Source organism: Notamacropus eugenii, chromosome 1 (genome assembly GCF_028372415.1).
Source record: "Notamacropus eugenii isolate mMacEug1 chromosome 1, mMacEug1.pri_v2, whole genome shotgun sequence".
NCBI lineage: Eukaryota > Metazoa > Chordata > Mammalia > Diprotodontia > Macropodidae > Notamacropus > Notamacropus eugenii.
In genome coordinates this window covers 291,992,436-292,124,733 of record NC_092872.1, presented here as the reverse complement: position 1 = coordinate 292,124,733, position 132,298 = coordinate 291,992,436, and the positions used below count along the sequence as shown (strand labels likewise).

General features: G+C 50.3%; 4 protein-coding genes and 1 long non-coding RNA gene across 9 annotated transcripts; 3 read left to right on the top strand and 2 right to left on the bottom strand.

Moving 5' to 3' along the window:
* Nucleotides 1–30,951: 30,951 nt before the first annotated feature.
* Nucleotides 30,952–35,722, bottom strand: ZNF511 (zinc finger protein 511). Of its 2 annotated transcripts, none has more exons than XM_072629149.1 (4): nt 35,494–35,722; nt 34,518–34,871; nt 33,332–33,697; nt 30,952–31,481 (listed from the first exon to the last, which is right to left on the bottom strand). In XM_072629149.1, the coding sequence occupies exons 1-4, from the start codon at nt 35,553–35,555 to the stop codon at nt 31,403–31,405; spliced, it is 861 nt and encodes a 286-aa protein (XP_072485250.1). In that variant the 5' UTR covers nt 35,556–35,722; the 3' UTR covers nt 30,952–31,402. The 2 variants fall into 2 exon arrangements, with proteins under 2 accessions (XP_072485250.1, XP_072485251.1); XM_072629150.1 differs by having other exon boundaries at nt 35,079–35,720.
* On the top strand, nt 35,698–57,114 carry TUBGCP2 (tubulin gamma complex component 2). Of its 2 annotated transcripts, none has more exons than XM_072629147.1 (18): nt 35,698–35,814; nt 37,928–38,116; nt 39,002–39,130; nt 40,123–40,299; nt 41,842–42,001; nt 43,088–43,295; nt 47,109–47,308; nt 48,360–48,549; nt 49,734–49,879; nt 51,159–51,339; nt 51,518–51,698; nt 52,177–52,349; nt 53,310–53,438; nt 54,255–54,375; nt 54,538–54,681; nt 54,777–54,905; nt 55,603–55,766; nt 56,896–57,114. In XM_072629147.1, exons 2-18 carry the CDS (start codon nt 37,967–37,969, stop codon nt 57,005–57,007), a joined length of 2,694 nt encoding a protein of 897 aa, XP_072485248.1. In that variant the 5' UTR covers nt 35,698–35,814; nt 37,928–37,966; the 3' UTR covers nt 57,008–57,114. The 2 variants fall into 2 exon arrangements, with proteins under 2 accessions (XP_072485248.1, XP_072485249.1); XM_072629148.1 differs by having other exon boundaries at nt 35,799–35,909.
* Nucleotides 57,115–76,625: 19,511 nt separating this feature from the next.
* On the top strand, nt 76,626–103,043 carry ADAM8 (ADAM metallopeptidase domain 8). The gene is made up of 24 exons (XM_072629143.1): nt 76,626–76,969; nt 83,642–83,757; nt 85,959–86,035; nt 86,311–86,392; nt 86,488–86,564; nt 87,289–87,478; nt 87,908–87,973; nt 88,087–88,155; nt 88,525–88,694; nt 89,612–89,693; nt 90,106–90,254; nt 90,852–91,035; nt 91,237–91,326; nt 93,068–93,257; nt 93,686–93,758; nt 94,176–94,338; nt 94,642–94,719; nt 97,794–97,878; nt 98,694–98,805; nt 99,806–99,953; nt 100,255–100,323; nt 100,774–100,824; nt 101,520–101,591; nt 101,925–103,043. Exons 1-24 carry the CDS (start codon nt 76,885–76,887, stop codon nt 101,970–101,972), a joined length of 2,526 nt encoding a protein of 841 aa, XP_072485244.1. The 5' UTR covers nt 76,626–76,884; the 3' UTR covers nt 101,973–103,043.
* Nucleotides 93,706–101,929, bottom strand: LOC140517687 (uncharacterized). Its single transcript, XR_011971729.1, has 3 exons — nt 101,144–101,929; nt 94,091–100,483; nt 93,706–93,788 (listed from the first exon to the last, which is right to left on the bottom strand). It is a non-coding gene; the product is annotated as an uncharacterized lncRNA (long non-coding RNA).
* Nucleotides 103,044–104,913: 1,870 nt separating the features above from the next.
* Nucleotides 104,914–124,773, top strand: LOC140517686 (sperm flagellar protein 1-like). 3 transcript variants are annotated; one of them, XM_072629146.1, is made up of 7 exons: nt 104,914–105,482; nt 106,212–106,323; nt 107,670–107,832; nt 116,258–116,327; nt 117,541–117,625; nt 117,902–118,004; nt 122,626–124,773. In XM_072629146.1, exons 1-7 carry the CDS (start codon nt 105,338–105,340, stop codon nt 122,719–122,721), a joined length of 774 nt encoding a protein of 257 aa, XP_072485247.1. In that variant the 5' UTR covers nt 104,914–105,337; the 3' UTR covers nt 122,722–124,773. The 3 variants fall into 3 exon arrangements, with proteins under 3 accessions (XP_072485247.1, XP_072485245.1, XP_072485246.1); XM_072629144.1 differs by having other exon boundaries at nt 117,541–117,643; XM_072629145.1 differs by lacking the exon at nt 104,914–105,482 and adding an exon at nt 105,769–105,937.
* Nucleotides 124,774–132,298: the final 7,525 nt, after the last annotated feature.

The window sequence follows — 132,298 nt, the reverse complement described above, 5'->3', positions numbered from 1 at the left end:
AGCCATCACTGAGGGAAGCAATCAGTGTGGAAAAGAGGTTAACCTTCCTCATTACCACCAACTGCCCATGTCCAACAGGCAAACCCAAGTGGCAGCACTCTCCCCTCCCCACCAACATCAGCCCTGCTTCCAGCCTAGTGCCCTCAGCCATCTTCCTGGGAAGTGACTTGCCCAGAGTCACGCAGCTAGGAAGTATCTGAAGCCAGACTTGAACTCAGGAAAATGAGTCTTTCTGACTGCAAGCCCAGCACTTTACTCACTGTGCCACCTAGCTGCCAATTACAGTACAACCATTCTGAAAATCTGTTTGACACTAGAGCTTAGCACACTGCCTGGCCCATAGTAGACACTTAAAAATGGTTATTGACTCACTGGCTGAACTATTATCCCAAAGTTACTGAACCAAACATACTCCAAGGCCATGCTCCAAAGTGACCAAAGAAAGAGGAAATGGACCCATCTGTATACATGTATTTATAGACACTTTTTCTGTACTGGCAAAGAACTGGAAACCCAAGAGTGTGCCTATGAATCAATTGTGGCATACACATGTAATGAAACTCTCCTGGGCAACAAGAAATGATGAAATGGACAATTTCAAAGGAAATAGAAATAGTCTCTATGAATGGATACCGAGCAGAGGGAGAAGAATTTATACAGTGACCATGTGATAGAGGAAAAAAAGCTTGACCAAGACAATGATCCAAGACTGTTCCAAAGGACCATCAACTGGACCAGCACTGGCCTCTATCCTGTGAATGGCTGGAGTCAAAGAAAGCAAGTCAGAGGGGCAGGTGTCTCAGGAATCAAACAGAAGTTTAATTAATTTCAGAGTAAGGAAAATGATTGCAAGTGGAAGCCCCACCCACCCACCCTGAGTTTACATACATGAAAGGTGTTGGATCACAAGACAATCATTCTTAGGTCTTGAGTTCCTGTGCTTGACATTTTTTGGGATTGAGTCCCATGGGAACAGTCTCTCAAGTCTTAAGGGTCATTACGTCTTGTGAGATCAGTGGAGTACAGAACCAGAGTTAGTATGGAGGGAACAGGAATGCGGTACCTGGTTCAGTTCACTTGGCAGTTACATAAGAACAGGGATTGAGAGGGTGTCAAGAGATGTAATGGATGGCTTTAGGCTGCTTCTGGTTCTCAGGTCCCTGGGAAACAGGGGGAACTTCAACAAATTTAGACAGTTAATCATAAAACCCTCAGCGAACACTGCTGGTCAGAGTAATAATACACTTTGCAACAGGGTGAGATCATCCAGAGAACAAAGAATTGTTGTTATGCCAAGCTCAGGGCACTGCCTGCTTGTTGGGCCTTAGCTCTGGGAAACAGGGTGTCTCCAAATACCTTGACAAGACCCATGAGGAAAACTGCTGTCCATCTCCGGAGAGAGAACTGAGGAACTCTGAGTGCAAATTAAAAGCAGATTTTTTTTTTACTTCCTTTATTTTTGTGGTTTTATCTTGTTTGTGTTTTTTGCAACATGGCAAATATGGAAATATGTTTGACATGACATCAAAAGTATAATCAAAATCAAATTCCTTGCCTTCTCAAGGGGAGGAGAAGGGTAGGAAGGCCAGTGAGAATTTGGAACTCAAAATCTTTTTAAAGATTATTTTTCTAAAAGTTTACATGTAATTGGGAAATATTTAATGAAATAAATAAAAATAATTTTTAACAAAGGAATGATGAGAACTCTAGTCAACGTACTGACTAAGCCTGGGAAGGAGGAGAGTTTGTTGGTCAAGGAAGTATCAAGAGCTGCCTGGTCCCTGGGGGGACCTTTGCTGGCCCCAAATAGCTGGTTCAAGGATAGGCAGAGGGCCAACTGGCACAGTTCTGGAGACCAGGGGAAGCACATGAGGCATATCCAGGTCTTAGCTGACCAAATTCTTTGGGCTTCTCAAGCAGACTTTTATTGCTGCCCCTCACACACACACCCCCCCAAAAACATTTACTCCAAAATTTTTTTCACAGAGGAGACTTCAGCCAGGATGTCATTTCCACAGTTTATTCAAATGGTCTTTGACTTCTTGGGTACAAACAACAGTGCCTATGAGGGAACTGTGGAATAGTGGGGAAAGGATGAGAGTTCTGAGGCTCAGCAGATTGCATGGTGGACTTGGAGCCAGAAAGATTTGCGTTCAAATCTCACTTCAAGCATGTGCTAGCCATGTGACAGTGGGCAAGTCACTTCAGTTCTGAGCCTCAGAAATGGGGATCATGCTAGCCTTTGCCTCCCAGAGTTGTTGCCTTTCTAATGAGGCTTGCCTCAGCATGGTCAGATCAGCTAACATGGAGGCACCCTGCTTCCCTGAGTTCCATGACCCCATGGGTTCATCTTTAGAAATGAGCAGACTGGACAGTCTCTCTTTTTCCTGCTGCTTCCCAAGGGTGAAAATCCCAATTCACCCCAAGCATGGGCACAATAAACTGAACCAGAGTGGGGATCCTTAGGATCAGGCTTTAAGAAATGCTCCTGGGGGTGTTTATTTCTGATCTATCCCACCTGACCTCAGCTTCAGGTACCAGCTGGGATCCTCATAGACTAAACCTGGAAACCTTGAAAAGGAATAAGTGAAACAGGATAGTTTACATTCCTGCATTCCTGGTATAAATCCCACTTAATCATAATGCATAATCTTTGTAATATATTACAACCTTTTAGCTAATATTTTATTTAGGATTTTTGCATCCATATTCATAAGAAAATTGGCCTATAATTTTCTTTCGGTTTTTACTCTTCCTGGTTTAAGCATCAGTATCATATTTGTTTCATGAAAGGAGTTTGGTAAGATCCATTTTTTTGCATATTATTCAAAATAATTTATTTAAAATAACTCTAGACAGTATAAATTGCCTGAGAGTATACCTGCCAAAACAAACCCTGGAGCTATACAAACAAAACTAGAAAAAAATACTTTTTAGACAAATAAAATCCGATTTAAATAATTGGAGAAATATTAATTATTCATGGGTTGACAAGGCCAATCTAATAAAAGTGACAATTTAAACTAATCGAAATATTCCAATTTATCTCAATTAAATTACCCAAATGAAATTATTTTTCTGAATTAGAAAAAAATTGAAAATTCATTTGGAAGAACAGAAGTCAAGTATGTCAAAGGAATTAATGAAAAAAAGGAAAAAGGTTTAGCAGTACCAGATCATAAAGTAGATTATAAGGCTGTGATTATTAAAACCACCCGATATTGGCTGAGAAATAGAAAAGTGGATCAACGTAACAGAGTAGATAGACAATTTAGAGCAGCAAATAAAAATAATAATCTTGTGTTTGACCCATGTAAAGACTTAAGATTTTGTGATAAGAATCCATTATTTGGTAAAAAAAAAATGTTGGGAAAACTGAAAAGCAGTACAGCAGAAACTGGGCATAGACCAATATCTTACAACATTTTGAGAGAATTGATTTGGGGACATTCAAAGTTCCCCCTTAGCTTTTCTATTTTCAAGACCTCGGTCTCTGAAGGTGGAGTTGAACTTTTTCTCAATCTGATCCAACCCAAAGAATTTACAAATTACAAAGAATTACAAAGAATTTCTAGTCTCTTGTGAATTCCACTCAATCAAGCTTGGGTGGAGACAGATCCTTTTGTCTAGATTGCAGAAGGCTGGGGGTGGTCTGAGTAGAGAGACAGTTTCTTTGTCCAAGGATGACATAATTTCCCTCTCAGCCGCTCATTTTAAAGTAGCTCACCTCCTACTGTGTTAACTGATCAGAGTTGATTGCCACCCCTTCCAAAACAACATATCAGCCCAGAGCCACCACCAAGCTTGTCTTTGGTATAAGAGAGATGGCAAAATGAGCATCCTTTCATTAATAACATGCTGGCCTTATTAATAAAAGGATTAAATTATCCAGAAACTGTCTCTCGAATTTTTTAATCACAACAGTTTACCAAGATAATGTCAAAATGGATACGTGACCTAAATATAAAGAGAGTTTACAAGAAAATTAGAAGAACATGGAACCTATAACATATCAGACTTAGGGGAAGGTTAAAGATTTATGAATAAACAAGAGAGTGCAAAGTTAGGTGTAAAATGGATAATATCGATTACGTTGAATTTATAAAGCTTTTGTTCAAATAAAACAAATGTAGCCATGATCAGAAGGAAAGCAGAAAATTTGAGGAAAAATTTTATAGACAGTTTCTCAGATTGGAATATTTGTTTTAATTCATACATTAAAAATAAAATAAAAATAAGGTACCATTAAGCATAAAAAAACAAAGATGAGCACAGTCAGCCAACTTGGCAAGGAAGCCTGTGGGAGCCAGGGTGCTGAAGACTTGAATGTCAGGGAGGGTGGGAAGAGAGGTTGGACTTGGAACTGAGATTGTATATTCTACGAGAACCCAGCTAAATTATCCATAAATAATTCCTTTCCCTTCCCCAAAGACTGAGGTAGTATCAGAGGGGGTGGGAATATGCCTCCCATAGATTGGGGGAGTAAGGTTTTCTAATCGTGATTATACCTTTGAAGTTAATATCCCTTTTAAAAAGCTTATCCATTAGTAGCTAAATGGAACTGGGGTGCAGAGACCACTCCCTACACTTGAGGGAACACCATCTGTGAGGGGCTGGAGCCATTAGCAGATCTAGAGAACCTGGGGGTGGGGTTAGGGTTAATCCCTGCCTTCAGGCATTGAGGGCCAGGGTAACAAGAGTTACATCATCTCTCTCAGACTCCTTAACAGGCAAATTAGGCTTAGAGTTATCACTTGTGGCCCAGATTTCTTGTTGGGTCCTGGGAAAATCTTGCCAAAAAGTCATCAGCCTTTAAATTCTAGAAGAAACAAACAAGGATTTAAACTGATCAAAGTAACTGGGGAGGGAGAGGGAGAAGCACCAGCTAGAGGGAATTAGGAAGGAGTTCAGGAAAAACCGAAGGGAAGCACGTCAGAAAGGGTGGTATGGGCATGTGGGGGCAAAGACCTGGAGATCAGAGAGGAAATGAAGGTCTATTAGGTTGGACCACGGAGAGGCTAAAGGGAAGTAAATGAAAAAGGACCAGTGAGGAGGAAAGTACCAGTTGTGTTGGTGTGTTATCCCAGAAGCATAAGGGAATCAGTGGAGGCCACTGAGCAGGGGCTTCAGACCACTTTGGCAGATCTGGGCAAGATGAATTGAGGAGGAGAGAGGCTAGAGGCAAGGAGACCAGTGTTTGGAGATGGTTAAGGAGTTGGAAAGGAATTAACAGAAGTCAATCTCAAACAAATCTGCCGAGTTAGGCAATCTAGTTACCCCAGGTACCTCAGCATGAATTGTAAAACAGCTAGGATAGTGACAGAAGTTGGCAGGGCCACCGAGGAAAGCCAGCTTCGTCACATGGACCAAGGTCAAAGGGTTTACTTTGGGCTGGATGGCCAGTTTCTGCACCAGGAATTCTAAGGAGAACTCTGAGCAGCTGGGTGACTCCAATGGGCTTTAGAATGTTTAGGGGCAATAAGACCCAGGAATATCATAAGTTCCAGACCTGGGGACAGGGCCTGAGCTGGGACTGCTATTGTAGTTGCACAGCCCCAGGAGGTCATCTCTGACCACCATCCGCAAACTTCCATAAGCAATTCAGTGGCTTGCTCTGTCTAGACTGGAGGTGGAGGCCAGCCCATCTGCATTTGGGACTGAGTGGGGCTGCTTGGTCTTTGGCTCCAGCTCAACCTAGAGAGGCATCGAAGAAGCCTGGGAGCCTAGATTGTGTCTGCTGAGGTGCTCAAATCCAATTCATAACCTCCAAGTACTATGCAAGGACCTAGAGCACTCTACTGGGCCCACCTTGGCCTCCAAGTCTGAATCCTCCAACTCCTCTGAAGATGGGCAGCTACTATGGTTGGGGAAGCAGCTGAAGAGGTTTTGAGGGGAGAAGAGTCAGATTGGGAGAGGGGAGTATTGGGCAAAAGAAAGGAGGAAATCGGGCTGGGAGGGCTGCTTCCGGGGTCCATGAGCCATTTGAGCATCTCAGGGGACCCCACTGTGGCAGCCAGCTCCTCAGTCAGCCGCCCCACCCCCACCTCCCACCTCAGCTGCTTTGCCTGAGGCCCTGGGGTGGGGTGTAGTTGTGCCACCTGCTGGAAGCCTCAGCCCTTTGCTGCAGAAAGTAGAAGGTTCCTTCGAGGCCTCATTGGGTTCCCCAGGGTCAGGTCACTGTAAAGGTTTTGAGCAAGGGCCTGCCAAAGCATTTGACTTTGACGACTTCCTTGGGCCTAGATCCACTTTCCACTTCATCCCAGCCACCTCCTTCCTATTTACAAATGAGAAAACTGAGGCCTAGGCCTGGGAGTCTGACTGATCTGCTAGAGCTCACATGCAGCAAATAGCAGCAAATTCTCACGTAGGTTTCCTGCCTCCAGATTCATGACTGGTGCTGGATTTTTTGGCACCAACAAGTTGGTTCCCTAGGGATAAACTCTTTGGATAGGATCCCATGAAACATGGCCAGGAAACCAAGAGAACTGACTCCAAAGTGGCCATTGCTAAGAAATCAGTTACCATCACATGCTGATCTCAGACCAAGCTCACAGTTTGCAGGCCCAATACCCTCAGGTTCCTGTCCAAGGTCTTGGAGCCTAGAGAGTCCTGCCTCTCCAGCCAGGGCCAACAGGAAGTTGCAGCTAGAGATGGGTGGCTCACAGGTGCTTGACCAGAGGATTAAAGGGGGTCAATTCAGCTTGTATTTAATTAGTGCCTACTGCATACCAGTCCTGGGGCTCAGTGCTTATGATAATAATGGCATGCATTTACATTACATTTTGTGGAAGGTTAGCAAAGCATTTTATCAATATCCCTCTTAATCCTCACCACAGTCTTGGGAGCCAGGTTTATTATTCTAATCCCTGTTTTACAAATGGTGAAACTAAGGCAGAAGAAGGTGAAGTGACATGCTGTGGTGACTAGTAAGTGTCTAAGGCCAAATGTCCTGGGACAGAGCTCCAACTACCTGTCTCACAATAAACATAGAGACAAAGGAAGCACCCCATCCTCTAGCAGCTTCCCTTCAACAGTGAAGGGAGGAATCCAAAGATCCCATGAAGTGGAATGTCCTTTCAGAGGGCCCCCTGGTCATTCTACCTTGCAGGGGTCATGACAAATCTGAGCAGCAAGACTGCCACAAAGGCATGTCCACTCAAGTGACAACTATCACCACAGAGGATGAAGAAGCAAAGGCTCCTTTTAGATTAAGAGACAAAAGACATCCAGGGATTGTTGACCATCCAGAAAACTCAGGACTGTGGATCATGAAACTGTCTTAACTGAGGAAGTCAGTATGTGATTGCACATGGAGCACCATCACAGAAAAGGATATGGACCACAGAGAATTGCTTCTTCTCAGCTCTTATCATCCATGACCTACTTGCACCTGACCATCCTCTCTACTTGGACACCTGGGCTTTCTCCTGGTTCTCTTCCCACTTCTTTGGCCACTCCTCAGTCTCCTTAACTGCATCACTACCCATCATCTAGTAATTGTGGGAACAGGCCCAAGATGCTGGTCCATTTCTCTTTATTATCTATACTTTCTCACTTGATAAAATTCATCAGCTTCCATGGATTCAATTATCATCTTTATACAGATGACTCCTAGAACCATACATCTAGCCCTAATCTCTCTCCTGAGCTCTGGTCCTGATGTAAACAAGTGGTGAAGTATATAGAGTGCTGGATCCGGGGTCAGGCAGACCTGAGTTCAAATCCTTCCTCAGATTCTTATGCCTTACTGTGTGACCCTGGGCAGGTCACTTAACCTTAGTCTGCTTCAGTTTCCTCAACTGTAAAATGAGGATAATAATAGCACCAACTTGGATATTTGTAAAGTGCTTATCACAGTGCCCAACACATTTCTATATAAAGGCTAGCTATCATCATCACCATCATCATCATCATCATCGGACTTTATCACCAGCCTAGGAGACATTTCCATCTGACTGTCCTATCAGCACCTCAAACTCAAAACAGAACCCATTCTCTCCTTCCCCTCCAAACATACCATCCTCTGTAGCTCTCTATTTTTGTGGAGGATACCACTGTGCTTCCAGGCCCCCACATAAGCAATCTTGGTGTTGCTGCCAACTGCTCATTATCCTTCATTCTGATGTTGTTTGTCCTTTATTTTCAAAGAAGACCAATGACATTGGGGGTGGTGTCTTGACTTCCCTGTGCATTTGATTGGAGTGAGGCCAAGCTGCACAAAGTCATCAGCCTCATTCTCTTTTCCACAGTCATTGAAGTCCAGTGGCAGGACCAAAGTCAGGATGACTGGCAAAGGCTCAGGATGCAGTGGATGACCATGGTATCTTTGACATCTGACCAAAGTCAAGAGTTCTAGCCTCCTTCATGACAGTTGGAACAAATTGTTCTCATCTGCCTATTCTACCAGGTGCTTGGGGTATGCCTCCCCTTAATTCACCAATGGCTTTGAGGCTCCAACCTGGTTTAGCCCATCTGCTAAGACAGTTTACCAGGATATGGCGACAGCTGCTTGGAGCCACGGATGAGAAAGTGGGCACCAAAGATGGATGACCAGCCCTCACTCCAAAGCTAATGCTCCTGAGCTCCCCAACTACCCCTTTCCTCTATAGCCAGTCACTTGCCAAATCACTTCTCCTATCTGTTCCTTTCCACCTACCCTGCCTCTGTCTCCTTAGTATACTCCCTCATCACCTCCTATCTGGACCATCACAATGGCCTCCCAATTTGGTCTCCTGACTTCCAGCACATCCTCCATACAACTGCTAAAATGTCTATGTGGCCACATGAGTTCTATGGTCACATACTCCAGTTGCCTCTTATTGCCACTATGGTCAAATATCCATTCATTTTTCTTGCAAAGTTCTTCCTAACCTGGTCCTTTTCTCAGTCCCCTTTCTTCTCACATTTTATTCCCCTCCATTTATTTCATATTCTAGCAGTACTAACCCACCTACTTTTTCCTTCTTATGCAACATCCCATTTCCCATCTCCATACCTTTGATGTCTGGCCTCTGTCCCTTCTTCCTTCCATCTCTTGGAATGCTTCAGTGCCAGCATCACCTTCCGCATGAGGCCTTTCCTGATCATCCCTCCTGAAGGCACCATTAGTCAGTCAGTCAACAAATATTCAGCACATTCTGTGTACTAGATACTGTGCTAAGTATGTGTTATTCTGTGCATGTGTACATAAACATATATTTGTATGCTTGTGAGTGTGTATATATACATATACATAAATACATACACATTATATAAGGAGGGAAGGAATTTGTAAGCTTCTTGAGGACAGGAACTGTTCACTTCATCTTTTTAACTGCCAGTACCTTCAATAAATGGTTGTGGATAGATGAATAGGCCGGAAATGAGGGATGATTATCCTGTGTGTCTTTTCTGAATCTGGTGTTTGTGCACAAACTACTGACTGGGTAGAAAGAATAATGATGAGACACCTTGAAACAATGACAACTCCAACCTGACCTATTTCTATGAGTGATGATCCCAAGAATGGGGAATGGACAAAGGTGCAGATGTTGCCTTTGACCATTGATATTTCTTAGAGTTTCTCTAACACAAAAGAGGGAAAGGGGAAGAAGGAGAGGGTCCCATGGATCATGGCCAACACCAAATGGGAAATAGGAGATGGAAGAGTATGTAAAGAAAAGAGCAAGGTCAGTGGTGCCTTCAGAAGGCAGACTGACTGTGTGCAAGAAGCCTGGAAAAGGGCACTGGAGCCCCACTGGGCAGGGCTGTCATGGCTAGATATTGGACTTGGAGCTTTCAGAGTGAGGAAGGGATGGGATCAGACCCATCTATTCATATGAACAGAAGAAGACAGAGTGGTTTTTGTTTATTCATTTGTAAATGTTGGGCTATGAGAAAATTAAATTAATGTTAATTAGTTTTAATGATAATAATCTCATATTTGTAAGTAATGCGTTGAGATCTGGAAAGCATCACACTGGATCTCATTTGATTCCCACAAAAGCTCTGAGAGAGATACATTATTATTACTCTTTTACAAATGAGGAAACTGAGGTTCAAAGAAGGAAGATGACTGGTCCATGGTCACACAACTGGTAACTCTCTGAAAGAGGAACCAAGACCCTTTTGATACCAAGTCTCATACTGTATCCATTACAGATTTCATGCCACCATAGTCAAAAATAGAAATATTCCAGGCTTACTCTCCCAGAGCAAAGCTGACTACATCTCCCCAACTAGGTTCTAGGGATACCCCTGAGGGACTGGGGGTATCTCCAGTGCTCAAGCACAAATTCTAGTGTGACACTACCTTCTCTGCTGCCAGCAATTAATCCTCTAGTTCCATTTAACCTACATGTATTATTAATATAAATCAACTCTTTCAAAAGGAATTTTTACTTCACAACTAGAGTAGGTACAGCAGCACATACATTCTACCCCAATACTGGAGGGACACACTTTGGTCTCTGGGAAGAGGGGACTCAAATTTAATACAATTTCTGCATTGACTCATCCCACCAAGTTTGCTTCCAAATGCATCAGCCAAAGGATAAATGAGTCCATGTCTCTGCTCCTGCTGGACTGAGGCAGACTTGGGACTTGGCTCCTCATGGTCTGACTTTTGCAAAAGCCTAGCATGGATGCCAATTCCTAGACTCTCATAAAGTCATCTCCAATCCCCTTCCCTTAAAATGTGACCCAACAACATATGGAGGCAAAAAATGGATGCCATGTTCACAGGCCACAGTGCCACATCAGATGGGAGCTCCAGAGGTCTCCAAGAACTGGCTTCCCAGTGTCTTTGGAACGCACATTTTGTGCCCATCCTATAGTGAGTAGAGAGTCATAGAAGCTCTGTGTGCTATCTCCCCCTTCACTGGGGATCAGGTCACTGGGCCTTTCCAGAAGCAGCCTCTCATAGAGATAGAGACGATAAGGTCCAACCTGGGGCTCTTTTGGGCCTGGAGGACATCAGCAGTTTGTCACCCTTACTGCAAGGCACCATGATTGTACTGGGACAGGAAGAGAAGACTTCAGAGTAAACATGAGAGGGAGAGGTGGAAGCTTTGCCTAAGCAATGAATCACCAACTGAAAAGATTTCTAGAATTTCAGGGCTGCCTTTCAGTTGATGTGTGTGATGCCATCAGAATGGTCCAGAGGATGGGGGATGTCCTTGGTCTGCAGGTCCACCTGCCATCCCTTGGACTCCATTTCGGGCCCCATATTAAGGAGAACTGCATCAAGATGAAGTGGAATCAAATCTTGAGTTGAACTGCAATAACTTCAGCCTATTCCATCCCTGAGGCCCATCAAGGTAACTCCTGAGGCTGAAACTAAAAGCAAGGCTCTTTGACTCCACATGCTGCTCTCCCCATACTGCCACACTGCCTGGATAGGAGGTAGAGGATGGGAGTTTATGGAACAGTTCCTGGCTGAGTGGGGCGGGAATGGAGAGATATGATGGAGAATGACTGGAAAGGCCATCTGGGGCCAAACCATGGAGAACTTCTCCAGCTTAATATCCTGGAAGATAGAGGGAGCCCCAGAAGCCTTCTGAATAGGGAAGGACCAATGCCTTAGGAAACACAGCTATGTGGAAGATGGATTTGAAAAGGAAGACCAATCAAGAGGCTGGTACAACAGTCTGGGTCAAAGAGGCTAAGAGCATAAACCAAGGGGGTGATTGTGTGACTAGAAAGACTAGAGTCAAGGTTAGAGTCATGAAACTGAGGGTAAGAGTCCAGGATAACTTGACTCCTTCATGATGAACTTGGATGTCAAAAGAGGGGAAAACTATTGCCTTCAATAGCAATTTGGTCAGAGGTAAGGGTCAGGAATGATCTTGGGACCCATTTGGGACATGCTGATGTGGAGATGCCTCTGGAACATACAATGGGAGCTGTCCAGTAAGTATGGATGGTGGAGGACTGTAGCTTAACAGAGAAAAAAAGACCTGATGGGTCTTTGGAAGGGAGAGGAAGCTTAGGGAAAATTCTCTTATGTAATCAAAGTGCCTACCTACAAGTCTATACAAACAAGGAGGATTGGGTGGACTAACATCACTCTTCATCTGAACTGGCCAAAGCAATTAAGAATTCACATACACACACATTTCATTTAACAGGAAAATAGGAGAGGAAAAGGAGAATGGAAAGGGGGGCATAAGAAAGAAGGTATATTAAGGGAAGGATCATTCCTAAGTAAAATCTCTAGCTAAGGGTATACCCCAAAAATATGTATAAGGTTTATTAACATTTTGCCGTGGCAAAGAATTGGAAACTTTGCAGGCTCCTGTCAGCTGGGGAATGGCTGAACAAATTATGGCAGATAAATGTTTTGAGAAATGATGAAGGGGATGGTTTCAGAGAAACCTGGGAAGACTTACATGAACTGATGCAGAGTGAAGTTAGCAGAACCAGGAAAACAATTTTTATAACAATACAATATTGTGAATACAGTTTTAAAAGACTTATAAACTCTGATCCATGTAATGACCAGAACCAATTCCAGAGGGCTTATGTTGAAACCAGAGAGGTGAAGGACTCAGAGGGTGGAAGAAGCCATCTGGAGAGGTTGACATGGCAGGGACATGGCCAATACAGAGGTTTAGTTTTTCTTTCTTTTTTTCTCAATTGAAGGTGGGATGGAGGGAGCAAGGGAGGGAGGGAAGGCAGGTTTTCGTAGATTGAAAAAAATGAAACAATAATAAGCTGAAATATTGAGAAGCAGAATTCCTAGGATCCTATATATCAAACTAGAAGAGACCTTAGGGGCCAATTGGGTCCAACTCTCTCATTTTACAGATAATAAAATGGAATCTAAGCTCATAGCAGAAGCTAGTAAATGTCAGGTGAAATTTAAATTCAAGTCTTCCTGATTCCAGTGGGTAGGTTCTCTACCCACTGGAGTTAATTTGAACTGACGGTGACTCCCAAGTGGCAAAGGAATCTTCCAAAAGATTAGAGCATTTGTCCATGAAGTAGAGACAAACTTGCCCCCTAGATCACTGACTGGGGGCATGTTTGCTTCATGCACCAAGCCCTGGCACACTACTCAAGTACTCAAGACCCTTCCATGGCAGGGATGTAAGGAATGACTCAGTCTACAAGCATGAACAAGCATTCCCTGGGTTGAGGTGATCTCTTTCACCTTTTTTGCTCCTTCTTACCCATAAATGCAATTTGTTCTTAACCACCTCTGGCTCACCTTCCCCGGACCTCCCCTTTCGGTGTCTGCCCACCCTCTCTGCTGGGGCTGCTCACAAGTGCCCACACCAATGCCCCAACCTGTTTTCTTGGGGTCCAGATTTCGTTAGAGCATAAATTGATTTAAAGGCCTATACCTGCCCTATGCATTGGGGTGAAAGTGACTTTCTTGAAAAATGGCTCCTGAAGCCTCATTGTCCTTTATTCCTTGCCTATTCCTTGCCTATGGAGGTGCCTCCACAAGCACCTCCCTCCTCAGGGGTTGAGGAATATCTCTTCCAAAGCCTCTTGGAAAACTGGAGAGAAAAGGGGGTCTCTCTTGGCTTCCAGGACCCCTGGCTGGCCTAGTCTATTCATCGTGGCAGCAGGGCACAGTTCACATAACAGTCTTTTCTTCCAAATCATTGATCATTTGGGGACCAAAGACTTCAAATTAACATTTTTATTTTCAAAAATGAAACAGATTTCAATGAAATTCATGTCTGGGTTTACACTCAGCCCTTTGGTAGAGAAAGGTAAAAACAGCTCATCGGAGCTCCATCCACCCTGGCAGGATGATAATGACCAGCCCCGCCCCCAAGTCTCCATAGCAACAATAGAGCGCTGGAGGCAGAAAGCCCAAAGCCCCTCCGTGCTGGTGCTCCCTCTCCCTTTCCCGCTCCCACTCCCCCTTCTCTCTCCCCACCTTTCCCCTTGGCTGCTGGCTGCTATCTAGCTTGGTCATTTCTATCTGCATTTGGAAAATCACAGACTTGGGGGCCAAGCCCCTCAAAAGTAGCCCACATAAAGCAGCTGCCCACATGGCAAAGATCCTCAGGAAGTAGAAGAAAGCCAATGGCTCTCTCAGCTCACTGAGAAGAAAGGGTTAGGGTTAGGGTTAGGGGGAAGCCAGCACTGGACCCATCAGGGGGTAGGACTGATCCTGGGGGGCACCCCTGATATCAGGGGATGGTGCAGAGGCAGTACTGGCCTCTGAACCATTGGAGGAGCTCTGTTCCAATTGCATCCAGCTCCCCTGAATGCTGGTGTCGAGGGGTGGCAGGGGACCCTGCATAGTGGGTAAGGCACAAGAAGCCAAGCTGGTCTGTGATCCTATGGGATAGCTCCAGCCAGTGTGCCCCACAGGGGCCTGCACAGGGCTGTTGGGGTAGGGGAGTTGGAGGTTCATCTGGTAAGGAGAGGGTGCCTCTCCATAATTCTGGAGCCAGTCCTCTGAAACCTGGTTGCTCTGTCTTGAATAGTATTCAGGATGATTGTTCACAGGGTCCATGTGAAATGAAGTGGGGATGCGGAGGCCTTGTGGTCCAATTGCTGGTTCCAACTAAAAGAAAGGGGAGATGGGTTACCTGAAGGACACTGGATCCCCAAGTGGAGCGGAGGATCTCTGAGCTGCCCATGGCCAGTCCCATGAACAAGCAGCAGAAGAGCCCTGCTTCCCAAGGGTCTGAAGGAAACTCCAAATGTGTGTGTGGTGGGAGGCGGGGCAGTCAGGGGCCAGTAACTGCTCCTCTTTACCTGAGGCAGCGTGGGGTCTTGGTCATGTGTGGTGCACACAGGCAGAGTCTGCGATTTCTTTGCCTTCAGTCTCTGGTTCTGGAACCAACTCTTGACCTGCGGGAGACAAGCAACTCCCATCACACAGTGGTAATCCTCTTCCCCATCTAGAGGACAGACTCCAAGGAGAAGAGGCCCCCTGCCTTCCACCTCACTCACACTGTAGTTGGCCCCACTCAGAAGGAGAAAGGTTACTTCTCTGGCCTCCCTGTACCCCTCAGGTCCATAGATGTGCTGGGAGCAGTGCAGCCCCTCATTCCAATAGGCATTTACCTGCTTGTAGTTTAGTCCTAACATCTCAGCCAGCTGGTACCCCCTCTCCCGGGTAATGTATTTGGACCTGGCAAAGTCACTCCTGAGCCATCTCAGCTGCTCCTGAGAGAATGTCGTCCTCCTCTTGGGCTTCTTGAACCGGCTCTGGTCTACTTTATTCTCCTGGACTATAGGGGTGTCTGGAACAAGCAGATCTGCAGATGAGGGAGCATGGGGGAATGCTGGAGGAGGAGAAAGCAAGAATGGAGACTTCTGCCAGCTTCATCCAAATGCCCAGCCAAGAGCCAAGCTTCCTCTCCCCAAAAAGAGGAATCTGGAGAAAGCAGAGAAGGACTGGATGCAGAGGGACAGTAGGGTCCATCTCTATCAAGGCAGTCATCAATTGGTAATTAGGCTAAGAACAGCCAGGGGGCACCATAGTGCACAGCCTGGGAGATTTCTCTTCCTGAGTTCAAATTTGATCTCAGACCTGTGTGACCCTGTACAAGTCACTTCACCCTGTTTGCCTCAGTTTTCTCATCGGTAAAAAGAGCGGGAGAAGGAAATGGCCAACCACTCCAGTATCTCTGCCAAGAAAACCCCAAATGGGATCACGAAGAGTCTTCAGACAGACTGGACTAAACAACAAAAATCAGGCCAAGCACAGGACAACCCAGGGAGGCAAAAGGGGCATCATTATGAGGATGAAGGGAATTGTCAGGGCACACAGAGGTTAACTGGGTCCAGTCCGACCACTAAATCCCTCTTCATGGCAGAGGTATGCTCCCAGATAGGGTCTGAGGAGAGATTCTAACTCATCTCACATCCTCTAACCCCCGAAGCTCCAATAAGGTCAAAGATGAAGGGGTCATGCTAAGACCTTGAATGAGCTTCACCAGGCCCAAGATTTCCCAGGTTCCCCCAGAAGCTCCTCCCAAAGGACTAATAAGGAGGACTAATCCTGGATGGCACAGACCTCACCTTAACCCACTCCTCCCATTCCTTTCTTCCTTCCTTCCTTTCTTCCTGAAGTCAAATGGTTCCAAAGGGCTGGGCTCAAGATGGTTGGGAAGCCAGACCTCAGCATGGAAGCCTGCCCTCCTTCCTCTCAGACTTCACAGTTTGGAGAGCTGAGGATCTGGATTCATGATTGTTTGCACAGGATGAGCTCCTTTGGATGCAAGGCTTTTTACTCTTCTCTTGGTATGAACCTTAGTGTCTTAAACATCACAGCACATACTACATGCTTGTTGGATTCATTTTCTGTTCATTAGGGTCTGAAACCAAGTTTGGGAGACCACTGCCCTAAGGGAAAACTGGACTGTATGGCAAAGTGCATGGAGTTTGGAATCCCATGGGGCCTCAGGCACTAGCAAGCTGTATGACCTCATCTTTTAGCCTCAGTATCCTCAGCTCCAAGGCTCTAATTAGCGCCAACCTCTGCTATCAAGCCCCCTCTGCTCCCTTCCTTGGGGGGGGGGGGGGGGGTGGAGAGGGCCTCTGTCAACCATCCTAGAAATGGGGGATCCCTTTCCAGGCCACAACTGCCCCAACAGACACCCTCCATTCTAGAGCCTTCAGGGCCCCATCTCAGCCCAGGTCAGTCCAGATTCAGCTCACCTGGGCTTTCTGGAACAGCAGCAGAAGACGATGCACAAGGCTCCATGGGCAGGGTTGTAGTCCAGGCATTGGCAAAGGCACCCTCCACGGCTCCTGGGGGTCTGCAATCCGTGCCCTGGGGCCAGGCTGAGTCAGAGTGGTGGAAAAGTTCCATGGTAAGACCCCAGTCAGTAGCGCCCTGCTGCGCCCCACTCGCCCTGTGCCCAGCTTCGAGCTGAATTTGCAGTGGGAGCAGCCAGCCGCCCCTTCGGTCCCCACCCCCACTAGCCAATCCTAATCCAGTCAGCCTCAACCCTCCCCACCCAAGGCCATCTGACCTTGATTGACAAAGGTGAGTGGGAGCCTAAGGAGGGATGGGTGTGGCTTGGACCTCTGGAGACCAGGTTTCGAATCCCAAATCCTTGAGGATGAATTAGGGTTCAGTCGAAGTCAATAAACATTTATTAAGCGCCGTAAATCTTATCCTCTCTCACCTCTTCTTTCTAACTTTTATTTGGGTCCAGACCGCACCCCTAACCAGGTGTAGTACTGGCTGCGCCTTCACTCATTCTCCTCAGCTCACAGATGAACTCGAGGATGCTTCTGGAAGATGAGTTCAAATCTGATCTCAGACCCTCATTAGCTGTGTGACCTCAGACAAGTCATTTAACCCTGTTTGCCTCAGTTTCCTCATCTGTAAAATGACCAGGAGGAAATGGCAAACCACCCCAGTATCTTTTCCAAAAAATGGGGTCACAAAGAGTTGGACATGACTGAACAACAAAGTCCTCTGATGGCCACTTCCTCTATCACTCCAGAACCTCCATATCCACCCAATCAAAATCCTAGTAGCTGTTGTCTGCACCCCTCCTCCCCTTCCTTCCTCAATGAGTTCAGTCCCTGGCTCAGCATTGTTCTCTCCTCCCCAACTCTGGACTTCAATAAACAAGTTAACTCCCTCAAACACCCTAACCACTGAGCTCCTCAGCCCTCTTCTCTTCCCATTCTCTACTACTTCATTTGGTGAAATCATTCATCTTCCCTGGATTCAATGACCATGTCTGTGCTATCGATTCTCCAATCTCCCTCTCCTGCCTCAGCCTCTCTGCTGACCTTCTGTCTCTCTCATCTCTAAGTGCCTTCCAGTTATCTCAAACTGAATGTCCAGTAGACTTCTTAAACTCAACACATCCCCAGACAAGCGGTTATCTTTCCCCCTGAACCCTCCACCCTACCCCTCCCACCTTCTCTATGACTTTGGAGGACAATACCATCCTCCCAGGCCCTCACGCTGGAAACGTACGAGTTATCCTGGACTCATCGTTCTTTCACCACCCCCCAAATCCAAGATGGTGCCAAGACCTCTTGATTTCACCTTTGCAACATCTCTGCCCTTCTTTCCTCTGATAGCCTCACCCTCATATCTGGTCTGCATAACTGCTGGGCGTGGGGGTGGGGGTCGGCCTACCTCAAGTCTCTCCCCACTCTAGTCATCTTCCATTCAGAGTGATCTCCCTAAAGAGGAGGTCCCATCATTCTCTCTCACCTCTTCAGTAAACGGTAGTTGCCTCTTGCCTCCAGGATCAAATCTAAAATCCTCATTTTGGCATTCAAAGCTTCTTACCTTTATACTGCACAGGCTTCTTTGCTGTTCCTTGCACAAGACACTCTATTTCCAGACCCTACCTCATCTGCGCTGTGATAGTCTCCCATGCCTAGAATGTACTAACTTGGCATGTCCACTCTCTTGTTTTGCTGGCTTCCTTCAGATCCCTGCTAAAAACCTCACCTACTACCCAAAATCTTTCCCAATCCCCCTTAATTCTTGTTAATTCCAGATTCCCCCTCTAGGCGTATACTCCACCAAGGTCCAAAGGTGAGGACCATCTTTTAATTTTCTTTGTGCCTGTTGTGATTAGCACAATGCCTCTTACAATAAGTGTTGATTGATTGATTATAAGATAGATTTGAGTCAGTATCAGACCCAGCTCTTAAAGAGTCATTTCACTGATGAGAGAAAAGTGGCCTGCCCCAGCAGACTTCCCTCCCCTTCCCCTAATCCTACCCTCTGGTTATGAGGCCAGGAATCCATTCCCTGAAAACCAGCACCTTCACCAGCATAATCAGTCCTGGTCAAGAGACCAGGCACTCCCAAAGTCCTGCAAGACTTGCCTAGAAAGTGACTAGATAAGGGAATAGGTCCAAAAGAGGCCTTGAAAGCAAATGAAAGTTGTGTATTCAGGGAGGCTTTGTCTATCTGTGCTCTGAGACTGAGTCAGAAATCTCAGAAAAAAAGTCAATAATAAACACATAGTTAATAAACACTGTTAGGTTGCACCAAAGTTCATAGAGCGCTGGTCCTCAAGCAGGGAGATTCATCATCTTCCCGAGTTCAAATCCAGCCTCAGACACTTCCTAGCTCTGTGACCCTGGGCAAGTCACTTTACCTTGATTGCCTCAGTTTCCTCATCTGTAAAATGGGCTGGAGAAAGAAATGTCTAACCACTCTAGTATCTCTGCCAAGAAAATCCCAAATCAATTGGGTCGAGAAGAGTCGGACACAATTGAAACAACTGAACTACAACAAAAGAGTTCATGGCCCCACCCTCCAATCACGGAGGCTGAGGGTGTGGATGAGGAGGAGTCCCTGGGCTGATGGGTCCTCACATTATCCCATTAATGAACTTCCTAAGGCAATAGAGGAGTCAGGTGAGAAAAGGTAGGGATGCTGTTGGAGCTTTCAGCTGAGAAATGTCTTCCCCTCTCTGATTCCCTTCTATCTCCTCTGTCTCTGTCTTGCATGGACCCAGGTACTGACCTATTGCCTCTCCCAGTTGGAATTTCTGGGACATTTCTTTGCATTCCCCAGCACCCCAGTGGGGAGAGCGGTGCCTAGTACAGAGTGAGCTCTCAATCAACGTTTTCAGTGTTTTGTATATGCGGCCTCTCTTTTCTTGTCTCTGACCTCAACAGGGTCTTTAGATGCCTAGCACTGGGATCTGTGGGTTAAAGCATGTAGACTTTAAGTCACTTTTTTGAAAAGGAATAGGCAGGTACTATGTTAAGAAGTCAGTGCGGAGACAAAGAAATAAGTGTCCAAGAACATGAGAAGACCCTCAAGAGGCTTCTGCTCCTCTGAAGCCCTCTGGGGAAAGGCTGCCAGGAGCTGTGCTGGTGATCTTCCATTGATTGGGGAGTAGGAGTAAAGGCAGCCAGAAGGTAAATGGCAGGACAGAATTGTCGATGGGAAGAGGGGGAAGGATCTCCAGAGAGGAGCAAAGACAGATACAGAATCAGATCAAGAGCCTGGAACCCAATGTCCAATGCTAGTGATACAGCAAACAAAATGTATGAGGTGAATTCAAGAAATTAGAAAGGAGTTGCCACTATGCAGCAAATAAAGCAAAAATAAAAATTCACAATACCAGTAGAGAGAAACAAGGAAATGAGATGCTACATAAAGTATCTCTAAACAATGAACCAATTTCAGTGTTCTACATGTGTGCAGGAAGTGGCCTCGCATCTACAAAGAAACAAGTAATTAAATAGCAACAGAACACACTAATACAGTCCCAGCAGAAGACCTAAATATTTCTCTATCAGAAGTGAGCAAATCTAACCAAAAGATAAGCAAAAATGTGTTAAAAATAATAAAATACGGAACTTAGCATGTCGTAAGAGAATGTAGAGCTAAATGATGGGTGGTATCTTCTGAATGACAGCATCATAGACTATGCATATTTCTTAGTACCACGTGACACCTTTGTGAGACATGATTCACCAATTCCTTCCTAGTCTGTTCCAATCAGTATTAGTCAGTTTGATATTTTACATAAATCACATAGGGATAATTAGACCAGACAGGTTCTCAAACTTTAATGTAGCATTCACTACTTCTTTACCAGACATGAAGTTCACTTGTACAACCACAAGAATGTTGACAAAGATATCTTCATCCCATTTGCTCAAATTCCATCTCCAAGCTTAACATGGGTGGGATATTTTGATTCTTTGGAAAGTCATCCAACTTGTTTTTCTACTTCTGGACCACTCTCTCTTGTCCAACATGAGCAGGTGATCATTTTATGACCACTTAGTTGGTGGAGATGTCCCATGCTTCACCCAACCTGTGACCCTCCCTCTCCCTGTTGGTATATCATTTTTGGCCCCCAAAAGCAAGATTTATCAACCAATGAGATTCTGTATTTTATCATGCTTCTTTTGCGTATTTGATTATCAAACCCTATAAAAGCAGGATCCTGAGGACCAGGATCATCTCAGATCTAGAGGAAGATCTGAAGTCTATTTCATTAGAGGACCCTTTAATAAAGTGGTACTAATGATTTGGAACTCTGTCTCCATGTTTTTTCTTACAGATTGGACAATTTCAAACCCCATACCTTTACACAAATGGAGCATGCACTAGGACACAGGTAAATTATAAATAAATATTTTAAAAAGTAGAAATACCAAAGAGTCAGATCCAATGAAGAATTCACATCAAATCTCCCAGAATGAATGGGTAAAAACCAAATCATACAACAACAAATAACCGTGTTAAGTAAAGCGTTCACCTCTCCCCCTCAGAGAATTAAATCACAGCATGCCCAGAATATAATCCCAGAGCAGAAAAGAGGAATTTTCAAAGGAATTTAAGTAATTTTCCTACTAAGTCAGAATGAGTATGTGGAAAAAGTCCTCAATGAACTTGAAAGGGTTTAGGCCCTTAGGCACTGGACTAAGGCAACTGTCACCTCGAAGGAAGAATTCTGTGGTTGGCTGAATCATTCACTCCCCTCAGCCTCCAGATTGCATGTAGAGTTCTGGGCCTGGAGTCAAGACAGTCAGTCAATGCTAGGCACTGGGAATATGAGCAAAAAGAGGGATAATTCCTCAAGGAGTTTACCTTCTAAGAGGAGAGGACAGCTCATAAGAGGGAGCTGAAAAGCAGAGGGGGAAGGGGATGCACAAAAGTGAGTTTCCAAAGAAAGTCTTGGGAGATGAGGAAGATGTGGCATCCTGGATGGGGGATCTTCCTTCAATTGGAGGTTCTGGGAGGAACCAGCCAATCAGAAGCTGAGGCCATGGGGGTTGGGATAACTTCTAGTCTAGGGGTAGAGTAAGCTTCCAAGGTGTAGAGATTTCTATGCATGAAGATGAGCCAACAGCACAGCCTGGGGAGGGATGAAGACCAGAGTTCAAATCCAGCTCCAGAGTTTTACTAACTATGTGAACCTGGGATATTCACCTCTATCTGCCTCAGTTTCCTCAACTGTCAAATGCAGATAAGAAGAGCACCTACCTGCCAGGATTGTTTTGAGGCTCAGATGAGATAAGATTTGTAAAGCAATGAGCAAAGTGTCTAGTCTAATACACAGCAGGCATTTAATACATGCTTATTCCCTTCTTTCCCTTTGCCTGGACCAGAAGGCAGGAGGGGAAGAAGGGGAAATTTCCTCCCCTTTCTCCCTACATGTCATCCTCAGGGAAGCTAGATGGTGCATAGAATACAGAGCCTGACGTCAGGAAGTCCTGAGTTCAAACTCAGCTTCAGATACTTTCTAGCTATGAGATCATTTGGTAAGTGTGTTACAAACCTTAAAACACCATGCAAATGGTAACAGTAGTAGCAGCAGTAGCCATTGCCACCCACAGGGTTACCCCTGGACCCTGAGAGGGAAGCCATACTTTGCTGGGGATGATTTGCATCTGGGTTCCTAGAAGTCCCCTCTTCCCCAAGCATCCTTGGCTCCCAGTCAGTCCAAAGAGATTCCCTCTCTTGTGCTTGGTGACCTCAGGGAGACTGGCCCCTCTGAACTAGCCCTTCCTCTCTGTCTTTGTCTCTTTCTCTGCCCCCCTTCATAATCATTCTCCTGCTGCTTCTACTTGCTCATATTCTCCTCCTTTTCATTCTTTTTTTTCATTTTTTTATCCTTCCCTCCTTCTCAGTCTTTCTGGTATCTCTTCTCTCCCTTTTCCTCCCCCAGAGATCAAGGGCTAGGAAAGGCAAGTGAATGCAAGCCCTTCAGTCGGGTTCTGTAACTCTGACAAATGTCTCTAGTTCCTCCTCATCCTTCTCTTCCTTGGGCCTACTCATGTCTCCTTACTCCCCTTCCACAATCCTATGACCCTGTTCGCTTCTCTACGCATCACATGCTTGACTACTTCTGTGTTTTAGGGTCAGTGTCCCCTCCCTCTGAATAGTCTTACTCCCATGGGACTTGACAGTGCCTCACGGAAAAGTTCCCAGTCAATGTCCATGGTGCTGAGAAGTTTGGACTCAGTTTCTAAATTCTTTTTATGTAATTCTTTTTCTATTAATAAAAAGACATTTCTGCTTCTCCCCCTACTCCACTGAAAAAGAAAAAGCCTCCCTCTCTCCTTCCTCCTGCCCCCAAGCCAAAAACCTTTGTAATAAATAGACAAATATAGCTGGCCTTTGGCCGTGCCCAAGAAGGGAAGAGCGTGGAGTGGTTTTTCAACTTCTGCCCTAGATACTTCCTATTTCTGTGACCCTGGCCAAGTCAGTTAACCTAGGTCTGCCTCAGTTTCCTCATCTCCAAAATGGACATGCTAATAGCGTCTTCATCACAGGATTGTTGTGAGGATCAAATGAGATACATGTAAAAAAAAATTCAAAGAGTATATAAATGCTGTTGTTCAGTTGTTCAGTCATGTCTGACTTTTCATGACCCCATGGACAATAGCACACTGGCACTTCTATCCTCCATTATCTCCCAAAGTCTCTCCAAACTCACGTTTACTGTTTCCATGACACTCTCTATCCTCTGCCCTCCCCTTTTCCTTTTGCCTTCAATCTTTCCCAACAGTCCTTTCCAATGAGTCCATTCTTCTCATTATGTGGCCAAGGTATTTATAGTTCAACTTCATCTTTGGCCTTCCAATAAATAGCTTTAGATAAATAGAATTAATTTCTTTAAGTTTTAACTGATTTAACCTCCTTGCTCTCCAAGGGATTCTCAAAAATCTTCTCCAGCATCACAATTCAAAAGCAATGATTCTGCAGTGCTCAGCTTTCTTTATAGTCCAACTTTTATATTCATACATTAAGACTGGAAAAAACATAGCTTTGACTGTCTGAGCCTTTGTCAGCAAGATGATATCTCTGCTTTTTAGTTTACTGTACAGGTTTGTCATAGATTTCCTTCCAAGGAGCAAGCCTCTTTTAATTTCTTTGCTGCAGTCACTGTCAGCACTGATCTTTGAGCCCAAGAACATAAAATCTGACACTGCTTCCATTTCTTCTCCCTCTATTTGTCTGGAAGTTATGGGGCCAGTTGCCAATGTCTGAGGGGTTTTTTTTGTTTGTTTTTGTTTTTATGTTAAGCTTTGTAGGGTTAATGGAATATAAAGTCTTCTCTGTCCATTAATAGGTCTATGTGACCACATGTGTTCCTTTTTCCCTTGGAATATGGGCTGTGTTTCCAGGTCTAAAGGTACATAGGTGTTTCAGTCACAGATGTCTTGCTGCTTTGAGGTCTGGCACAGTTCACAGCTGTGCTGAGAGTCACATAGAGCCCTGGCAGGTGCTGAGCCAATTAAGTGCTAAGGCACATAGATTTTCAAACTTTTTGGTGCTAGTCCAATTAGGGGCCAGGTCTTTGTTATACATACTGTGAGACTGTTATTTTGTTTTGTGACCCACTTGTGGGAAAAATGTTCCCCTTGAGGTCTTTGTGATTTCTAGAAGAGATTCTGAGTAGCCCTTGTTAAGCCTCCCCACCCCCACCCCACCCTTGCTATAAATGTAAATGTAGACCCAGATGCCCATGATCCCTGGTCTGGTGATGTATGTACCTTTACTTTGTTTAGACTGTTGTAGTCCTGTTGAATTACTTACACCTTTGTCTTTCTGCATTGTTTAATTAAGTTAAGATTATTAGCCCCTTTGAAGCTGTCTTTTCTGTAGAATATCAGATCGAGAACCTGTCTTAGCACCCTCCTGTGTGCTGGTGTTATTGGTCTTATATCTCCACAGTAGCTGTTAGTAGCATTAATGCTACAAGCTTCCAGCCAGCTTCTACACTCTCTCCCCTTTCACCCTTATCAAGAGACTTCTTAATTTTCTGAGTCAGAGAGGTATCTTATGCCTATCTGAGACTGTTGCTATCTTTCCCAGCAACCTCACTTCCAACTTTTGATTCATTCAGCCTGACATTTCACATGATGTATTCTGCATCTAAGTTAAATAAATGAGGTGACAACATACAGCCTTATCATACCGCTTTTCCAATTTGAAACCAATCAGTTGTTCCATGTTCAGTTCTAACAGTTGCTTCTTAACCTGCATACAGACTCCTCCAGAGACAAGTAAGATGATCTGATGCTCCCATCTCTTTGAGGACTTGCCACATTTTGTTGTGATCCACACATTCAAAGGCTTTAGTGTAGTCAATGAAATAGAAGTAGATGTTTCTTCTGGAACTCCCCTGCTTCCTCCACAATCCAGCAAATGTTGGCAATTTGGTCTCTAGTTTATCTGCCTCTTTGAAAACCAGCCCGCTCTTCTGAAAATTCTCAGTTCACACGTTGCTGAAGCCTCAGTTGCAGAATCTTAAGCATAACCTTGCTGGTGTGTGAAATGGGCCCAAGTGTTCAGTAATTTGAACATTTTTTTGGCATTGTCCCACCTTAGGATTGGCATGTAAATTGCCCTTTTCCAATCTAATGGCCACTGTTGAGTTTTCTCAATTTGCTGACATTGAGTGCAACACTTTAACAGCATCATCTTTTAGGGTTTTAAATATATTGCTCAGCTGGAATTCTGTCACCTCCACCAACCTTATTGTTAGCAATGCTTTCTAAGGCCTGCTTGACTTCATTCTCCAGGATGTCTTGCTCTAGATCAGTAACCACATCATGATTATCAGTGATTGATCAGTTGTTCTTTCTTGTATATTTCTTCTTTTCTCTTCTTCTAAATCTCTTCCATTAAACTCTATTATTTTTATCTCATCATGCTCATTTCAGCACAAAATGTTCCCTTGATATCTCTAATTTTCTTGAGGAGATCTGTCTTTCTCATTCTATTGTTTTCTTCTATTTCTTTGTATTGCTCATTTAAGAAAGTCTCATCTCTGGGTGCTATTCTCTGGAAACCTGCATTCGGTAGGGTATATCTTTCCCTTCCTCCTTTTCTTTTCCCTTTCTTTCTTTTCTCAGCTGTCTGTAGAGCTTCATCAGAAGCCATTTTGGTTTTTTCTCTTTTTTTGTGTGTGATATTTTTTGTTGTTTCCTCCTATGTAGTGTTGTGAACCTCTGTTCAGGTCACCTGTGTTGGAATAAGGTTAGGAGAAGATTCACTTTCAGACTGACTCAGCCTAACTTCTGGTCAGTCCAATGGAGAGGCAGTTCATCCCAGGGTTCACAAAATCAAAGAACACAAATGACCAGGGTCCCTATTTGATAAGAATTGCTGGGAAAACTTGAATTTGGCAGAAACTAGGGTTAGGCCAGGATTTGATGTCACACACCCTATAGAGTTCAAATAGATATGGGACCTTGTTATAAAAGAGATAATGAAGAATGATAATAACGGCAGGAGGCAAATTTCAGAGCTATTGCCAGGGAGACAATTCCCAACTGAACAAGATAAGCAGGAAATTGTAAATGAGATACAATTTCTAACTGTAGTAAAACGTTGTAAAAGTTTTTGCTTAATCAAAATAGATGGTGCTTAGATGGTAAGGGAAGTTGTCAATTGCAAGAAAATATTTGCAACAAATGTTTCTGCTAAAAGCCAAGATCTCTAGGGAATATGCACATGCATCTGAGATTGAGAGCAGCCATTTCCCAAGAGCTTAACTCTCAAAGAAGATACAATTTTTGAAAAACTTAAAATCTATGGACAGCCATGTCTCACCAGACAGCCTCAAACCACAACTCAAAGGTCTGTAGAACAACATTAAGGTTTCAAGATAGCAAAGATGACAATGATGGAGATTGTCTGTATAGGAGGGGTTGCCAAAGGCCAGGCACACCAGTACACTGTTGAGGGAGAACAGAAACTGTTCCCTCATTCCAGAAGATAATTTAGAATTATTCAAAAAAAGACCTTAAGTATCCCCAAGAGATCATAATAATGGGAAAGGGTCCCATATGTACAAAAATATTTATAGCAGTTCTCTTTGTAGTTGCCAAAAACTGCAAGTCAAGGGGATGCCCATCAATTGGGGAATGGCTGAATAAATTATGGTATATTAATGTAATGGAGCACTATTGTGCCATAAGAAATGATGAACAAGAAGACTTCAGAGAGGCCTGGAAGGACTTATATGACCTGATGCTGAGCGAAAGGAGCAGAACCAGGAGAAATTTGTGCACAGCAACGACCACAGTGTGCGAGAGTTTTTCCCAGTAGACTTGGAATTTCATAATGACGCAAGAACTTATTAAAAAAAAAATCCCAATGGTGGTTTTCTAAGGCAAAATGCCTTCCATACTCAGAGAAAGAAATATGGAAGTCATTCACAGAATATAGCAGATCATGTTTGTGTGTGTGTGTGTTTTTGTGTATCATGTTTTGATTTGTTATATGATTTCTTCCATTTATTTTAGTTCGACTACATAGCATGACTATAGTGAAAATATACTCAATAGGAAAGTATATGTAGAACCTATACAGAATTGTATGCTGTCGTGGGGAGGGAGGGGGGTAGTAGGGAGTAGGTGTGGGGGGATAAAATCTTAATTTTATGGCAATGATTGTAAAACATTAAAAAATAGTAATAATAAAATTAAATTAAATTTAAAAAAAGACCTTAAGACATTAAGGGCCCAGAGAGCTCACTGCTAAGTCTTCGAGGCCTTCAGACACAAAAATGGAAACAAGGTGAGTGCCCACAGCTGGAAAATGACTAGACCATAATATTGTTTTGTCAGAGGAAACAACAAATAAGATGATTTTGAAAGAGAAACGATATTTGGGAACTGCTTAGCACAGTGTTTGGCACACGGTACTTAATCAATGCTTCTTTCTTTCCCTAGTCAAATAGGGGATAAAGTGATAAGTCTATGGAGCAGGGGTGACCTAGTCAGACTTTAGGATGGATTGAAGTGCAGAGGGTCTAGTAAGAGGGACACAGCAGGTGAAAGGTGATGGGGGTCAAACAAACTCAGTGACATTGTCAGAGGAGGGGAAAGAAGGTTGGACCTGGAGTCACAGAGATCTGAGCCAAAACACAACTCAGCCAATGACCAACTGGCAAGTCAATCTACCTCAGTGTAAAAAAACTGTAAAACAGGGCTACCTCCCAGGGTGGTTGGGAAGATCTGATGATATCAGGCAGACAGGAGACATTTATTAAGTACCTACTGCATGCCAGAAACTGTGCTAAACACTAGGGATACAAAAAGAGGCAAAAGACAGTACCTGTAAAGTGCTTAGCACAGTACATGGTATACAGTAGAGGCTATAAAAATGCTTGTTATGGTTATTGATAAGAAATGACGGTAAAAACTGATAGGCCTCAGCTGAAGGCTGGACATCTGGCAGAGAGAAAAGTGAAGCTATCAAGATGACCCCCAGGGTATAACACCCTGGGAGGGGAAGAGGGCTTGGTGGAAAAGAGCGACTCTGGACCATTATGAGAGGCTGATGGGGGTCAGGGCTGGATGAGCAGATCTGAGCATCCTCGGCACTGAGGCAGTCATTCAATCCAGAGGAGCTCAGGAGATCCCCAAGAAGGCCCAGGATGGATCCTTGTGGGTCACCCACAGTTATCAGGTGTGACCTGGATAAAGCTCCAGCAAAGGAGTGGGGAGGAGGGGAAGAGTATGGTCCTTGTGGATGTTGAGTCATGTCTGACATGTCTGACTCTCCCTGACCCCATGGCAGGTTTTCTTGGCAAAGATATTGGAGAGCTTTGTCATTTCCTTCTCCAACTCATGGTACAGATAGAGTAGCAGGTCTGGAGTCAGAAAGACTCACTTTCGAGTTCAATTCTAGCCTCAGACACTTACTATCTGGGTGACCTTGTGCAGGTAACTTCACCCTGTTTGCCTTAGTTTTCTCACCTGTAAAATGATCTGGAGAAGGAAGCTAAGAAAATTAGCTTAATTAAAAGAGCCTAAATAACTAAGCTACAGCAAAAATTAGAAGACAGATTTTTTCCGAATCTAATACTTTCCTGGCATATCCTCTCTAGAAGGTGTGTTAGGTCAAGAATAAAAGGATTAAGGGTAGGAGCCAAACTTTGAACAAAGATCATCCATCCCTCTGGGGAAGGGCCTGGCTTCCACATAAAACCTGGGATCCACCTAAAACTCCCCAGCCTCTTTCCATTCAGAGGGAAATGCCCCATTCTCTTTCTTTTTTTTCCCCATTTAGAAAGATCAGATACCTTTGGAGTCCTTGAAGGGAGGAGTTAGTATGTATGTATTAAGCATCTACAACATAACCAACTCTCTGCTAATGCTGCAGCTATAAACATGACGTCTTCCTGGAGTTCAGTCTGGCAAACACACTGGCATAAATGGCTGGTTGGTTGGCAGTTGCTCTTGGTGCTTGAGGAGTACCAAAATGATGTCATTATGTCGGGCTCAAGGTTCAGTGTGTCAGATTCATAGGAGCACAGAAGGCCCTGCCACAGGTTGGGCACATATAGTAGTCCACATGAATGTTTGGAGTGGAGATGGCTCTGAATTTGAACATCTCTGTTCTTTTGAGCTACTGTAGCACCTTCTTTGACAGATAAATAGAAAAGAATGAACAGAAGAAGGCACTCGAATTAAGTGGGGTTGGAAAAAGCTGGGATTTTAGCTGGAACTTAACAAGGCAGGAGTAGAGATGAAGAGATGGAGCATCTTGGGAGAAGCCTGGAAAGGTGGGAAGGGGCTAGGATTTTGTATTTGATCCTGGGGGTGAAAGGGAGCCACTAGAGTTTACTGAGTCAGGGGAGGAGGGGTGACTACTTTAGTGGTTGAATGGGGGATGGGTTGAGGCAGGCAGATCCCCCATTCTCCCCACCCCTGCTGGAGGCAAGAGCCACAGTCCAATGTGAGTTGATGAGGGTGCCACTAGGGTGATGGCAGGTCAGGTGAAATTGATCAGAAGTGTTATACTGTAATGGGAAAGATAATGGGTTTGGTGTGGACCTGGGGATGGCCAGCACAGAAATGGTAACTCAATAGTTGGGAGCTGATGAGATCATCAAGTGTGTTGAAAAGGCCCTGGAACAAACCATGAGGGACACCATGAAAGGAGACCTGGGGGTGGGGGTGGGGGGAGGAGCAGCAGAGAGAGGGGCTTCCCCAGAAACCCAGAGAAAGGCATATCCAGGAGAGTGACCAACTGTGACCAAGGCCACAGAGAGGGGAATGAGGGTTGAGAAGAGGCCATAAGGCCACTGTAGTTTGGCAGAATGGGGAGGTGGGGGAGAAGCCCCCATTGTAGATGGCCTTGTCCATGAGGTTAGCCACCAAAGGCAGAGATGACCACTGAGAATTCTTTGTAGGATGGGGAGACATGGGGATGTTTGAAGGCAGAAGGGAAGCAGCCAGTAAACAGGTGAGAGTGGGGGTGGGAAGTCAGCAGCTCCCTCGTAGAGGTTGAGACAGCAGGTAGGGGGAGTGATAATAAAGGGATCACGATGGGGGAAGCCTCGATGGACTGAGAGAGAACTATCACCAGAGCAAGGATGATCTTGGAATCTTAGCCAGGGCCTTCCAGAATCTCTTTAAGCAGAGTGCCCCAACCAACCCTATCCTCATTGCCAATTCCAAATTTCTGAACAGTGGCCCCATGCTAGACACCTCCATTTCTCCCTCCCTTCAGCTCCCTTTTGTGGGTTTTCTCCCTTAGAATGTGAGCTCCTTTCTGTATTCCCAGTTTAGCGCAGGATTGGCCCAGACTAAATGCTTAACAAATACTCCTTGACTTTTTTCTTTCTCAAGGTTTCTACAGTTTCTTTAAGTTGTCTTGGGGTTAAAGAGACCCATGGAAGGGATATGGGAGGGCTAAGTCAATGTGGACATTTCTCTATCTGGATTTAGAATCATGTAAAATGAAGGAAAATGGCATCTGACAGGCTTGGGTCTAGGACAGGGGGGCCCAGAACCAAACCCTGGATTCAATCATGGGCAATAAGCCGAGAGTTGGGTGGGGCCAGTTGGGGAAGGTGCCACAGGCATTATTGAGAGCTTCAGGAAGGATGGTTTGGAGAAGGGATGAGAAGACACAGGATGAGGGCTGAGTTCACCAGGCACTGGGACTGGGGCAGTTTGCTGTAACAGGGAGTGAGTAGGTTTTCAGGGACAAGGAAGCAGGATGGAAAGTGTGAAGCAGGGAAAGAGCCTCCCCGTAAGACATGGTCTTGTACAAATGGAGCCCAGCCATGGTGGGGTTGCTTACAGACTTTATTTAGGTTCACAGGGTAGGGGGCAGACCCTAGAAGATACCTCAAGATGGTCCAGAGCAGTCATGGCTGCATGGGCCAACAGTCTTGAGTGTCCTTCTGGGATTCCTGGCGAGCACACCAGGGGCCTGTGCTTCACAGACAACAAGACAAACACAAAGACAGACGAGGGGTCCTCCAGCAGGAGGAGTGAGCAAGGAGGGAGAGGGGAAAAGGCCTGGGTTGGACTCAGCCTGGTCCAAGAGGTGCTTGGCTGGCCCCTGATTTGAGCAGGGGCTCACCAAGGAAGCAGCGCCCCCAGGCCGATCGCTGTGTGGTGGTGCACCTCAGGGGCTGCTCTAAAGCCCAGAAAACATGCTTCTGGGGGGGTGGGGGTGGGGGAGGGAAGGGGTCCTGCTTCATGACCCCAGGGAGCAGCCCGACTCTGTAGGTGCTCAGTGATCTTCATTACTCTCCTCTGCGCTATCATCGAATCCTCCAGCTGCCCCGGGGCCAAAAGCAATTGTAGGGCCTCTGGAATGGAAAGCATACTCCAGGTGAGCCCCTCTACTCTGGCTTTACTGGGGGCTTGCTGAGGTCCTGGGCCCCACCACCACAAATGGTGGAGAGGCCAAGGGCTGGGCTGTAGAGGGACCTGATGCCCAGAAGCAGGCTTGGGGAGGGGCTTCGAGCACTTTTTCACCATCTGCTCTTGGGGGATGCGTCTGCTGCCTCCGTAGCTCCCCAAACCCTCTCAGCTTCCAACTCCCCTTCCTCTGAGACATTGTCCCGCTCCTCCCTTTCAACCCCTAGATACTCTCTTCAGGAGGGATCCAAGCTTTTCTTCATCCCCTAAGATGACAGTCTCTTCCAGCAGGTCCCCTAGCTGAGCCACCACCCCCATTTCCCCAGAACTAGTCATCTCCCTTTTTCCCTTCCTCCTCCTCTTGACCCTTATAAGCAGGGAGCTCCTGGTTTCCAGCCTCCCCTGGGTCACCCTTTCCCCAAATCGGGTCATCTTCACCATCCTATGCTTGAAAATCCTATCAGCATCTCCCATCCTTCCCTTTGCTTCCCCAAATTCTGCCCTTACTTCGCCCAGTGAGAAGTCCTTGAACTCTGTCCCTAATGGACATCAGCTATCCCTGTGGCATGTCAAGGTCACTGGGGATCATCCTACCACCATTCAAATCAGTAGCAGAGTTGTCAAATGGCATCAGGCCAGGAACAGATACCTGGGCCACCCCACTAGAGACCTCCCGACAGGTACAGGAGCTTCCTCTTGGGCTCACACAGAACTTAACTGGACAGTGAGTTTCTGTCTCCCAGACTCCAGGCTCATCACTCTCTTCAGTGCCCTGCTGTTAATGAGCCAGCCCCCAAGCAGGGGAAACAACAGGAACCCAGAGGTTGAGGGAGTTAGGAAGAGTCTCAGGTAGGACCCATTCCACAAGGATGCATGAGGAAGACTGGAAAATGCTTTGCTGAAATTCAAGTGTAGCCCTGGCTCAGATCCTGGGGTTCCCAGTTCACCCAGAAAGTGTTAGCCTTGAGAGGTTCAGCATGGGTCGGGAATCATGTCTCAGATTCTTACTAGCTGTGTGAGCTCAGGCAAGTCACTTCTCTGTCTGCCTCAGTTTGCCTTTATTTTCAGTAAAATGAGGATAATAACTGCACCTCCCTCTTAGTGTTGTTTAAGGATCTATTGAGAATGTATGTAAGGAGCTTGGCCAGCCTTCAAGGGCTCTGTAGATGCTTCGGTGATTGTTGATTAATTATTCACCCTGAAGTCCACAGGACTGAAGCCCCCAACCCTCCAGTTTCTCCTGGCTCCCATGCAAACACACACCTGACTGAGCTGTTCCCTACTCCCACCTTCTGAGTCTCTAGAAGAGTGAGCTCCTCCGAGTAGTTCTGGAGGACAAATGGGCTGCAGAGTTTGTGGAAGGGTCAGAAGAAGCTGCCTCCCAAGTTCTATCCCTTGGAGCCCCCAGTGGCCCTTCCTCATTCCTGGGGTGTGTGTGCTATAATGTTTAACCTTTTTTGCTGAGTGTATTTCAATAGGATGTATGTTTTGTGTGTGTTTAACGGTGATTTGAGAAGGCTTCTTGCCAGGTCCCAAACACCACAGTGAATCGTGAAGCGTTGGCTGGCCTGATAAGTCAGTCAGGTATTGCTCCCTCTCTTTCCCCAGCTAGGCATTGCACTGCCTCCCAATGGGAGGGGAAGGCAGGCTCTGCTCACTGGGGTCGGGGTCCGCAGCCTACGTGCTGAATGTGCTCGTTGGGTGGAGATAGTGTGAGTGAGACTGACGGAAAGAGAGAGACACACACACGGAGGGGCAGGAGGGGGCAGAGAAAGGGCCAACGTCCTCGTCTCCTGACCTGAGGCTGGAGATGTCATCCTCAGAAGGCTCGGGGTCACTGCCTGCCTCGGACTCAGGAGGATCTTCGTCCTCCTCGTCCTCCCCCATATCCTCCCCCATGGGCTCCTCATCGTCGGCGTCGTCTTCAACGTCGTCCACGGGCTCCTCTTCCTCCTCAGGATCCTCCACAGTCTCCTCCATGGCCTCCTCCGGGTCCTGGGCGTCATCCCCTCCGAGAACTCCTCCATGCCCAGAGCCCTGGGCAGCCGAGGCTACAGAAGCCGATGCACAGGCCAGGGACGCAGAGGCCGATTCCTTAGCACAAGCCTCGGAGGCGGACCCCACAGAGGCCGATGCAGAGGATGCAGAGCCCTGCTGGCCGGAACTGCAGAGGAGAATGACTGGGGCGTGAGAGCCCTGCAGCCCCCCCTTCACCGATGACGCCCCTCTGGCGTCCTCTGGTAGATGCTCAGGCCCGGATGTCCACCGCCCCTCCCCGCCCCCACCCCATCCCTCTCCAGCGATGCTTGGCCCCGCCCCCACCTCCATCCTTCTCCCTCCCCCTCCCCTCTGCTCCACTCTCCCCCGCCCCCCCTCGCTCTCCCCGGCCTCCGCCCCTTCCCCCTCCCCTCCTCGCTTCCCCCCCCCCACTACCATTTATCCCCCATAATGATCTGCCTCCCTCCTCCTCTTCTCGCTCTCTCCATCCCCCATGATGATCGACCACCTCCCTTCTCTCCCATCTCTGCCCCCACCCCTATCCTCATCCATCCCCAATAATGATCGACCATCTCCCTCCTCTCCCCGCTCTGCCTCCACCCCCATCCCCATCCATTCCCCATAGTGATCAACCATCTCCCTCCTCTCTCCGCTCTCCGCTCTCCCACCATCCCCAGCTCCATTCATCGCCCATAATGATGGACCACCTCCCTCCTCTAGCCGTTCTCCACCCACCCCCGTCCGCATCCATTGCCCGTAATGATCGACCACCTCCCGCCTCTCCCCGCTCTCCACTCACCCCCATTCCCACATTCCCATTCCTCGCCCATAATGATAGACCGTCTCCCTCCCCTCCCGTGCTCTGCAAAGCCCGCACCCCCGCCCGCCCCTCCCTTCCCACTTTCTCCGGCCCCCTGCCTACCCATCCCTCTTGTCTTTCGCTCTCCCCCCAATAATGATAGCTCGCCCCCGCCCTTCCCCTCTACCTCTGGTTGTCCTGAGGAGAATCAAACCAGAGATGGGCCGGGTAGTGGTGGACGCGGATCAGATGGTCCGTCTGCTCCTCGGGACTCATGAACTTGTCGGTGCAGCCCCACACCGGGCACTGGTAGTAGAAGGGGATGGGGCGGCGCTCGCGCGCGGCCGCAGCCCGAGTGGGCGAAGACGGCACGGTGCCATGGCGCTCCAGGAGGTGGATGTCCAGCAGCTGGTCCGAGGGGAACGAGCGGCGGCAGAAGGAGCACGCATTCTGGTGCAGCGTCTGGTAGTGACGCACGTAGCCCGGCAGGGAGTCGAACACCCGATCGCAGCCCCCGATGTGGCAGCAGTAGGCGGGCACCCTGCGGGGAAAAAGCGGCTCGCTAGGACCCTTCGAGGGGTCGCCCGCTTGCCGGCCCATCGGCTCATCGGCCGCCCATCCACCGCCCATCGGCTCCAGAGGACCCTCGGCGGACCCGCTCCGCAGCCGACGCCAGAGCCCGGTTCCGCTGGCCGGGCTCTTCCGTCGGTTGCGGCTTCCCTATCCCGGGGAAGGGCGGCTACAGCACCTTCGGGTGCTGAGGGTGTCTCGTAGGGTCCCCATCCTGGAGAGCAGAGGGCCGAGGAGGGCACGACCAGAGATATGGACCGAGCCCCGATCACCGCGACGATGACGAACCTTTTTCTACGACGAACCTTTTTCTTACCTCCCACACCCTCCCCACCCCCTGCAGACCCCGCCTCTCTGCCTCGCTTTGGCCGCAGACCCCGCCTCCCCACCGCAGTCTGGCCGCAAGCCCCGCCTCTCAGCCTGTCTTTCACCGCAGACCCCACCTCTCCGCCTCGGTCTCCCCCCAAGACCTACCCCTCCCTCGGTCTCCTCCAAGGCTCCACCCCTCTGCCTACGTATCGCCCCAGGCCCCGCCCCATAGCCCGCCCCTCAGCCTAGCTCTCATTCTAGGTCCCGCCCAGAACCCACGTGACCTCGAGCAGCAGGTGTCCTGGCACAGGCTGGGGTCACCCCCGTGGCAGGTGGCAAAGCACATGCAGCTGCGGGGGGCGGGCAGCAGAATGGGTCCCCCTGGCTGAGCCTAGACCCAGGCAAGCCAGCAGCCATGGAGAGGGGAGGGATGCCAGGGGGGCCAGCTCCATTTCCCTCTCCTCAGCACCCCCCCACCGCCCAGCCAGAGCCTGGAAGCTGGAGGGAAAAGACTCGTGGCGTCACTTCCTGCTCAGGAACTACTTCCGGGTCATGTCTGAGCCGAGGCGGGAGTCGGCAGGGACCGGACAGTAACGGGATCCAGGGTGAGTAAGGAAGGAGAGGAGTCTGCCAAGGGGCGATCAGGGTCGGAGCTCCTTCTCCCCGTTCCTGCTGCAGCGCCCCCAGGGCCCCCCAGCGCGTACGTACGAGCCAAACAACTTCCGGTTCTCATCCGTGCCTGGGACTGAACGGGCTGGCGGGACCAGGAGGGCCCCCTTCCCCTCCCGCGCTGCGAGCTCTCTTTCCCCTCCCGCCCCCAGATAGAGCTCCCCTCCCCCTCCTGCCCCCCCACCGGACCCATCCTCCTCCCCGCAGACTGCAGCCCGAACAGCGCCTCCTGCGCCCCTCCCCCTCCTCTCTGCCTCCCTTCCTCTTCCTCTAGGACCCCGGACAGCTCCTGCTCCTCTTTCCTCCCCTCCTTCCTCTTCCCAGGACCCTGGACAGCTCCCGCCCCTCTTTCTCCTTCTCCTTCCACCTCCTCCCAGTACCCTCAACAGCCTCCCCCACCCCCCATCATTCTCCTCCTCTTCCTCCTCCTTCCTTCCCCAGCATGAGTTAGTCCTAACCCCTGTGGATTCCTGGGGGCTTGGGGTCCACTCAGATCCCTCAGAGTCCCAAAGTTGTTGGCAAGAACAGCCACCAGGAAACAGGGAGAAGCTGGGGTTAGAGGCCCCCAGAGTAAACTTTTCCGCAAGGAAAAGCCCTGACTCCTTTGCAGGAATTGGGGCCTCAGATGGGAGCAGCCTGATAGGCACTGACCATCTCAATGTGTCTTTGTCAATAGGGAGGGCCCACTGTGAATGTGCCAGTAAAAGTCTCACTTAAAAGGGAGTGCTGCTCTCTGGCTGTGGGTCTGGCCTCTCCTCGAGGAGTCCGCATGAACCTCTCAGACCTAGGGATGGGGAGCTCCTGAGAGCTCACCCCAGGCCTCTTCCAGCCTCCAGGCAAACCCACAGGGAGGTCCTGAGTTTCTTCTCCCAACCATTTCACAACTCCCTGAATGTTTTCTGTTTGCTCTCTTTATGCATCCAGTTCCGAATTGCTCTGTGTCCTCATCTCTCTGTCTTCACCTTCCCCACAGTGGGGGGCCAGGGTATTTGAGGAATATCCTCAGATATCCTCATGCAGTTAGCTGATGAGAGGGCCTCTTTTGACAGAGGCACATCTGAAGGCTTTGGCTTATTTGTGGGGTTTGCCCCACAGGCTGTCACTCAGACTTATCCTCTTTCCCTCTTCCTAGGCCTGAAGCCTTGTGGCTCTGCCTTTGTGACCCCTTTTGTCTGATCCTGCCACACCCCACTCCCACCTCCTCATCACCTTGCTCCTGAACCATTTCAGAAGTCCAAAGTGACTCTTTCTCCCCCACACCTCCAACTCAGACATCTTCAGGCACAAATACAGCAGGCTGTGTTTGGCCCCTCCTGCCTCTCTGACCTTTTTCTGGCTGCCCCCCAGTCTAGAATGCTCACAGCTGTGGGAAGCCCTCCTCCCTGCTTCCACAAAGTTCTTGGTGTGTTGTCTCTTCAGATTGGGAGCTCCATGTTGTTTCCTTTTCTTTGAATCTCTGGCACTCAGCACATAGTAGGTACTTCACAGATGTTAGCAAATTGATGGTTTACTCTTCAAACCCGCCACAGTGCTCAAAGTGAGAACCCTGGAGTAAGAAAGGTTTGAATTCAAATCCTACCTCAGACCCCTCCTAGCTAGGTGACCCTGAGCAAGTCACTTCACTGCTGCTTGCCTCCATTTCCTCAGCTGTAAAGTGGGAGTGGTAACAGCACCTAGATCCAATGAGATAATAGCCCAGTGGAGCACTCAATAAATGCTTATTCCTTGCCTTCCTTCCAAGACCCATTCGGTTTTTTTTTTTTTTTTACCATTCTTTTAATCTGGCTGTTGCTGTTCAAAAAGGTAGTTGAATAGAGCAGACATCAAAGGAGACAAAGGAGCATCATCCCAATTCTTGGTCCACTCCTGCGTGCTCTTGATGCAGGTTTTCCATTAGGTTTGTTTCTCCTTGAGAGACTCTTATTTCATCCCCTGGAGACAAGAGAAGGGCTTGGATAGCATCCCTGTCTCCCTCTCTCCCCCCCCCCCCCCCCTCCAACTACTTAGCTGGTCCTCCATTTTTAGAGAAATGCTTTGCTTTGCCCTCAGGTGAACACTTTGTGATGTTTGTGACCCAGCCCCAGAAACATGAGTGAATTCCGGATTCACCACGATGTGAATGAGCTGCTGAGTTTGTTGCGTGTCCATGGAGGGGATGGCGCCGAGGTCTACATCGACTTGCTGCAGAAGAATCGGACACCCTACGTCACCACAACTGTTTCTGCACACAGCGCCAAAGTGAGCCCCCAGAACTCCCAGTCAGGACCTGGACACCTTTCTGGCCTTCAGCTCCCTCAGAGCAGAAGAAGCCCCTCCAGGGCAAGGCCTGCCTTCTGTCTTGTTTGACCTAGCACTGCACATAAAGCCCAGTATGAGTGGGCGCTTTGTAAATGTTTATGGACTGACTGCTGAGAACTGAATACATTCAGGCCTTCTGAAGAGAGGCCTTTTGGGGCAGGACCAGGAAGCCCTAGGTTCAAGGTCCTCCTCTGATCACACACTGGCTTTGTGTCCCGGGATGGGTTCCAGGCAGGAAGTTACAGAGAAAGTGGTAGTGCTAGCCTGCTGCAGTGAAGGGAATTTGCTCCCCTGGGATTTCCCAAGACCAGAGAAATGAAAGGGGCCGTTTCAGCCCTAAAATCTTTTTAAAGCCAATGTTAGCATTCTAGGATGTGTCATCACAAGCATCAACTCTTCTCCAGCAGATCCCCTGATGTCATCTTCGGTACTGACCTCAAGTAGCCCCAAATTAATTTTTCCTGAATTCCCAAAACACAGGTTTTTATTCATACTCTGTCCTGACAATCCTGCAGCACCATTTACTACTTCTGGCTCTTCCTTACCTCCAACCCTAACCTTGTTCTTCCCTCCAGCTCCATGTTTTGTAAGCTTGTGTTTTAGTGAATATTAGACAATTGTCTACCTCTGCTAGTTTGGAATGGGTGCAGGGGTGAAGGGTGCCTCACCCAAAGGTGGATGGAGGAGCAGCCCTGCAGGTGGGGGTGGGAGGCCATTCCTTCATTTGACTTTTGCTCGAGACCCTTAGGTGTTCAATTGACCTCTACAGTTGGTTCTCTTTGCCTCGTCTTGAGGCAATATGCTAATGTTTGCTGTGCTCCTTAGGTTAAAATAGCGGAATTTTCCCGAACTCCTGAAGATTTTCTGAAAAAGTATGATGAGCTGAAATCCAAGAATGCGCGAAATCTTGACCCTCTGGTATACCTCTTGGCAAAGCTCACGGAAGATAGAGAGGTAATGCATGGTACAAAGCCCCTTGTTGAGGAGAGTTGAGCTGTACCTTTGTGGCAGAGGTAGAGGAAGTTATGGGCATCTAGGTGATGCAGTGGATAGAGCACCAGTGCAGAAGTCAGGAGGACCCAAGTTCAAATCTCACCTCAGACACTTGACTCTCACTAGCTGTGTGACCTTAGGCAAGTCACTTAACCCCAGTTGCCTCATCTGGGTCATCTCCAGTCATCCTGATGAATATCTGGTCACTGGATTCAGATGGCTCTGGAGGAGAAGTGAGGCTGGTGACCAACACAGCCCTCCCTCACTCTAAACAAAGTCAAGTGCAAGTCATATCATTATTTCTCTGATGGCAAGGTCTTCTTCGGCATTGAAGGATGAACACACGGAGGATGTTATGCAGAGCAGAAAGACATGGGTGGGGAGGGGTGGGGGGCGGGGTGCAGTAGAAGGCCTGGATTCAAATCCCATCAGTGAGATGTGGGGATTTTCTAATCCTGGGCAAGTTCTAGCCCTCCATGAGCCTCAGAGGTCACCCTGGGATTTCTCTACCAGGGCTGCCCATATGAACTTTACTGTGGAGCTGAGTTCCCTGTCCAAGCTGACACACTGAGGTGCCTGCTGTTCCCAAGGCTTCTTGGTGGGGCAGGCATGGGAGGAGCTTTCCCGCTGTGCTGGGTAGGGGGGCCACAAAGACTTCAGGTCCTTCCTCATAGTAACTACTGTTGTGTTTCACCCCTTGGATATTAATAGATACTAGGTGGAAGGGATAAGTCCAACTCTAACCCAAAATTTCTGGTAAGATCAATGCAGGAGATTGTCTTACTCATGGGATAGTGCAGACTTGTCTCACCAGATGGTCAGGGACAAAGTGGCTCAGAACCCTGGCCTTCCTGGCCAACTCCTTTTCCTATAGGCGGTAGCCCAGTCAGACATTAGGGTTAATCTGCTTTTATCTTTTGGTCTAATGAAATGGTTGTGGTCCCATGTTTCAGACTCTTCAGTATCTGCAGCAGAATGCCAAAGACAGGGCCGAGCTGGCTGCTAGTGCAGCCATGAGCAGCAGCACCAACTTTAGCATCCCTTCGACTACATCCAAGATCTCCATGCAGGAGCTGGAGGAGCTCCGGAAGCAGCTGGGCAGTGTGGCCACTGGCCCCAATTTGCAACAGGTCTGTAGCTCTATCTGTCTTCCTCTGGAGCCCAGGCTGTCCTCTGCAGGTCCCCAGTCCCTGAATCAGGGTTTGAGTTAGGACTTATATGGGGTTGTACACCCGACAGGGGCAGATAGGGCTCAGGGCTGGTGGCTGGACTCCCAGACGTGTACCAGCTGTGTGTCTGTCAGTAAAGCAGGCTGAAGGGCAGCCCTTCCCCAGGGAGTTGGAAGAACCAGATGAAATCCCTTTTGGAAAATGCTGTTGAAACGTGCTTTTGCTACATTTTAACCATTGAAAGCATTTCTCCAAGCACATGTGGGCACTGAAAAAGGGAACCATCCCTGCTTTGTAGAAATGCTGTTCTGACAGGACAGCACAGGCCACTTCCATGTCAGAGTTAGTACCTTCAGGGTCATTTGGGGAGCGCTGCATCTTAAAGGAAGAGAGGGACTCTGAGGCAGAAATGAGGAGAGACAGCGTGCCAGGCATGAGGGACAGCCAATGCAAAGGCTTGGGGACAGGAGATGGATGGTGCTGGGTTAAGAACACAAAAGACCAGTGCAGCTGGCCAGTGGGGTTGGAAAGACAGGTTTCCTTCAACCTGGGTAAGGCCTTGAAAGCTAAATTGAGGGGCCTATTTCATTCTGGAGGTAATGAGGGGCCCTGGGACTTGACAGAGTGGAGGAGTCAGGGCCAGGCCTGCCCTTGAGAATACTGGACCCTAAAGAGGAGAGGCTGGAGGTAGGTCGAGCAATGAGGAGGCTCTCACTGGGGTGAGAGGCATGAGGCCCTGATGAGAGAGGCTGGGTAGGGTCAGCTGAATCAGGGGAGAGAGGCCTGAGCCGATAAAGTCCCTGGGAGAGGAACTATGCAGAACCACCACTCCCCAGCTGGGGAGCCTGCTGTTGAGGGGTACTGGGACCAGAGAGAGAAAAGGCTGGGGTGGGCAGGAAGGACCAGGTCTGAGACTGCTTGGATGCTCTGATGGGGGCCAGGCTCCAGGGGACTGGACCAGGGTTGCCTCTGGGGCATTCCTAAACATCATGGTGATTGTGCAGAGCGTGCAGTGGCAGCGCACATACTTCAGGGGCCAGCCATCTCTTATCAAACCTTTTCTGGGACCTCCATAGTCCTGGGACCTGCTTGAGGCCTGGAATCAATCCTCATCTCCAAAACAATTTTAGTTTGGTGAACCTCCCCCTGTCCTGTTAATGTGGACAGGGATGGTCAGGGAGGGGTGCTGGGGGGAAAGAGTGGCTGCAGCCTGGAGCCCACAGGATCAGTGGATGAGAAGGTGGTCTGGTGCCTGGGGAGGTGGGGGAGAGGGAGGCCCTCTCCAGCTCCTCCCCTGCCGTGGCTTCCTTGGGTGGGCACCAGGCAGGGCCCCTGCCTTTGCCAGAACCTCACTTTTCCTGGGGTCCTGGTCTTGTCCACTTGGCCCCTGCCGTGCAGTTCCACCTTAGGCCTAGAGTGGTTGTTGCTAACCCATAGATTTGGTGTCTCACAAATGAAAAGCATGTCTTGACTCTTTTCTTATTTAAAAAAAAAACCTATCAGTCACAGGAACTCACAAGAAAGATGCTCCGGGACAAACAAAGCAAGAGAAATTCAGGCCACCATCTGCCAGTGTTTCCCACGTGGGTGTATGAGAGACCCACCCTGATTGGGGATTTCTTGGTTGGCTCGGGCCTCAGCTCAGACTCTGCTGTGCCTGTTGGTATGTGCTCCTGAGGAATCAGGAACAATGGAGGAGGGAGAGAACCTGGGGTGGCAGGGGGGCCGGCTTCCCTGGGCATTGACTGGGAAGGTCCTGAAGGAAGCACTGATTGATGGGGGAGGACTCAAGCCAGGACTTGGAGAGTTAGGGTGCTCCCAGAGAAGCCGCACTGCCCTGTCAGGCAGACAGAGGCTTGGGCTTAGATCAGAGTGCCTGGCACCTAGTGGGTGCTGTGTCAGTGTTAATGACAATAGTGATGGAAGGGAGGGAGAGAAAGGATTGGTTTTCTTCCTCAACGGGGTGGGGGAGAACTCCTAGGAACATTCCCTCCAAGGAAGGGGGTCCTGGGTGACCCTTGACCCCTCCTGGAACCCCTTTTAGACGGGAAGGCCGGTGTTCCTTGAATTCGGGAATTCACCACCTAAACTCTGACAGTGGCCCCAGGCTCTCAACTGTGCAATTTTACAGGCTCTGTTTTCTTTCCCCACTGTGGGGGGAAGCTCTTCTCCACTCAGATTTGGCCCAGCTGCTCTCCCCAGGGACTGAGCAGCCTGGCCCAAGTCCTAACTAGCCATGGGCAGGCATGAGCAAGTCCCTTCTTCACCGAGTCCGTGATGCCCATCCTCCCTCCTGTGCAGCCCTTTGCAGAGTCCAAAGAGGTGCATAAACTTCCATCCTGACTGTGAAGGGGGTCATCCTGATGCAGTGTTATACACCTACAGTGACCTGTGTTTTAGAAAGGCCTTGAGAAGAGGCTTCTTGAGTCCATCTTTGGACACTCTGTCCCCTGGAAGAAAGGGGAAGCAGCCTCTTCGCTCCCCTTGAGGCAAAGTGCCTGTTAGGGTTCTGACCATGGCCAGATCAGGCCTTATTGAAGGTGGGGCTCCCAAGGACGGTCCCTGGGTGATTGTCCTTTGGAGTCAAGACCATAGAGCAGCACCCGCTCACTCCAGGCTCCTCAGCTTCCTTGTGGGCTCAGCCACCTCTGAGAAAGTTGCTGAGATGACACATGATGAACAGCATCACTCGATTTTTAGGGTTGGGAGTTGGAAACTGACTGATCTTTTGTTCCCCTTTTTTCTGAAGGAAGCTTGCCCTTAGCCTCTCAAGAATCCGCAGTGGTGGAAGACCTACTGTACGTTCTGGTTGGAGTGGATGGGCGCTACATCACAGCTCAGGGCCTCATCAGCAGGCAAAGCCGCACATTCCTTGTGGACCCTAATCTGGACATGTCCGTCAAGGAGCTGGTGACCAGGATTCTCCCAGTGGCTGCAAGCTACTCAGCTGTGACCAGGTAAGGTCTATGTGACAACCTCACACCCCTACATTGGGACCCTTCCTTACAGACCCTCCCTTTCTCTCCATCTTCCTTTGTGCTTCCTGCCCCCATCCTGGGCCCTTCCATCTGCAGGGGGCAGCCCCTGGTTCACAGCTTTCCTCCCTCCATCCCTCACAAGGATGTCCTTTCAGATGCTCTCACCTTCTCGTTCCTCAGCCATCTTCACTTCAAGAATGTTTTCATCCACCTTATCTCAGCCTCCCACAAAAGGTGGCTTAGAAGCCTTATACCAGACTCCTGTCCAAGAGGCAGAAGGGACCTCAGAGGTTTCTCTCAGCTCATCTGCCTGTGCTCTAGGGAGGCCTCCTTGGAGGGAGAGGCTTCCTGGGTGGACACTTGGTTTCTGTGTCATTGACCTGACTGAGAGTCAGTGGACAGTGATTAATTGGAGCAGGGGGCTCTTACCAAAGTATTCAGTTTTCTTCCCCAGTTATCCTCTATGGCTAATGCCGGGTGTATGTCAGTGTGTATGTCTGGCTGTGTCTGGTTGTCTCTGTAGGTGAGTCCTTCTCGGGGCAGACTTTTTGCATGTCCACATCATGAGTCCTCTAGCATCAAGTTACCTGGCAACCCTTTGTATCATATTCCTTGTTTCTGTTCCAAGGACAATAAAGTTCATTCTCCTCCTCCTTCCTTCATCACACCTAGGAATGCCCCCAAGGCCACCAGCTGTTGAGCTGCCCCCGTTCTTTATGTTTGGTTTGTCCTGAGAATGGCCCCCTTTAGCAGAGCCAGCTGGGCTTTCCAATGATCTTGGGGGTCATTGTGCCATTTCCTCTCTCTGTCCATCCTTTCTTTTTTTTTACTTACAAAACAAATACACAATAAGAAAAAGACACATAAAACTAAATATTGAAACTTAACTGAAAAAATGACGAAAGCAAATGTCAGGTGTGTCATGTGCACAGCAGAATGTAAAAGAGGATTCTGTATAGTGAATCCTCCGCATTGTGTTGAGAGCTGTCCCTCTTCTTTGTTTCCTTGTAAGTTTTCCTTTGTTTTTTGCTGGGCATAAAACTGGGCCTAAAACATACTTTGGGCTTTTTTCCCCACTTTTCCCCCTCCTCCCCAGAAGGTTATAAGTGCAGATATATTTATATAGAGACACACATACACATATACACACATACATACACACACATGCACACACATATATACACACATACATACATACATACTGTACTTTCCCTAACAAATCCTACTTGTGATCTTTGCTTTTGTATTTGTATCTCTTATTTCCTCTCCCTCCTTATTCCTCTATTTTACTTCTACCCTCTACCTTGCCCTCCTATTACTTAACCTAGCCCCTCCCCAGGATCCCTCTCCTATCTTCCCATTCCCATAAATTTAAATGCTCTTTTGTACTCTCCTTTGACCTATTCCCTCCCCTTCCCATCTAGAGATCCCTTCTGTGTCCTTTCTCCCCTTCCTATCCCCTCAGCGTTTTATTTCTTTCTGAATTTAGAAGACTTGTCTACTCTTCTAGATATACATGTGTTGTTCCCCCTTGAACCCATTCCTGCTGAAAGGAGGCTTCTAGAACTTCCAGCCCCCTCCCCCCTCTAATTCCTCTGTCATTGTATAAAATCATGACTCTTTTAGCTGAATGGTTTTCCTTTTTAAAACCATATCACACTCAGGTCTACTCCAATCTTTCTTACCTGATTACTAATAAGAATCTTAGACATTTACATTTTCCATACATAAAAGGTAAACCATCTGTCCTTATTGAGTCCCTTGTAATTGGGCTTTGGCATGTGCCTTGTGTTTTCTTGGCTCTTGTCTGTCAAATCTTCTATTAAGTTCAGGTGTTTTTTTTGGTTTTTTTTTTTTAACAAAGTCCTGAAAGTCTGATAGTTCATTAAATGTCTATTTTTTTTTTCATTCAGTATTATGCTTAGCTTTACTGGCTATGACATTTTCAGCCAAAGTTCCTGCTCTTTTGCTCTTCAATATACAGTGTTCCAAGACTTGTGATCTTTTACTGTCAGCACTGTTAGGTCTTCTGTGACTTTAATTGTGGCACTGCCAGATTTAAATTGTTTTTCTTTTGTTGCTTGTAATATTTTATATTTGAGCTGGGGGTTTTGGAATTTGATTATGAAAGTCCTGTGGGTTTTTCTCTAGGATCTCTTTCGAGTGCTGATCAGTGGGGTTTTTTTCTCTTTCTACTTCTCTCTCTTGTTCTAATGCTTCAGGACAATTATTTCGTGTATTAACGTATCAAGATTCTTTTTTACTTGTGGTTTTCAGGTAGCCGAATTATTATTGTTTTCTCTTCTTAATCTATTTTCCAGGTCCCTTGTTTTTCTTAAGAGATCTTTCACACTCTTCTATTTTTTTCTATTTTGTTTCATTATTTCTTGATCTCGTATGACTTCGCTGGCTTCCCCTGTCTCCATCCTGATTCTCAAGGAGTTGTTTTCTTCCTTAAAATTCTGGATCTCCTTTTCTGACTGGTTGACTTTCTTTTCATAATCATCTTGTTTCTCTTGGATTGTTATTTTTTTCCCCTCGATCTCTATTATTTGATTTTTAAAATCTTTTTAAAGTTCTTCAATGAATTCTTTTTGGGCAGGTGACCATCTGACATTACTCTTGGAGGTAGAAGAGGATTTCTTTGCTTCGAAACTCTCTGAAGACGAATGCTTCTTTATTCTCTATATAGTCTTCTCTATTCCCATAGTAACTCTCCATGGCTGGATTCTTTCTTTGCCTGTTCATTTTTTTTTATTTGTAGTAGCTTATTTTTTGTGATCACCTCTAGCCCTGGGTTATGGAGGATGGAGCCTCTGGCCTAGATTCTCTTTCAGTTCTCCCCTTTGGCCTGGGACCAAAGCCAAACCTTCACTCTCCTGTAAGTGCCCACAGCCGAGGTGTCCCTGCCCCACTGCCTCTGTGGGCTCACTGGGCTGTGCTGGTTCCTTCTTGTCTCCCTCAGCATCTCCTTAGCACAGCAGTGGTTCCCTTGATCTTTCCACTCAGACATCCAACACCCCTCAGCATCCCGGGGGTAAAAATTTGAAGCAGCTTCCCAACCCCACTAGCCCCAGAGCTTGCTGCTAGTAGTTTAGGCGACCTCTAGCCTGGAGGGGTTTCCTTTTCACAGGGACTAAACCTCATCTGGGATTTTTCTTCAAATCGTCTCTGATTGTCCTGGGAGGACCCTGTTCTGTCCCTTCTCTTATTTATTTTTACCTCTCTAGGTTAACCTGAAATGCTATTTTATCTCTTCTGTGGAAGAAATCTTGAGAGTTTAGAATTTTATGACTTCCTCCACCATCTTCTCAGAATCCTCTCCCTGACCTCCATTCTGCCCAAAAATGCCCATTATGTGTGTGAAGGGATTTCTCATCTCTTGCCCTCTGCCAGCATCTGCTCTGGGCTTCCTGAATCTCATAGTCACCCCAATCCTGAAGCTGAGTTAGGCCAGGCCTCCCTGGATCTTCCTGCTCCTCTCCAAATCATCCTTCCTGTCCCTGCCCCAGAGCCTTCCCAGACTCCCTTTAGCATGAGGACCTAGCAGGCTGAAGCCACTTAAAAAGTTCTTGTTGGCATGGCTCATTATTCTTTGATGTTTATTAATCATAAGCAATCATACTGATTTCTACTCCTTGGCTCTTTTCCCTGCTCACATGGTTTCACCTGAGGCCCAGGGGATGGTCTCATTTCCCACATGAGTCAACCAGGGAGGGTCAGAGAGGGGACTCAAGCCCCAGACCTACTTGTCCTCCCCAAGAAGCATCAGCCATGCTGGTCTCCTTGCAGGTTCATAGAGGAGAAGTCTTCCTTTGAGTACGGCCAGGTCAATCACGCCTTGGCAGCTGCCATGAGAACCCTGGTCAAGGAGTACATGATCCTGGTCACTCAGCTGGAACACCTGCAAAGACAAGGCCTCCTCTCCTTGCAGAAATTGTGGTTCTACATTCAGCCCACTATGCGCACCATGGAGATCCTGGCCTCTCTTGGTGAGTCTCCCATGGTCCCTTGGGCCCACCATGCTCTTTGGGAGGCAAGTGAACACAATGTGACAGTGCCAGGCACCATGGACCTGGTTCCCAGGAGACTGAGTGCCAGGGTAATCTGGTAAATAGAGGGTGGATTGGGAGAGCTCCATAGAATGTCACCTCAGATGGTGATTGGTGTGAAATGGCGGACAGTGGGCACCTCCTGAGCCCCCTCCAGGCTTTAGGGTCCTCCTGTGAAAGTTGGGGTACGATGAGCCTGAGCCTTCCCTCAAGGCTCTTCTGTTTGACTTTGGTCCAGGCTCATGATCTCATCATGAGAAGGAATCTCTCTGCTAGGTCTATGTCCTGTGTGAGGGCTAGCCAGAGGCTGGAGAGTAGGGACAGGACAGACATCCTCTCACCCTTTCCCCCAGGGCTGGAGGTCTTGCTGGCTTCAGACTGACCCTCCAGCACTCCACTTCTGACCCAGGGCTTCCATGACCATAGTCAGGTTGGAGGTGGGGTCTGCAATCACTTTCCATCCCTCCCCAGCAGTCACCAGTTGTTTCTTGTCTCTTTTCCTTTCCAATCACTGGCCTTGTGTTTCATGATGCTTTCAGGGCTTGTGTTGGGTCTTATTGGACACTTCACAGGAAAGAGCTGTGCTTAGCTCCCTATGGCCTTTGAGTCCTCAGTAAGGTGACAGCCCTGGCTCAGGGAGGTGGACCACACCTGCTGCCCAAAAGGGTGGATGCACCATCCTAGGTCCAGGGAGAGCTGCCCCAGCATCTCAAGGCTTAGGAACCTGGCAAGTGTCTGGGGCAGGGAACAGCCTTCCCTTCCTCAGAGACTTGTCTCCAACCCTGTCCCAGGCCCTCTTGTGGCATTGCAGCTGCCCAGTTCTCCCTCTACTTGTCAAGGGGGCCGGGTCATACTGTCCCCTCCTTGTGTCTGGGGAGAGGTGTCCACAGGACAGAGGCATGCTCTGGCACCTGGCAGAGCACGTGCAAAGGGAAAGGGAAAGGGCAGGTGGGTGCTCCCCCTTTGGTCACGGTTCCTTCCTTTCCTGCAGCTACATCTGTGGATAAAGGTGAGTGTTTGGGGGGCGCAACCCTGAGCCTTCTCCATGACAGAAGTTTCAGCTACACCGGTGACAGCCAGGCCCAGGAGCTCTGTCTGTATCTGACCAAGGCAGCCAGTGTCCCCTACTTTGAGATCTTGGAGAAGTGGATCTACCGTGGAATCATCAATGACCCCTACAGGTCAGCCTTGCTCCCCCTCCCCCGACTCTGTGAACCCCAAGAGCCCATGTTGCCACTGGGGTCCTTTAGTCATATTCTCCTGTCTACCCAAACTGGTGGCCTTCTCCTAGATGATGCTCAATCTCCAGTCACTATGCCTTTGCATAGACTTTCCCCAGTGCCAGGAACACACTTCAACTTGTCACCTCTACCTGTAGGAAGCCCAGGTTCCCTTCCAGACTCCACACAGGCACCACCTTCCCCAGAAAGGCCTCCCTCCCACCCTAAACAGCTGTGTCTCCATTGTAGAGGCCATAGTATACAGTCAGTGCTTAATCAATGCTTGTTGATAGACTGATTGCCCCAAGACCTCGATGGCTTAGTCCTAGCTGGGTGACAGTGTCAGCTGGGAGAGGAGCTCCCTTGTGTGGTCACACAGTTTGTGACTTGGGCCTTTGCTCTGGGTGTGCTGACAGGGACAGTGGGTGTGATGAAAAGACAGCTGCTCACTTTCTCAGTGTCCTTATCTATCAGGGCTGGGTTGGCTCTAACCTTCATTCTGAGCCTGGGAAAATGCGGCCAGTGATTGTTTCCTTGACCAAGGAGCAGGAAGATGGTTTTGCAGACATGATGGAGAACAGTTGTAGATGCTCTTTGGAGTTTCCTTTGGTGCCTTTTGGTTTTTGGAAACAGACTTTGTGGCCTAAGCATCTCAGTTGGTCAGTGGTAGTCCTGGCTGGCAAAGGTCAGGTCTCACTGTGAAGAAAGTTCATTTGACAGACCTGGAAACTGAGACAGGGCCAAGTCCAGTGACTCCCCTGAGGAACTCGGCTCATTAGTGGCTAAGGCAGGGCCCCAGTTAGCTGCTTCTGAACCAATATTTATTAAGCACCTAGGGATACAGAGTACAATGAGCCAGTCCCTGGCCTTGAGGAGCTGACATCTTGTTGGGGGAGGTAGGATAGCAGCAATAAAATGTGCACTTGAGGGAAGTGCATCGACTGGGGAGAACAGCCACAGGACTGGGGACAGCTGTGGAATTAGAATTGGAACTAGCCTGGACAGGGCAGTGGCTGACCTGGTGGGGCCAAGGTCCAAGGGGGTGGGGCCGAGGTCCAGAGGTGAGGCCAAGGCCCTGGCTGGGTAGCTGCTGGCTCCATCATTCACGGTTCTTCCATATTCCTTTTCCTAAACAAATGAGCCAGTGAGTTTATGGTGGAAGAGCATGAACTTCAGAAAGAGAAAATCCAGGAGGATTACAATGACAAATACTGGGACCAGCGGTACACTGTGGTCCAGCCACAGATCCCTTCTTTCCTCCAGAAAATGGCAGACAAGATCCTGAGCACAGGTGAGTGAAGCAGTTTGACCCTGGGGATGGAGGTGCGGTTCGGGGTGGGTGGCCTGCGTCTGCTGCCATCCTCTCTGCTCCCAGCTCTGTGTACCTGATGCCCTCAGTCTAGCCTTTCGTCAGCCTGGTCCCACCCGGGTGGTGGCCAGCAGGGCTCTAGTCCGGGCATTTTGGGTCACCCTGGACCCTCTGCCTGGGGCAGCACCTGGTTCTGCCACAGATTCCCCAAGGACCTTGGGCAAGCGCTTCCATTCACTCCTTTATCAAAAGACAGAGGTGGCTGTGGGGGAAACTTCCTGCTTGGCACAGAGAGTTCTGTGACCCTGTCGTCCATCCCTGTCCCCTCTCGGCTTCAGATCACCTGCTGTTCTCTGGCATCCCCTGGTCATGGATGCCAAGGACAGATGGCCCTGGGGATAGGCATCTCTTCAGAAGTAGAGAAGGCCTGGACTAGCCATGAATTGGCAGTGGGTGGGTCAGCATGGTCCAAGCTGGCCCGGCAGCAGGGAAGTCATTGTGGGATGGTCCTCCAGGCCCAGGCACTGGGGAGGCACACTGGGAGGAGGCTCTTGCGGGAGGGCAGGTGTGAGGGAGCTGGTTGTTGTCCTCCCAGTAATGTCAGCAGGGGATGTCTTGGTTCATGAGTAAATTGGGTTTATAGGAGGCCCTGCAGGGCAGAATCTTGGGCCTCCCTCTCTCCTCCAGTAATCTGAGCTTAGTGGCAGGCACAAGTCAAGCCTCAGACAAACTTCAATCTGAGGAGGATTGATATGAAGGATCGATAGCCCAGGTGGACTGGAAAGGAGCTGAGCTTGCCAAGTCCCTACATAAGGGAGCAAATGGCCTTTCAGGGGCCATGAGTGCAGGAGAATGCTAGGCTCGGGACAGGGAGGAGGCAGACTGGGCTAGAGAACCCTGTGTTTCCAGGATCGTAGTGGGGAAAGGACTCCTGGGCCACTTTCACTCCCTCCCACTGCTGCTCCTTTTAGTGAAGGAGAAAGCAGATGCCACAGAATGACCCACACTCTCCTCCCCTCCCTTTGTGACAGCGGTAGGGTCATCCCATCCCTGTCCCTTTGACCAGCATGGAAACGGGCAGCAGGGAGTGACCAGGTGGGAGGCTGTTGGCAGAGTCTGGGTGGCGAACCCTGAGGACAGTGGATGGACAGTCCCGGGGGGGAGAGGCAGGGTCTGGCGGGAAGGACCTTCAGCACTGTCAGGGTTGAGGCTCAGAGACCAACGCGCATGGCTCTGTGACAGCCCTCCTTCCTCTTTCCAGGCAAGTACCTGAACGTGGTCCGAGAGTGTGGCCATGATGTGACCTGCCCCGTGGCCAAGGAGATTGTGTACACTCTGAAGGAGCGCGCCTATGTGGAGCAAATTGAAAAGGCTTTCAACTATGCGAGCAAAGTGCTGCTGGACTTCCTGATGGAAGAGAAGGAGCTTGTGGCGCATTTGAGGTGAAGTCCTCCGATTCTCCCCAAGTTGCTTTCTCTGAGAATAACAGTTCCAGGTTTGCACCGATGGCATCACATGGTGCCTAGCAGTGCAGGAAGCTGGGGAGGGAGGTGCCAGGGGAGGCCCCAGTGTTTGTTCAGCCTTCTGACCTGATGTTGGCACCTGGGGGGGGGTCCACAGGTCCATCAAGCACTATTTCCTCATGGACCAGGGAGACTTCTTTGTGCATTTCATGGACCTCACGGAAGATGAGCTGAAGAAGCCAGTAGATGACATCATCCCCACCCGGCTTGAAGCTCTGCTCGAACTGGCCCTCAGGATGAGCACGGCCAACACCGACCCCTTCAAGGATGACCTGAAGGTCAGTGGACCCCCCTCAGGAGGCACGCATGCCGGGGGGTGGGGAGGAGGAGTTGGGAGGGAGAGTGGCAGGGCATATCATGGCGCTCCCACAGGTTCCAGCCCATTGGCTCTCCCAGTCTTCCCATGTGCTCCCCACTTCTAGTCCTGCCTTGTGTCAGTGTGGCAGGGATCCGAGATGGCCAGGAAGTGGGCGTGGGGTTAGCCATAAGAAAAGCGTCTCTGGATAGGGTTGTGCAGCGAGGACAGCCCCCTCCTCTCACCACCCTCCTGTAGGGACTCAGTTGTCCTCTGTGTGACTTCCCCATGCCCTGTGGAACCCCATAGGACAAGGCCAGCCTTGTGTTCGATCCTCATGGGCTCCCCAGTGCTGGCTGCCCCACCCCAGCCCTTCCTGGCTGAGCCACATCCCTTCTGAATGAGGGGCTTCTGCTAGGAGTGGCAGTAGGGGTAACCCACATTGTTTTGACCTCTCACAGATCGACCTGATGCCCCATGACCTCATCACACAGCTTTTGCGAGTTCTCGCCATAGAAACCAAACAGGAAAAATCCCTCATTAATGCTGACCCAACAGAGCTCACTCTGAGCGGCCTTGAAGCCTTTTCTTTTGACTACATCGTCAAGTGGCCGCTCTCACTGATCATCAACAGGTAGAACGTCCCTCCCCAGGCCAGCAGCATTGCCCTCAGTTTCCCCAAGTGTCTAGCACAGGTACTCAGGGAGGGGCCTGATGCAGAGCCAGCTTTTCCCCACTGTGTTGTGAGCAGTGAGGACCAGGCACCCCAAGGGCTGCCATCTGTATAGGTGGAGGGGCTGGGCACCAGTGGGACATTAAAGTCTGGGTTAGAGAGCATGGAGGTCAAGAATGGGTCCTAGAAGCTGGCCCCAGTCGGCCTCCAGGGGCTCATCTGTCCTGAGGCAAGACCTCCGAGGGGCTGATTGGTACCCAGTCCTGAGGGCTAGACTCAGAGTGGCTGCTGTCCCACTGGAATCTGCAGTGGGGTCAGACCGGCTGAGAGACTGGCAGGAGCACACATGTGCACTGTGTGTGTATACATATGTGTGTGCAACACAGATGTATTATGTGCATGGAGGTATGTCACAGGCAATACACATTTATTTGTGTGGTGACTATGGGTGTGTGAGGCATGCCTATCTTGTGGCACATGTTGACATGCGTGCACTTGTATACGAGTGGGTATGAGGCCTTGGTGTGCGTGCCCATGTGTGTGTGGCCTGTGCACATGCATGTATGTGTGGCTCAGATGTGCGTGCATGTAAATATTGTGGGACTGGTGTGCAGCAGACATGTGCAGGTGTGCATTCACAGGGTACAGAGGTGCTGCAGCAGGTCTACACACAAGCACACGTGTGTAGGGCAACACAGGTGGACTGTGACAAATGTGTGTGTGCAAGTATCATGTGGTGCGTGTGCATGTACAATGTGTATGCATGTATCATGTAGTGATTGCATGCATCATGTAGTGAGTGCACACATGTGATGCATGTGTGTGCATGCAGGTATCGTGTAGTTAATGTGATCACCCATGCTGGCACCACAGGAGGCCCTGTCCTCAGGAGTCACAATGTCCTTCCCACCTCCATCCTAGGAAGGCACTCACCCGCTACCAGATGCTCTTCCGGCACATGTTCTATTGCAAGCATGTGGAGAGGCAGCTGTGCAATGTCTGGATCAGCAACAAGACGGCAAAGCAGCTTTCCTTGCCCTGTGCCAAATGGTGGGTGACAGGCGGGTGAGGGTGGGGCTGCAAGGTGGGACCAAGGACTCTGTTTTTAGGGCTTCCTCTGTCCTGGTCCTGGGACCCCCTACCCCTCTGCCCACGAGAGCCCAGGGAGATTCGGTGAACATGCTGCTGGTCCTGGCCGGGCTGCAGTCTCTGGTTGGCCGAGGGAGGTGGTCGTTTGGGTGGCTCTTCAGTGAGGGCCATGGCCTGAGCCCCCAGCCAAAGCAGAACTTAGTGCCTTCTTTGAGGTTCAGGTGTTCTCCCCCAGGGAATTCTCCTGGGTATTCACCCCGGTGGGCACGGTTCTGGATTGGGAGTCAGGAAGAGTGGTGCTCTTCCTCTTGCCCTCGCTAGCCATGTGGCACTAAAGTAGGCATTTAATCTCTGCCTGCCTCAGTTTCTTCATTTGTGAAATGGGCATCATCCTAGCCCTCAAAAGTAGGTGCCATGTTGTAAAGCGCTTCCAAACCCAGGGATGGCAACAGTGTTTATTCTGTGGAGATTGATGCAGTGGAGAAAGAAAAGCTGACTTTTTTGTCGCAAATGCCTGTGTACCACATACACTTATGTGCACGCTCATGTGTGTACATTCACAAACTTGTACTGGCACGCTTACATGTGCACACATTTGTTTCCTCACTCTTATGTGCATGCACACTTCTGTGCTCACACATGCACACACTCATGTGCATATATACACCCATGTGCATGCACTCCCGTGTGCTCCCACCTTGTGTGCACATACCTGTGTCCACATACACTCACATTAGTCTGCACACGGTGAGATCCCTGTCCACTTTCTCTGTTCAGGTTTGCAGGCGCTTTCACACTGAGACAGCGCATGTTGAACTTTGTCCAAAACATCCAATATTACATGATGTTTGAGGTAATGGAGCCTACCTGGCACATCCTCGAGAGGAATCTCAAATCTGTAAGTGACAGTGAAGGACAAAGAGGGGAGCGGCAGGCAGGCCCCTTCTGTGGGCGGGGCCATCATGGCTTGTGCTAGTGGATGACATCAGGGTAGGGGGCATGGTGGGTGGTGGGGAGGCCCTGGGCCCTATGGCAGACAGGACTGCATGCTCCCCCACAGGCGTCCAACATTGATGATGTCCTCAGCCACCACACGAGCTTCTTGGACAACTGTCTCAAGGACTGCATGCTGACCAACCCAGAGCTACTGAAGATCTTCTCCAAGCTGATGTCTGTGTGTGTCATGTTCACAAACTGCATGCAGGTCAGCAGGGGAGGGGTGTGTGCAGAGGGAGGTGGACCCATGGAGGGGGAGGGGCTTTGGCAAGCCTTCACTGCTGTCTCTTCTTGCTCCTGAAGAGGTTCACCCAGAGCATGAAACTGGATAGCGAGCTGGGTCGTCCCCCCGCTGAGCCGGGCACCATGCTGGGTCCCCCCACAGAGGCCGAGCGTGCCGAGGAGGCACTCAAGAGGAAGCTGGCCACGAAGGTGAGCGGGCCAAGGGACCCGGAGAGGGTTGAGGGACCCAGAGTGGGTCCAAAGGCTTGTACTCAGAGTGCTGGATGAGACCAGAGGGAAGGAATAAGCTTGTGTTCAGCACCAGCTGTGCACACACTGGCCCTGCGCTAAGTGCTTTAGTGTCTCATTTGCCTTTACTACCCTGGAAGGAAGGTGGGTGCTGTTATCAGCCCCATTTTACATTTGGGGAAACTGAGGCATGCAGCAGTGAAGTGACTTGCCCAGGGTTACAGTGAGGAAGTATTTGAGGCTGGATTTGAACTTGGATCCTCCTGACTCCTGGTCCAGTGCTGGGTCAGCTGAGCCACCCTGCTACTTCTAGACAAGGCCTAGGTTCTAGTCTTATACCTGTGCACCCTCAAGGGGGCCCCTTGTTCACCTCCTCCTCTCTGTGGCTGCCAAGTCCTTCTGTAAAATGGGGTGAGGGGACTGGTATACCTACCCCCCTGGGTCCCCTCACCATACCTGGCTTTGCCTGCAGGGAGGACCTCGGGAGGTGGGGGCAGGTTCCTGGCTCACCCCTGCCTAGGGTTGGCCCATGGGGGAGCCTGGGACTGGCCAGGGTGACCCTTATCACTACAGGCCTTCCAAGAGCAGCCTCAGCTTGCTCACCTGTGAAATGGGTGCACCCAGCTGCAGGGCACTCACCTGTCCTGCCCTTTTCCAGTATCTGGTAGAGCACGTGGATGCCCTTCAGCTGACTTCGGGTTTTGAAGGCACCATCAACAAATTTGATAAGAATTTCTCCACCCATCTGCTTGACCTCTTGGATAAACTGAGTGTGTTCAGCACCAATGATTGTGAGCACAGCATGGTCAGCGTCATCTCCAGGTGAGGGGCCCCACAGGAGTGCATTTATGAAGCATTAACTGTGTGCCTGGCACTGTGCCAGAGACCTTGAGGCAGCTCCTGTTCCCCAGAATTGGAGAGGTCTTCACGCTGTGGGCATGGCTGGTACCACACTCCCACTCCCATGCCCTCTGCCCCATCCCTTCCTTTGAGCCCCTGCTCCTGGGGGCAGGGCCTGGCCACTTTGGTCTTGTGCTCCCACGTCCAGGCTGGGGCCTTTTCTTGGAAACATCTAAATGTCCCCCTAATCCCTCCTTCCCCTCCCTCTCAGGGGGTCATCCTGTACTCAGAACAAAAACAAAAATGGGAAACCGATCAACACATTGAGAAAATTCTACCCCAAGTGTGATAATCTGCCCCCCCTAGAGGTGAACCTCCCCACTCCTACAAAGCTAGACACTCCCCCAGAGGTGGACCCTCTGCCCCCCCAGAGACAGACCCCTCACCCCTACAAAGAAGCTAGGGAGCCCTCTTCTCCTGTCTCCCCCCTGGAGCTAGGCTCGCTCTTGGTGATTGCATTTTGATCTGTCTTGTGGTCCTCATACTTTCTGGGTTTTCTGACTCTGCTGACCCTTCTCTGTGGCTGACTGAACCATCCTGCCCTCCTCCTGGGATGTGCCCTCTCCCCTCACCCAGCCTTCCCTCCCTGGTCACTTTCAGCCACGAGGGGCTCTGTCCAAAGGCTTGGCCTCTTTCTCAGCTTCTGGCCAGATCTCTGACCCCAAAATAAAGTTGGTAAACTGAGGCGGGGGTGGGGGAATTGCCCCCTGGAGCCCATGTCCCAGGACCTGCCTTGGTTTCCTCAGTGTCTTCAACTCTGATTTACCTTTTCTTCATGTGAGACAGGTGTTTGAAATGTCCATCTCTGAATAAGTAAGCATAAGCAAATGAAGCATTTCTTCTACTCTCACTATATACCATGGCCCTGCCTCCAAGATGGGGGGGAGACCCTAAGAGCAGCACCAGAGGGGAGGATGGGGGAGGGGTGTCTCCCCTATTTCCAGGTGCCAGACACAGGGACCCGTGGGTCACACCCATGGGGCCCCAGGGAAGAGACAGGAACCGACATCTCCTTGGGGAGCATCATATCCTGCTCCTTCCTTCCCCACAGGCTGGACTTCAATGGTTTCTACACGGAAAGGCTGGAGCGCTTGTCGGCCGAGAGAAGCCAGAAGGCAGTGGCCCCAGTACCTGTGGCCAGGGCAGCCCTGCCAGTGCAGTGAAGAGCCTGGCGCAGCCTTGGGAGGGCTCCTGTGGGGTGTCAGGCAGTGGGGATCCGGGTGGGGTGTGTATTTATGTTAGAAATATTAAAAAAGTGAGCATCAGTGTCTCCTCTGTGTCTGCCTAGTATGTGGATGCTCAGACCCCTCCAGGAGTCTGCTGGGACCCTGCTATCCATCCCCTTGCTGGCTCAGGGTGCTCAGTTCTTCTCTGACATTCAGCAAGTCCTTGGCACAGAATGAACTGGCTAGAGGTGGGCCTGCAGTCTGGAAGACCCAAGTTCAAATCCTGCTCAAGCATGGACCATCTGGACAAGTCCCTTTGCCTCTGTCTCCCTCAGTTTCCTGTTCTGTAAAATGGGAACTATAATAGTACCGACTTCACAGGCTTATAGGAAGATCCAATATGTGAGTTTTTTGCTCTGGTCCCATTTTCCACTCCACCATTCTGGGTCCCAATTTCCTCCACTGTAAAATGGGGCTGTTATTTAGGGTTGGTTGTGGGGACCAAATGCAGTCCCCTTTAAAGCACTCTAGAGATGGGAGCTGTTATCTTGGTGGCTTCAGCCCTTGGCACTGGGGAGTGAGCTGCCAGTTCTGCTGACCACCTGGCCAGGGTTCTCCTAGAAGCTGCTCTGAGTGAACCCCACCAGTCCCCAGGGTTCCTGAGATACAGTCCCACTCTCATATAGTAACTCACATGTAAATGGTAACACATACATGCACAATACAGCACATGCTCCTCAGGGTGGGCACTGGGAACCCACAGACAGGTGAAGGATGGCCCACGAGCAGCTCAGCCTGCAAACACAGACCATTCTACTGTGGACACACAGGGTGAGTCCTCTGGGAAAGACTTGTGGGAGAGGGCAACCGGAGAAAGTCATAGAGAGGCTAGGGAACAGAGGGCTAGGAGATGGGGAGGACGTCAAGTACCACAGCTGTGCATCCTAGGGACCCATGGGAGCCTCTGAGGTGCTTCATCAGCGTTTGGGATCTGAATAGAACAGGAGGGAAACTGTCAAAGGAGGATAGACACAGTCAGGCCTTAGAAGCTGACCCCTCCTCTTTTACCAGGCTGGGGACCTGCTCATGGTCACTGAGACAGCTAGAAGCAGCTAGCTTCAAAGCCAGGTTCCTTTGGACAGGTGGCTGCTTCTGGGGGGCTGGGCTAGGTGGTTGAGCCACCCATCTGTGCCTTGGCTTCTTGTAGGAAGGAAAGAAGGATCAGTTTTGGGCCCCTGGAGGGCCCAGGATGAGGATGTTGGGAAAGGAAAAATGGGTCATCCCCCTGCCTCCCCTCCCAGTCTCTCTGGTGACGGCATCTGTGTGTCTGTCTGTGGGAGGAAGAGCGAGCCACAGTGCTTCCTGTGACAAGCCCCCAAGGGGCCATTTGGCAACAGTTGCAGAGGGGGATGATGCTCCCTTTCCCCACCCTGGAAGCCACTTTTCTGTGGCAACACTTCCTCAGCTACATCACTCCTGACCGCATTTGTGGAAGGGACACTGCAGACAGAGGGCCAGCCCCCAACCATCCCCCTCCAGAAGCTCAAGTTCTCCTGACCATCTTTTCTCAGTCCTCCTACCCTTGCCTGTGATTGCTTCCAGTCTCTTCTTACATCTTCATCTTGTGGGTTTTCCCCAAGCTTCTGTCATGCCTGGGTCCCCTTCAGGTTCCCTCATCATCTCCATGCTGGCCATCCCAGGGCTCTGCGTCCAGCTCCCATCTCCTGCACTCCACTCAGTAAGACTTCCGACAGCTTAAACTCTGCCTACCCAAAACAGAATTCCTTTGTCCCCAGACTCACCTCTCACATCATTCCATATGCTCACTCAGCTGCCAAACAATGTCATCTCCCTCACACCCTGTCTCATCTCCATCCCCTTCTCTCCAATCACCCCCAGGTTCAGGGCCCCATCTCCTCTTGTCCGGATGGTTGTAGTAGGCCTCTCATGGGTCTCTGCCCTCCACATTCTACCCTCCATACAGCTGCCAATGTGATTTTCCCAAAATGTAGATCTAACTATGCCTCCTGGACATGAGAAAGCTCCAGCAGCTCCCTTTCACATCTCAGGTAGATATTTTTTTCCTGTCCATCCACAGTGTGGAGTCCAGTGCCTGGCACATCATGAATAGCAAATATTTGCTGTTTGTGCTGTGAAGGAGAGGAGGGAGGGAGGGGCTGTCTTCTGAACCCACCTTGGGGGGGGGGGGCAGCTCAGTGGGCAAAGGGCAGTCACATAAAGTAGGGCTTTACATGTCCATTTGGCCATTTTCAGGGACCTACTGTGTGCCTGGCTCTGGGGTTCCAAGACAGCTCCCAATCTAATGAGTGACAACATGCAAAGCAAGCTCTGTACAGGATAAAGAGGAGATTCGTAATGAAGAGAGGCTGGAGAGGCTTCCTGTAGGCCCTGGGATTTTAGCTTGGGAGGAAGCTGGGGAGGTCAGAGCCTTCCAGGTGTCAGGAAGGCCAGAAAGACTGTAAAGGGGGGGAGGGAAAACCTTCAGGACAAAGGCTCTCTGTGGCTGGTGTCTGAGCTGGAGGAGACCTTCGACATCATCCTCTGGCCCACTTGTCCCGTGCGGGGTTGGGCCTGTTCAACAGATCTCTCCCAGAGCTTGCTGTCCAGGCATGTTGTCTGCACTCTAGAGTGTGCTGGACCATCTTTGGGGGAGGCCTGTAGCCAGCACTGGGTGATGGAAGAGAGACAATGGCACTGGATAGGGGAGTCTCCCCAAAGAACCCCCAGAAAGGTAGAGGTGGGAGGGTCCTTGGGTATGGTCAAGCCCAACTACCACTTTACAAGAAACTGAGGTCTAGAGGGGATGTCACAGAGGTCAGTGGTGGCCTAGGGGGGCTCATCTGCCATCTCATGGGCTGCCACAGAAGGGGACAGTGGCTCTACATATGAATAAACAAGCCCTGTTTGGGGAGAGGTAGGATAGGACCAGACTGTAGAGGGATCAAGGTGGGTGACGGTGAGAATCTGGTCCTATACCACATCCTGGGATGGAGGGAGAGACCAGAGCCAAGTGTGAGAATTGTCAGGAACGGTTCCATGCCAGGAAGGCCTGGCAAGGAGAAATGCACTTGCAGAGGGCACCAGAGGGGAACCCAGAGCAGAATCAATCCTGGCAGGAAGGATTCCATGCAGAGGGGAGGTGATCTCGACAATGCCCCCAACCTGGTGATCCCAAGTCTGGATTCTCTCCCCTTTTACCCTCCTGTAGCTGCCATCCCCTAGACTCTTCCAACTTCCTCCCCCCTGGTCTTCCTGTGTCAGATCACATCACTGCATCACATGGCATGGCCATGGTGAGGTGGGAGGCAGGGACCTGGAGTAGTTACCTCTGTGCCTCACCTGTCTCCATAAAATGCAGTGGTTGGATTGACTTGGAAGGACCCTTCAACTTCATTCTCCACAACAATGTCAAGGATTTCTCACTGGTACTGAATAAAGTTCAAACCATCTACCCTGGAGTTCAGGGCCAGCTACAACTGCCTTGGGCAACCTTCTTCCTCCTCATCTTCAGCTTTCACTCCTCCCCCCACCTTCCATTTGCTGTAGGGCACCAGTCAGAGTGGACTTCAGAGTCCCCAGTTCCCATTCGTGGGAGGTTCTTGATAACACCCAGTGAGTGAGTGTTAGTTCACCAATAGGCATCTCCTCAGAGTTCACATTGTCCTGAATTCTGAAGATTCCAAGGAGGGCAAAAGCTCTGGTTCCAGTGGGGCAGGCAACAGTGGATGTAGGACCACACATGCAGAAGATGGAAGACAACCTGCAGGAGAGATAGCCCACTCACTTCCCCAGGATGCCCATTTCTCTGTGGGAACTGTTAGAAAATGGCTCCTACAGCCTTCAGGGCTTCTAGTGAACCCCCAAGGCCAAGCATAACCACCCTTACCCGGAACCCTCCCAACGTTGGCAGGGAGTGCAACCCCCTCCCCCCAGCTCCTCCATTGGCCAAATCACTGATAAAATGTTAAGCAGCTGAACACAGTCCACAGGTGAAGTGTGTCCTCCAAATCATCACTTGGCCGAGCAACAAAGGTGGAGTGAGACCTCCATCACTGTCTTCTCTCCACCTGGCCACCCTTGTCCTCCCCCAGTAACAGCCTGTCTCTTTCTGGAGCCACCTTCTTTTCTTCATCTGGCTTTTAAAATAGTCATAGATGCACATGCACACCCACATGCACACTTGCATGCACAGTCACATGCATGCACACACATGCACTCACATACACATGCATTCACACTCACAGTCACACACATGCACACTCATGCACACACATGCACCCTCATGTGCACACACATACACACACACTCACACATTCTTTCCATCATCACAGCCCCCACCTTGACTCATGTGCATAGAACAATCAAACCCGAATGTCAAAAGTGATAAAGAACAGGGGCAGCTGAGAAGGGGGAGAAGAGAGGATCCTGTCATCCACCCCTTTGCATAGGTGGGGGTCCCAAGGGTTTCACCATTGGTCAGTGATGCTGATTTTCTCCTCTTTCATTTTTGTCTTTTGAAATGGGCAGGGGAGAAGAGGGATGAGGTGGAGGAGGGACTAATTTTTCAAAAATCACTTGGGAAGGAGAAGTAAACTGGTCTCATGCCAAGAGGAGAGGATTTCTCCCCATTTCTGCCTTCCTCTGTTCCTCCCTCCAACCTAGGTAGCTATGCAATAGCTTTTCCTCTTCGACTGAACAAATAATCATGTTTCTGTTGGACTCCTTTAGCGGGCATCTCCCCACCACCCCTCTGGAGCAGCCCCTCAGGCTGTGGGCTCAGCTCCCTGGCAGAGACTGGAAGGAGACTGTCCTAGCAAGCCCAGGTCTTGGACCTGGCTGGATCTGAAGTGGAGTGATGTTCCCAGCTGCATTTCACCTCCTCTGCCACTGTAAATGAATCGGGGGTTGGGGGAACCCAGGGGCTCCAGAGAACATCCAGCTCCATAGCTACCCACAGGTTTTGGTTTGTGGAATTTAGATGGGGTGCCCAGCTATGCAGAATGAGAAAACTGTACCCAAGAAAGGCCCTAGTTCAGAATGCAGGCATGACCCACATCCATGACCTTGGCTGCCTCATACTATGAGAACAGAGGCTGAAGATGGCTTATATTTCTCTAAAGCAGGGAGGCTAACCAGGCACTATCCTCCACTGTGAGGAAAGGAATGCAAGGTCTGGAAAAGGGAATGACCCCTGTTACATAGCCAGCCTTCAGATTCCAAGACCAGCCCTCTTCTTCCTCAGCTTGGAAAAAGAACTGGCAAATATCATGACAATTATTATTACTAATGATAGTAATCCCTTGTGTTTGCATGAGCCAAGGGAGGGGGAGGTGTTATTCAGGACACCTCAGACCAATGGGTTTCCTCTCAGCCCAGTTGGTGAAATGAGAGGTCAAGGGCAGGTAATAGAGTCAACCAAGAAGCATGGGGGCTCAGGACCTTAGCAGAGCCTATACCCTGTCATTCCTTCAGGAGACTGGAAGAGCCTCTTCATTTAAGCTTGATAGAACTGAAAGGTGGTTAGTGGTGTGGTTAGATAAAGAATCAGCCACACTAATATGACAAAAAAGGAAAATGCTGGATGTTGGAAAGGATGTGGGAAAACTGAGATGCTAATGCACTGTTGGTAGAGTTGAGAACTGATCCAACCATTCTGGAGAGCAGTGTGGAATTATGCCCAAAAGGCTAAAAAACTATATATACCCTTTAATCTAGCAATACTACTGCTAAGTCTATATTCCAATGACATCAAAAAAAAAAGAAAGAAAAAAAGAGAAAGGACCTATTTGTAAAAAAAAGTGTTTACAGCAGCTCTTTTCATGGTGGCTCAGAACTGGAAACTGATTCCCTATCAGTTGGGGAATGGCCAAACAAGTTGTGGTATATAATTGTAATGGAATGTTATGGTGCTATAAGAAATGACAAGCAGGATGATTTCAGAAAAACCTGGAAAGACTTACATGAACTGATACAAAGTGAAGTGAGAAGAACCATGTTCACAATAACAGCAATATTGTTTGATAAAGAGCTGTGAATGACTTAGCTTTTATCAGCAATATAATGATCTAAGACAATCTCAAAAAATTAATGATGAAGCAGACTATCCACCTCCAAAGAAAGAACGGATATAGACTGAATAGAATCGAAATCTAATCGAATGAAAAAGAATTGAATACAGTCTGAAGCATGCTATTTTTTGCTTTTTTCTTTATTTTTTTTCTTTATTCAAGTTGTCTTATACAAAATGACTAGTATGGAAATGTTACACATAATTGCGCATGTATGTACAGCCTCTATCTGATTGCTTGCCATCTCAGGGAGGGTAGAGGGGAAGGAGGGAGGGAGAGAGAGAATTTGAAACTCAAAACTTTAAATACTAATGTGTGTGTGAGAGAGAGAGAGACAGAGAGACAAAGAAAGAAAGAGATGGAGAGAGATAAAGAGAGACAGAGAGACGCATTACAGATTCTGACAATACACTCCTGTGCAGAAATCCAGGAAGCTGAAGAAAAAAGATGCACTGAACCTTTGGCTGAAGGTGAGAGCTGTTTTGTCCCTGGACTGTACCACACACCACCTGGCCAGAGAGAGGAAACAGAGCAAAATTAAGGAAACAAATTCCAAACCTGCCTGCAGAGATGGTGTTATAGCCATGTGGATATCTAGAGCTCATCGCCCTCCCAAAACTGAGCAGCCAAAACATCCTTGATGCACCTTGTCTACAGACAATTTCATCCACCAAGAGATTCTGTGGTAGACTAGATTCTTGCCAATGGGAGAACCTTTTGCTGGTGTGGAAATGATGGCTTTGGGGGAGAGGGGGGAGAGGGCTAGAGAAGCCCCAATGTCTCCTAGAGCTTGTGATGAACCCCAGGATTCTTACATGTTTCCCAAGTATTAGCAGAGTAGAATTCAGCAAGGAGGTAGTTAGGTGGTGTAGGGGATAAAGCACTGGGTCTGCAGTCTTGGAGTCAGGAAGATCTAAGTTCAAATCCAGCCTCCAACACTTACTTAGCTGTGTGACCCTGGGCAAGTCACTTCACCCCTATTTTCCTCAGTTCTTCATCTGTAAAATGGGGATGAACTGGATAAGGAAGTGGCAAGCCACTACCATCTTGGCCAAGAAAACCGTTGCTTGCCTTTGGGTCAAGAAGAGTCAGACACAACCAAATGACTCAACAATCAGCAACCAACCACAACATTTCAGACATTGCAGAGGAAGAACAAACAGATTAGTAGGAAAAGTCAGTGAAGGAGAGAGAGGAAATGCACAAGGGGTGGTCCAGTGCCTAGCACATAGTAGGAGCTTAAAAAATGTTTGTTGATTGAGTGAATAAATAAGATTGTGAAGACATAAGGAGAAATAATGGTGGGGGGGAGAGGGTGACTGTGGGTGGGGAGAGCATCCCTGCCCTGTGTGTTCATCCTTTGTTGACAAAGAAGACCATGACATCAGAGAAATGATGACGTGACTTGCACTCGACTTTGTTTTGAGTGAGGGAGGGCTGTGCAGGTCACCAGCCTCACTTCTCCTCCAGAGCCATCTGAATCCAGTGACCAGACATTCATCAGGATGACTGGAGATGACCCAGGATGAGGCAGTTGGGGTTAAGGGACTTGCCCAAGGTCACACAGCTAGTGAGTGTCAAGTGTTGGAGGTGAGATTTGAACTCAGGTCCTCCTGACTCCTGCACTGGTGCTCTATGCACTGCACCACCTAGCTGCCCCATCCCTGCCCTGAGGATGCACAGGGAACTCATGGACCCATTTCAATATTTGGAAAGTCCCTGTACAGAAGGGCACCAAAGATGTAGCATAACCATCAAGGCTAGAGTGAGTAGAGGCTGAAAAGACATTTATGAATTGTGTACTGAGTGCTGGGTGCCAGGTCCTTCTGCCCAGTGCTCTTTCTCATCAGCTTGCAGAGGGCCAGTGCTCCTCGCTGGGTAGGCGCCTCCCAGATCTCCATGCCCAGGCTCTGTCCCAAATCATTAAATCCCTTTTGGACATTTCAAACAGGATGGCCCAGAGACAGGGCTCTGACTCTTCATGTCCAAAAGAGGATTCCTTCCCTTCACCCCAAGGCCCACCCCCACCAAAATCCTCCATGTCTGGAGGAGACATGGCTTTCCAGGCCCCAGCTTTGGAATGTCAGCCTCACTCCTCAGCCATCCCAACCCACAAATCTTTGCATTTCTGTGTCTGTGCATTTGCCCCATTTGTCCCTTCACACACACACACACACACACACACACACACACACACACACACATATACACACACACACATAGTACACAGCCCTTAATTGACCACCCTGCCTCACCTACCTTCCCAGAGGTAGGTCAGACCAAGGCAACACTCTTCTCAGATAAATCCCAGAGGCTTCCTGAGGAGAAGGTACAAGTGTCTCCACTGGGCATCCAAGTCCTTACCCTCTCGCCCATACCTAGGCTTCCAGTCTCTCTGCCTCTCTCACATGCCTCTCCCATGCCCCCCTGCCCGGAATGCCTTTCGTCTTCCCTTCCACCATACCGAGCTCTTCTTTCTTACGAAGAAGTACAGTTTTTCCCAATTCCCCCAAATGATAGCCTTTTGTCTCCATAAAAGGCATTGCTATCAGAACTCTAGGAGTTCTGCTGGGGATTTGGGGTTTCTCTCTAATGCCGCTGACCTGAGTCCTAATTTGGATCTATTTCCCTCCCTGGAGAATGACTAGTGACTAGTGAGCACCCACTTAGGTTGATTATATTTTAAAAAGGGATATTTACTTTGAAACAAGAACAAATGTAAAGACATTTTCTCCAGACACCTTGATAGTGGTGCTCCATCCTATACCACCTTGGCCCCAGGGGAGAATGGTGTCAGGCTTCACACAGTTTCTACATGGCATCGGTCCCACCAAGTTTGGGTCCCAAAGATCCCTCCGTGGAGCCTTGATGCTGGGTTGACAACAAAGCCCAGATGGACTCACTCCTGGATTGCCCAGATGCTAGGATGGTGAACCCTCTTGGCCTTTGGAAACACATAAGGTCAGAGCCTCCACATGACTCCCCTCTGCCCTGAGGACTGTTCTTCTGGGTCACAGATCAGCCTCAGGGCTAGGGTCTCTTCTCTTAGAGGCTGGTGTCTCCCTCGACACTGTCAGTGAAGGGCAGAGGACTCCACATCCAATCAGACAGCCTTTCCTAACCTCATGGTTAAGAGAAGGACCTGCTTACAGAACATCTACACCTGTTCGGTAGCCTCTCCAGGTACTTCCTTGACATGCACGTGTATGTCCCCAACACACTTCTATGTGCATGAGGCATCTTTCCCCAATAGAATAAGAACCCCTTGAGGGCAAGGATGGTTCCACTTGTGACACCACAGCCCCTCCCCAGGGCCTGGCACTTACTAAATGCTAATTGGTTGGTTGATTGGTTCCTTGTGGCTTGGATGCAGATTCAGGGACCTGCTTATCAAACTGAAGAGGGCCAGTTGGGTGGAGACCCAATGCACTGGAGAACAGGGTCCGATATGAGCTCCTGTAGGACTGAACGCGGAGCTCGCTCAAATATGAGGGACTTTTGAAAAGATGAATCTTGGTGGGAGACTAATCATTCGTGTGAGGAGGAGAGGAGGGAGAGGCAGGTCTGAAAAGGACAGTGAGAGACTCTGGTCTTCTCAGCAACATGATGATCCAAGAAAATCCCAAAGCACTGAGGATGAAAAATGCTGTCCGTCTCCAGAGAAAAAATGGATTCTGAACATAAACCAAAGCAGAAGACTTTTCTCTTTCTTTTCTTTCTTTCTTTCATTTTTGTTCAAGTCCTCTTGAACAAAATGACTAATATGGAAATATTTTACATGATTGCACATGTATAACTTATATTGCTTACGGTCTCAGGGAGAGAGGAGGCAAGGGAAGAATAGAATTGGAAACTCGAAACTTAAAAAAAGAATGTAAAAATTATTTTTACATGTCATTAGGGGAAAATGAAATATTTTTTTAAATTTTAAAACCTGATTTTCACTCATAGAGAGACAGAGAGAGGAGACAGACAGAGACAGAGACAGACAGACAGAGAGAGGAGAGACAGAGAGAGATGGGAGGAGTGAGAAAGGAAAGACAAACAGAAGAGAGAGAGGAAAGAGAAAGAGACAGAGGAGAGAGGCAGAGAGAGATAGAGAGGGGAGAGAAACAGAGACAGACAGAGAGAGAGAGACAGAGAGGAGAGAGAAAGACGGGAGAAAAATAGAAAGGAGAGAGAGAGGGAGAAAGAAGGAGAAGGAGAGAGAGAGGAGAGAGAGAGAGATCATTGGTGCCTTTGGAGAAAGCAGTTTGGGATGCGAAAGGGCGATAGTCGAACTGTTGGGAGAAGCTTCCTCAGTTAAAGCTGCCCTGGGGGAAGGAAATGAATAGTCCCTAGGCTGAAGCCAGAGAGCCCGGTGCTGGGGTGCATCGGGACAGGGATCCTTCAGAGGCTGCTCCCAATTTGGATAATTGTGATTACAAGACACTTTCCCCATCATGCATTTGGACAAGCTTTCAGAGCCTCTCTATGGGAATTCCTGGTGGTTTCTGCCCATTGAACTGAACTGAACCAAACTTTCTATTAGAGGGAATCATGGGTTAGGGGAGGGGCCCTGAGTGCTACATCCCTCCCCATCTTGAAGAGCAGGTGCCAGCAGTGACATTGTTTTCAAGACCCCCACAGGGTTTCCTGGCTTCAACATATTCTCTTCTTGGACTCAAGATCTCCTGAAGCCCTCTTGCCATCCCCCAGCCCCTATCTATGCCAGCTTCAGTTCACTCCCCTTTTGTCAATATTAGGGACGTCTAGGGGAAAGGCTGGGTTCAGGGAGGAAGGAGAAAGGGATCCTCTCCTCTTCCTCCTTTTGGGATTGAATTGAAACCTGAGAGAGGTCAGTTTGCCAAGGCAGCTCTCAGGTGAGTGCAACATCTCCCAGGGGGCTGTCCTCTCCCTCCTTCTCTCTCTCTCTGTCTCTCTGTCTCTTTCTCTCTTCTTTGCACCAAGAGGAAACTCAGGAAGGTAATTAATTGCTGTTGGCTTTTAAAAAATGGCTTTTCGAGAAGAACCCTGACCCTTGGCCAAGGAGAGAGGCAAGGGCTTTGGGTTCAAAGCTGCCTGGCTGGGCTCCCAGAGCCCCCTCCCTCCCCCCATGCACACACACTTACGCACATACACATGCTTACACACACTTACACAGACACACACACATTCACACAGGTCTGTAAGTGAGTTGAGATGAGCATTAAGAAGCTATGAGCTCAGAGCCCTGAGGGCCTGTGGTGAGTACCCAGGAGCAGTGGTTTGTGGAAGGGGAAGCAGAGTCATTTGGGGCTTCTCTAAAACAAAGAACTGGGACCAGGGTTTGGCCTTAAAAGGAGAGATTCAGCCTCCACGTAAGACTGAGCTTCCTGCTGCCCTCTAGGCAATGAGCTCTCCTACTGCCTGCAAGTGTTCAAGGTGGGCTGGCTGAGCATGGGGGAAGCGCCCTCTCTGACCCAGCTGGCCTGGCCTGGCTCAGGGTCCCTCTCTCACATTCCTTACTTAGCTCATTCAGCCTAACAGCCTCCTGGAAAATGTGCATAAGGCTCAGGTTGGGACCCCAAAGTGGTCCACTGTGACTCTGGGGTGGGATGGGTAACATGAGGCCCAGGACACTCACCCAAACAGGGTTGTCTGTTGGGGAGGACGCGTAGCCTTAGGACCTTGATAAGGCCACACTCCCAACCAACGCCTGGAGGAGCCAGTGTGGCTGCTGCCTCTAATGGCATCCCTCCAGGGACCCTGTTGCCCCAAATCGTCCAGTAGAGGTGTGAGCTTGGTCCTTGCTCAGGTACACCAAAAGACGGCCCAACCCCAGGCTCCAGCTGGAGATGTGAGCTTCCATGAACAGCTCCCAGCCATTTGGACATCTTTCGGGGAGAAGTCCACTGCCCCTCAGAAACAGTCTGGGGGGATCTGCAGCCAAAAGGAAGGGGCCATCACTGAGTATTACCACAGCAGCCAATTAGAGAGCTCTTCAACATCACTGGGCATGAACCCCTTGGTTAGGAATCCCACCTGGCCAGATTCTGGGCCCAAACTGGCCCTGGGAAGGTCATCTTGGAGGAGGACCCCAGGATGACTTGGGAATGGAGGGATGCATTTGAATGGAGAGCCAGGGACATGAGTTCTCCTATCTCTGGGCTAATGCCTAGTAACCAGGGGTTCTCTAGCTTGGTCTGCCTCCTCCCTGTCCCAAGCCTAGCATTCTTCTTCTGTGCTCCTGGCCTCTGAAAGGCCATTTGCTCCCTTTTGTAGGGACTTGGCAAGCTCAGCTCCTTCCTAGTCCACCCAGGCTATCGATCCTTGGTATTGATCCTACCCAGGTTAAAGTTTGTCTGAGGCCTGCCACTGGAGGAGGGAGGCCCAAGGCTGTGCACTGCTCCGCCTGATCTAAACCCATTTTACCCACAAGTCAAGACATCCCCTGCTGCTGTCACTGGGAGGACAACAACCAGCTCCTTCACACCTGCCCTCCCCTAAGAGCCTCCACCCAGTGTGCCTCCCCAGTGCCTGGGCCTGGAGGACCATCCCACAATGGCCTCCCTGCTCTCAGGCTGGCCTGGACCATGCTGACCCATCCACTGCCAATCTATGGCTAGGCCAGGCCTTCTCCATTCTCTTCAAGCTCCCAAGGTCCCTCCTCACCTCCTCCAGTGAAATGATATCCATCTGGTCTGAGCTCCTTCCTCACTTTCCCTTTTTATTCACATGCTGCTTCCAGCTTCTCTCACCTGACTTGTGACCTTGAGGAAGTCATTCTACCCTTGGAGCCTCAGTTTGCTCATTTGTAAAATGAGGGGAGTGGTGTAGATGACCTTCAAAGTCCCTCTATCCCAGAAGTGTGAGACATGTAGTCAGCCAGGAAGCTGTCCTCCTAAGCCAACCTGAACCAAATTAACACAGACTTGGAAAATATTTGACTAAATTAAGATGCAATAGAATATAAATACATGGTTTTCTAATATGAGGCCCTCAGGGATCCTCTCTGTAGTTTAGTTTCTATTTGAGTGTAACATCACTATTCTAGCCCATTGACTATGTAGGGGGCCAGCAACATAATGAGCTGGAGATGGGAAATCTCCTGATCTGGACGTGAATTTTAAAAGCCTTTATTTTCTCTCCTTCTCCTTTTTGGGAAGGAGAAAGAGAGAGACAGAGAGAGAGAGAGACAGAAACAGAGACAGAGAGAGACAGAGAGAGACCGAGAGAGAGACAGAGGGACAGAGAGAGAGAGACAGAGACAGAGAGAGAGACAGAAAGGAGAGAGACAGAGAGAGAGACAGAAAGGAGAGAGACAGAGACAGAGACAGAGAGAGAGAGACAGAGGGACAGAGAGAGAGAGAGAAAGAGAGAGAGAGAGAGAGAGAGAGAGAGAGAGAGAGAGAGAGAGAGAGAGAGAGAGAGAGAGAGAACCCTCCTTATAGCACACAGTCGGGTGAAGCACATCCCATCATCCACCATGGCTAGAACTGCATGTCCCACTCTGCATCTTGAGCCCACCTACTCCCTGGCAGGAGAGGTGCTCATTTTGCCTTCTCTGGGTCAGAGTTCCAAAGTCTCTCTGAGCAGTTTTTCTTTACCATCTTGTCGTTATTGTATAAATTATTCTGCTACTGCTCATTTCATTAGTCATGAGTTCATACGCATCTTCTGTGGGTCATATTCCATTATGGTCATACATTCTGATTTGTTTTGCCATTCCCCAATAAGTGGGCAGCCCTTTCATTTCTAGGTTTTTCCTACTACAAAAAGAGCTAGGAGAAGATTTGTCCACATGGACCCCTTTCCTCTTTCTTGAATCTTTTGGGGTTCCTGCTGGCTCAGAACTTTGCCAATGATCCCTTAGTGCGCCTGGATCCCCGAGCTCATCCACCACTGATTAGTTTTCTGTCTTCCTAGTTGTCAGCCTGTTGGATGGGTGGATGGAGGGGGAGGCCCAGAATTGCTTTAATTTGCTTTTCTCTAATTGTTAGTGGCTCAGACAGCTTGGATTTCTTCCTTCAAAAACTGCCTGCTCATATCCTTTGGCCATTTATGTGATCTGTTCATTTAACCCTGGATGACTCACTGTCCTGTCAGTCTCCACCAGCAAGACTCATTCTTTTTTTTTTCTCCGCAGTTTAGATTAATCTGCAGAATCTTGTGGTCAGTCTTCTTGGTAATCATCAGCTCACTTCTTCCTTTCTGGAGTCCTGGCTTGGAATGCTCCTATCATTATCCCATTTTTGGAAGGCTTGGGGTGAGAGATGGATCTGCTGGCTCAATAGGGCCCAACCTCGAAGCCCAGTGTGGTGATGGGAGGGTCTAGGGTGCAGGCTTGGGTGCCTAGAAGGTGGGGGGAGCCAGGGTAGAGATTCCCCACTGTCCCTGAAGCTCACTCTGGGGTCCTCATATGTAGGAGGTTTGGAGGGGTCCCCCATCCACACTGGGATAGCCAAGATGGGTCTGGACCCCAGGAAATCCCTGGAGCTGGACCCTCTCCAGACTACTCAGATTTGCCCCCTCCCATTTCTTGGTAGATGCAGACATACATTCCTTTCCCAAGAAGGAGCATTGGAATGGTTGATAAAGTGGGAATTGTTTTGAGGTGTCCCTGTGTGTGCCTAATAACTTTCTGTCTGGCGCATCTCTGAGGCTCCAGGCACCTGAGACTTCAGCCTGGAGACTGCCCCATTGCTTTGTGCTCTCTTCAAACGCTACTTCTCTTCCCAGCTTCACTGTGACATACCACCCCCCATACCCACCCAATACTTCCTGTTTGAAAAGCTGAGTAATGAGATTCTTAGAAGATGATGCCTGAGAAGCCTGGCCTAGGTTCAGCTGCTTCCTCCCTCCTCACCTAAGTCACCCAGGAGCCCTGAGTATGATGAAGTGCAGAGGCATCTGGCTCTTCTCCCCTAGTGCAGCTGGAGTGGATCAGGCCTGAGAGGGAGGGGATCTCTAATCCACATCCAACCATGGAGCCCTGTGCCCAGAGTGCCAGCTGCACCATCCCCCATCCTGGCCTTGGATGATTTCCAGTAGTGTGACCCTGGGCAAGTCACCTAACTACTGCCTGCCTCAGTTTCCTCATCTGTAAAATAGGCATGAGAATAGCATCTCCTCTTCCCCCCTCAGTTTTAAGGATCACATGAGATAGTATCTGTTAAACATGTAGCACAATGCCTGGCATGTAATGGACCCTCTACAAATGAGCCGTTAGGATTATCTTGCTTTGACCAAAGAGTGGAGGCCCCTCCCCTGTGCAAGGCAAGTGCCCTTTTCCTTAACCCTCCTGGGTCCCCAGAAGGGATGAATTTGTGGGGGATATACCAGAGGATGTGGCTTTGTTGGGGGTAGAGGCCAAAGGCCAGAGGTCTCTGAGGCCCAACCATGAGGCAGGAAAGGGGCCAGGACCAGGGGTTGCCTCTCCAACAGGGACCCAGCCCTTGTGGGAGGCCTTCGGGAAGGAGAGGACTGGGAAGCTGCAGGACCCTGTTCTGGCTCCCTTCCCATGCCCAGACTTGGCCAGACTGGATGCCAGGTCTAGTTTCTTCCTTCCTCAGATGGCTGGGGAAGGCGAGGGTGGGAGAGCATTTACCCTGCCCAGGATGGCCCTGAGTCTTTGACGCCAGCAGCAGGTCCTCATCTCTGGTCTGCATTTCAGCTGGCATGGGACCAGGCAAATCTTGGGACTCAGGGGACACTGCTGAGCCTCCTCTCCTCCTGAATACTTTCTCCTTCCTGACTTTCAGGGATTCTCCTTGCCCTCGGTCATCCTCCATATCCCACTCGATATCTTTGGGTGCACCCCAATGCACACTGACAGTCCCTCCCACTTCTACTTCTCTCTCTCTTCTCCCTCCCAAGCTCCTGTAGGACATCTCTGCCTGGAGATCCCCAAGGTACTTTCACTCACTGTGGTTTGGGTCTTCTCCCCAAACCCCACTGAGGGTAGCACCGACCTCCCCAAAACAGGTTCACATCCTTGGCATCATTTTCTGTTCTCTCTCCTCCCAGGTTCAATCTTCTCCAATGCCTGTGCCCTTGTCTCCAGTCACACTGGAGGTCTGCTCATTGCTGCTCACCTCCTAACTGGATTTCATTTGGGTCCCAGCTCAAATCCCCCTTCTCCAGGACACCTATGGCTGCTGCTGCTGGTGCTGATCTCTGGTATGTTCCCGTCTGGGTGGCACAGAGTGGAGAGCAGGTGCTCTCACTCTCCCATTAAATTGGGAGCTGACTGGGAGCAGGACCCTTCTTGTGGTTGGGTGATGGGGTTGGGTTTGGGGGTGTTTGGAGTCTTTCTTTGTATCCCTAGTGACCAACACATAGTGAGCCCTTAATACCTGATTGTTAAGCAACTGACTCCCTCCCTCCAGTGTCTCCCCTCTCCAGCCTTTGTGAAGTCCAGGAAACTCCAGGGCCCCCACCCCAATCATAGCCTTCAGGATGAAGGGGCTCCTTGGTCTGACTGAGGTTCCAGCTTATCTTTGTCTTTTCTTTTTGGTTTTATGCTCTTAAGATAAAATTTCCATGTACATTGTAAAGCAGGAGGAGGAATGGGAACAGCCAGGGCAAATGTCCTTTTTCAGGAAGTGGGGTGTGTTGTGTGTTGACTGATGTCACTGGAGGATGAGCCATAAGGTGTGAGAAGACTGGAAAGATGGGGGCAGGGGAATAAATGATAAAGGACTTTCTATTGATCTGGAGGTGATCCAGGACCTCTGGAGTTCATTGACCAGGGTCCCAGCTGCAATTTGGGAAGGTCATGTTGGAGGCTGGAGAATGGACAGGACTGGGGAGAGCCTTGAGGCCAGCAGACACCACCCCCCCAGCAACTATGCTCATTGTCCAGGGGTGAGGGGACGAGACCTGTGGGAAGGGGGTGTGTGGAAAAGATGTTCTGAAGGTGAAATCGACAGGCCTTGAGAACAGATTGGATATGAGAGGTGAGAGTGAGGGATGCAAGGGGACACTCAGGTGGGGAACCTGGATGACTGAGAGGAGGGTGGTGCCCTGCTCAGTAATAAGGCAGGTGGGGTGGGGAGATGGGGAAAGGATCAGTTCTGTATTGGATGTGTTTGGTTTAAGATGTCTGTGGGGACGGCTCGTTCATTCAACATGTCCAAAAGGTGGTTGGAGATGACAGATTGGAGGTCAGCAAAAAGGTGAATAAATGTGGTTAAATAAATATTGGATAAGTAAATTTAAGAATCATCTGCATGGAGATGATAAGGGGCTCCACAGGTGTGAAATAGCCTAAAGGGAGAAGAGAGAAAGGTCCAGGACAGAGCCCTGACCTCCCCGTTTTTATTTATGAGAGGAATGATTATTTCTCCCTTATAGTAACATCAGCAATTGGACTTTTTTCATTCAGAAATCAGGCCCTTGTAGGTTGTTCAGCCAGCCACATTACTGATGATGAGATTGGGTGAACTTTCTCCCCAATCTTGTTAGAACACACCCAAGTGGGGAATCGTATTATGTTCTGCCTGGGCTTGGGTTGGGGGTAGATCTTTTTTTTGATTTCCCCAAGCTGGGGGTGGCTTGGGAGTAAAAGTGACATGATGAAAATCCCCAGCCCCACATTAGAATAGGCCCACCTCTCATCATAACATCCATTCTTCTCATTGTAAACCAGAGATGAACATGGCTAGTTGGGAACACCCACTCTCCCAAGGGCATATTCATGAGGGGCAGTCGAATGACAAATCCTTGTATTAATTATCTGCTAGCAATGATTAATAAAATGATTAATCACCCAGAAATTATGTCTACTGACCCTTTAATACATCACATTTGTGACATGGATTTTTGTAGGGGCCCAATGAAAGATTTTACATTTATGCCTGTTGAATGAAATTTTCTGGCTGCAGGAGCAGGCTGGGTACAACTGGGGCACAGCCAGCAGAGAATGACTGGTCACCATTCTGGTCCTAATTCTGAGCTCTCCTCATTCGCCAAGAAGTAAAAGGGAAGCTCAGACTTGTAGATACATTAGACAGGGAGGCTCTCAAGGCCATTTTACAGAGGAGGAAACTGAGACCCAGAAAGGGAAAAAAGGTAGATCAGGACTAGGAAGTCTTTGCATTTTTCTGAAAAAAAAAAAGAGTGGAGACCTGGGGCTCCTTCTTTTCCAACCACTCCCTCTTGTTTCTTCATGGATGGGGGGAAAAATGGGGTGCCCCATCTTGGTGCTGTGTGGCTGATGAAGGCAGAGGTGGGGGGAGATGGAGGGGCCTCCAAGGAGTCCTGGACCCAGTGGGGTGGGGTAGAAAGGGTCTGAAGGCCAGGGTCCTAATTTCCATGTCTATCACTGGCCCACTGAGTGACTTTGGAGCAGGCGCTAACACCCTAGACACCCTTCTTCCCTTATGAAGATAAGTCTGTTCTTATGAACTTCTTAACAAGACTGTGAAAGAGGGAAACAGGACACATCAGGGATGCTCGAGGTGGATCACAAGGGGACAGCTTGGAGCTAACAAGAAGAATCATGCCCTACTAGGTGCCACATTACCTTTACCCAGGAGCCACCTGGGCGCTGGAGCAGGTGGGTGCTTCATTTTAGTGAGGCACCTAATGGATTCTCTCAGGATACTGCCTCCCTAAAAAGTTCAGTCCAAGAAATAGTTCTTAACTTGTATTAATTAATTCATATTACCCTGCTAGGCTCAAGTGATACTAAGACCAAAACCACACTGCCCCATCCCCTTAGAGAGCTTAGCCTCCACTTCAGAGTTGAGGGTATGCAGCAGAGTGGCTCAGGCCTCTGTCTTGGCCCAAGCAAGGTGGCATGCCCAAGGGGGGAGGGGCAGGGAAGCTGCAAAGAGGCAGATCTAGCTAGCTAGACATCTAAACAAGCCTACCAAAGAGCGCTGTCCTATCTTGGAACGTGCTCCCTGCCAAGCAGAGAGAGGCCCCTAGACAACAGGGTCCAAGGACGATTCTTGGTTGAGATTCGGGTTGGAGCCTTTTCCAGCTTGGACCAATCCCTATTGAGGAGGCTCGCCAACCAGAGGGAGCCTCATCCCAGGCTTGGACCCTAGGGTTGGTGCGGGAATTGAATGGGGGAGGGGAATGCCGGGCCTCAAAGGAGCCAGTCGCTGGGAGTCAAAGGGCAAAGGCCACGGACTTCTGTCTCCTTTCTGTGTCCCCGTGTTTCTGTTCTGTGTGTGACTTTTCGCTGTCCGTCTCCTATTCCTGAAACGCTCTCTTCATACCGGCCTTCATACCCTGGCTTCCTTCGAATCTCAGCTAAAATCCCACCTTCCACAGGAAATCTTTCCCAGTCCCTCTTTATGCTCTTAGCCCCCTCTGTTGATTATGTCCAATTTACCCAGTAGAGAGCCTGTTGGGACGTATTGGCTGGTAGTTTTCCCCATTAGACAGTGAGATCCCTGAGGGCAGAGACTATCTAGCGTCGAAAGTCATCCCCTCGGGACAGGGTGAGCGTGCCATTGGGCCACATCTTTCCGCCCCGCCCGGGAGGGGCGGGGCCGTACCTAGACCAGCCCTTATCTGTCCTCCGGGGCTGGGCTAGGCGGGGACTCGGAGGCCCCAGGGCCAAGTAGTGCCCTACCTAGTCCGCCTGGAGAGAAGTATCTGGAGGTGGTCCCTACCAGGGCTGAGAAGGAGGAGACTGAAGAGGAAGAGGAAGGAGGGGGACCGCCGCCCCCTCCCTTCCTCTGCTTGTGCCCCACAACGCAGGGTGGAGCCCCCACAGACCTGGCACTGCCAGCTGCCGCCCGGGGTGCACCTCAGGAGAGCAAGCTCTCTGTGCGCGGGAGCCAGGGCCCGTCCGGCGGAGTCGGGACCATGTGCGACTCCCTCCTATGCTGCTGCCTTTTTGGCCTAGTCCTGGTCCTCGCCATGAGCCCGCCCAGCGCCCTGGGGCTCTCTGGTGAGTGGTGAGGGGACGCTTGGGGGATATGGGGCTAGGGAACCCAAGCGGCGCAGCCCAGGGAGGAATGCACCTCACCTCTCTTCCCTGGGCTGTTTACTTCGCCCCCCTTCCCCGGGATTGGGTCCCTGGATCATTCCCCGGTTCCTGAGCTGGATCCAGGGGTCTCCAGGCGGGGTCCCTGAACCTTCAAGTCTCAGACCTGCGTCCTAGGTCAGATGGGTCCGAGATTCGGGAGCTCCTGGTGGATTTGGCCCCTAAGCTTTGGGAGAAGGGAAGTGAGTCAGGCAGGCGGCGCTGAGTGCGCCCTATCTGAAGTCCAGTCACTCCTCCGGGGAGTCAGAGCCCTGGCTAATAGGGACCAGAGAGGGGTAGGCAGGCAGACGGACCCCCACAGCAGCTTGGATGAGTGATCTGGGAAGGGTCAGTGGAGCTACGAACTCCCCCAAGAGCCCTCTCTTTCGCCTCCTGCTTAGCCCCTGAGCCCAAATGGCTGGGGAAGGAGAGGGACCATTGCTGATTCTCCGAGCGGCCAGGTCCAGGGAAGCCACTTTGACCCCTGGCTCTTCTGCAAGTATTCGCCTAGTTGACTCACTTACTCCAGGCCAATTCTTGGACTTCCCCGAAGATCGGACCTGGGCAGGACCTCGGGACCACCTAGTTGGTCCAAGCCCCCATTTTACAGTGGGGAGGAGGTATCAGGGCCCAGAGAGGGGAAGGCACCTGCTCCGGGTCACGCAGCCGCCTTCGGAACTGGAATTCGGAGGCCAGGGCTCGACGCTTCTGTCCAGTTCGTAGGGCCTTAGGGGACTGAGGTGGGGTGGGGGGCTGCGGATTCCGAAGGCGATTGGCCGGACCTGTTGAGTAGCCCGTGACCGTGGGGTAAGGAGGAGGGAGTGTGATTTCCCCTATTAGCCGTGACTAATCGAGGTGAATCATCCGGTCTCTGGTGATGTGGGGGACTGGGAGGTTGCCGGAGGCACTCTCAGCAAATCTGGGACTAACCTAAGGGACTCACGCCGAGTAGGGATTTGGGGAAGGAGGCCCAAGGCGTGGATTCTTTCCGAGTGTGGAAGCCCCTCCCTCCCCTCAAGTCTCCCCCGGCTGTCGGAAGCGCGCGGATGCAAAGGACTGTGATTCCGAGCCCTAGGAGATTCTGTAGTGGGACTCCTGACTCCCGACTGACCTCCCATACCTGGCCCTGGGATTGTGCCCTTCCCTGGGGCCCAGGGCTTCCTTTCTTCTTAGTTCTGGACATGTGCGCCCACCAGGGGCTGTGTGACTTTGGACAAGTCACAATCCTTCCCTGAGGCAAGTGAGCCCCCTGATCCAGGCACTGGGTTTATCTGAGGGTTGTGAGAATGGAAGATGATGGATGTTTAGGGCATTCTGGGTGCAATTTCTTTATTATTGAGGGAAGGGGGAGAGGTTCAGTCTGCCCTGGTTGCTCAGAAAACCCTAGGAAATGGGGGTCCTGCCCCTCCCTGGAAAATTCCTATGTTTCTATAACTGCTGAGTGACTGGGGTTGGGGGGGCAGGGTGGGAGGTGAGGGGCAAGGAGGCCTAAGCCCACTGAGCCTGGGGAAAGCCACAAATAGTGTGTATGATGGGGTCAGTGCACCTGGAGAAACCTGGGTTTGAATATCATCCCTTCCAGGGACAGGTTCCTCATTTGGCTCCAGGATGGCCCATGTGTGGGGAAGAGCTGGGTTTGTGTTTTGCGTTGGAGCAGCTGGTACCGCCCACTTGCCTTGCCCTACCCCGGATTGGATTTCTTTCCTTTCAGTGGAACCACAGGAATAGGGTTAGGGTTAGGGTTAGAGTTGTCTCAGCTGAACTCCCTCCCTCACACAATGGGACTGGCTGTGGTCAGCTGGCTACCTGTTCCCTTTCCCAGCTGCCCCTGTATACTTACACCACCGTCATCTGGGGTGGCTGCGATAACAAGGTACAGAGCAGCTAAGTGATTCTTGCAGGGTCTCACAGCCAGCAAATGTTAGCCCCCTAGCTCACCTCAGGACTCCCTCTGCCCTTCCCTTCCTCCTGAGCCTCCCCCATACCCCCATGCAGATACAGCCTGTTTGTGCTTTGTAAGCAGTTCCTCTCCCCATGAGCATGCAAGCTCAAATCCCTTTCTCTTTCTCTGTGTCTCCAACCCTTACCTCTGGAGCTTGGAACATAGGACATAGTGAACATAAATTTCTTGTGGCCTGAGAGTAAGGTAAAGCAGGCCCTTAATATCCCTATGCTACAGGTGAGCCAACTAAGGTGTGGAGTAACTGCTCAGTACGTTAGAAAGACTCCTCTGCTAAAAGCCAGGAACCTGGACCCAGAGCCAGCTGAGTGTCCCTTGTCCTCTACCACTCCCACCTCCTACTCTCCTGTAAAATGAAAAAATGGAAAGTGGTGTGATGGGGTGACCAAGGTCATTCGAGTCCTGAGTTCAAATGCTGGACAAAGGGGAAGGAGGAAGTGGGGGGACAAGGGATAGAGAGAGGGAGAGACTATGACAGAGGCACAGTGACACAGAGAGTCTATGACAGGCAGAAAATGTCAGAGAAAAGTCTAGGTCTCGGTTCCTTCTTTCACTTGGGTTCTAGGATTTTAGGCCTCGAAGGGCCATTACAGGTTATCCAGGCCAGCCACCCCATTTTACATGTAGGGACTGAGGCTAGAGGTGCCCAGGGTCATAATGGAGCTAAGAGGTGGAGAATCTAGCCCCAGGGTTGGGTGGGGTCCTATGCCTCAAATCTTGAGGCCTCTTGTGGCTCATCTTGGGAGCTCAGAGCAGTCAACTAGGTTTATTAAGTGCCTACTGAATGCCAGGCACTGTGCTAAGAATGGGTATGAAGGCTGTCCCCTCAAACCCCTGGGGGTACATAGCCCATTTTACGGATGAAGCTTGAGGCCCATCCAGGATGTCACACTGGCACAGGATTTTGGAGGCCATTTATCTAGTCTAGCCTGTACGTGCGCACAAGTGCCAGTTGCCTCATCCCCCAACAAACTCTTATTCAGCCTCTTCTTGCAGACCTCTGGGATGAAGAACTCATCACCTCCCCTCTCCAGGTTGCTCCCAAGTCTGCCCTTTGGGGTCCTTTACCACAGGACAGACATAAAGCCAGAATCTCTCCCATTCTGAGCTGTTTTTTCTTCAGAGTATCTATGCCCATTGCCTTTAACTGGTACCCTTAGGTGACATGGGCCAGAGGAAGCCCTTTCCCATCCTGAGTGTCCTGCTCTGGATGCTTAAGCTTATCTGGCAGCCTGCCCAACCAGCCATAGCCAGCTCTTTTAACCCACAGTCCACCAGCGTTGGTCCTGCCCTGGACTTGGAGAGAGAAGGCCTGACCCAGAATGCCCCGGGGGTGTAGTAGTCCAGAGGTGATGAGGGCCTGCACCAGAGTGGGGGCAGTGTTAGAGGCAAGGAGGAGGGGTATTAGATGACAGGAAGGTGAAATCTACAAGAGATATGGCAGAGTTAAAATTGAAAAGAGAAGTTGCAGAGGTGAAATTGATACAAAGGTATAATTGACAACAGGCAGAGGTAAAATTGACAAAAGATGTAACAGAAGTTGAATTGATAAAAGGTGTAACAGGTGGAATGGACAAAAGGTAAAGTTGAAATTGCCAAAAGATGTTGCAGAGGTGAGATCCACAGGTTGCTTAGACATCTTGGATATGAAAGAGTGAGAGATAGTGAGTAGTCCAGGAGGTTGGGAGCCTGACGATTCAGTTGGAAGAACATGGTGCCCTGGACAGAAATAGGGAAGCTAACAAGAAGGGAGAGTTTAGGAGAGACCTTGCTTTCTCTGAATGTGAGTTGTATGTTGATGTTCCCTGGTCCCACATCTCATTGACCCTGCTGTGACCAGTTCTGGCAGATGGGAGATGCCTTGGCCACAGCTGTGCAGTAGTGATAGGGGGCAGTCAGAGGACCTGGGTTTGAATTCTGTGCAAATTTGGGGCAGGTCACTTCCCCTGCCTAGGCTTCTGTTTCTTCATCTGCAACATGAGGAATCTCTAGCAACCATTTAAAAAAATTTTTTGAGTTCCACATTCTATCACTCCCCTCCCTGGGATGCTTAGCAATCAGATATAGATTATACATGTGCAATTACGTAAAACATTTCCATATTAGTCTAACCCTAACCCACATTAGTCATTTTGTACAAGAAGACTCAAAAAAGAAAACAAAAAGTGAAAACTAGCCTGATTCAGTCTGTATTCAATCAATAATCTTTGTCTGGAGGTGGATAGTCTGCTTTGTCATAAGTCCTCTGGGATGGTCTTGAATTATTGTATTTCTGAGAATGGTCTAGCATCCCTTTCTGCTTCTCTGAGTCCCACAGTCTCCATTGGCCACCTCAATGTCTGTGGCCCCATGTGTACTTCTCCTGCATCTCTGATGGGCAGGCTGATCAGGAGAGGCTGGACAACTCATATTGCTGTGGTCTTAAGATGCTGGTGCTTGCTGGGGTCTGGAGAGGATGACCAGCAAATGGTCTGGGTCCTCTATGCTGGGGAGGAGGGCAGAGGAGAGGCCTGGAAGCCTCCCTGCCCTGGAAAAGAATGTGGCCCTGCAGGATGGGTGGAGGTAGGGAGGTATCTAGGTGTCCCTGACACTCCCTGTATCTGGGCCAGGGCCAAGGTAGTGGTTGAGCATTAGGGCAAGAGGCCCATGGGGGCTTCCAGCAGTGGGCTTGTCTGTTTCTCCATTTTACCAACTGTTTCTGAAATAATGGGCAGCTAAGGTGGCTCAGTGGATAGAGTATAGGGCCAGGAGTCAGGAAGACCTGAGATAAAGTTTGACCTCAGATACTTACTAGATGTGTGACCCTGGGCCAGTCACTTCACCCTGTTTGTCTCAGTTTCCTCATCTCTAAAATGAGTTAGAGAAGGAAATAGCAAACCAGTCCAGTATCTTTGCCAGGAAAACCCCAAATCGATATGAATAGCCAGTTTTGAGATGAAGAAACCAAAGCTATCTGTAGTCATATAAAAAGAAGATCTAAATCACTACTGATTAGAGAAATGTAAATTAAAACGACTGAGGTAATACCTCATACTTATTAGGTTGGCTAATATGACAAAACAGGAAAATGATAAATGTTGGAGAAGATGTGGGAAAATTGTATTGGTGGAGTTGTGAACTGATCCAATCATTCTGGAGAGTAATTAGAAACTATGCCAAAGTGCGAACTGTGGATACCCTTTGATCCAGTAATACCCTTGCTAGGTCTGTATTCTGAAGAGATCATTAAAAAGGGAAAAGGACCCACATCTACAAAAATATTTATAGCAGCTCTTTCTGTGTTGGCAAAGAATTGCAAATGGAGGAGATGCCCATCAATTGGGGAATGGCTGAACAAGTTGTGGTATATGAATGTGATGGAATACTATTATGCTATAAGAAATGATGAGCCGGCACACTTCAGAAAAACCTAGAAAGACCTATATGAACTGATACTGAGTGAAATAAACAGAACCAGAGAACACTGTATAGTTAGAGCTATGATGATCAGCCTTGATAGACTTAGCTCTTCTCAGCAATGCAAGGATCTAAGACAATTATCTAAGACAATTCTACAATATTCATGATGGAAAATACTATCCACATCCAGAAAAAGAACTATAGAATTTGAATGCAGATTGAAGCATTTTCACTTTTTTATTTTTTTCTTTCTCGTGGTTTTTCCCTTTTCTGATTCTTCTTTCACAATATGACTAATGTAGAAATATGTTTAACGTGATTGCACACGTATAGCCTGTATCAGATTGCTTTCTGTCTTGGGAAAGGGGGAGGGGAGAAAGGGAGAAAAGTTTGGACTCAAAATCTTACAAAAATGAATGTTGAAAATGATCTTTATGTGTAATTAGAAAAAAAAATACTATTAAGTGGGGAGAAAAATAAGAAAACTCCAAATGGGATCACAGCAACTCAGACAAGACTGAAAATACCTGAATAATAACAACAAATCTGAAATGATGGTCGAGATTGTTCGAGTGTCTTTGGGTATGTGTGTAAATCTGTCTGCCTAGGCAGGCAGTGCCCGAGGGGTGGGAAGAGCTCAGCTGCAGGTCAGTGATGCCCTTTTCCCCCCAGGACAGATTCATTTCTCTATGACAGACTTGTTCTCACTGCCTCAGGATTTAGGGCGAGGCATTGGCTGGCCAAGGCTGTGGGGCAAACTGAGCTCTGGACTCTCCACCTCCTGCCTTTTCGTCCTCTTGGAGCTGAGGCTGGTACCTGTGGGAGGGATAGAATCTGAGCTGCCGCTTCCATTCATCGATGCCTCTTCCACCTCCATGACCACCACCACCACCACCTCCTCCACCTCCACCTCCACCACCACCACCACTACCTCCTCCTCCTCCTCCTTCTCCTTCTCCCCCTTCCCCCTCCTCCTCCCCCACTTCTCTGGCTGCTTGGTCAGAGATGATAGGGGTGCTGATGATCTGGGCAAGACTGCCCCTTGGACTCTGGAAGATGGAAGAAGATGCTGGAACTGGAGGGGAAGAGTGGGAGAGGAAACTCTTGCCCCAATCTTTGGTCACCACAAAGCAGACTGAGACCATGCGAGCCACAAGCAGTGCTCCTGGCCTCTGCCTCTTCTCTCCACCCCCCCACCCTTTTCTCCAGCATCTTCATCCACTGCCTCCCCTCTCCAGGACACTCTGCTCGCCTGCCTCTTCCTGGCCCCTTGACCCATGTGGAGCAGTATGAGGTTGTGTATCCGCTGAAGGTACCCGTGCCCAGGGCCCGGAGAGACCTCTCCTCAGTCCTGGTAAGCCTATCTGACTCTCACCCAGCATGCGCCCTCCTTGGCCTCTCTGCTCTTCATTGTAGACTGCCCCCCTTGAGTCCACATCTGGGAACAACAGGTACTGGGGGTCTTGGCTGCCCAGTTCAGGGGAGACCTCTTTGGTTCTTCCACCTGTAGCTCTAATTCTGATCTCTGCCCTGGCAGTTCATTCAAGGAACCCAGGTCCCTGGCTGGGAGGCAGCAACAGAAATCTGGAGCAGGCATTTCTCAATCTTATCTTCTAAAATCAGCAAACTTTTCTGCAGTTGGCTGGGTGGCTGGGCGAGCAGGCAGGCCAGTGCCAGGGCTGGCTGGGCTTCTTTCCTGGGAGTCAGACCCTCTCTAGCCCCGTCCTTCCTTTGTTGTGCTCTGGCTCAGTAAGTGTGAGGGCAAGCCCGGCAGGGGGCTTTCTCCTGTAAGAGCTGTGATGGGAGGCAGGAACCTGCCCCTATTCACACCAGCAAACATGGTGTAGCCAGCAATTATTAAACTCTTGCTGTGTGCAGTGCCCTGTGCTGGGTCCTGGGGGGACACCCTGACCCAGGGTCATGGGACTGTGAGCACAGGGACTGCCTTTGTGCTCCTCTGTGTATGATCCTGATAGGATGAGACACTGGCAGAAAGAGCTGAGGACGACTCTGTCCACCTACCTCCCAACCTCCTTCCCTACTGCCCAGACCCGACCATGGCCTCTCTGCTCCCTCCCAGCTGCTGCCTTGATCCCACTGACCTTCTTGGGACTGGGACAGTGTTTCTGAGGGTGGATCTGCCCACCTGGGAGCCCTTCTTTTCTCACATGTGGGTGTCCTCCACCCCCTTCCCGTTCTCCTACTGAGGCTTTACCTTTCTTCCCTGGGGAAACCTTGACACCACCCCACCTCATCCCCAGCCTTGGCTCCACCTGTGGTTCCACTACTGTGCTAAGTGGGCCTGGGGCCAGGTGACAACTGGGCCATCAGTCTTCCAGAGAAGAGTCCTGCCTTCTGATTCTCTGTGCCTAAGTGCACACAAGTGGTGCTTACTAAACACGGGTTGGGAAGGGTATCTCTTCGGGTGGTTTTTGGTTTGTTTTCATAATTTCACAACCTTTCCCAACTTCCTCCTTTTAGTATTTTCAAAAGGGCAGGTCTCAGTGGAAACAGCAAAGTCTTAAGTCAGACTCCAGGCTTTCCTTTAGTCAGAAAAATTCCATCTCCATCTTCGACAGCCACCTCTGGCTGCCTTGTTGCAGGCAGAGGCTCTTAGCCCCTCTGGCTGAGATGAGGTCATCTCACTGAAGCCTCCAAGCCAAAAGCCAGTGGGTCCCAGGTGATCCGGCCAGAGTCAGAATGAGCCCACCATAGCAGTGGGCCAGCAGGCCACAGCTCCTAGCCCTCTCTGGATGCTGGAAGCCCAGACACTTTTAGCCTTGGCCACTTCCTGCCCCTCTGTTGCTGGAGCAACTGCTGGCCCACCATGACCAGGACTCTGAGTTGGGTGGCCAGAGGATCTTCCGTGCCTGTCCACCTCCTCTTTCAGTTCCAGCTCCCACTGTCAGCAGGGCTCCTCCTCTCTCTTTGCGGGCACCTGCCTTGTCCCAAAGCCAGGAGTGGATTCCAACTCCAGAAGAGAGTGAACGTCAAGGATCAGCTGAGACCTGTAGCCAGGGGCCCTCCACCTATATAAAGGATTCAAGTAGCTAGCTGAGTCATTCTGTGGGTCTGGTGACATTCTGTGGAGAGTCACGAACTTTGGTGAAGGGAGCCAAAGCCCCAGCTGGGAGGGGAAATGGAGAGCAGTAGATGGACCTCCATCCTGCTGCTTCTGAGGGGGAAATCCATTCTACAAAATAGTTTTGGGTACTTGCAAGGAAAGGTGGTAGGGACTGAGGCAGAAAAGGAAGGGGCCCAAAGCCCATAATGGTTACAAAGGAGAAATGGCGGTCCTGAGGCTGTCTGGGCAGAGCTGGGCTCAGACCCAAGTGTCACCAGCACTGTGGCCATGGACTTGCATGTGCCAGATGACTAGAGTGCCCTGCAGGGACCACTCGAGGTGTTAGGCATGAGAAAGGAGCTGAGGGTGGATCCACTTCCAGCCTGGGTCCCTTGCCAGCCACCATAGACCCTCCCCATGTGTGCCCATGCCCCAGACGAGGGTTGGATGGCACACTCGACCTTAACAAATGTCCATTTTGTTGAGTTCAGACTCTGTATCCAGAAAACCTCCGTTATGTCCTGGGTCTGAGAGGGAGTAACTTCACCCTGCACCTGCGCAGGAACAGGTGAGTGTAGAAGTACCTTGAGGAGACATTACATGGTCCCTCACGGACCTGGGGTTCTGTCCAACTCCATTGGGCTCCATTCTGGAGGGAAGTAGGGGGCCCCAGCACCCCTCCTGCTGTCCCCTGATAGAATCATGGCCTCCCAGTCTCCAAGTGAACTCACCTGTCTGTGAGATGTGAAAGACCACAGGGAGAAGGGAATAGTGAGAAACCTTGAGGGAGACGCAATGAGGCTCTGGAGATGGGAGAGGAGGTCAGCAGCCACTGTCTTACAGGGACCTGATGGGGGCCAGCTACACGGAGACCTATACCTTGGCCAATGGCACCGAGGTGACCGAACAGCCTAGAGACCTGCAGGTAGGGAAGTGGCTATGGGCACAGCGCTGGGGACAGGGAGGGTTCCCCACTCAGGTGGTGGGCCCCTCCTGTGACCCCATGTCCTGTTGGTCCAGGACCATTGCTTCTACCAGGGCCATGTTGAGGGGCACCAGGACTCTGCAGCCAGTGTCAGTGCCTGCCACGGGATCAGGTAGGCCGCTGTCACCCACCATCCACTCCCAGAGGCAGTAATTAAGGCTCTGCATGGCTTCCAGGTTACTGAACCCTCTTCCTCTCAGTGCCCCTGGGAGTTAAAGAATGGAAAGGTTATTGGGCCCATTTTGCAGATGAAGATACTAAGGTTCAGGACAGAGCAGTACAGCAGCTGGGCCCTCAAGGCTGGACATGGCCCAGTCTTGGCTGCTTTCACAGAGGGTCCATATTCCCCCGCCCAAGAGAACATTCTGAACACACCGAAGCCGCCTCCCTCTCTCCCTGCTGTCCATCGTCTCATCTCCCACCCCGGATGTCCCTAGAGGGTAGGATGTTGCAGCAGAAGCCACACTTGGCAGGCTGTTCTGCCTTTCTCCTGGCCAGAGATTAAGATCAGATATCTACAAGTTGGGCTGGAGCCCAGCAAGGCTGTCGGCCCCTCACCCAGCTCATCCTCCCAGGGGCAGTTCTGCCTTTCCAGATCCCTGGGAGCATTCCCAGTGGGTGTGACAGTCGTCCCTGTTCATGTGGTGCCCCAGCTCTGCCAGCTCCTTAGCCCAGGGAAAGGTCCTAGCAAAGGATGTGTTGGCTGGCTCACGGACCAACGGGGCTACAGGCAGGACACCAGGGCCTGGCCACAGGTGTGCTGGGGCTGAGGGGCTGTGGAAGGGGTCCCCTTGGGGCTCTGGATTAGCGAGGGGACATCCTGGCTGTGTTTGCAGGGGATTCTTCAAGATGGGCTCCACTGTCCATGTCATTGAGCCCCTGGAGGGTGCTGGCCACGGGGGTGGACATGCAGTTTACAGAGCAGAGCATCTCGTTCAGAAGCTAGTGACATGTGGGGTCAGCAATGCCACCCTGGAAGAGGATCTGGAACCCAGGATGGCTGCAGCTCAAAAGCCATGGAACTGGGTGAGGCCCTGGGTGTGGCTGCCTGGACCAGGGCATGACTGTTAGAGAGCCTGCACCAGCCCCTGTACCCTCTTCACTCAGCAGTCAGAGATCCAAGGCTCCTGGGCTCTGGGGAGAGGGTCCTCCCTCTGGGGCTTGGTTCAGGGGTCTGGGTCTTCCCCTGGTTTTGGCTGAGAGCCCCTCTCTCAGTCACAAAATGGCCTTAGAATTGCTAAGGACCATCAGGTATCAGGGCTCAGAGGGTGGAAGGGCTGGTCCCCAGACCTCTGGGATTGGGGGTCTCCCTGCCAGGATTTCAGTCCCAGCCCTACTGGAGTCAGCCCAGGGCACTCCTCCTGGGAAGGGGAGAAGGGCAGTCTGGACCCAGGGCTGGAGCAAGGTCAAGGTCTTGCTTCCCTGACACATTTGGGTTCTTGGTTTCTCCCTCAGAAATCCGGGACCAGACCAAAGGAAACCCGCTACGTGGAACTCTTTGTGGTTGTGGATTACACAGAGGTGAGAGGCAGGATGAGGCCCATGACCCTCCCATTCCAACCCTAACTTTGTTTATTCCCCTTGGGCTGAGGCCTGGAGAGGAGCTCAGAGGTAACCACTCTTTCCTTCCCTAGTATGTGAGTTTTCGGAGCCGAGAGGATATCCGGAGTCGGGTGAAAGAGATTGTAAATCATGTGGACAAGGTGAGCTCTTTATGGGGAGGACCTCCAACCCCTACACTTCAACGACCCTCCCCCCTCCTCCTCGCATAACCCCTACACCCTTGACCCTCCCCCTGGCATGGCCCCCAGGGTCCTCCCACCTCCCCCTGTTGTGGCACCCACCCCCATGACCCTCCCCATCTTGGTTTCTGTGGGAGGTATCTGCCCCAGGAAAGCTCCTACCCTTCCCCTTCCAGGCCAGAATGACTTGGGGGGTTGGGGGTGGGCAGGGCCCCTGTGTTGGGACAGGCCTGGACCCATCTGGCCATGGTGAAGAGGGCTTCTTGAGACAGGCTGGCCATTCTGGGCCAGAGCTGGCCTGGCTTCACTGGCCACATGCTGTCCTCACAGCTTTACCAGGAGCTCAACTTCCGTGTGGTCCTCATTGGCCTTGAAATATGGGACCGTGGGGACAAGGCCCAGATCAGCAGCAACCCCGACTCCACACTGGACAACTTCCTCAGGTGGCGGAGCCAGGAGCTTGTCCCTCGAAAAAAGCATGACAACGCACAGCTGATCACGTAAGTGCTCATGCTGAGAGGTGCAGCAGGGCCAGGAATGGTGTCCCTGGTGGCTTTCCCTTAGAGACTGCCTGAGTGGCAGAAGGAAGTGAAGGCCTGAAGCCAGAGGAGACAAGCACCAGGCATAGGCTGTGCACTCAGGGGACAGCAGTCAGTATTTTCACTTTGGGCCCAGTTCAGGAGGATCAGGGAGCCATTGGGGTTTCTAGGGCAGGTTGGGGTGGTCAGAACACCGCTGGAAGCCAGAGGTGGGGGCAAGGGAGTGGGAGTCAGTCTCTGATGGAGTTTGAGGGATGAAGGCCTATGTCTGGGTGACAATGGTGCCCTTGGCAGTGCAAGGGAAGAAGGGAGGAGGGCAGAGAGCTCAAGGAGTGGGCACTGCCACCAGAAGGAGAGCTTTCTGTGGGTCAGGCAGAGCTGGTAATCGATGCCTTGCCCCCTGGCACAGTTATCTCCACAGTCCCTCCATAGTGAGTGACTATACTTGTTATGGAAGTTGGTGAGATAGCACCATCTTATTCCTTGGACCTGGGGGGGATGGGCATCCTCCAGGCTTGGGAGAGGACTTCCCAGGTAGAAGGCTGTGATCCCTCCTGTCCCCAAGGAGAATGGTCCACAAGCTCCCCTGGAAAGCCAAAGACGAGGAGTTCTGGGACAGAGAGTGTCGGGATGGCTCAGCTTCAAGGGAAAGAGCATTTAGATGTGGACAGAGAGTTGAGTGGAGGGCACTCTATGAGGGAGGAAGAGCATGGGTAAAGGCAAGAAGGGTGTCACCTATAAGAGTGGAGAGGACCCCCAAGAGTGATTAGGGGTGGCTGCAAGGCTTGGCCTCCCCCACCCAGCAGAGGAGTTTGAGCTTGGGCATGGCTGGTTTCCTGGGGACTGGGTTCAAGGGGTATCAATAACTTCTCTCTTAGGGGTGTGGATTTCGAGAAAACGACAGTGGGGCTGGCCAGAGTAGCCTCCATGTGTACTACGGGCTCTGGGGCTGTGAACCAGGTGAGCATGTGTGAAGGCCACTGATCCCAGAGCCAGGCTCCTGAGCTGGAGGGCTGTGGACCACATTCTGGGAGCCCCCAGCCTGGTGCTGCTGTTAAGCAGATGCTTTGGGGTCCCCACCCTGTAGCCTCCCAGTAGGACCAATAGACCCCTTATCTGTGATCACTTTTTTTGTCTTCTCAAGTCTTTTGGGTGGTGGGGCATGCATTAGGTTAGGTTCAAATTGAAGTCACTGGGGCTCTGAGACTGTTTTCCATTGATCCTTATGGCTTGTGTCCCTGGTTTCTCTGCCCTCTTTCTCCCCACTGCCCCTTGGCTGGATGGAGCTAGGAGGGCGGGGTCACTGGTTCGTCACCCAGCCCACCACTAGGCTGGCTGATGTGACCATCCATCCATCCTCCTCCCTTCCCAGGACCACCATGTCAATCCTATTGGAGTGGCATCAACCATAGCTCATGAAATGGGACACAACCTGGGCATGGACCATGATGAAAACATCGCTGGCTGCTACTGTCATGAGCAGAAGCAGAATGGTGGGTGCATCATGGCAGCCAGCATCAGGTAGGGGTAGCCACCAAGGTGAACTCCAGGGAATGGCATGGGCCAAGCCTCCAGGCCCTGGTGGCCTGGTGGGATCTGAGCCCTGGAGCTTGGAGGGGTGGCCAGCTTGCCCTCCCTTCCTTGTAGTTGGGCACCATGCTCGGTGGCTCTCATGACTTTTCTGAGAAAGGGCATAGTGAGGGTTGGGATAGAGGGTAAGCTTGGCCCCTCTCCCTCTGCCAGCCCCACACTCTGCTGGCTCCGTAACCCGCTTGTGAGACCTGAGCTCCCCGAAGGGTCCTTCTCCCTCCTCCTTCACTCACGGTGCCCAGAAGCTCCCAGCACACCTTTGTCCTGTTCCCTGTGCTCATTTGGTAATAGAAATGGGTTTTCCTAAGAGTTTAGTAGATTTTTGGAAAATGACAACTATTTCCTGAAGTGCAGAGGTCTGGGATCCTGTTCTGGGACCCAGGTCAGATGTGGCCGGCGTAGGCTGTACTCTCTGCTTCCAGGCTAGGGCTGCCTGGCCCTGGCTCCTTCCTCTCCCTCCCACAGGTGGGTGAGCTTGCTTTGTGACCCCTCTGAGTGCCATCTCCAATGCTTTCTTCTCTCTGGCAGTACTGTCTTCCCCAAAACATTCAGCAGCTGCAGCAGGAACAACCTGGAGAATTTTGTTGGAAATAACATCTTCCAGACAAGTTGCCTGACAAACTTTCCAAAGCTGGATGAGATCTATGGGGGACCCGTGTGTGGAAACAGATTTGTGGAGCATGGGGAGGAATGTGACTGTGGCAGCCCAGAGGTATGTGGGCTCATGGATGTGGCCAGGCCAGGCCAGGCAGGGCAGGGTCTGAAGTCACTCCCGCTATGGATCCTATCCCTCTTCAGAGTGGAAGCTGTAGGGTCCCCAGATGCCCTATAGAAGGAAGCCTGCCATGTAGCTGTTGGGATATGACACACCACAGACCAGGTCCCTCATAGTTCTGTCTCCTCCCCTGAGCAGGAGTGCACAAACCACTGCTGTAATGCCACCACGTGCAGACTGGTCATGGGAGCCACATGTGCGCATGGAGAATGTTGCCACAAGTGTCAGGTAAGGCAGCCATTAACCAAGGTCCTCTGAGGGATAGCATGGGTGGCCCCTACCTTGTGTTCCTCTTAGTGTCCAGCCCACCCCAAGCTCTTCGCTGTCAGGGACACACTAGAGGGATGAAGAAAGCAGTACGTCATTTGTTCAATACCTGCTATGCGCCAGGCTCGTCATGGGGTGACAAGATCCTGCTGCGTCAGTGCACCTTGGCCCCCCTGACCCCTGCCTAGCCCCAGCCAGCCTCCTCTTTGGTCTGTCTCTGTCTTCTGGAATGAGATCTGGCCCAGGGGCCAGGAGCTGGGTTTGGTTTTGACCATGTCAAAGAGTTTCCCTTCCTTCCTTCCTGCTGCCAGCTACTCTCTGACTTATATCATCAGGGCATGTGTTCAAGCCACCCAGCCAGCTTTTGTGAGGGCCTGAGAAGGGAGTACAGTAGGCAGTTTATTTTGGCAGTGGTACCTAATGGAGAAACTCTTTTAGGGGCTTTATCCAACAGTACTGGGGAAAGTAATAGGAAAGTGAATGGGAAGGGTGGGAGAGGAGAAAAGGGGATGGAAGAGGGAGGCTTTGGGGAGCTGGCATTGCAAATACTGAGCAGCCAATACCCAGGCACTGGAGCTCAGGAGGGAAGTGAGGGCCAGCTGTCCAGATGGGGGAGAAATCTGCTAAGACATGATTGTGGGGCTTCTAGGAGCACTGAGAGAGTGTGTAGAGGGAAACAGAAAGGACCCGGGACAGAGCCATGGGAGAAGGGGGCAGAGGGGAGGAAGGGGTCCACAGGGACTCTCATCCTGAGTAGGTGGAAGGTGGATGAAGATCTGTAATGGAGACAGATGGTGCAGTCATAGCAGGAGGAAAACTGAGAGAGAGGGGATGGGAAAGGGGCATAGGAGGGAGGGAGGGAGAGGAGGAGGGGGGAGGGGGGAAGAGCACAGGAGCACAGTGTCACAGAAGCTAAGGGAGGGGAGCTTGGGGGTGGGGTGGGAGAGACAGTAGGCAAAAGGAAACTCCACAGGCCAAGAAGTCTGAGAATGAAAAGGCCTTGGACCTGAATGAGAGCTTAGAGGCAGGAAAAAGGAGTGAAAATGAAAGATGTCAATAAAAACTCATTTAAAAAAAGAGTCAGTGAATGAACAAGCATTTATTCAGCACCTCCTGTATACCAGGCTTTACAAATAGCTCATTTTATAGTGAAAGCATGCCATTAACTAGAGATGAGGTGAGGGTACTTGGTCAGAGGTAGACTCTTAATAAGTTAAGAAGGCAGAGGCAGCAGGGCACAGCTTCTGCTAGGAAGGCCTCTACTTGGGGAGTTCTCAGGACTAGGACATGGTTAGGGTCTGTGGGAGAGTGGGAATAGAGCCAGTGGACAGGAGACAGAGCTGTGCCAGGCTTTCCACCTGGAAAGTTTTGGGGAAGCCATGAGAGAGAGTGAGCGCCTTGTTGCAGGGCTGCCAGGGGACCCATACCTAGCTGAGGGGACTTGCTAGAGCAGGATGTGGGCTGTCTGGGTCCTCCAATTTTGATACCTAGGGCAGAACTCTGCCCTTCTATTTCCATCCCTTTGGGGGATTAAAAATGAGGCAAGGAGAGTCAGTGATTGATAGGAAAACAGTAGAAGGGAGGACCCAAGGGGCCAGCCCAGATCCAGGACATGGCATGGAGGGGCAGGGTGCTTAGACCACCCTGGGAAGGAACATCCAGCCCTCAGGTGGGTGACATATCTCTGTTGGCACTGAGGCAGGTGGTACCAGCTGGGCAGATCTGCCGCGAGGCTCAAGACAACTGTGACCTGCCTGAGTACTGTGATGGTCAACAGGGAGAGTGTCCAGAGAACGTCTTCCAAGAAAATGGCACGCCTTGCCAGGATGGTTATTGTTACAACGGGGCCTGTCCCACCCACCAACAGCAGTGCCAGGCACTCTGGGGCAAGGGTGAGGTCCTACGAGGGGCCTCTAAGCTCCTACTGTGCCCCCCGGGATATCTGCTTCATCTGGGTATAAGGGTGGCTCCTAGGGAGAGGAGGGCAGCTGGGACCCAGGAAAGTGTCTAAGCATGAAATTTTGAAGATCGGAAGGCATAAAGGAGCCTGGCCTGCAGGGCTCCAGTTCAGGTGACTCCAGGGGCAGACCACCCTCACTGTGTTTGTCCCTGGGGGGCAGAAGAGCCGGGAGTGATGAGGGGATGTGGATGCCAGGCAGTGAGAGCTGTCCCAGGGCATGGTGGAGCACAGCTGATGCTCAGTGGCCTGGGGTGGGCACCAACCTCGCTCTGAGACACAATAGTGCAAAGCCCCTTATCCAGGGAAGAGCCCACCCTGAGCTGGGTCCGCCTGGGGCTCAGTCCTCTTCTTCCCTGGCAGATGCGTCTGTGGCCTCTGACAGGTGCTTCAGGTTGGATGTACAGGCAGACTGCGAGTCTTGGTCCGAGAGGAGGTGAGCCTGGAACATTTGCTCCCTGGTTACCTAGTGGTTTGGGTGGGGATACAACATGAGGCTAGGGTGTGAACCCACTCCTCTTCCCGCTGGCACCAGCCACACTCCCCACAAGGTTGGCCAGGATTGGCTGCCTGAATTCTGTTCCCTCTGTCTAGACATTGCAGAGTCACAGGCACCTGTTCAATGGCTTACTTGTTAGTAACAATCAAGGCAGGGAAGGGGCCTTGGCCCTCCTTGAATGGTAGGGTTGGGGGGAACGAGGCAGCTGAACCCAAGCCCAGCCCAAACCCCATCCCTGAAGCCCAGCACTGCACTGTCTGGGGGATGACCTGTCAGCTGGTTTGATTCCCTGGGCTGAGCTGGTGGACAGGCCTGAGGAGTCACCCACTGAGTAAAAGCCTTCTCTCCTGGTAGTTTCAACAAGTGTGGGATCCTGCACTGCTCCAGGAGGACAGTCACCCCCAAGGCCTTCTGCACAATCATCATGGGCTGGGCATCGTGTACTATGGCGGGAAAGGGAAAAGATGATGAGCCTTTTGAGATGGTGGTCACTGGGACCAAGTGTGGAGAACGGATGGTGAGTGTGGGCTGCTGGGGCCATGGCCCTCAAGGTGTCAGACCCAGGGAAAAGTCATCCCTCATCCCAAGACATGAGCTTTGTGTATGTGTGTATGTGTGTGTGCATGTGTTGGGGGGGAGGGGGTGGGCAGGCTGGGATGGAGAGGAAAGCCATATGAGTGTTAGGCAAAAACACATGAGCTTTAGCCTCTGCTCAGTCTGTCCAGCAGTGAGCCTTTTCCTGGGCCCTGCAGGGCAGCGGCTTGTGGAGGCCTTAGGGACAGGGCTCCCCCAGACGCCTGCCCCCCTCATCTTGTCCTAGGTTTGCTACAACGGGCACTGTCAGGACCTCCGCGTCTATGGAGCCGAGAACTGCTCTAGTAAATGCAATGGTCGGGGGGTAAGTTCAGACCGCCCCCCTTCCCTTCCATAGGAAACACTTCTCTTCAGGGTTTCCCACATCGCCTTAACCCTCTGCTTTGTTCCCTTACTTGGATGTGGCCTTGGGCCGACTTGGGGAGGCTCATCTTCCCCATGGTGGTGTCTTTATGGGGTATCCTCTTGTGCACCAAGCTTTATTGATCCAGCTTGTGCAAGTATGCCCAGACTACCAGTCTTCTTCCTCCTTCATCTACCCTCTTGATTAGATTTCCAAGACACCAGCAAAACGCATTCTTACTGGCTCTCTCTGGTGCACATTCCAGTCAGTCCCAGGATCTCAAACGGCAGCTGAGAAGAGCTAGGCTAACCCTGTTAGCCACCCACTCCCAGACCAGTCATTCTCTTTTGTGTTCCTTGTCTTCAATGAGCAGCAATGAGTTTGTTTTTTTTAAATTTGCGTATACATTTGAAAAGTTTCATTAATGTTTTCTTTTTACTTACAAACCCTTTCCAGTAGAGCCAATGTGTGAGACATCTCTTGTAGCAATAGTAGAACTAACCAGAGTGACCTCATCGTGAAGGGTGGGCAATGTCCCACACCTCTATTTGTTTTTAATTAACAGAAATCTATTCTTTCCTCCACCCCACCCCCCCAAAAAAATGAAAGAAACAAATCTCCTGTAACAAATATGCTGAGTCAAGCAGAACAGTCCCCTCAGTGTCTGTCATGTCGATGTGTGTGTCTTCTGGGGGATGGGAGGGATGGGGGGGGGGGCATAGTTTGGCAGGTCACCAACTAGCTGTCACTGTCTTCTTCTTGAAGGATGATCAATCAGCTTCTTCCTCCTCAGCCCCCAGCCTTGAAAACACCACCTGTGGTCGCTCTATTCACTTGTTTAGTGGAGGCTTCTGAGACTTGAGCAATGCATTTCTTTAGTCTCTGCCATGACCTAGACACATCTGTTTTTCTGTCTTCCATTTTTGCTTGATCACCAACATACCTCATGTTCCATGGTATCTCAAGGCTCCCAGACTCTCCCTTCCTTCCCTTCACAGATGCCCCTGATGCTAGCTTCTCCTTGTTTTCCCGGAGTCCACTCCCTCCCCACCCCAGCATCTTCTCATGAAGCTAAGAAAACCAGGAGGTAAATAGTAGATGGAATGCTGGGCCTGAGTTCAAATCTAGCCTCAGATGCATGTAACTGTAGGCAAGTCACTTAACCTCTTCTAGTTTTCTTGACTGTGAAATGGGGATGAGACAGCAGCTATCTCTCAAGGTTTGTTATGAGGATCACATGAGATATCTGTTAAGTGCCTACCAAATACTAGGTGCTTAATCCATCCTTCCTTCCTTATATGTGTACCCAGTGCCACAGAGTCAAGTGAGAAATGGACTCCTTTGTTCCCAGGGGGCCAGCATAGACCTGTCCATTCATGGTGGACGTTCTCCTGTGGTGTAACCAAGGCAGGTCTAGTGGTCTCAGAGGCCTGAGGACTTCTTGGCCCAGACTCTAAACACCTGAATCTATGAGCCTTGCCTGAGGCTCCAGGCTGGGCTCTTCCAGGGGAAACAGTTTGTGGCTTGCCAGCCTGGCAGAAGCCTGCAGAATGACAAGGGCTAACTTCTTTAGGCTAGTGTAGGTCAATCCCCATTTTTTATAGATGAGAAGACTGGGGTCCAGAGAGGCTAAGAGGTTTTCCCTAGATGGAGGTTTTGGGAATACCTCTCTCCTGGTTCTCTCTTCTCCAACCCCTCATCCTCTGTCTTCTTTACTGGTTCCTCCTCCAGGTCACACCCTTTAGCTAGAGGTATCTTTTAAGGCTCTGACCTGGGTCTCTCTATACCACTTTCCTTGGTGATTTCATAAGCTCCTATGGATCAGTGCTGGTGGAGCAGCTTCATGGTCCAGGAGATGGAATGTTGGGCCTGGAGTCAGGAAGACCTGAATTCATATCTGGCCTCAGACTGACTAACTGTGTGACCCTGGGCAAGTCACTTTACTGTCTTAGCCTAAGTTTGTTCATCAGTGAAGTGAGCTGGAGAAGGAAATGGCAAATCACTCCTGTGTCTTTGTCAATAAAATCCCAAATGGGGTCACAAAGAGTCAGAGAGGACTGAAAACAACAATGCCAAGGACTCTCAAATCTAACTTTCTTGTCCCAGTCTGTCTCCTGACCTCCAATCTTACATCTCCAACTACCTCTTAGACATCTCCAACTGGATGTCCAATACATCTTAAACATCTCTCCCTAAATGTTCCCCATCTCCTCGGTTCCAAACCTATCCCTGTAGAGGGCAACATCATCATTCCGCTCCTTTGGGCTCCCAACCTCGGGACCATCCTGGACTCTTCACTATCTCTCATCCTCAAATCCAATATGGCAGCAAGACCTGTCAATCTCACCTACAGCGTCTCTCAAATATACCCCTCCTCTCCTCTGGCCCTTCCCCCACCCTGACGTACCCCCTCATCTCCTTGTACCTGGACCATGGTGAGAGTTGCTGGGGGTCTGCCGGCCTCCAGACTCTCCTCACTCCAGGCAGCCCTCCACTCAGCCACTAAAGAGATTTTCCTAAAGCTTAGGTCCATCCACTCATTACACTCCAGAGGCTCCTATCCCATCTCCAAGGCCTTTATAACCTGGCCCATCTTCCCTTTCCCTGACACGTACTTTCGGGTTCAGGGACACTGGTCTTCTGGCAGCCTGACGTGCCTCAAATGATTGTCCTTCTGTCATCAGACCACTGACCTCCAGCTTCGTCTGAGTCCAAACCCAAATCCCACCTGCTTGAGAGCCTTTCCCAGACTGTCCTAATGCTTCCCTATGTTCCTTCTTTCCTGTTTATAGTTTGTTTGTGCAGAGGTGTTTGTTTCTTGACTCTCCCATTGGATTGTGAGCCCCTATGAGGGTATCCCCAGTGCTTAGCATGCACTCAACATCTAATACATGCCTATTGGCTGACAGATCACAGTTGGTAAGGAGCCATTGAGTTCTGAGGATGTGCTATCTTGGCGATGCCAGCTGCTCCCAGTGTGTGGGTAGGTCTTGGTCCTCCTTTTACCCTCTGATACTCTGTTCATGCCCTTACAGGTTTGCAACCACAAAAGAGAATGCCACTGTCAGCCGGGCTGGGCTCCACCCTACTGTCAAGAGAAAGTGGCGTTGGTGACCTCAGGTAGACACCTCTCTCCCCACTGGCTTTGTCACCGTGATGCACGATGCCTTACACTGAGTAGGCATGGGTGTTGTATATAGTGAACAGCCCAGAAGCAGCACTGACATGGTCCAGGTGCCACATCCTAATGGTGGGCCCAGGAGGATGTGGACCCCAAACAGCCACAGATAGTGGTCCCATTGTCCACCCTCCTTTGCCTTTCTCCCTCATCTCCAAGCTTAGATGAACTGTTGTCTATAGCCTGAGTGACCCAATTACCTTGCTGGGCCACAGCTATTTCAAGATCTAGCCCCCACCCCCCTGACCTGTCACTCAAGAGACCATCAGCTGCCTGTTGGTATAATGTGGACCATCTTGCTGTCTCAGCGTCTGTCAGATGGGAGACCATGAGGGGATACCCCCATTCTGGGCCCAGTGGGGAGGGGGAGAGCATAATCAGCTAACCAAAGAGTCTGGGGGGCACTGAGTCAGCCTCGCCATGGGCTGGGTCACTGCTATTGTACAAGTGGGAAAGTACCAGAAGCAGAGAAGGACCTAGCTCAGTCAAACCACAGACCCCTGAGGCAAGCCCTGGTCTTAGGGCTGAGAGGGAGTCAAGAGGGCAGCCTGCCCTTTGTCTTCAGGCTACCAGGGCAGTCTTGGCTGCCAGCCAGCTGGAGTCCGCTCCATAACGTTCCTCTAGTATATCAATCCTTGGTTCTGCTGGTCCGAAGGCTCAGGAAGGAAGGGGGTGCAGAGATGGCCCATGGCAAGACTGCTCCAGTGTGCAAAGAGCCTGGCAAACGTAGTGCTTAACTGCTCCCTTCTCCCCCAAGGGGCCCAGGGAGTGTTGATAGTGGTGCTGGTGACCCTGGCCGTGCTCATCCTGCTGATTGGCGTGATCTTCATTCTCTACAAGCGTCAAATGCTGCCCTCTTGGCCAAAGAGGTGAGAACCATCCAGGGTGCCAGGGCAGCGATTCTCGCGAGCCACCCTGGCCCAGTGGGTCTGGCTCTGGGGAGGAGGAATGTTCTCTGGGTCAGTCTGCTAGGAAGGGCCCCGAATACTGGCAGGGTGGGGGAGGGAGGCAGTAAATCTGGTTTCAAATGTGACAGTAGGTGCATTGGTGGACTCGTTAAGGTTCTGCCCAGTTTACCATCCATGCTTTCGGATGAGCCAAGCAACAACCCTGAGCGCTAGTAGTATTTCCATTTTTCTGAGGAGGAAAGTCATGCTCAGATTGGGCAAGTGACTTGCTCACAGTCACCCAGCTTGCAGGCCCAGAAAGAGGGTTTAGTCTCCTGTCTCTCCTGACACCCACACAAGAGCCCACCCTCCTAGCAGCCAGTAGGGATTGCTTATTCTCAGTAACAGGAGTTCAGACTGAGCCCAACACACCAGGTTTTTCACCCAAAAGCCCTGTACCTGCTGGCATGGGGAATGAGGGGCAGTCCCAGGACCTTTGGTTCCAGTTTGGTTCCCTCCCCTCCCCCCACCTTCTGAATTGGAAAAAGCGACCTGTGCTTTGTGGGAGTTGTGGCTTTGTGGTATGGATACACACCAAGAGCGAACAGGCTCTGCTCTTTTCTGCCAGCGATGCTGCTGAATGCCTGGCAATTCCCAGTAATATGGCAGGGAACCTTGGACAAACCACTGAGCCCCCCCTTCTTCATCTATAGAATGGGAATGATTTCCCAGCTCACTCCCTGCAGTAGTTCTGAGGGGCCTAGGGGAGGGGGGAGTGTGTCAGGGTGATCTAGCCTGTGGGTGTATGTGTATATATGTGTCTGTGTGTATGTGTGAAGTGGGGGGGGGGGGGCATAGGGAGGATGCCTGTGTGCTCAGAGTCCCCGGCCTGCCACACCCCCTGCTTACCCCAAACACTTTGGCATACAAATGCAATTGAGCCCTCCACTCACCTCCAGTTTTCACCTTTTGCTTTCTTCAGGAAAATTGCAACAGAAACCCCTTCTGGCCTCTCCAACCCCTTGTTTCAAAAAGGTGGCAGCACAGCACCAGGACCAGTTTCTACTGCCCCAACCATGCAGACCCCTAAACCCCAGTTTGCTCCTGTGGTCCCTAGGCAGCCACCGGTGGTGAGTACAGCAGTAGTGAAGCAAGTGGCCCTGGGCTGTCCTCACAGGGTTGCCAGCAGAGCCCCAGGTGTGGGAGTGCCTGGTAGAGGAGCCATGAGGAGGATCCAGACTGGGGAAGACCCCCCCCCCCCCATCATCTTTCTGCTACAAGAATAGGTCATTGCTGCCAGGGCCCCTGATCTCCCTCCTAAGAGAGAGATCAGCTGAATCCAGGCATAATCATTGTTCCTAAGTGGTGGTATTGGTGGTCACTTGGATCTTTTGAGGAAGCACGTTTTAACCCTGCCCTGTTTCTTCACAGCCTCCTGCAGCAGCCAGATCTCAGGCCCCCTTCACAGTGCCTGTGTACACCAGGCAAGCCCCTCAGCAGGTAAGTCATCTGCACATTCTGATGGGGATCTGAGGGAACCTGTTTGATGGCAGAGGGAGCCAGCCTTCCTCTGCGAGGGGATGTTGAGCTCCACTTTTGGGGAGGTGAAGGAGGACCATGTATGTGGAAGGGGGCAGGTGGTAGAGCCATGTTGAATTCCCTGGGAAAGAGAAACAATCTAGTGATACCTGGGTCCTCTCCGGGAGGGTTCTCAAAGCAGTAAAAGGGTTCAATTTGACCCTGAGCCTTTGCCTTTATACCCGTGCTCTCCCAAAGACTTCTCTGGGCTTCCCTTCTCTGGACCTCTGGACATTCTCCATGAGCCACAAGCCCGCCTTGTGGTGCTTAATGGCTCTAGACATGGTTAGCCCTGCAGTCCAGGTTGGGGACAAAGCCAGCACAGAAGTGGCCACAGGCTGATATCCCCCCTCCTCTTCCTTTCTCTCTCAGAGCAAGCCTGCACCGCCCAGCAAACCACTTCCGGAGCTGAAACCTAAGCAGGTGAGGCAGCTCTGAGGTCAAGGAGAGCATTCCCCTGAAGGAGACTCGGGGGGTGGTAGACAACTGCCTTGATCCTCTTGGATACCTCACATCCAAGGACAGTCACCCCCTCCACTCTGCCCCTGAACCGAGCCCACAGACTCAGACTTTCCACTTTCCAGGGAGCAGAGGAGCAACCCTGCTCACTCTGACTGATCCATATTGCCCTTTTCTGTGCATGTCTTCTTTCTGATCCACACTCCTGTCTTCATGTTGGGGACTGGGGGGGTGGGGGGTGGGGTGCAGGAACCATAAACAGAAGTAACATCTGACATCTTACTCCAAGGCATATCAAGTCTGGACACCAGGCCACTGGACACCAGGCCCATGGCTTCCTCTTTTTTCTTTCTGCCCCACCTAGGAAGGAGGAGGGAGGTTGTATTAACCCAGCCTGACCTGAGTTTGGGGCTGTGCTGCAGCTTAGAGGCGAGGGGCTGACCCCCTCACCCATCTGCCTTAAGCCCTTGGCTGGTTGGTTTGTGGTGGTAGGTTAACAGGTCCATCCCCATTTTAATAGGCATCCTTCTTCCCTACTGTGGTTGGTTCCACCATAGGCCTTGCTGAGCTGGGGTACTGGAGGCCATTTGGGGCAACTAGAGAGCAGAGCCAGGCCTGGGAAATATGGGAAATATGAGAGATCTGACTTTGCCTTTCAGGTGGTCAAGCCAACTTCTGCTCCTCCACCACCACCTGTAAAACCTCCAGCTGTGACTGCCTTGAAGACCCAGGTAAGATGCCCTTGGAAGGACCCATGAGGCCTCAGGGCTTCTGTCCCCTTGCAGAGGCTAGGGTACTTTTAAAAATCATGCATATGGAGGGTGCTGTCCAGGTTTGACCTTTGGGCTGAAGAACTCACCTGGGGTTGCTGCCCTTATAAATCTGGGGTTTCCATCTGTCCTGCGGCAGCAGTCTCTAACCTTGTGGGGCCTTTTCACTCAGGAAGGTGAAAGCCCAGTTTGACCCTGGATCATCACACTGGGGAACTCAGTTACCAGCTTAGGGGGGAGTAAGCTGCCTAAAAGAAACATGCTTCTCAAGAGACTACCTTTTCCTTCTCTAAGGGAGCTGGTCCCAAGGTGGCTCTGATGCCACCAGTCCAGCGCAGGTGACTGTAAACCTGGGCCAGGCTGAAGAGACTTGGGGCCAAGACAAAAGAATCAGCTGGCTACTTGATGGTCCCCAATCCTTGCTTGATGTGTAATCTGTCATCTGCAATGCAGGGAAGGAAGTTGCAGCCTGACTGGTTGTCTCCCCTGAGACACACACATCTGGCAACCCTCAAACATCCCCCAGAGCTGGGGCTGGTGTTTGCCTGTCTGGAGAGCCAAGACCTTCTGAGAGGAGGCAAAAGGCCGGCCCTGAGCTGGTGCCCAGATGTTTTCCTGTCTCTGTGGGCCTTTCCCCTCTTCACTTCCCATGGAGTCTTTGGGGCTCCCTAAGAATCCTACAGACTCCTCTGCTCACAGGAACAGTGGTTCCCACCCTTCCTATACCCTGCATCCTCAGGGGACAGTCCAGGCTGTTGCACACCGCAGGATCTTCCTCGCACATTCACAAGGCAGCCCTTGTGTGGGATGGACATTTCTCAGGGACAGTGATTTCACTCCATTCATTTCAAGTGGTCCCCAAAAGGCAGTAGCTTTCCATGTCTGCCAGACATCCAGGGACAAATAAGCCTCTAAGTCAAAGCCCCTGTCAGGTACACTGACCAGCTGTGAACAGTATGCCTGCCAGACTCCCCATGGCTTGACTTTATCATGAGACCACACTCACTTGCTTTAGTCTGAATCTGGCTTGATGTGCAATATAGCCCAAGGCAGCAACATCTCTAGGGGCCCCCAACATGCTTGGCACATGGACTGGAGGCCCCCCAATATGCCTGGCACACAGGCTGGGATCTCTGCTCATCTCAGGTTTAGGATAACTGTGTCTGCTGCTCCAGCAAGACTGAAGGTGCTTTTCTGATTAGTCTTCATTGCTGAAAATGCTGCAGCTTATCGTTAAATTATTCTATGAGAATCTTTGGGATAAAGGGGAAATGCCATGAATATTTTTATAACATTGGAAACTCAACCCTAATCTTTAATCTGCTTGTTTTTATGGGACTCTGTGGAGTCTGGAGCTTGTCATTTTGACCACACTTATATACTGGTTTTGTGAAAATAAAATACTTAAAAGGACTTGTGTCTGGGTGGTCTCTCTGTCCGTGTTCTCTCTTCACAAAGTCCAGCTCTCAGCCCAGGTGAGTCTGGAGGAAGGGACATCTCTCTCCATAGGGTTCTCAGTGACTGCTCCTTAATGTGCTTGATGGCAAGAGACCTGGGTACTCTGACATCACATATTGCAGAATGGGTGCCTGGGCTGCCCCTCACCCCTACTCTGAAGGCCTGGATTCCTCATGGTCTCTGGGTCCTGTGAGCCTCACCTATTTCCTGAGATATGTGTGTGTTTGAGAGGGAGGGTTGGGGTACTCTAGGACAGTGATTTGTACGAAATCTTGACAGGAGGCCAGATGAACCTCATTTAACATCTAGGGTGTCTCAAGGTGGGGGGGGGGGGGTCTAGCAAGGTAAAGACTCTGATCCCAGAGGCCAACCTGACCATTCTGGCCTACAGAAACTGGCACCTGGATAAGCCACATCATCCTCAATGGGGGCCTTGGGTGTCCAAGCTTGGCTTGGTGGGACCTGCCTGAACCCACCCAGTGTGGGGGTGGGGTGGCCAGGGTCTGTCATTCCCAACTCAGGAAACTGCAGTGACCAGAGGGAGCAGGGCTGGCCTGTAGGATCAGACATAGGTGGCTCCTGGCTCCTGGCTCTGAGCTAGTCTTTGGGGCTTCCACCACCTCTCACTTCCCAGGGATCCCCAAACTGCTTCTGTCATGTACTTTCTAGGGGCTTTGTAGGAATAAATGGAAGAGGAGACAGAAAAGAGGCCCAACTCTCCTCTAGAGGACCAGGCTGGTGTTGGCACACTTCCACCCCCCAATAAAGGCACCTGAGGGGTTGCTTCCTCCTCCAGAAGTGGCAGAACTGATGGGTCAAAGGCCAGACCAGCACCCCCAGGCAGGAGGAGGGGAAGCTGGCCAGGTGAATTGCCAGTGGAGATGGCTCAGCCCCAAGGTAGCCTGGGTGTGGTCAGTCAATGAACACCCATGAAGTGCTTTCTGCGTGACAGGCCCTGGTCCCCAGAGCACTCAACCTATCAGGAGGCAAAGGGGAGAAATGGAATTGTCTCTGAGAACACGAACACGAAGGGGTATGAGAAAGAGCCTTGAGAAGCCTAGAGGCGGAGGCGGAGACCAGAATGGGTTACAAGCTGGTCAAGGGTAACTGGGGATGAGACCCCCTGGGGGGGAAGGGATCTCCCAATGCTGCCAGGTTAGGAAGGTCCCTGTGAGGGCCCATCTTTGGCCTCTCGCAGGCAGTGGGCGAGCCCAGTGCCCTCCTTTCACAGGAGAGGAGATGGAGGCAAACTTCCTCAAGCGCATACCTGCCCCAGGACTTGAACCCAGGGCTTCCTAGAGCCCTCCTAGAGTCCAGGACGCTGAGCTGCCTGGACAGAACCTCCTTCTGAGGGGGCCTAAGAGACCAGTTGACGGGCTGGGGAACTGAGGCTGGCATTTGAAGCCAGATCCTGAGTGAAGGAGCTCTGGGATCTGGCCTGAGGCCCCCCGCCCCTTCCTCGCCTCTAACTTCGCGGGCACGTGGGCGATCAATAAATACAAGTGGGCTGACCCATTGATTGAAGGACCAACAGCCAGGTGGATGGATCTAGCCCCGCCCCCTCCGTTCCTGCCTCAGTGGTTTGTTCTGACCGCGCCTCCTGATCCCGCCCCTTCCCATCCTAGCCCCAGCTTGGCTCTGTTCGCCGCCCCTCCCTCTTCTGCCCTGGCTCCGCCCCTTCTCGCCCCTGCTTTGTTTTGGCCACGCCTTTCTGCCCCGCCCATCACTGTCCTGGTTCCTCCATTCTTTCCCACTCTCACTGGTATGCTTTGTCCCCGCCCCCTTCCGCTTAGACCCGCCTCCAGCCCGCCTCTTGTCCCACTGCGCTCCAGCATGGACCCACCCCTTCTGCCCCGCCGCCAGCCCCACCCTGACCCCTTATAGCCCCGCCTCCCCATCCTGGCTCCACTCGGCTCCGCGGGTGCCAGCCCCGCCCATCTTCAGGGCCAATCCTCCCCAGTCCCGCCTCTTTATGTCCCTGCCCACTGCCCTAGCTCCTCCCGCGCCCCGCCTTGGCACTGGCCTACTCGCTGCCACTCGGGGCAGAGCCCGCCCCCGCTTCGCCCTGGCTGGGCCTCACTCCGTTCTGGCCCCTCCCCGCCTCCGCCCCGCGGCCCAGCCCGGCCCCACTCCACCCCCAGCTTCTTCCTTCGGCGACGTATGTCCCTCCGGGGCCGCCGTCGCCGTCGCGCCCCGTACGGTCTCCCAGCAACGGTGGCTCCAGGGCCACTGCTCGGGCTGGCCGAGCCATGAACCGGCCTGGGCGCACGACCCCGGGCTCGCTGTTGTCCGCGCCGCTGCCGCTCACGGCGCTCCACCACCTCTATGCCTGGGTGGACAGCGTGCCTTTCAGCCGCCCAAAGCGCCACCTGGCCCGGGACTTCAGCGATGGCGGTGAGCTCGGCGGGGCGGAAGCGGGCCCGGTCCTGAGGCCGGAGCCGGGGAGAACCGGGGGCCGGGAACCTAAGCGTGCGGGGTTGCGCCGTGTGATTGATTGGCTGCGGGCCAGCTAGGGGCAGAACGCCCTCGCCTGCCATTGGCTGCGACTCAGCCTAAGGAGGGGGCCGGTCTCGAGGCAGCCAGCATGGCGGCCTGGGAATTGGCTGGAGACGGTGAGGGGCAGGGCCTCTCACTAGGCAGCGGGAAATGAGTGGCTGGTCTCCGGGGGGCGGGGCCCGTCACTAGGCATCAGGGGATGCAGTACGACCATTGGATACAGTGTGACAAAGGCGGGGCCGGTCACCAAGCAACGAGCAATGCCCACTGCGGATTGGCTGGAGGGAGGCAAGGGAAAAGCTGCTCGGGGCATGGCCGCAGCTCTGATCCCAAACTACTGGACTGTTCACCCGGTAAAGTTCGCGTCCCCAGTGTGCCTGGGGCAGATGTCCTCGAGTCGATTTCCTCGAATTCAGTTCGATTCCAGGGGCATTTTAGTGTTTGAGTCTGAGAATACCAAACCAAACCCAAACTGGGAAACTTCCCCTGACTGAGAAGCTCACATTCTTGGGCGGAGGTGGGGAGCACATGAATGGATAGAGCAGCAGGCAGTGAGTCTATCACAGCTCCAGCTCCTTCCCCTTCCGCGACAAAAGTAGAAGCCGTTTTCTTCTGAATTCCTTGCAGTGATGATTGCAGAGATTGTGAAACACTTTCAGCCGAAACTTGTAGAAATGCACAACTACATCCCGACCAGTAACACCGAGCAAAAGCTGAGCAACTGGAGCACTCTCAACAGGCAGGTGCCGGGCGTCTGCTGGGAAGCCAAACTGGGGGGGCGGGGTCTGTATCAGGCGCTATTGGGCTCCACACTATCTGTGTCTGGACTGGGCTATTAGACACCGCACTGGCTGGGTCTGTACTGGGCTCATTGGGCACCACACTGGCTGCACTGGGCATCACTCTGAGGGTGTGTGAGGGGAGTCTGTCCTGGGTGCAGCAGATGACACACACAGTCCGGGTTTGGTTTGGTTTCACCACAATAGTGTAAGGCCTCCAAACACTTGCCGACTTTGGGTTGGGGTTGAGGCTAGGTTGAACAACCACAAACCAATCAAGCCAGGTTCTGAGGAAGATCTGATAGCTGCCTTCTGGTTATTTGAAAGGTTATCAGTGATAAGAAAGATTAGCCTTGTACTGTTTGGCTGGGGTGGGGTGGGGTGGTAGGGAAACAGATTTCAGGTCAACTAAAGGAAAAAGATAGATGGTCACTAGTTCCCTTTCACTGGAGATCATCCCCAAAGGACCCTTGACCACTTGAGGAAGTTGAAGAGGGGGTCCCTTCTAGCTGTGCTTTGGACTTATAGGTCTCCTAGCTCTGATTTGTTTACTGGCCTGCCCCACTTCATTGGAAAAGAGGGAATCCATGTTATCCCATTCTCTTCACTCCAGTCTGGGCCTTGAATGATCTGGATCCTATCTCCAACCTACTGTGTTTAAAGCAGGTGGTTCTTTTTTTCTGGAAAACCAGAAACATGGATTTGTATGGAGATGTCAGAGAGGGCAAGAACTATGATGGGACCATGAGGGAGGAGAGGACAGGACAAGACAGGACAGGAGAGGAGAGGAGAGGTCTGTTAGTTACTGAAATGCTAAAATTAGAACCTAGCAACACTGCATTGTTAGAGACAGGGGTGCACACACTTGTCTGTGAAGGCTGGTGTTGGCATAAGTGGTGGGCCAGAAAAGATGAGTCATAGGAAGACATGGGGCTCACAGGGGGCCTCAGAGATCAGCCCATCTAATCACCTTTTCTCACAGGACAGGAGTCTGAGGGGAAGGGGATGTTGGGGAAGCCACTGACCCTGGTCACACAGGGAAGGAACATCTACCTCCAGAGCCAAGGAGGGGGAGCAGGAGGATGCAAAAGACAGGGCTCTTTCCAACAGCCATATCAGGGTTATTCCTTGGTCCTCCCTGAACAGCTTTGTACCCTGACTTTGGGCCTCTGCCTTGGCAGGTTCCTATTGGTTGAGGTGGCAGGAGGTGCAGGATGTGGTATGGGCCACTTCGAGCCTTGTCTGAGGCTGACAGAAAGCAAGAGAAGGCTGTTTAGAGCCCTGATGTCTCCTGATTGCTTTTCAGGAAAGTGTTCCCTAAACTCCGATTCTATGTCTCAGAGGAGGACATTCGAAAGGTCGTCATCAGCACCCCAGGGGCCATTGAGTCTGTGTTGTCTACACTGAGACAGAAAGTGGAAGAAAAATGCCAAAAAAAGGCCATCCAGGAGGCCAGAATGAACATGAAGGTGCGTCCCAAGGTCCTCATTCCCGTGGGGCACTGCTGGGGGGAGTCCAGGGGTAGGAAGTGGCCCCTGCTCCCATGGAGTGGAGGGATACATATGTTTCTGGGTCTGCCCAGGCTACCTGGTACCTGCATATCTTCTCCTGCAAAAGGAGCTGGTCCTGGGCTGGGGGGCCAGAGGCAGGCCCCCATCCCTCTCTGTCAGGTACCAACAGCAGATCAGACTGCACAGGGTAGTTTGTAGCTTGCTTCTGGGATCACCAGCTGCCTTACCCAGCCTGGCATCTGCCTTGGTTCCTGATCCAGGTATCAGAGATGCAGGGAACATCCTTGGCTCCAGTGTGCAACTTGATGGAGCAGCAAAGGGAGCTGGGAGGCTGCTCACTGCTGGCCCTATTTGTGGGTGGCTCAGGGCAAGGGAGCAAGGTCAGGGTGCCAGTCCCCTCCCCTCTCCAGTCTGTCCTCCAGCAGCTGTCAAACTAAGAGTCCTGACATGGCACTGATCCCAAACCTCTGACGGCTCCCCATTCCCTCCAGATAAAAGAGAGACTTCCTAGCTTGACATTGGCTTCCTCCACAGTCTGGCCCCCCCCACCCCTTCTCATCTTGTTCCAAACTCTGTTTTAGTCAAATAGACTAATCTCCAGTGCATACCTCCAAATTCCTATCTCCCAGTCTTTGTGTATAAGGTGCCCCACCACAAAAGCTTTTTGAAAAGAAATTCACTTTCATTTTCTTTTTATTGCCAAATTCTCTCCCTCCCCCTTCCTTCTTCCCCACCTGTTGAGAAGGCAACAAAAATGAACTCATTACAAATGTATATAGTCATGCAAAACAAATATCCACATTAGCCATGTCTACACCCCACCAAAAAGAAAGGCAAGAAAATGAAAGAGAAGAAAATATGCTTCCAATAGCTCTCTATTTGGAGGGGGATAGCATACTTCATCAAGAGTCTTTTGGAATTGTGCTGGATCACTGCACTGATCAGAGTGATCACAATGCATTAACATTACAACATTGCTGTTATTGTATACAATGTTTTCCTGGTTGTGCTCACTTTACTTTGGTTCAGTTCATATAAGTCTTTCTAGGTTTTTCTGAAAGCATCCTGCTCATCACTTCCATAACAATCCATAGCAATCATAGACCATACCTTATTTAGCCATTCCTTCACTGATGGGCATCCTTTCAGTTTCCAGTCTTTGCCTCCACCAAAAGAGCTTCTATGAAAATTTGTGTGCACGAGTCCCTTTCCTCTTTCTTTGATCTCTTTGGGATACAGAACTACTAGTGGTAACCCTGGACCTTTTCGGGTAGGCGCAGTTTGATAGCTTTTAGGCGTAGTTCCAAATATGGTCCGAATGGTCAGACCAGCTCCCATTCCACCAAGAATGTGTTAGTGTCCCTGCTTTTCCTGCTCTCTCCCCAGCATTTGTCATGTTCCTTTTCTGGCAGGTTAGTCAGTCTGATAGAAGTGAGGTAGTTCCTCAGGGTTGTTTTAACTTGCATTTCTCTGATTGTTAGTGATTTAAGGCATTTTTAATGTAGCTCTTGGTAACTTTGATTTCTTCTTCTGAAAACTTTTCCTATGATTTGACCATTTATCAGGTGAATGACTTTTATGCTTGTAAATTTGACTCAGTTCCCTATATACTTGAGAAATGAAACCTTTATCAGAAAAATTTGCTGCTGATCCCCACTTTCCTCCTTTTCTTCTCATTTTTAGATTCACTGGCCTTGTTAGTGAAAAAAATTAATTTTGTGTAATTGAAATTATCTATTTTATGTGCTTTGGACCCCTTTATCTCTTGTTTGGTCACAAACTCTTCATCTGTCCATAGATATTATTTATGTCATGATCAGGTACCCATATGGAGCTTATCTTGTTATATGGTGTAAGATGTTGGTCTGTACCTAGTTTCTGCTAGACTGCTTTGCAATTTTTGTCCATTTGAATGCTCTTGCTCCAGTCATCAGGATCTTTGGGATATGAGGTCACTGTGGTCATTTCCTTGTGCCTCATCTGTCCCTCTGCTCCTCCCAGCTGCCTTGCCTAGTCTGAGATCAAGCACCATGCAGCCACTGTTTGTTTTCACTGATTCTCTTGACATTCTTTTTTTTTATTTTAATTTTTTATTTTTAACACAGTTTATAACAGATAAAGCAATTCAAACTTTTGGTCAAGTGATAATTCTTTTTGAAGCATTTACAATATGTACCACAAAAGAATTTTTTTTTAAACGTTAACCAACTGAGACACAAATAATATTTATGTTGCTAACTTCACAAACTCTTGACCTAATTGTCTCCACAGTATTACTAAGAATTAAAGGACCCTAACTTATTGTTGTTGGTCTAAGGTTCTATGCCTAATAGCTTAATTTTAGACTTAACCTCGGATGTTCCCCTACCAATAATCTATAATTGAATAGATCTGGTATTAAGCTTACAAAACTTTTGACTATAGGAAATTGCCACCAAGAGTAGGGACATTGCAGGGAAACGATATCTCCCTAACTTCATGTCAGTTCCAGGCAGGATTAGATTATCCACTTGCATTGTCAGGCTTAAAGTCTGCCAGGTGTCAGTGAGGAGATTGAGTCAGGAGAATCCTCCCTCAGCCCAGGCTGAATCCTTGAGATCACCTATGCAGTTCATACCATCTCTTGACATTCTTGACCTTTTCTTCCTCCAGATGAATTTTATTACCTTTTCTAGCTCTACAAAGTAAGTCTGTGGTGATATGATTGGTAGGGTGCTGAATAAGTAAGTGGATTTAGTTGGTATTGTCAGTTTTAGTATGTTGACTCAGCCTACACATTGTTTTTCTAATTCTTTAGATCTGTCTTTCTTTGTGTGCTCATGTTCATTTCATTCCCATGTATGTCTTGGCAGATAGATTCCCAAGTATTTTATACTGTCTGTAGTGATTTTAAATGAAATTTCTCTTTCTGTCTCTTCCTTTTAAGTTTCCATAGTAACATACAGAAATGCAGGCTCTTCACATCTGAAAGGTACCTTCCTCCTTTTCCCTAGGAGAATACCTAACTCCCTTCAAAGGGATCACAATGCCTGGCACATTTTGGGTGCTGGAGGAGAGGGAGATCAAACCTGTGATTTCATTGGTAAAGGCAACTGCGAGGCTACATCTGGTCTTGGAGCCTGGGGTACAGTCTTTGCTTAATCCTTATTTGTGGAACTGAATAGAATCCAGTCTGCTCATTGGTATGAGAGGCACACATCTGTGTGGATCTTTGTACATGGTGGAGTGGACAGAGCAAGGCCTGGAGTCAGGGACACTTGCGTCCAAATCTGGCCTCAGGCACTTATGAGTTGTATGACCTTGGACAAGTCACTTAACCTCTGTCTGCCTCAGTCACCTCATCTCTAAAGTGGGGATAATAACAGCACTTTGTCTCAGGGTCATTGTGAGGATCAAAGGAGATAATATTTATAAAACACTTAGCCCATGGTAGGTGCTACATACATGGTGTTGGTTGTTCTTGTTCAGTCCTGTCTGACTCTTCGGGACCCCTTTTGTGATTTTCTTGGCAAAGATCCTGGAGTGATTGGTCATTTCCTTCTCCAGCTCATTTTACAGAAAAGAAAACTGAGGCCAACAGGGTAAAGTGAGTTGCTGAGGGTTGCACAACTAGTAAGTGTCTGAGGCCAAATTTGAACTCAGGAAGATGAATCTTCCTGACTCCTGGCCCTACTCTATCCACTGCAGCTCCACCTAGCTTCCCTGCATAATAAATACACACTGATATTATGAAATGGTGGGTGGAAGGATTCGGCTGAAGGCAGAAGCCCAGGCCACCCCTGTGCGGGCACCCCCTCCCCTCCCCTCTTCAACTTCTAGCTGCTATCTTCCCCACTCAGAGTGTGAGCTTCCGTGAGGTCAGAGGTCTTTGTCGCGGCCCAGCAGTGGCCAGAGTCAATGCTTGTTGGTGACAAATGGTAGGAAGGGAAGGGAAGGTGATTGTTATTTTCCTCTTCCTCTTTGGCCATGTCTGGGCACCAGAGGCCCTTCTCCTGCCCAGAGTATTTGGGGAGTAAGACAGTGAAGGCCAAATTGGGGTGACTATATTGGCCTAGGGTCCCCTAAAAGTAGAACAAGGGAGCTTGTGACAGTGCCATGCTCTTACCCACTCCCCACCTCAGTTGCCCCAGTGTAGTCACTGGCTCCGTTTTCAGGGTCCTCTCTGGAGCATTTGGGGCTCACATGTCCACAGCTCCCCAAGACCTTTTCCTTGTGCTTTTACATTGGCAGCAAAGTGAATTGGTGGCTGGTGAGCTTAGTGTGGGCAGGCCCAAAGATGAGGAGCGTGCATGTGTGCATGTGTATGCTTACATGCTTGTGTGTGTGCATGTGTGTATGTGTGAATGTGTGTGCACATGCGTATCCTTGCGTGTGTGTGTGTGTGTGTGTGTGTGTGTGTGCGTGTGTGTGCTCACTTTGAGGACCAGTCATGCTTTTGGTTGACTGCAGACTGCATCTTTAACAAAGGAAGGGTGTGGCACATAAGGGTCACCAAAGGTCCAAGGGAGCTGCTAACCCAGGACCACCAAAGGAGAAAATCCTTGAGGAGGGTGGGCCAGGGCCAAGAAATAAGAGAGAGATGGTGGGCCCACTCAGCTATCTTTGTTTCCTTTGCCAGGGAGAATGCCTCCTATGTCAGAAGAGAGAGGAGGACAAGTCATGTGGGGAAAGCCAGAGCACCTACTGTGTGTTCCTGGCACTGGCCAACATTTCATTTGATCCTCACAACAACTCTGGGAGGTGGGGGTTGTTATTTCTCCCATTTTACAGTGGAGGAAACTGAGGCAGGCAGCAGTTCAGGGACTTTCTTAGAGTTGCCCAGTTTGAGCTCAGGTCTTCCTGACTCCAGGCCCCATGGTCTGGCTGTCCTGGTGCCCCTGCTGCCTCACAAGTGGATGAAGGACCCCCCTGGGGTCTGGTGCATGGGGTATTTGTAAGATCACAAAAAAAATGTTGACAGAGGCACCTTTGGAAAAAGGAAAGAGAACACTTGTGTTATGTTTTGTTTTGGTTTGGTTTTTCTTCTGGTTTCTCCCATTCATTTTAATTCTTCAATGCAACATGACAAATGTGAAAATGTGGTTAAAGGGAATGTATGTGTAGAACCCGTATAAGATTGCATGCCATCTCAGGGAGGGAGGGAGAGAAAAATCTAAGATTTATGGCAGTGATTGTAGACAACTGGAAACAAATAAATTTTAAAAATAAAAAAATAATAATGATAAAAAAAAGGAAAGAGAATAGAATCTTTGGACTCTGGGCCAACTGGACTGCCCCTTCCCCGGACCCGGCCACCAGACTCCCCTGTCTCTAAGGCCAACGTTGCGGCTGGCCTTTTTCCTGGCTTTCAGTGGAGATCTTGCTAGAGGATCTCAGGCTTGGGTCAGGTGATGACCCTGCAGCCATGGGGTCTGTGCTTACCCTGGGGCCTAGATGGGTGTGCTTAGGACATTTGCTGAGGGTACCAACCTGGGGGAATGACTGAGGCAGGCTCTCAAAAGGAAGGACCTGGATAGGTAAGAGCCTTGAGCTGAATCAAACAAGGTGAAATCCAAAGGGAATAAATGTCATGTTCTTCACATTCCTTTTACAATATGTGATGAGGAAAGCCTGGGGGAAAGAGCAGCTGTTCTGAGAAGGATCTGGGGGTCTTAGTGGAATGTAAGCTCAGGTGGAGTCATTAGCGAGAGGTGGCAGCCAGAAAGCCAGTCCTACATCGTTGGGAGAGCAGAGCTCAGGAGTAGGAAGGGGAGGGTTCATTGTCAGAGGGCTTGGGTTCCTGACTGGGTCCTGCTGCTGAAAGACTGGTCTATTGGAACATGTCTAGAGGAGGGTAGCCAGGATGAGAAAGTCCCCCAGTCCATGTCCTTAAAGGGTCACTTGTAGGACCTGGGTGTGTTCTTCCTGGAGACTGAGAGGGGAAGGATGTGACCACTGTCTTTGAGTATTAGGAGATTGTCATTGGGGGCCCGAAAGACAAGCTTCCTCCCACAAGGGCCTAGGCACCCCCCTGCCAAGATCTTGAGGCTGGATGACTCCTCGTTTGGGATGTCATAGATATGTGTATGGGCAGAGGGGCCCCTTCCAACTCCATTAGCTCATAGCAGGATGGGAATCTGCCTCAGTGGGAGGGTCTTCTATGCAGCAGAGTCCTGGGTCACTAGAGTGAGGGCCTGTGGCTGCCTCAGAGGTCTAGGGTGACTCAGGGGCTCCTTGGGCTGGATGCATTCTGTGTCTCCAATCAGCCTTTCCCCTGAGGTCCAGACCACCTTGGGTTAATGGCACTGGGATCATATGAGCTTTTTTCTTTCCTCTGACAAAGAATCTCCTGTAAACAGGGGCCCATAGGAACACAATAAGCCAAAAGTAGGAGCCTGTCCCAGGACCTGTTCCCTTCTGGGCACTGCCCACATCTGCTTGCCTAGGGTAACTGTTGGCTGCCTTTAGGCTTCTCCTCTCTAGGGAGCAAGGATGGATCCTGAGCGGTTTCACCTGGGAGCACACTAAGGCATCCACAAGGCCTGGGCAGGAGGGTCCCTGGTCTGATTCTAGTTGAGCCTCAGGGCATTTCCTGGTCCAAGCCATCGCCTTGGGTTGGAGGCATCTGCTATGTGAGGGAGGAGAGAGGAAAGGAGTCCAGAGAACAGGATGACATGGGCCCAGGCCCGGGCTGCCTTCTGTCTGCACCCCCTGTACCGACAGCCTGGCTCTTTTGGCTGCTTTGAACCAGGGTCAGGTGGCCAAAGGGGAGGCCAGGGAGATTCTCTTATTTCCAGAAGCCCCTCCCAAGGCTTCCTAGTTCCTTCAGGTTCCTCTGACCCACCTTCTTATGGAAGCCTCCACCCTCCTCCCCTTTGAGCAAGAGCTTCAGACCCCACTAGGAAGGCAGCTTGGGGGGTGAGGGGTGTGTATGGAAGGGTAGACAGCCCTAATGCAGGGCCTGGGAAGCCCCAGGGAGGCTTCAGACTTCAGAAACCTGCTGTCTTGTTTTGTGTGGGACTCTGTGGGGTGTACTGGAGCAGACGAGGGGCCTGAGGCCAGGGCAGAGCTTGGATCCTTTGAGAGATGGGCCTCTCCCCACACACTCTGCTTTTGGGACTAGGCCTAGGCCAGGTAAGGCCCACTCCTGGGCTTTCCCTTCCAGACTGGCCCAAATCAGCATCCCCTGGAGCTCCTGGTGGGTTGCCACCAGACAGGTCTTTCACAGCTGGGCGACTTTGCCAGCCAAGTCAACAAGGAGCAGTTTGCGGTACTGGCCTCTCCTCAGGCCTTCTATGTGCCTGGAACATTTTTATACAAACACAGTCTTAGGGCAGGAATCCCATAGCAAAGGTCAGAGATCCCCGGCATACACACATCTAGGGGCATCACTATCTGACCTTGTGAAGTTATCACCCTCTTCCATTTCATTACTGAGTTGATAAAGGAGCTTGCCAGTCAATGCCCATGAACTGTATGATGCCCAGGTGGCAATGGCTCAGCTCTTCTCAGTGACACACTGATCTGAGACAATCTCAGAGGACGCATGATGAAAAACGCCATCTGCCTCAGGAGAAAGGACTTATGGTGTCAGCATAGGTCAAAGACTACTTTTTTCAAACTTTCTGTATTTTTTCAGAATTTTACTTTTTCTGTATTTTATTTTTTCCCTTTCTGTCTGTCTTTTTTCACAACGTGACTAATATAGCAATATGTGTTGAATGATTGGACATGTGCAACCTAGATCCAATTGCTTACTGTCTCAGGGAAGGGCTCAAATTTTTTAAAAAAATCAATGTTAAAAATTGTCTTTACCTATAACTGGGGAAAAATAAAATTTGATTTAATTTTTTTTAACATCCACTGAGAACTCTGTACATGCAAATCAGTCCTAGGGGCCCAAGGAGATGTGAGCTGGGCCCCTGTCCTCCAGGGTCCTGATGGGATGCCATGAATGAGTGAAATGTTAACTATGGAGAACAGACAAACACATCCATGGTGTCACTCATACAGGGCGAGTGACTCACAAAGGAAAGACTGGAGAGAGGAAGAGAGTTGGACTCTGGGTAGACATTAGAAGTTAGGAATAACAGGAGGGAACAAATTCTTGTCTAGGTCCCTTGACATGAGCAGAGTCCTGAAAGTAGAGGAACCAGAGTGAGAAGCCTAGACTGACTAGAGGGAGAGTCTAGCCTGCAGACTTGGCCCCTCTCCTGTGCCAGATAATGACCCACTGCCCTCTTAGGACCCCCTAGTAATGGACAAGGATTTTAGGTCATTATTCCATAGCATCCAGCTCTAACGCTGAAGTGAAAGGAGTAGGGATCAATCTTGAGCATAGACTAGATATGTATCTACCCCACAACACATGTCTGATGATGACTCTTCTCTAAAATCTTTGCAGGACCCCATTGGATTTGACAGCATCAACATCAACAGACACTTGGCAGAGCTGGAAAACTGCATATCTGCTGGTAGTATTCAAACTGTCCCTTGCATGGCAATGACTGTGTATAAGCCAGGGGAAAAATGGGTTCTCTGACCAGCCTCTAGTCATGTCAATGGGTTTTAGTGGGATGGTCATGAATTCAGAAAATCGTGTGCCCGCTACCTGCTTCCCATCCCGGAAGACTCTCATCCCTTCAGGCCTAAAGTACCTTATGTTCAGCCCCCCTGAATTTGCTCCCTTTCTCTTCCTTCGGTGTACATGCTCAGCTCTGTCCTGGTCTCCTCATTAGCATGGAATTCCTTCCTAGTGAGGGTTGTCAGAGCATTTTTCGTTACTACACTAGGTGGAGCCAGAGTGCCCAGATCTCAGGACTCGGGCCAGGCTACTTGCTGACTGGGTGACCTTAAGCAAGTCATTTCACCTCTGTCTGCCTCTTCCAAAAAATGAAGATAACAATAGCATCTATGTCCTTGGAATGTTGTGAAGAGACAGTGAAAGTGGGTGTGTAAAGTGCTTTGCAAACCTTAAAGTGTTCTGTGAATGTTGGCTACATAGCGCAATGCTCAGCACACAGTTAGTGCTTAATAAATGCTCTATAGATGTTGACTACTGTGGCACAGCACTAGCATACTGTAGGTGCTTAATAAGTACTCTATAAATGGTCACTACTGGAGCATAGCACCCAGCAAACAATAAGTGCTTCATAAATGCTCTACACATGTTAGCCACCATAGCACAGCACCCAGCACACAGTTAGTGCTTAATAAATGCTCTGTAAATGTTTACTACTGTGGCACAGCACCAGCATACTGTAGGTGCTTAATAAATGTTCTATGAATGTTGGCTGCCATAGCACAATGCCTGGCCCACGGTAGGTTCTTCATAAATGTTCTATAAGCAGCACACACAAATGCTCCATGAATGGTTCACTGGTTTTTTGAAGTCATGGAAGATAGAATGGTCTGTTATTGCTGCTGGTTCCCATCTGGGAGGCCCCTCCCCTCCCAGAGCCCCTCGCAGGTCAGGCTTCACACAAGGGGGAGCCATTCTGACCCTTACCAAGGACGGGCGGCAGGCTTGCTATCTTTGGGCTGCTCGTCCTCCCACAGAGGCGTGAAGTCCAAGGTCGGCTTCACATCCCCAGCATGGGGACCTGTGGCAGAAAGCCTCGAGACAGCAGTAAAGCCCAGCCCCAGCTGCCTGCATGTTATGTGTCAAGAGGGTGTCTTTTCTTGTAGAATCCCCGACTGGCAGGGTGCCCTCGGGCAAGAAGACAATTCCTAGTGAGAAAGGAGAGGAGAGAGCCAGTGACCACTCAGGAAGGTGGGGTGTGCCAGCCAGGTCAGGCACGCACTTTCCCTCTTGGGTTCCCTCCCCCCATTCCCTCTTGGGTCCCCCCTTGGCCTTTCCCTCTTGAGTCCCCCCATTGGCCTTTCCCTCTTGCGTCCCCCCCCTCCATTCCCTCTTGGGTCCCCCCTCTCCATTCCTTCTTGGATCCCCCCTTGGCCTTTCCCTCTTGAATCTTCCTCCTCACACACCCCTTGGGGTGGGCTTGGCATTCCCTCAAGCTGGATGGTCACAGGTGTGCCCTCTTCCCAGGCAGGACTCAAGTTTCATTCAGTGTGTACACAATGAGCCCAATGTTCAGCAGCTTTTGGAGCAGAAGGAGCAGGCTCTCACGGTACTCCAGGAGACGGTGCAGGTAGGGCTGGAGGAGGGGCCTCTGGTAGAGAGGGGAGAGAGGGTCTGGCCTGGCTTCTCCCCTTGCTTTGGGAGGCACCTACTTCCTGTGTGCCTAGCCCTAGGCTGGGAGTTGGAGCCCTGCCCTGGAGGAGCTGACCTTCTATTGGACCAAGTAGCCTGACTGTGCATGAAAGGCTGGCTAGAAAATAGGAAGCACAGAGTGAGTTAAGGAGATGGGGGACCCGGGAAGACCATTCCAGGCCCAGACCACATCTGGTGCAAAGGCGGGGAGGTGGGAGCAGGGAGGTCAGAGACTAAACCTGTGGAATGTGTGTGAAAGGGAGTCCTGTGTATAATGAGGCCACAAAGGGAGTGCTGGGATTGACATTAGGGTGAACTGAAGCACAAAGCTCTGAGCACAATCAATTTATTAGCAGAGTGCAAATGTAAGACCCCCACCGAGGAACTGACAGATCTTTTTTATGGCCGAAAGGAGGAGTGTCCAAAAACCAGGAAGTACCATGGTCTGAAGTCTGAAGCATCCTAGGTGTGGGGACAGGTGGGGAGGTGGGATCAATGTGAGTCTAGTAACCACTCTAGCTAGGAAATTCTGCTAGATTCAGGCTACCTGCAAGGCTGCTTAGTGGTACAGAGGTCACAGACCAGACTTCCTTGGACCCACATGACTAAAGCATCACACAGGGTGTCAGTGGCTGACACAGAATAGAACCAGTAGGATTTTCTGGGTGCTCCGGAGCCAGTCTGCCGAGGGCAGCTTATGTGTGCTCCCAGAGGCCCAAGGGGCATGCGGACTCCTTGAGCAGGTCAGAGATGTGGCCAGAGCATGTAGCAGCAGAGGACAGACTGGAGAGGAGAGAGGGTTGAGGCTGGAGGCCCCTGATGTGTTCAATTGAGGGATGATGAGGGTCTGATTTAGGACAGAGGTGGGATCAATGAGATGGTGCTGGATGGTCATGGTGGGGTGGGGCAGGGGGGCTGAAAGACGGTAAGAAGAAGAGGCCATTGGTGCCCAGGGAGATCCAGCAAAGGAAACAGAGAAACATGGTTGGTAGGAGGAGAACTAGGAGAGCAAAACCCATTAAGGAGGAGAGAGGGTGACCTCCATGAGAGGGTTCAGAGATAGAGAAAGATGAGGGCAGAGGAGAGATCACTGGACTCCCCCCAAGACAATAAAGAGGGGCTTCCTGGCCCGGAGGAGGAAGGGGCTTCCTGCCCTTTCCAAGGAGCAGGTTTGCCTCAGAGGGTACTTGTCACCAGCCACCACCTATGCCCCCTCTGACTTCCTTGGGAAGTCCTTCCTAACTTTCACCCTCCACCTGCCTTTGGCACCTCCTGCCCCCCATAGGCTGAGCAGAATGGGGCTGACCTCCCCTTCCATGCAACAACTTGGTCACTTCTAAGTTTTCTCTTGTCCACCCTCCATGGTGTATTAATGCCCTTCCCAAGATGGTCCTTAGTTGGGGCCAGATGACCTCCAAGGTCCCTCCCAACCCTTGGGTCACCATCTCAGAAAAGTCCCTCACACTTGGTCCAAACCACTGCCTGCCTTCCTCTGCCACCCCCAGATGTGATCAGTCTTTGCTGCCTGGGGCTTCTGCCCTCCACTGCACCCAAGAAATCAGCAGAACTTTGGAATGAGCCCATGCAGGGGTGGGGAAGGGGGGATTGCTTATGTTTTAAGTGGACAAAATGAGGTCCCAAAGTCGAAGACGTGGGGAGACTTCCCAAGGCCTAGTTTGTCTGCACCAACACCTCCCAGACAGTTCCCCTTGAGGGATTTCAGAGGCTCTTCAGTGAAGGAGCCGTGTGGGCGTTTCCTTGTGGCCTGACTTTTTGCCAGCAGTGCAGGGTGACAGTGGTCCCAGAGACCCAGCCGCTTGCCCCGTGGCCAGTTTGACTGACTGACTCAGGAACCACAAGAACTCCATTACACAAGAACTGAGGGGAAAACAGTCAGGTGCCTGGCCAGGAAACTGCTTCCAAGAGATGTGGTTTCTTCATTCGTTGTTCCTTTGATAAAAGGAGCCATGCCCTGTACTAGAGTCCAACTTGAGCAGCATTTTAAAGCACCTACTGTGTGCCACTCAGTAGAAGTTGAAATGTTGGAAGGAGGGAAAGGTGATCAGATGTGTTGGAACCTTTGAGTTTGAGATGCCCATGAGCTGTATGAGAGGTGCCCAAAAGGCAAATGAGACAGGAGCATATGAGAGAGAATAATGCTGCATAGACAGCTGTGGGGATGATCCTCAGGAGAGGGATGAAGGCTGCGTAGACAGGGCTGCAAATCATCTGCACCAAAATCAGTGAAATCCACAGGAGCTGATGAGAGCACCTGGAAGGAGGGAGCCTGAGCCCCAGTCAGGGGGCCCACCCCACCCCCTCCCATAGAGGCAAGGTTAGGGAAATGACCTTGCAAAAGACAGAAAGAAAGAAGCCCACCAGCCAAGGAGGAGGCTGACCAGAAGAAAGACTATCATGGAACCCAGAGGAGAAAGTGGGGGTGGGGGTGGTCATGTCAGAGAGATCACTGGTGACCTGGAGAGAGCCGCTTCCCATCAGTAATGGGACCACAGGTCGGAAGTGAGCAGGAGGCAAAGTGAGGAGTTTGCCCATGACTGTGGCATTCTGTGGATTCTGGCTTAGAAAGGGAAGGATGCCAGCAGAGGACAACTTGAAGGGATGATGAGGGGCATGGGAAGGAGCCGATGGAGGAGGCAGCTTATGATGGGTGGCTTCCATCTGAGGAACGGCATGATGTAGAGAGAAGGTTTGGAGGAGCTGCTCTGGAGGGTCCACAGGCAGCTAAAGAAGAGGCGGGGCCTGTAGACAATGGGGATGGTCCAGTGCAGACTGGGCGATTTCTCCCAGTCTGTGGGGCAGCCACTAGAAGGCACCAAGAAGGCCAGGGGGAGAAGGGTTCAGGTTGGGTTTTGAAAGGAGTGAGCAGGGAGAGAAGAATGATGTGAGGGATTTGTAGGCAGAAGATGGTGGAACAGTGAGTGCATCAACTGGAGACACGATTTCCCAGAGAAGCTGCCCCAGCAGGCTGATGGCCCGGAAAAGTGTTGCAAGTGGAGGCCGATAAAGGCGGCCCAGAGGTGTGGCTATTGAGGACGCCACCTTGTGGGGGGCATGTGGAGGGTATGGGAATTGTTGGGACCTCCATGGGTACCATAGGGTTCCCAACACTGAGCACATGGGTTAGGGTGGAGGTGGCAATAGTGGTCCAGATGCAGAGATTTGGAAAATAGAGGAAGGGTCAGGAGCCAGGATCTGGAGAGATTGACTAATATTCCTGGCTGTAATGACCCTTAAAAGGGGAGAAGGTGCTGAGCAATGGGGAGCGTCTGGAAGTGGCAGGAGAGGGCGGGGACATACGTCCTCATCCTCTGGATCCAGGATGTAGAGGGGTGTGAAGATGGCAGGAGTTTGAGAGAAAGGACAGGATAGAATGGCCTAGACATGGGAGGGAGGGAGGGTTGGCAGGACCCTCAAAGGAGACTCTGTGTGCCCTGGTGCTAAAGGAGGCCATGTTTGGGCCTCTGCTCAAGAGCCTGCTTCCAGCCATTACTTATTGGGGTGGATTTTTTGGCCTGGGTTGGGGGGTTGGGTACTCTCTAAACCCAGGTTGGCAGTGAGGTAGGTAGGGGAGGCCAGAATTCTTCAGACTTGGGAATGAAGGTTTCTGATAGGGTCAGTCAGAAACCCAGTGACTCCTGAGGGCCTATCCCTGAGCATGCCAAGGTGACCCGTAGGGTCTCTTCTCTGTGAACCTGAACCCCTTCCTGCACCACCAGCAGCAGAGTTGGCCCCCTGCATGTCTTAAAAATCACAATGGGCAGCTGCGTACAGCCCTGGAGGATGTCAGGGCCAGCCTAACTGGCAGCAAATGGGCATGAGAAGGAATTTTCTACAAGTTTGTAAGTTGAGAAAGCTTATCACCGACTTAGAGATCACCAGACCCTGATCAGAGACACACCTCAACAATATACCTGCCTGTCCAGTGGGGCTTAGCGGAAAGAAGGTCAGACTTGGAACCCAGAGCACCTGACTCCACATCCCCTTCCTGGTTGAGCCTGGGCAAATCACCTCTCTCAGCTTCCATCTCCTCATCTGTAAAATGGGAAGTAAAACAGTACCCACCTGTTGGGCTCTTGGCCACGAGCGAGGTATGACAAGGGCTTTGATTTCTGTGACGGCTCATGAAGGGTTGGACCACCCTGACATGGTTGGGAGAAAGAGAGTGGGACAGTGACGCTTCTGTCTGCAAAGCAGAGGCTGTGGTCACTAGTCCAGAGGGTGGCGTAGGGCCCATTTTCAGAGACCCCAAAGGCCTGAGGTAGAGTAACAGGAGAAAGGATAGGAAGAAGTCCTGGCTTTGACCCTCGGCAGCTCTGGCTGTGGGATGGCAGAGCCTCAATGACCACTCTGTAAAATGGGCCCACTAATGGGACCCCAGCTGCCCTCTGCCTCTCCAAGGTGGCCGTGTGAGTTATACTAAGGAGTGGGTCAGTCAGGAAGCATTTCTTAAGTGCCTGTAGGGGATACAAACAGGGCAAAAATGGGCTTTGCCCTCGGGGACCTCTCAGTCAAATGATGGACACCTTGGTTTCCTGCAGATTCTACAGATGAAAGTGCACAGGCTTGAGCACCTGGTCCAGCTGAAGGACATGAGGATCGAGGACCTGACGAGACACCTGAACGCCCCCAAATAAGGGGGCATGTCTGGCAGGGCCTCCTCTCTCCTCCTACGGACAGAGCCCAGGCCTTCCTCCCTGGGTGGCCTGGAAAGAACTGAGGTCATATGGTGGTCTGCAGCACCCCTTCTCCAAGGGGGCTGACAGTGTTACAGTTTGCCTCCTCCCTCCTTCTTTCCTTCCCTCCCTCCCTCCTTCCTTCCTCCTTCCTTTCCTCCCTCCCTCTTTCCTTCCTTCTTCCCTCCTTCCTTCCTTCTTCCCTCCTTCCTTCCTTCTTCCCTCCTTCCTTCCTCCCTCCCTCCCTTCCTTCCTTCATTCCTTCCTTGCTTCCTTCCGTCCGTCCTTCCTTCCTTTCTTCCTTCCTTCTTTCCTTTGTTTTTATACCCAATCATCTCCATCTGCATATCTGGTGGCTCTTTCAGACACATTAAGTCAGAGGCCTGCCTCCCCCCACACTTGGTGGGGTCAGTTTGGGCAAAACTAGCTTTTTGTACTCAGTAGTGTTGGAGGGGTTTGCTGAGGGACCCCTTCCCTCCCCAGTCCTAGCTGAGCAAGTCTGGCTTCAAGGGGCTGTCCTGATCTCTGGCATCATGTGTGTGCACATGTGTGTGTGCACATGCCCATGCAAACACACGTGTTCCTGCTGTGACCTGGACACTAATGCTCCCCAGGTGCACACCATGTCACACTCAATGCTCATGCCTTTAAAAGTGTCCAGACAGTGAGAATTAGGCCCGGAATTACTTTTACAATTAAAGAAAACATGGTTAGGAGCTTGGTGTCCACTTTCTTTAGCGGTGGAGGCCAGGACTGGGGTTATAGAGGTGTGGGATTCTAGTGTGGCCTGTATGGCAGGAAGGTCAGTCCCCGCTCTCTGGGCCTCTCCCTGCTGATGACCTGGATAGCTCTGGCATCTGAAATTTACCTGCTTGGTGTAATGGGTGACTTGGACATGATGTTGTCAGAGGTTCCTGACTGCTCTGATTCTGGCAGCCCTGAGCAGTCCTTTGCACAGCTCCCTCCAGGTACTAGGACCCCCCAGGGGCAGAGCCTTCTAGAGCCAGGATCTTTGTGGAGCTTAGCACAGGATCTCTCCGAACAAACGTAGCCAACTCAGAGTGACGATAACACATGAGATACAAGGAAAAGATGGAGGAAATCACAGCCCATCCCTTCTTGAGCATAGGCTTCCCACTACAGAAATTTGGAAGGTGGTAAAATTGGATGTGGATCCTGGGGACACTTTGTCCCCACTCTGGAGCATGTATACCTGGGCTCAGAGCAGGGAGGGCTCCCCCTGGGGAAGGGAGTACCACAGACCTGGAATCACCAGGATGTTCCATGGTGAGAACATTGTAACTGCTTCCCTGCAAAATGGACACATCCCCAAGGCAGGGACAGTTTCATTTGCTTCTTATTCTGGGGGATATTTAATCTTGTGAATTTGCATAATGAGGACCTGACCGAAGACAGGGCCCAGCCTTTGAGGAGCCATGTGAGATTCAACCTGAGAAGAGGCTTGGTCAGAGAGAGGACACAGGTTATCCAGTCTAAGAGAAATGAGTCTTTGCCCACAGGGGCAGCGGGAAACTATGTCTTAGATGCTGCTAAGCTCTGTCCCCTCCCTTCCTACCTCCCTCCCAGACTTATACGATCCCAAATTAATCATACCTTCTGACCCAGAAATTCTCTTGCCAGAAATATAGAAAAGGGGGATTATTGAACAAAGACGTGCCCAACTATATAAAAATACTCAGTTTGGTTTTATTTGTAAGACCCCTAAAGCAAATCCCCAACGGAAAGTAACTGTGTTCCAGAGTGACTGCAACCTGTGCCTGTAATTTGGGGTTGTAAGGAAGGAGATAGCTGAGGCTGGCTTGGAAAGAGGCCTTGAGAGCAGAGCCATTGGCTGGGGTGCAGGAGATGGTCTTTTGTGGACTATGGAATGAGCAGAGCGGCCAGTGAGCAGCTCTGCCTCAGGTTCTGTGTTACCTGGGTCCTTTTGTCTTGAGTGCTCTTTGTGAAAAGTACAATAAAGTACAATAAAGCTTTTCAAAGGAAAAGAAAAAAGATGGTAAATCTTGTATGTGGGGGAGGGCGGGAGGTGTGGGTGGGGTATGTGTGTGGGTGGGGGTGTATAATCTTTGATAACAAGCATGGCCTTGAGCCTTGACTGCTCCTTCCATCAGTGAATGAATGAATGGATGGATGAATGAATGAATGGATGGATGAATGAATGAATGAATGAATGAATGAATGAATGAATGAACAGAGCATTTATGAGGTACTTGCTTGTGCAAAGCACTGGGCTGAGGTCTGGGGGTATAAACAGAAGAGGAAGCCAGCCAACCCCTTCTTTCCAAGGGTTCCCATTCTCAGGGTGGGGGTGAGGTGTGTGGGGGGGGGGTGACAACACAGAGGAGCAGTTCATACATGGGCTCAGTGGGTGTGTGGCCCTGGGGGGTCCATTGCAAAAGATCTTGTTTCTGGAAGAGATGAAAGATAGCTAATCGGTCCCAGTCATCCTGTGGTGCCTCATGGTGCTCCCAGCCTGGGGAGGCAGTGCTTCAGGGTAGCTAGGCCCCTGTTGACTCACTAGGCTTTAGAGCAATCCTCCCTTCTTGTGAAGTCACCTGCAGATCCCAACAACATGGCCAGATACACAGCCTAGTCAGCCACAGACCGGCACCTGGCACCTAGCACCTGGCAGATCCAATATGAAATTGGATACCCCTCTCATCTCTCCACCAGGATGACATTGGGTCATCCGCTGTTGGGTTTTGTCTCTATACTATCACCTCCCCTCCACCACCACCCAGCCCTGCACACAGTGCCTGGCACACAGTAGGCATCGAATCAGCGCTCAGCTGATTGAGGATTGGAGGGTGCTTACCCTGTGAATTGCACTCAAATTTTGCTCACTCAAAGTCTAGGTATGAGCTGGACTGCAACCCTAAAATGTAGACCGCACTGTCCTGGTGCTTCTGCCCAACTCCAACATCGAGTCAAGCACTTTGGGACAATAAGCAGACCCTTATGTGTCCCTTGGGTGTGTTATGGCAGCAAGGGGTGTCTGCTTCCAGAGAACTGGCCCCTGAACCAGGACAGAGGCTCATTCCATGGAGCCTAAAGGAGCGCCCTCTTCCTCAGAGGGAGGAGGCAGGGATAAATGCCCTCCCCCCAACCCCCAGAAATGGCAAACTTGGACGAAGGATAGCTAAGCATGCCTCCTGGGATGGGTGAGCCCCAGCTCAGGCTTGGGTCCTTTCATTTCTTTCTCCTCTGTTTTTTGCCACGTATGGGCAACAGAGTGGCTGTCTCCAGACTGCTACCCCCATTTGTTTTATGTCTTACTTCCTGGGGATCCAGAACTGCCCTGGACACTCGCACTGGAAGACCTTGCTAGGGAAGGCTGTTTGATCCAGATTTGAGTTTCAGGGGAGCTGCAGACAATGTGGCCATGCTGGAGTTAGCTGTGTCTGACCTTGGCTCAAGGATTTGAACTGACAATTTTCATGATTCAAGGTGTGCTAAAAGTTTGGAACTGCACTAAAACTTTTGGAATGTCCTGTGGTCATGTGAAAGACTTCTCCAAATCCCTAAGAGTAAGAGAAAATTGAATCCAAACAACCTGAAGTCTTTGTTTCATACATGGCAAAGATGAGGAAACATGGTGATAGGGTGATAGTCACTGTGGGCAGGGTTGTGGAGAGATAGGCACACTAATGAGTTGCTGGTGGGGCTACCTTAATATGACCACTCCAGAAAACAAGGTTGAATTGTACTAAGAAAGAGACTCAAACATCCACACTCTTTGGTTCAGAGCCTCCGTGGCTAGACATCTCCCACAGAAAGAAAGGACCCATAGACATCAAAACAGTAATAGGAGCAAAGTATTGGGAATACCTGCCTTTTTCAGGGCTTCTGGGAGCACACTGGAGCTGGGGCTGGAGCTGGGACTGGGGCTGGGGCAGGGCAGCTTGTTGCCCAGTCAAGGTCCCCCAGACTCTTGCCCTGTTGGCAGAAACCTCACAAGCAAATATCCCCCTTGTGCATCCAACACGTCACAGAGCAGATGTGACAAAAGAGAGCCCAGGGCTTCTCTGTCCTTCACAAAGAGGTCCCAGGGTGCAGGTGTGTGTACTCAGAGCCAGAATCACAGGTGGAAGTGAGTCAGGGATCCCAAGGAGAGTCAGACTATTGGAGGGGTGGAATCACCCGAAATAGGAAATGTTTCCTAGCAATAATTGCCATGAAAAGGGGCATGAAGCTGAAGTTGAACAGTCATTTGTCTGGTGTGATGTCTTGGAGTCTCTGTCTCAGGGCTGACATGAATGAGAAGGACTAGGAGGTTCTGGGATTCTGAGATGCCATCCTTGCTGAGACAAGACCTGTTGACTCTGTGGCTGTAGATGGCGGGGTCCTCCTGGTCAGAGTGGGAGGGGACAGTTTGCTCAGAGACAAGAAGGCCTCTGTGGGCATCCTGCCAGTGTCAGGCAGGGTTTCCAGGCTTTCTGCCACAGACTAAGGGTCAATGGAGACATGCACCAAGAACTTCAGGGATACCTGAAGAGGGAAAAATTGACCCCAAATGGTTGTGAGACCTTAGAAGGAGTCAGATGACCTCATCCTTTAGCTCAAAAGTCAGGCCCAGAATCATCTGATTGCCCCAGAGAGATCTGCATGTTCATGAACATAAGATGGAAGCATAGTGTAGGAGAACCATAGATCTAGAGCTGTCAGGGATCCTAGAGACCCCTAGGGCTAGTTCCTTCACTTTGCAAGTGAAGAGACTGAGGCAGAGTACCACATGCTAGGCTGGAGGAGGTGCATTCAACCAAAGACCCTGGACTGATGTTGTTTATAAATAAATAGGTTTTTATAGGAGGAAGATGTTCTCCGTGTGGCCCAGAAAGGTCACATGTAATAAGGAACCTCAGGCTCCCAGCCACCTAAAAAAGGGGCCAGTGATAGTGGAGGGGTAGCACCCAGAGCCCAGAGTGGACTGTGTGTGGAGGGAGGGCAGGAGAAGCCCTAAGAAAGTCTAGCCCTTGTGTCCAAAAGCCAGGCAGCCAAGCTCTCCACAGTTTAACCCTTCCCCAAGTGCCATTCTGTGGTAGACACTGGGCTCTGTGCATGGCTGAGGAGTCCTCCAGAAGACTTGGGCTCCTAGCCCAGGCCTTTCCCTGGTGGCATAGAGACAGCTGGGAGGGGCAGGAGCCCACAGGAATCTGGCTAGACCTAGGAAAGGCCTGTCCATTTGGGGGTCCCAGCTATTGTCTCCTCACCATGGGGAGTTCTAATTATGGAAATTCCGTCCCCCAAAATGGATCTGGCTCAAAGCTGATATGTAAGGGTTAGTCAGCACTAAGCAGCCTGTACACTCTCCTAGGGTCACAAGGCTAATTCACATCTGCCCTCTGTGTTTTCCTTCCTCCATCAGAGGCTGGCCTCCTGATCCTCCCAGGCAGGAACAAAAAAGTATGTGTGTGTGTGTGTGTGTGTGTGTGTGTGTGTGTGTGTGTGTGTGAAGAGAAATGCAAAAGTGGGCAGCTGGGCTTAAATTACTGGGTCCCACCCTGGCCAGCCTGGGGATACTGCTGCTGCTGCAGACCACCTAGACCCATCCCAGCATCAGCAGCGTGCCAACATGGACCCTCAGTGGAACCAAAGAGAAGCAAGCCTGGGGTTTGTGCCTCAGTGGTTGGTACAGGGCACTCCCATTAATGAGCTATCCCTGGGCAGATGCATATGGGGGGACCCCCCCAGGGCATTACACTACAGGGTGAGCCTGAGAAAGTTCTCAGAATGGATCCATTATCAAAGAGAGAAACCGCATGGCAAGGAAGGAGCCTTGGGGAATGACCTGTGAAGCAGACAAGTTTCATGCCCACTGGCAAGCTTCAAAGTGAATTGGCAGAGTAGAGAGGCAGGAATGATGTGTGAAGGTGTCCCTGCCCCTACCTTGGAGCTTTCCGGGCTCTCCCCACACTGGTGGCCCAAGTAAGAGAGCCATAGAAACCAAACGGCCAGCATTTAGTCAGCACTGTGTGTATCAGACACTCTGCTGGGTACTGGGCACATGAGGACAGACACAAAGCTGCTCCTGCTCTCCAGATGCTCCAAGGTCAGAAGGAGGACTCTGGGGGCATACACAATGGGTAGGGGCAGGGCTCAAGCTTCAATGTGCATGCCCAATGTGGCCTGAGCATAGAGAAAGAGGTGGGGAGCCTGTGTAAGGGACAGAAATAAGGTCAGTGGGGTTGATGGAAGATGTAAGACAGGCTATGATGCCTAGTAAGGCCCCTAGGAAGGCAATGGAGAGACCCCTGACCAGAGTAATAATAAGAATAGCTAACATTTATAAAGTGTCTCCTATATGCCTTTACAAAGACTATCTCATTTGATGCTCACAACAGCTCCTTTACAGATAAATAAACTGAGGCAGGCAATGCTTAAGATGACTTACTCAGGGTCACATTGGTTGATTGGTTGTTGTCCTTCATCTTTGAAGAGGACCAAAATGACATTACCATTGTAAAGTGAAATTTCAGTGTGTCTGACTGGCTGATCCGACCAATAGGAGCTCAGAATGCTCTACCACAGGTTGGGCACAGATAGTCTGTGTGAATATTTGGGATAGATATCCCAAATTAGCGCATCCTGTGTTTACTTTGTGCTGTCTCAATTCTTCTTTGCTCAAAGAGCACAGCACCGTTTCTGATGTGGGCACGCCATGCTGAGTAGTCCTGTGCCAGTGTCTCCTATGTCGCATAGTCAAATCTAAAGTTCTTGAGAGAGACATTGAGAGTGTCCTTGTATCGTTTCTTCTGGTCACCATGTGATCACCTGCCCCATGTGAGTTCTCCATAAAATAGTCTTTTTGGCAAGCGTACATTTGGCATTTGAACAACGTGGCCAGCCCATCAGAGTTGTGCTCTTTGAAGCATAGTCTAAATACTTGGCAGCTGAGCTCAAGCAAGGACTTCAGTGTCTGGTACCTTATCCTGCCAGGTGATTCTCAGAATCTTCCTAACACAATTCAAAGGGAAGCGATTCAGTTTCCTGGCATGGTTCTGGGAGACTGTCCATGTTTCACAAGCATATAACAATGAGGTCAGCACAATGAGTCATAGACTTCAGTTTGGTAGTCTTTCACAAGCATATAACAATGAGGTCAGCACAATGACTCTTAGACTTCAGTTTGGTAGTCAGTCTAATACCTCTTCTCTCTCACACCTTTCTTCAGAGCCTCCCAAACACTGAGCTAGCTCTGGCAATGAGTGCATCAACCTCATGGTCAATGTGTACATGCCTGGAAAGTACGCTAGAAGGTAAATGAACTTATCCACAGCATTCAAAACTTCTCCATTTGTTGTAACTGATGGTTCCACATATGGATGGTGTGGTGGTGGTGGTTGATGGAGCACCTGTGTTTTCTTGGTGTTAATTATTAGGCCAAAATTAGCACAGGCAGCAGAGAATTGATCCATACTTTGTTGCATCTCAGCTTCAGAGGCCACATTCAGTGTACAATCATCTGCCAACAGAAAATCATGCACCAGCACTCCCTACACTTTGGTCTTGGCTTGTAACCTTTTCAAATTGAAGAACTTACCATCAGTATGGTAGTTAACCTTGATGCCATGTTCGTTCTCATTGAAAGCATTTGTCAACATGGCTGAAAACATCATGCTAAAAAGCATGGGAGAAAGCACACAGCCCTGTTTCACTCCACTGGTGACTGGGAAGGCATGAGAGCATTGTCCACTGTCCAGAACCCAGGCAAACATGCCATTATGTAATTGACGTATAATATTGATGAACTTCTCTGGGCAACCAAATTTTGACATAATTTTCCATAAACCCTCACAACTAACTGTCAAAGGCCTTGGTCATATCCACAAATGTTGTGTACAGACCTCTGTTCTGCTCCTGGCATTTCCCCTGGAGTTGTTGGGCAGCAAACACCATATTGACTGTTCCTTGGCCCTTTCTGAAACCACACTGGCTCTCAGGTATATGCCCATCTTCCAGGTGAAGGATCAGCCTATTAAGAAGGACTCTAGCAAGAATTTTGCCGGCAATGACTAAGAGACATATCCCTGTGATTGTTGCAGGACAATCCATTCCTTTTACCCTTACAGAGATGGACAATGGAGGCATCCTTGAACTCCTCAGGGATAACCTCCCCTTGCCGTATAACCTGGAAAATTTCAGTCAGCTTTTGTATGAGCAGTGGTCCTCCTACCTTGTAAGGATGTGAAAAGACATCACCCATACCCAGGGTCACATAACCAGTAAGTATGCGAGGCTGGATTTGAACTAGGTCTTCCTAACTCTAGGTCCAGCCCTGCATCCATTATGTTGAATGCTGCCTCTTGTAGGAGTAAAGAACTAAGTTCAAATCTTGCCTCAGGCATTTATTGGTTGTATCATCCTGGGCAAGTCACTTATCCTCTGTTTGCCTCAGTTTCTTCTGTTGGGATTGGAAGCTCAATTCCGTGTGGACAGTCTCGGGCGGGTAAAGGTGGGAGCTTCTAAATCTTAGAGCTCTCACGAGACCCCCCCCAGGAAACGGCAGGGAATCGAGGTGAACCGAGCTATCTCGAGTAATTCCGCCTCTTCCCGTGAGAAACGTGATGGGAGAGAGATCTCCCCGCCCTCGAGATTGTCCCGGATCTGGGCACACCTAGTTACCTAACAGCACGGTATTCAGATGCAAACTATGCGGCTGAAGGTTAAGTAGGATTGAGGAAGCCTGAAAGCTCTCTTAGCACGTGAGGAGCCAAGAGGACAGTAGGCTCCGCTTTTCTTCTTTCCTCTCTCCCCTCCCCCTCTCTCCCCGCTTGTACTTCTACTTCCAATCCCTTAAGATCCTAGCCTCCTTAGGAAATCTCCCCCTCTTCCTCCTAAGGAAGACCCCCTGCACTTGTAACCGAGACCCTGAAATAAAGCTCAACCCTTGTTCGACTCTGGAACGTCCTTTCTCTCATATGAGCATCTGGCGTGGCCAGCCGAAGACCTCGGAGGTGAGGTAAGAAGACTCGGGTAGCCCACACAGGCCTCTAGGCCTGGCATTCTTCTACTGTAACATGGAGATGATATTAATAGCACCTGCCTCACAGGGTTGTTAAGAGAATCAAATGTGATAATATTGGTAATTTGCTTACCATGGTGTCTAGCACACAGTGGTGTTTAATAAATGCTTATTGCCTCCCCCTTCTCTGGAAAGCCTGATGAAACCTATGCATGCATATGTGGGAGAGTGCATGGTTGAGAGGTCCTCCATTAGATACCCCCTGTCCCAAGGGCAGAAATCCATGGAGGGATCTATGGTCATGGGCCTGGACTCAGGAAGGGGAGTACCACTACAGCACCCAGTTCCAGGTGCTGGAAATAGAGTGGCCAGAAGGGAAACTGTGCTGAAGACCCAGCCCCCCTAAACAGCCTTTTTCTCCTGCACCCTCCAAAACTCCCAGACTGAACCTAAGAGGCAGGGTCAACATGGCCAGAGCCATGCCATGGACAGCAGCCCTTCCTTCACACATAGTGTGAGTCATCTGGACAGTGCAGGGCCTGAGAGGGTCAATTT

Excerpts from the sequence above, each read along its gene's own strand:
- ADAM8 (XM_072629143.1), top strand. The coding sequence starts at position 76,885 with ATGTGCGACTCCCTCCTATGCTGCTGCCTTTTTGGCCTAGTCCTGGTC. Across the intron at positions 86,393-86,487 it reads AACAGCCTAGAGACCTGCAG|GACCATTGCTTCTACCAGGG; the intron begins GTAGGGAAGTGG and ends CTGTTGGTCCAG. Across the intron at positions 101,592-101,924 it reads TGACTGCCTTGAAGACCCAG|GGAGCTGGTCCCAAGGTGGC; the intron begins GTAAGATGCCCT and ends TCCTTCTCTAAG.
- TUBGCP2 (XM_072629147.1), top strand. The coding sequence starts at position 37,967 with ATGAGTGAATTCCGGATTCACCACGATGTGAATGAGCTGCTGAGTTTG. Across the intron at positions 48,550-49,733 it reads ATCATCAATGACCCCTACAG|TGAGTTTATGGTGGAAGAGC; the intron begins GTCAGCCTTGCT and ends CAAATGAGCCAG. Across the intron at positions 52,350-53,309 it reads CTCTCACTGATCATCAACAG|GAAGGCACTCACCCGCTACC; the intron begins GTAGAACGTCCC and ends CCTCCATCCTAG.
- ZNF511 (XM_072629149.1), bottom strand. The coding sequence starts at position 35,555 with ATGTGCTTTGCCACCTGCCACGGGGGTGACCCCAGCCTGTGCCAGGAC. Across the intron at positions 33,698-34,517 it reads TCTCCTCAGGACAACCAGAG|TTCCGGCCAGCAGGGCTCTG; the intron begins GTAGAGGGGAAG and ends TCTCCTCTGCAG. Across the intron at positions 31,482-33,331 it reads GATGACATCTCCAGCCTCAG|AGGCCCTACAATTGCTTTTG; the intron begins GTCAGGAGACGA and ends TTTCCATTCCAG.
- LOC140517686 (XM_072629144.1), top strand. The coding sequence starts at position 105,338 with ATGAACCGGCCTGGGCGCACGACCCCGGGCTCGCTGTTGTCCGCGCCG. Across the intron at positions 117,644-117,901 it reads AGGTGGGGTGTGCCAGCCAG|GCAGGACTCAAGTTTCATTC; the intron begins GTCAGGCACGCA and ends CCCTCTTCCCAG. Across the intron at positions 118,005-122,625 it reads TACTCCAGGAGACGGTGCAG|ATTCTACAGATGAAAGTGCA; the intron begins GTAGGGCTGGAG and ends GGTTTCCTGCAG.